This window comes from Loxodonta africana, chromosome 2 (assembly GCF_030014295.1).
Source record: "Loxodonta africana isolate mLoxAfr1 chromosome 2, mLoxAfr1.hap2, whole genome shotgun sequence".
In the NCBI taxonomy this organism is placed as follows: Eukaryota; Metazoa; Chordata; class Mammalia; order Proboscidea; family Elephantidae; genus Loxodonta; species Loxodonta africana.
Genome location: NC_087343.1, coordinates 161,855,695 through 161,979,707, shown reverse-complemented (window position 1 = coordinate 161,979,707; position 124,013 = coordinate 161,855,695). Strand labels below are relative to the sequence as shown.

At 37.7% G+C, this 124,013-nt stretch overlaps 1 protein-coding gene across 1 annotated transcript; it reads right to left on the bottom strand.

The window, feature by feature from the left end:
- Nucleotides 1-12,749: 12,749 nt before the first annotated feature.
- On the bottom strand, nucleotides 12,750-92,626 carry SPINK5 (serine peptidase inhibitor Kazal type 5). The gene is made up of 32 exons (XM_064277919.1): nucleotides 92,460-92,626; nucleotides 91,220-91,245; nucleotides 87,838-87,965; nucleotides 86,004-86,076; nucleotides 70,900-71,027; nucleotides 69,619-69,682; nucleotides 68,609-68,736; nucleotides 66,851-66,917; nucleotides 63,558-63,685; nucleotides 60,417-60,498; nucleotides 58,508-58,635; nucleotides 57,607-57,688; nucleotides 55,560-55,687; nucleotides 54,545-54,623; nucleotides 53,858-53,985; nucleotides 48,798-48,846; nucleotides 47,343-47,470; nucleotides 45,547-45,634; nucleotides 40,748-40,875; nucleotides 39,766-39,829; nucleotides 36,699-36,826; nucleotides 35,115-35,211; nucleotides 32,926-33,053; nucleotides 27,818-27,887; nucleotides 26,360-26,487; nucleotides 25,413-25,488; nucleotides 23,172-23,299; nucleotides 21,952-22,024; nucleotides 21,067-21,194; nucleotides 20,174-20,270; nucleotides 15,361-15,491; nucleotides 12,750-12,927 (listed from the first exon to the last, which is right to left on the bottom strand). The coding sequence occupies exons 1-32, from the start codon at nucleotides 92,512-92,514 to the stop codon at nucleotides 12,765-12,767; spliced, it is 3,228 nt and encodes a 1,075-aa protein (XP_064133989.1). The 5' UTR covers nucleotides 92,515-92,626; the 3' UTR covers nucleotides 12,750-12,764.
- Nucleotides 92,627-124,013: the final 31,387 nt, after the last annotated feature.

The window sequence follows — 124,013 nt, the reverse complement described above, 5'->3', positions numbered from 1 at the left end:
AAAACTTAACCAGATAGTGACTCCAATTGAAACTGCTGTTCCAGATATGGTTTCATTGTTTGAGCAAATTAATATATCTCCTTGTAAAATCTTTTTTTTTTTTCACCAGGTATGCAGCTATTGATCTGGTTAGTGACTTTGTCTCCATACCTGTTTCCAAGGACCACCAGTAGAAGTTTGCCTTCTGCCGGCAAGGTGAGGAATACACTTTCACTATCCTACCACAAGGGTAAAATCAACTCTCCTGTCATAATTTAGTCTCAGGGATCTTGATCACCTTTTCCTTCCACAAAGTGTCACTCTAGTCCATTACATTGATGGCATTATGTTGATTGGACCTAGTAAGGGAGAAGTGTTAATGACTCTGGACTTATTGGTAAAACATTTGAGTGCCACCAAAAAAAAAAAAAAAAAAAAACCTGTTGCCTTTGAGTCAACTCTGATTCAGTGACAGAATGGAACTGCCCCATAGAGTTTCCAGGGAGCACCTGACTGATTTGAACCGCCGACCTTTCGGTTAGCAGCTGTAGCTCTCAACCATTATGCCACCAAGGTGCTAGAGTATGGGAAATTAATCCAACAAAATTCAGACGCCTTCCACCTCAGTGAAATTTCTAGGGATCCAGTGGTGTGGGGCATGTCCAGCTATTCCCTCTAAAGCGAAGGATAAATTACTGCATCTGGCCCCTCCCATAACTGAAAAGGGGGCACAACACCTGGTAGACCTCTTTGGATTTTGGAGGCTGCATATCCTTCATTTGGGTGTGTTCCTTCTGTCTATTTATCAAGTGATTCATAAAGCACTAGTTTTGAGTGGGGCCCAGAACAAGAGAAGGCTCTGCAACAGATTCAGGCTGCCATGCAAACCACTCTGCCACTGAGGCCATACGATCTGGCTGACCCAATGGAGCCTGAAGTGTTAGTGGCAGATAGAAATGCTGTTTGGAGCCTTTGGCAGGACCTTATTGCTGAATCTCAGAGCAGACACTTAGGATTTTGGAGCAAAGCGCTGCCATTCTCTGCAGATAACTACTCTCCTTTTGAGAAACACAGCTTTTGGATTGTTACTGGGCCTTTAGAGAGACTGAACTTTTAATCACAGGCCACCAAGTCACCACGTGGCCTGAGCTGTCCATCATGAACTGGGTGTTGTCTGACCCACAGATTCATAAAGTTGAATGTGCGCGGCAGCACTCCATCCTTAAATGGAAGTGGTATATAAGCGATCAGGCCCGAGCAGGACCTGAAGGCACAAGTAAGTTGTAGGAGGAAGTGGCTTAAGTGCCCAGTCCCATCACATTACCTTCCACCTCCTAGTCTGCACCTATGAACTCATGGGGAGTTCCTTATGATCAGTTGACTGAGCTACAGAAAGCTCATGCCTGGTTTATAGATGGTGCTGCACGGTATGCAGGCACCACTGGAAAGTGAACAGCAGCAGCACTACAGCCTCTTTCTGGGAACTCCCTGAAGGACAGTGGTGAAGGAAAATTCCTCCCAATGGGGAGAACTTTGAGCATTGTACCTATTTGTTCACTTTGCTTGGAAGGAGAAATAGTCAGATATGTGATTGCATAATTACTCATGAGATGTGGCCAATGGTTTGGCTGAATAGCCAGGGACTTGGAAGGAACATGATTAGAAAATTGGAGACAAGGAGGTGTGAAGAGGTACGTGGACAGGCCTTTCTGAACAGGCCAAAAAAAGGAAGATTTTTGTGTCTCATGAAATTGCTTACCAAAAGGTGACCTCAGCAGAAGAGGATATTAACAATCAAGTGGACAGGATGGTGAGTTCTGTGGAAATAAATCATCCTCTTTTCTCAGCCATTCCCGTCTTTGCCCAATGGGTTCACAAACAAAGTGGCCGTGGTGGCCGGGATGGAGGTTATGCATGGGTTCAGCAACATAGACTTCCACTCACAAGGCCAACTTGGCTAAAGCCTCTGCTGAGGGCCCAATCTGCCAGCATCAGACACCAACAATGAGTCCCCATTATGGCACCATTCCTTGAGGTGATTGGCCAGCAACCTGGTGGCAGGTTCCTTACATTGGACAGCTTCCATCATGGAAAGGGCAGCGTTTTGTTTTTACTGGAATGGACATTTACTCTAGGTATGGATTTGGCTTCCCTGCACACAATGCTTCTGCCACAACTACCACCCGTGGACTTATAGAATGCCTTATGCACCATCATGGTATCCCACAAAGTGTCACCTCAGATCAAGGAACTCACTTCACAGAAAAAGAAGTGCAGCAATGGCCCCATGTTCATGAATTCACTGGTCTTACCATGTTCCCCATCATCCTGAAGCAGCTGACTTGATAGAATGATGGGATGGCCTTGTAAAGAGATAATTATGGCCCCACCTAGGTAGCAACACCTCGTAGGGTTGGCACAATGTTCTCCAGGAAGCTTATATGCTCTAAACCAGTGTCCAATATATGGTGCTGTTTCTCCCAAAGCCAGGATTCATGGGTCCAGGAATCAAGGTTTGGAAATGAGAGTGGCACCACTCACTATGACCCCTAGTGCCACTTGCAAAATTTTGCTTCCTGTCCATGATGTTATCCTTATGGATCTAGAGGTCTTAGTTCATAGTTTATAAGTCTATATTTCCATGTAACCATTTTTTCTAAAGTATCAAGGCCAAACCCAAAACCAAACCCAGTGCCGTTGAGTCGATTCCGACTCATAGCGACCCTATAGGAAAGAGTAGAACTGCCCTATAGAGTTTCCAAGGAGTGCCTGGAGGATTCGAACTGCTGACCCTTTGGTTAGCAGCCATAACACTTAACCACTACGCCACCAGGGTTGCCAGCAATTATTAATTTGTGTCAGGAAGGGAATGTAGAATCTCCAAGTTCTCTGAAAAGTAATATCCCTGCCTGCCCTTTCAGGCTCTGTGTCAGACCAGCACTGAGAATCCCAGTCATAGTATTACCATTTTCCATTGTCAAGCCCTTGTCTTAAGGGTCTGAGTTTAAGCAACATTTTTAATGAGTAAGTACTCCATACCAAGCACTCTACTAGGGACACAAACATGAACATTAAACTCTTCCTTCTCATAAGGAATAACAGTCTACAGCAAGAGAGACAGACTTGTAAATAAGCAACCACTGAACAGTGACAGGTGGTAACATAAGGACAGCAAGTGTAAGGACAGGGTGCTATGGGAGCATAATAAAAGAGTAATTAATTTACATTTGTAAAGGAAAGAGGTCATGGTAGTCTTCCAGAAAAAAAAAAAAAAACTGCACCTTTATTGAGTAAAGAAATAATTAACCTAGAGTTTGGAAAGTTAGCATTTTAAGAGGGAAGAAAAAAAATGAAAGAAGGATGAGGGATGCTAAATAGAATATTTCAGGTGGAGTGGGTATTTAGGAACAAGTTTAAGAAAGTTACTCAAGTGTAGAAGGGAAGAAGGACAGTGCAAGAATTGAGGCTGAAGAGATGAGCACAGGCTTTGCACATCAGGAGGAGTTTGGAGTTCATTTTTGGGGACTAGGTGCTGCAGTGGTTACTGTAAGTGGCGTGTTGCTAACCAAAAGATAGGAGGTTCGAACCCACCAGCCACTCTGTAAGAGAAATATGTGACAGTCTGTTTCTGTAAAGATTACAGCCTTGGAAACCCTATGGGGTAGTTCTACCCTATCATAAAGGGTTGCTATGAATCAGAACTGATTCAGTGGCAACAGGTTTTAGATAAGCTATTTAAGGGTTTTAAGCATAATTTCAATCAAATTTGAATGTCAAATTATTACTTGGCCTAAAGTGGAGAATGAATTGGAAGGGACAAGACTGAAGCAGAATAATAAGTTATAAAGCTATTGTAGTCATCCAGAGAAGATTTGGTGGTACAGTGGTTAAGAGCTCAACTGCTAACCGAAAGGTTGGCAGTTCAAATTCACCAGCCACCACCTGGAAACACTAGCTGCTGTGAGTTGACATCAACTCAGCAGCAGTGGGTTTGGATTTTTTTTTTTTAAGTTATCCAGGAGACGATGATGATGGCTTGAACCAAAGAGTTTATCAGATTTGGTGATTAACTCAAGGAGGGTAAAGGGAAAGATGAAGACAAAAAGAATGCTTAGATTTCAGACTTGCTTAGGTTTGCTTTGTTCTAGTGCAATGTGGCTACTTGGCAAGCATTTTCAAAAATATTAAACTGGGAAATGAACAGCTCTCTGTTTCGTGGAGATAATTTTAGGAGATGGAGAAAGAGCAGTAAAGGATGCAGACAAGTTAGCCTGTTAGAAGGTGTCATGGATTGAATTATGTCCCCCAGAAAGGTGTGTGAACTTGGCTAGGCCATGATTCCTAGTATTGTGTGATCGTCCACCATTTTGTCATCTGAGGTGATTTTCCAAAGAGTTGTAAATTGTACCTCTATGATGTTAATGAGGTCTGATTAGAGGCAGTTATGTTAATGAGGGAAGACTCAATCTACAAAATTAGATTGTATATCTAGAGTCAATCTCTTTTGAGATATAAAAGAGAGCCAGGAGAATAGCGCTTTCTTTGGACCCAGGGTACCCTTTGCTGAGAAGCTCCTTGACCAGGGAAAATTGATGACAAGGACCTTTCCCAAGAGCCAACACAGAAAAAGCCTTCTGATGGAGCTGGCGTCTTGAATTCAGACTTCTAGCCTCTTAGACTGCGAGAGAATAAATTTCTCTTTGTTAAAACCATCTACTTGTGGTATTTCTGTTATAGTAGCAGTAGATGACTGAGACAGAAGGCTATCGCAAAATTTCACTAAAGAGAAATGGAGGTTCTGAATTATTAAAAGAATAAAATAAGTTGGAATGCAAGGTGCTTACAGGTTTGAGAAATATTTCCAATTATTATAACAGATTAGAACGAAGTGCATAGAATGTCCTGGAAGAAGACAGCATATCATCCCTGAAAGTAATTCCTAAGGAGCTAGATAGTCAAATAAAAATTACATCAAGAATGAAAAAGATTCTATTTGATTTCTCCCCTCCCCTTGGCTCCTATCTACAATTGATAAAATCTTTCTTTCTGTTCTCTTTTCATGCTTTAAGATTGATTTATAGTCATATATTATGTAGACAGAACTTTAAATTCAATACCAGGCAGACAAAGGAATCCATGTGCCAGGATAGTGTCAGGGAAAGAACACTTGGTCCTGTTTTGCTTCCCTCTATGACAGGAACGGAGCTCTGGCGGCGAAGTGGGTAAGACCTCAGGCTGCTAACCAAAAGTCTGCAGTTTGAATCCACCAGCTGCTTCTTGGAAACCCTGTAGGCCAGTTCTAGTCTGTCCTGTAGGATTGCTGTGAGTCAGAATCAACTTGATGGCACACAACAACATGACAGAAATATTTTGAGATAGTACCCATTATCGGTAAAGGTCATGGGAATTGTTGTAACCTGACACTTCAAGGTCTGCTCAGCGTGGGTAGGAAGACACACAGAGCAGATGAAAGCCCAAAGAAGAATCTTTATTTAGTTGGACCAGTAAAGGAGTACACCAGGACTGGGGTTCACCAAGGTGTCTCTCAGAACAACCGCCTGGGGGGTTTATACAGGTAAAGTAAGTCAGGCCTGGAGTTCCCAGGAACACCCCAGGGTGGGGCCAGCTTGCTGATTGGTTTGACATGAGAGGGAGTCCTCGGGGTGGTATGTCTTCTGCACCTGTTCAGTCTGAAGAGGGGGCACAAAGATGGCATTTTGCCTATGTCCCAGAGGTAGACAGGGGTGTGTTTTTCAGCCTTTGACGTCAGTGAGTCGTCTGAGGGGCAAAGTTGTCAGTACTGTGCAGTTCAGGCAGGCCTGAGCTGCTCTGAGACTGGTTTTAGCCAGACTGAAGCCCCAGTCTCTTGTTTTCTTTAACTGAATTGGAATTGGAAGTATACCTAAATAAGGAAATACTAAGCAGTGGTTAGTTCCTGTTTTGCCTAATAAGGGGATAGCTTCCACCCTGGGAGTTAGCTCTGTACGTTATTGAAGATGTCAGGCTCAGCCCCTTGTTTATTCAACGTGGCCAGTCTCATTGTTATTTGAAGAATGATTCCCTTTATTTCCTATAATCTAACTGCATAAAATATAAGACTGATCTTTTCCACGTAGCTTTGACCAAAGTCAACCAAGATGGCCAATAAGAGTAGCAGAAAGCATGGGATTGGGGTACACATATGAGCCTTATCAGGTGTTTTGTGTTTTTCAGTTTTCAAGTATATAAGTGGTAAGAAATGTCAAGTTGTGTTATTTTCTATTACCATTTTCAGCATCATGTTCAGAGAATGAGAAGCATAGTTGGTAATTTAAGAGGATAAATGGGAGAAATGAGAAAGTAGCTAAGTTACAAAGGATGAGAAGACAGATGCTTGTCCATTACTGAGTTGTTTTATACCAGGGAAACTAGAGCCCAAAGGCCAAGTCCAGCCTACCACCTGTTTTTGTAAATAAAATTTTATTAGAATACAGCCAAGTCCATATACTTACATAATGTAACATCCGTTTATTTACTCAACCCGAACAGCGAGTAGTTCTGACAGAGACTATATGTCCCGCAAAGCTGAAAATATTTACTATCTGACTCTAAAAAATTTTTTGCCAACACCTAAAACCCATTGCTGTTGAGTTGATTCCAATTCATAACGACCCTGCAGAACAGAGTAGAACTGCCCCATAGGGTTTCCAAGACTGTAAATCTTTAAGGAAGTAGACTGCTGGAGCAGCTGGTGGGCCACAGCTGCCCTTTCAGTTAGCACCTGAGTGTTTAACCACTGTACCACCAGGACTCTTTGCCAACCCCTAGACTAGACAGATGCTCTCCTTGCATCTTTTGGAAGTCTTAAGAGAGATGGAAAGACTTCAGGTGGGTTCCTCACATGAGGACCTCAACGGAGACCAATCTCTGAAAACCCATATTCTGAAAATGGAATCTAAAGCATCAGTTTTAAAGAAATGCACAAGTCTGTGGTAGTGGCCAGGAAGAGGTGACAGAACACTTTTGCTTTCTTTAGTTCCCTCTCTGGATCATTTATCCTTTACTGCTGGTGTTGAAGCATCAGTGAGATAGGTCTGATTTTCATTTGCCTCCCATCTACCAGGATATAACTCAGGAAACAACTCACACATTAGTTTATATGATATTTCATGCAGTTATTTTGTTACATTATAAATATATAAATATTTTGACATATTTATATCCACCTGCAGTTTGTGCCTCTAAGAAGATATCAGATTTTTTACATCTCAAGTATATGTTCCACATATTCCTACTCTTAGCCTCCATTCCTGAACCTCAAAACCATTCTCAACTTCATCTTCCTTGGACCCCATCACATTCCTGACCTCTGTTCCCCTCACCTCATACCTGACCCTCACTGAGTCCCTAGGTTCTCCCCAACCCCACGTCTCATTCCATCCCAGACCACCGTACCCTCCACCATCCCCCCATCCCTAAGCCACACTCTTTCTCTGATGTTCAGAATGATTATCAAAGATTAGTTAAGTCTTAAATGTTTGATGACAAAGTCTTTTGTGCATATTAATAATAACATAATAAAGAAATGTAAAGAGCTTGTTATTTAGACTTTAATGAAATGTTCAAAATGACATATTAAAACACTTGCTTCTCAAACAGCATACATTTTGGCCATGAAAATAGAGTTTCTGGGTTACCTAGAAATGACCAAGTAGGAGATACAATTTCACATGTCATAGACTCTCTAAACCCGTATTGTACACTGAGGAATTACCAAATAAAATAACTCATTGGGATTTTCTAATTTTTTTTCTGAAATGACTCTATATCTTTCATACTTGAAAAATGATTTGCAAGTCTTCTTTTCTTAACAATAACATAGAAAACAGCATAGATGTTGATTTATTTTCGCTCAACCGCAAAGAGCAAAGATCATGAAAATCCTACTATAATTGGCATAGTGAGTACTCATTTAAAAAGAGCAAATGGAAAAATAAAAAATTAACTTCCCAGATCCAAGGAGGCTTGTCACCCCAGGCACAGTCCTTCTACAACTAAGAACAACCTGAACCATGAAGGATTCTTCATAAGTATTCTCCCTTGGGAGTGTGTTCAGCACTAGCCAAGAGTCTTCAAGTGAATATGCTAACTAGCTACTGGGACAAAGCTCCAGTAGCAAGTCTGAGAAGGACAGAGTTTCGGTACAGAGGCAGGAGCTTACAAATTGTTTCATCCCACCCTTTCTAATGCTTGGATCCCTTGTTAGATTTTCTACCTCCGTTAGCTCCCACTAGAATTGTACTGTCTACTGTGGTAGAGTCTCACCACATGTAGCCCACAGGTGGTGCAAATGGTTTGCACTGAACTACTCATCTAAAAGTTGGGAGTTTAAACCCACCCAACAGAACCACAGAAGAAAGACCTGGAAATCTGCTTACATAGAGATTATAGCCTCTGGAGCAGTTCTACTCTGTAACACGTGGGGTTGCCATGTGTTAGAATTGATAGGAAGGTAAAAGGTTTTTTGTTTTTCTTTAGTGCAAATGTAGCTATTGAGCACTCAAAATGTGGCTGATCTAAATTAAAATGCGCTGTAAGTATAAAATGCTCATCAATTTAAAAAACTTAATAAATATGTTTGTATATATATTATTTTGAAATGATAATAGTTTGGATATATTAAACCCAAAACTCATTGCCATTGAGTCAATTCTGACTCATAGCTCTCCTGTAGGACAGAGTAGAACTGCCCCATAGGGTTTCCAAGTAGCACCTGGTAGACTCAAACTGCCAGCCTTTTGGTTAGTAGCCAAACGTTTAACTACTATGTCACCAGGTTTTCCTTGGATATATTAGGCTAAGTAACATGAATTATTAATATTAACTTTCCCCATTTCCTTTTATTTTATTTTAATGTAGTTATTAGAAAATTTAAAATTGTATATGTGGCTCTCATTTTATGTCTACTGGACAGCACTGCTCTAGAGACTTGTACACACTGGTAACTCTCATTTCCTTAGTCTGTGGGTAAAAAGCCCTGATATAGGAAATTATGAAGAGGTAACATGATTGGATATGAGAAGTTACTGGCTTGAAGATTTGGATGGGGTCTGTGTAACCGAGAGACAGTTATGCCATTCATGGAAATACAGAAGCTAGATGGGGTAGCTGGTATGGGATGGGTTCTGATGGTGAGTTTGATTCATAACTCATTTGGCTTTATATAGCTCTTGGCTGCCCAGGAGCTCACATCTTGCCACCTGTCTTCTAAATACTTCTTCCTAACCTATGACACCAATTTTAATTTGAACAAAAGTAGACATTTTCTACCAGTGGGCTTTCAAGACAAAAGGGTAGGGTTTATCATCCAGCATCTGTTAAAATAAGTTCCTATTAGTCAGGCAGTGACAAAGAAATTCCAGAAATGGTGTTGTGCTGAGTTTACTTTTATTGAACAGGCAGTTGGACAGACAGCATTGTGATCAGGAGGTTTCTAGAAGGCCAGTGGGATGGAGACATGCCCTCATATCACAGAGTCTAAGAGGTAAGAGATGGAAAAGACTGAAAATCAGTGAGTCCATTCCCCCAACAGCTCAATATTGTTTTCTATAGTAAATAAGATGAGCTCAGAAGAGTTCTTTGTATATACAGACTGTGAAGGTAAGCGATTCAGAATTGGGGTATACTTTTTCTCTTATCATTTTCACCAACTCTCACATCATTTGTCCTAGAAGAAAAGATAGGTAGGTTAAATGCTAGAAACTCAGGCATACTGCAGAGACGTGGGCTGTGCAATTACATACTTACCATGAACAAAAGAATCCACGGGTTCCTGCATTCATCCAAGCACTCACAGCTTTAAATTACCTTCATATTTTATCCAACAAGTACTTATTTTCACCTAGTATGTACTAGTTGTTGAATAGAAAGTACTGCTAAAAAGTAAATACATAAATGAACATGGCTCAACCCTGCCCTTGATTACATGTGACTCTTCCAGTAGCCAAATGAGGTAGGAGTCATTATACCATTTCAGAGATGAGGAAATGGAGTATCAGGGAAGTTCAGTGACTTGCCACAATCTCATACTAGGTCTTGATTTGAATGCTTCTTCTATTACAGTTTTACGCCATGAGAATATAATCAGCTGTCTTCCTTGCCTGACTTGTCCATGTAGTCACACACTATTGAAATCAATATTAATTTTTTTTTTTTAAAGTGGGGGAGAGGACCTCAGGAAGCATGTACTACCATCTGGGGAGTGAGCAGTGTTGTCATCTTAAGCTCAAACATCCTTTTTAGTTCTTACATCAAGCCTTTGAGGTTTCCTTTGGTGGGAAAGTGGCAAGCTATGATCATGCTGAATCCTTGACAATCTTTGTCATGAAATAGAGAAGTCATTTATTTGCCTTACAGAATAACATCGGTATTTTCCTTAATGTGACAATTTCCTTCCAATATAGCAAATCTTCTTTTAATTTATATAATACCTTCTCTAGAGCACTTGGTTTTCAGAAACTCCTGGCAACTAGGGGCTAATGGAAGAACATAAGAAATAAACTCAGAAGACCTACACTGGACCCCAGCTCTAATACTAAACAACTTTATTAAACCACACAGTTGCCTCCAGGTTTGTTGCCTTTAAAATGGGGAAGATAATGATCCCTTCCCTACTCCTCACTCACACAACTGTTGTAAAGATCCAATAAGAAAATGCACATAAAACTCTAAAGAGCTACATAAATCTTAGTAGTTATTATATAATAGTTGCTATATAATAGAAAGCACAGCTAAACAGTAAGCTAAAGAATGGGTTCCAGAATTTTTAACCTACTTTTCCAGGAAAGTTTTGACTGCATTGCCTTTTATTCCATTCTTGGAATTATGGACTCTTAGAATCTTCTACCCAGTAAGAAAGGTCAGGCAATAGGTTCTAACCCTCAGGCTATCACCTGAGAACAATTATCAGAGCCAAGCTGGGCCTAGTAGACAGAGCTAGGCTGGGGACTAGAACACAAGTTTAAACTCTCCCATGATCCACCTGTACCACCTACCCAAGATTACATTACTGAATCCTACTGAGGGAACTGAATCCTCTCCATTCCGAGGACACCTTTTGTTCTATTGATGTATTTCACAAGTTTCCCTCGTAAACAATTCCTGCCATTAGTAGTGTCTGTTATGCACTCTAGTTAAGGAAAACACCTACAAATTTTCATGCTAAACCCTGAAAAGATTCCTCATTATTTGAATAAATACATCTTATCTGTATGGATGTCTGGTAAGTTCCTTATAAAGTAATTTTTTGTCAAGTTGCCTAACGGCAGGAAGATTACAGCCAATGAGTAGTCCAAGGTGTGTTCTATAGGATTTGCATAAGGATTGTTTTGGCCTTAGTTCTGTGTTCCCTGTTCTGAGATGTATGTAAGTAGGTGTGTTTGTGGCAAGGCTAGACAGTATATTCTGCCAATAAAATGTGGAACAAGCTACTCAGAATTTATATTCAATAGGATAGCAAACACAATGTAGGGATTAGAACACAAATGTAAGCTCTCTCATTTTATGAATGTGTAAAGATCCAGAGTAGGTAATTTGTTAAACCCATACAAGAAAAAGATGGAGGTCTCCAGATTTCATCCCAGTATTCTACCTACTTTACCCTGCTTTCCAGCTGCTAATGTGAAACCAGAAACATCCTAGTTAATAGCTTGTGTTTTCCCAATTTCTCATATAAAGGCTTCCTAAATAGTTCTATCAATTGTGGTTAATCCAGTGTGCTTGACCAAGATCACCAAATCTGGTAGAATGGTCTCTGATTCCATTATTGCCAAAGTTTTTTGTGGCCATGGAATGGAGTAAAGACACTTGTGAAACTAACCAAAGATAGCATGTCAAGGAGTTCCTGGAAGGAAACTTAAGACATTCAGTTCACGGTCTTCATTTTGGGAATCTGCTAACTCAGTGAGTAACAGTGATCAATCCCCTAATATCAACTTCATTGTAATCCTACTATACTTAGCTAAGATGATTTTCAAGGTTTTTCACTAAAAATGAGTATACTGTGCCAGATCTGTTTCTGTAAGTTCATACTTGGGTCTCCTGTTTTTATAAGTTCATACTTCAGCCTCTTAGGCATAATAATGATACTGACAACAGTAATAAAGATGACATTAATTTGTCAGACACTGCTAAATCTTTAAAATTCAGTGTTTATTGAATATTTTCAATAACTCACTGAAGCCTTTGACCTACAATATTTGAGTGACTTGCCAAAGATCTCATATCTGAAAAACATCAAAAGCTGAAATTTGAACCCAGATACATCTGATCACACACACATACACATACAAAGCTCTTATTCAAAAGTTTCTCTTTTTTTCCAAATTACATACCACCTGACCTGAGGAAGAAACTCCTCAAACACAACTACCAAGGACAATGCCAAATTCAGTACCGAGTGTTGAAACATCCTTCTAGAGGTTTTCATGTTGGGAGACAGTTTAATGAAACTTTAATCTAGCTCTGTCACTTGCTATCTAACCTCTCTTAATCTCTGTCTCATCTTTTTATTGTAGATCAGAGGTACTGAAGTCTACCCTGCAAAACTATTAGAAGATTAGAGACATTGCCCATAAAAAATCTATTAATGAACCCAGCAAATGAGAAACAATTTTAAAAATGTTAACAGCTATATTAGTATTCCCACATATTTTAATAATTACATAATTATCTTCAACATGAAAATACAACCAATTCTGGGATGACCTGACCTGTATCACTTCCATGACCAGAGAAATGTTCATCACTCAGTGCAAAATAACAGAAGCAGGACCAACGTGTTCTAACATCATAATCAGGAATGTCATTGTACTTACAGGTGTATTAGACATGCTGAGCGGTGTTGTTCCTGGTCTGCTATTCTCCTCACACCTTCCTGCACTACGTATGTGTATATTAGTTTGGTGTATCCTAAAACAAAACAAAGAAAGCTTCAAAGATGAGAACACACACACTTATAATGAGAAAACACCAAGGACCGATGTGGGTAGCGTTTGTGTGTCAGGCCAGAACTGAAATTAGGAGTATGGTCTCTGATCTGCATTTAGCCATTGTCCAGTAGACATTAGCCAAGTTCAGTCTCTCTGTTTTGATTTAGCTCCAGGTTTTTTCCTTAGTCTGAAGTTATTGTGTCACATTTTATTCACTTATAATATAGAATTATTGAACATAAGAAATTAAATGTGAGGCTCCTCAAGTCTAAAAGCCACTGTTTTATAGAAGGGAAAATTGGATCTCAAGAGAGAAATTTCACTTTATTAACTATAATATGTCTTGAAGAATATAAAATATAACAAGACACAATCGCATAGTCTGAATATTAAAGTTGGAAAGGATATTAACAGGTATGAATTTTAATGCCTCTATCTTAAAAAATGTTATGAATCAAGCCTTTACTGGTTTTCCTCTGGAGACAGACCAGTCCATTTTGTCTTTGGACACTGCTGAAATTGAAATTATTTCCCCATAGCTTCCTCTAAGGTCGCATGAATCAATACTATTCCTTCTTGCCTGGGATACCATAAATATTCTATTCTCCATATCATATACTTTCAGTTCCTTTAGCAACACAACCCATCCTGAGGCATTCTTTATTAATATCTTTATAATTTGAATTTCTAATTCTAAAGTTCCTTTGAGTAGAGAATCACATCTGATGGATTTATATAGTTAAAGGAAAGCTTTAAAAAATTAGATAATTTAGGCCTTCACATTTACAACAAAGAGGAATGGAAGGATTTGGGTGTTGAAGATAAGGCATATATAGTGACTAAATTTCTGGAGGGCTGTAATCATTTCTTAAACAAAGATTTCTTAATCCCTCAAACTGTATAAGATACATGGATGGATTTCAAGTGTTCCATGAACCTACAGATATTACACACATAAGTTGTTAGTGGTACTTTATTTATTTATTATTTTCTGGAAAGAGATAGTTTTCTTTGTACTATCGAAAGAAACTTTGGGACTCAAATGTTTAAGGAATTACTGCCTTGGATATAATGCTAGTGTAGTAAGGAGAGAATAAAACTATATTTAGACCCAATTGAACAATGTTAAAATTCTTGTTGATATATGCCCTGGTTTTGAAAAAAATTTCCTGGACTCTGTGAGCCTCAGTTTCATCTTCTATACAAAGAAGATAATACTTACGCCATAGCAGTTATAAGGATTTAGTGAGAGAGTGAATATGCCTTCTCTACAGATATGAGAATATATAAAGCACTCATATTTATATTTTATTACTTTAAGTATATAAACTGAGGAATAGCTTGTTCTTCAAAAAGCTTCATTCTAAAGGAAATAAATGTGAACATAAATATTTTTTCAGGATTGTGGAGCAGAATATCAGAGAGTTCCATCCTCTTTGTTTACTGTGCCCTAAGAAGGATAGACCCTGACTTCAATTTAAGTCAGGTTGGGATAGCATAAAAAAAAAAAAAACTAGTGCCAATCAAGATTTGCCACAGTTCTCATTGAAACCTGGACAAATAAAGACTGGAAAGAGTGAGGCATGTGTGCAGAGGTGAGAAAAATATATTACCAGAACCAGATATCATTTGAGCAGACAATCAATAACAAAACTATAAGCAAAAATGAAAGCATTGAACTGAACCGTTTTTACTTAACCTAAAGTAGAAATAAAATACTTTCATATCTAGCAATCCTTCTCAATAACCCTATGAAGTCACCCAGCTCACAGAACCCTATCTACTTTCCAGATGAAGAAAATGAATCTCAGAATGATGAGCTAGTATGCCCGCAGATGCACAGATAGTAATAAATTTCAGACCAGGCGCCAGATCTGCCATTTGTTCCAGTCTGCTCTGTCTTTGGAATGATACCACTTTTTCCTCCAAACGAAAGTCTTAGACAGAGTGGGCAATCAGTGACTATCATGTAGCCATAGGGTACTCTAGTGATTATAGGCTGGGCAGTGCTTCTCAACTATTTTTTCTCTGCTACAAACAGGACGGATGAAATTCATACTCCCTTGAGTGTATACAGGCTTATGGAGATTTTACATAATTTGTTGCAGCCTTACCATTTTTCTCTTTCTTTACCACTCAGTAAAGTATATAACAATGTAGGTAAGCAATTTATTAAAGGGATAACCTTAAATTCTCTCTATTTTATTCGGAAGTACTTTTATTAAAGGGATAACTTTAGATCCTCTCTTTTTTATATATAAACAAGACCATTCACAAATTGGAATTTCAACTACTGAGATTAATGAATTACTTGCAACACATGTCAAATTGATATCAGTGCACTGCTGTGGGTCAAGACTATAATTGAGAACCTCCACGCTGGAAGATATGCTGGTGTGAATTGTGTACTCACAAGTTTTCATGACAGAGCATGCAGGGATTGTTGTATGTCCGGTCATTGTCACCACAGACAGGCTGTAAATTCTTTGGGCAAAGGTAACCCATCCTGGGCAATACTCGGTAATGTTTGCACATATCAGATTCCTGAATAAGCAAAAAATAAAGAAGACTTATTCAATAGCTCCCAAGGCTGAGGCTTGGCTTAGGAAAAACTATTGATTTCCACAATCACAGTTGAATGAATGTTCATAGCAGCACTATACCTAAAAGCCAAAAGATGGAAACAACCCAAATGTCCATCAGTTGATGAATGGACTTACAAATTGTGGTACGTACATATAACAGAATATTATTCAGCCTTAAAAAAGAATGAAGTACTAATACATGCTACCACATGGATAACAGTCAAAAACATTATGCTAAGCGAAAACAAGAAGTCACAAAGGGTCACATATTACATGATCCCATGATTCCATTTATATGAAATATCCAAAAACTAAACCAAACCTGTTGCTGTCAAGTCGATTCCGACTCTCAGCAACCCTATGGGACTGCCCCATGGGGTTTTCCAAGGCCATAATCATTATGGAAGCAGACTGTCTCATCTTTCTACCGAAGAGCAGCTGGTAGGCTCAAACTTCGAACTTTCAGTTAGCAGCCCAGCACTTAACCATTACACCACCAGGGCTCCTCATGAAATATCCAGTAGAGTTAATTCCATAGAAATGAAATGTAGATTGGTGGTTGTCCGGGGATGAGAGAGGTGGAAATTTGGGGTAACTACTTAATTAATACGAGGCTTTACTTTGGGGTAATGAAATGTTTAAGAACTAAATAGAGGCAGTGGTTGCACGACATTGTGAATGTACTAAAGACACTGAATTGTTCACTTTAAAATGGCTAATTTAATGTTATGTGAATTTCATCTCAATAAAAATTTAAAAATACATAAAGAAAATTTGATTGAAAAAATATGCGAATTCACAAATATAATTGGAAAATTTAACATAGCACTTTCAGTAACTAATAGAATAGACCAGAAAAAATCAAGATACAGAATACTTGAGCAGCAATATTAACCAGCTTCTCTTACATAATATTTATAGAACTCTATATCCAACAACTGCAGACTATACATTCTTTCCAAGTGTACATGAAAATAATTATCAAAATAGGCCATTAAATGAATGTCAATAAATTTTAAAGTATGGCAGACATAATGATTAAGTCCTCGGATCACAGTGAAATTAACACTAGTTTTCATTGTTAGCTGCCATCAAGTCAATTCCGATTCATAGCGACCCTACGCGTGCAGATTAGAACCACTCCATTGGGTTTTGAAGGTTGTGACCTTTTGGAAGAAGATTGCCAGGCCTCTGGGTAGGTTTGAACCACTAATCTTTCAGTGAGTGGTCATGTGCTTATCCATTAATAGGTAACCTATTAATTAGTATTCAAATTATATTATTTTACTAGTATTATTCTAATATAATACTAGTAATCAATATGATAATTAGAAAATATCTATGTATTCATAAATTAAGCAACACATTTCTAAATAGCTCATGGTTCAAAGATGCAATCATAATAAAATTTAGAAATGTTTTGAACTGAATTAAAATGAAAATATAAACTATCAAAACCCAGCAGCTAAAACAGTGATTCGAGGGAAAGTTATTACATCAAGTACACATACTAGAAATAAAGAAAGATTTAAAATCAAAATCTAAATGTCCATCTGAAGACACTAGAAAATTTTGAGCAAATCAAGCCCAAAGAAAATAGAAAAGAAATAGAAATCAATGAAATAGAAAATGAAAAATTGATTCAAAAAATTAATAAATTGATAAACATTTGCAAACTTGGCTTAAAAAGGCAAAAAAAACACAAGGAGTAACTACACTGTTGAGAGACTGGATTATATATAGATAGTAACATATTCCTGTCACAGGAAACCACATGGGGTGTGGTCAGGAGGAGCAAGTAGTAACCGTTACTCTCGAGAGAGTGGATAACAAGGTAAGAATGGCCATGCCAGAAACTAGGTGAAGGGACAACTAAGAGGAATTGATGGATGCCAGTGCAGCAAACACAGAGGCCACAAATTGATCTTATGACAGCAGGTGGAGAAAGTCATTCATCCATTTGACCTCCTAGATCAATCTCAACCTTAGAGGCTGTCCAGAACTCTGGTATTATTATTAAATTTTATCATATCTTTGGACTTCTGATATCCAAAACTGTAAGAAAATAAATCTCTGTTGTTTTAAGCAAAGAAAGAAAAGAAATAAAAAGGGACATCCCTACATATACTATCTATCTTAAAAGAATAATGTAGAAATGTTATAACTATATTCCAATAAATTTGGCAGCCAAGATGAAATTAACAAATCCATTGAAAACCACTTTCTGAAACAGATACTTGAAAGGACTAAAACATTTAATAGTATTATATCCGTTGATATTCAGTCCAGAAGAGGAAAGAAGTATTTGCTTGTTTGTTTTGCTAAATATAAATATCTACTTTAGATTGTGGTGAGTTAGATTATAGTGAGTTCCAATTCAATATAGATATTCTGGGAGAATTTAAATAAGCAACTTCTAAGAAACCCTGGAAAAAATAGAACAGAACCAGGAATACCCTCAGTATTATTCAGGTACCTGCTGCTACAGAGTTTGAAACTACCAAGAAAAAAGCAACACAAAGAAGCAGCAGAGGCAACAAAGACAGAACACTTCTCTGTCTCTCTCTCTCTTTTTTTTTTTTTTGTTTTCTCTTACATATTACGTTAATTCTGTGGAAAGAATTCTGTTGATTCTACTTTTAAAAATACCCTGTATGTAACCATACCCCATGTCCTCCACCACTATCACCATGGTATAAGCTATCATTATCTCTTATGTTGATTAATGCAATGGCCAGATTCTCCCCTTGCCACTCTGCAGAGTATTTACAATATAGCAGCCATTGTTATTCTTTTAAAACATAAACCAGATCAAGTCACTGCTCTTCTCAAAAGTCTCACTCAGAATAAGAGTCAAAATCTTTAAAATTGTCTGCAAAATCCAATACAACATGGCCTCCGTTTACCTTTCTGACTTAGCCTACATCTCTCTTCAAGGTCACCCCATTTCAACTACACTGGACTCTGCTGTTCTGTGACATTTTCCTCAAGGCTTTGCTGTTCCTCTTTTTGGAATGTTCTCCGCTCAGATATGCATATGAAATCAATCCCTTTAGGCCTTGGTACATATATCACCTTCTGGAGAGCTCTTTCCTATACATGATATTTAAAATTGTATCTCCCCCTCCCTTAATCCCAACATTTACTATACTCTTTTACTGCTTTATGTTCTCTTCGGCATATTTTACTTTTTCACGTTATCTATTGTCTCTGTTCTTCCAAAATAATATAAACTCCACGAGGGTAAAGAGTTCTGTATGGCTTGTTTAGGGCTATTGATCCAGTATATAGAAATAATGCCTGGAACATAGTAGGTGCTCAATAAATATTTGGTGGATGAGTAAGTGGACTGCTGGATGGGATAAAACAATGAATAAGAAATATGACTCTCTTATCCAAGAGAAAGCTCAGCTTAGAACAGTGTTGTGGATAACAAGGAAGCATGAGGGGGCTTCTGCTGTGAAAGTGATGTGCTTTTTCTTGACCTGGGTGCTGATAATATAGATGTGATCCCTTTGTGGTACTTAATTTAGCTATAAACTTATGATATCTTCATTTTTTCTCTCTGAGTATTATACTTTAGGAATCCCTCAGTGAAGCAAATGGCTAAGTACGGGATTATTAACTGAAAAGTTGATGGTTCAAACCCACTCAGAGGTGCTTCAAAAGACAGGCCTGGCAATCTGCTTTTGAAAGGTCAAAGCCTTGAAAACCTATGGAGTGGGTCTACTCTGCACACGTGGGTCACCATGAGTCAGAATCAACTCAACAAAAACTAATGACAATGATTATACTTTAATAAAAAAATTGTTTTAAAGAAAGGATAGATTTTGTGAATAGCTCTTCCCCAAACTTAGGGATCCCTGTTGCAGTACCTAATTAACTAGAAATATGCAATTAATGTTTATTCCACTTGTGCTGCTTATCTATTGTTCTAGCCAAATTGGGCAAATACTTAGATATAATTCATTTTTGATATCTTTCTTTTTCCTTTCTTGGGTCATCAGCCCAGGTGATAAAGTTACCTTCTTAAGGCCCTACGTTAGATTCCATTTCATGAGTCTACTTCATACTCTCATATCCCCATTGCTTTTCCACCCCTCATATTGCCAAAATAAAAAATAAATCTGATTAGGCCAATTTACACTGAGGAATACATACATCACTGATGTCCATCGGTCTGTATTTTAAACAAAAAGTTTTCACTACTGTGAATTGCTGATTGGTGGAATTTCCTAAGAGTGAGCATGCCAAGCATCGCCTTCCAGGCCTTTGGGAAAATGAATTGATTGGGGGAAGGAAGTTAAGGGGAGGTGTGATGAACCTTTGTGGTCTCCTGAAATTACAGAACCGAGGCACCTAACTATCTTAACTACTTGTTTGGCCACATGTGGGGCCAATTACACTCATTACACATTACTATTTTAAATTTCAAAATGTACTAAACTGGCTTGGAAAAGAGCTCCAAGAACACAGAATAATGCACTATTGAGTTATCCCGGAGCTCTTACCATGCATGAACTGCATTTAGTCCTCAAAGGACTATGGAATTGGGGTTCACGGAGAACGAGGGACAACACGATTAAAAAAATCAAGAATGCTAAGTTGAAGGTAGTTTTGTTTAAAGATTGTCATACTTACCAGAGAAGAATTGGGGGAATCTGGGCTGACTTTTTCAGAAGCTCTAATATGAATTGGCTCTTCTAGAATTCTTGCCTTTTCCAAAGCCTCTTTTTGACTAGAAAAGGAGACAAAAAATAATTTTAAATGCTATTCACAAGAACCAGCTCCTTATGCCTGTAGAAAGTTAAGCAGTACTAATAAAATATAATAGAACCATAAAGCATTCCATCAGAGAGTGACCAGGGCCATAACATTAAGAAAAGTACACACACAACGAGGAGTTGATTTAGAGATCTCATCACTTAATAGTGTTAGACAACATCCCTAAACTCCCTGAGCTCTGATTTCCTAGAACATAAAGAGGACAAGTATTAACTCTTGTCTCAAAGAATATACTGTGAAATGCTATATAAACACTGATTATTACTGTTTCGTTCACAGTGTTTATGACAACCATCACCAGCATAATCATCATCATCATGAACCTTTATCTGTCATGTCTGTTTGTCCCCAAATCTGGTTGCTTGTCCAAATAACCCAGAGACTCCTTCTAAAAAATAAATTCTTTAACCCTGGAGATTCCGATTTAATGTATTTTGAGGTGTAAAAATCTGTATTTAAAAAAAGATTTCTTTGTCTGATGACCAGTCTGGTTGCAGAACAAAGATATGAGAAAATTTTTTATAACTGTGATCCTAAGAGTTGAAGAGTGTTGTTGTTTTAAGGGACACAACTAAAAAGTGGCATGGTTGGAACTTACATTCAGATTTCCTGTCTCCAAGTGTTTGTTGTCCTATATTAGGGTTCGCAACTTAAGGACCTTGAATCTAAAGACGTAATTATTAAATTGGCATTTTCTAGAAATGCAGTCCCCCAGCTAACTGAAGGGGGAGAAGAAACTTCTTACTCACAAGACAGCTCTGCACATGAAGCACTTGTTTTTATATAACTTCCCATCAGCACCACGCACAGGGTCATTTTCTCGAGTGCAGATGAGCTGCTCATTCCTAACACGCTGCCGAAAGTTACTGCACTCGTCCTAAAAAATGGGAAAGGGAAAGTTAACATGGCTTTTGCCCTTCTTGACTTGGTGGTTTTCTCAAACTTGGTTAGGCGAAGTCTCTTCTTGGCCCGAGACTCAAACTCACTCACTGCACTTATCCTGGCAATGGAGGCCAAGGGACGCCCAGACTGTCTAAGCTTTCCATTCTCAGCTTCATTCAGAATCTCTCTTTACTGGTCCTAGAAGTGTAGGGGAAACATAAAGCAACACTTGATACACCTTCTTGTCTCCCTCTCCTCTTCCATTCTTCTTTTCCCCTATTTGCCACATGACGTGTACTCTTAACCAAAGGACCATCTCACAGGAGTCTAACGGCAACTGTGATTGATTATCATCATTAAAAGATGGAAAAAGACATCAAGGGAAGAAGCTAAAGGGAAGGCTTGAGATCAGTTGATACTGTGTGAATTCTTAAAATCTATGTCCACAAATTACCTGAAGCCTCATTTCACATTTAAAGTATCAGAGGTAAGCATGCATTAGAGGTGGTGCAAATTTCACCACATATTTTTCTATCTAGGTTTTTCCCAAAGAGGAGAGTCTAAAGCAATAATTGACACACACTTTTGTAGAATCTCTACACAATCAAGAAAAGCATCAAACTCCAGAACCAAAAAGAAATCAATTCTCTTTGAAGTAAAAGGTTAGCAACTTTATTATTCAAAAACTGGAGGAGAATACAAGATTCTGAGGGTGAAAAGTAGAATTATTTTGATGTCTTTTAAGAAATAACCTTTGAGTAATTTGAGGGTTTGGCTCTTGATTTTTCTTCTTCATTCTTTTTTCTTTCATTAGCTTCTCGCTCACTGCAGAATGAAAAAGGATAGGAGTATTTTTCTCTGGTTATTTCTGAATTTTATTTTACCAAGTATTGCTCTAATTCTAAACATCAGGAAATGCAACATTATTTTTTCAAAAATCTAAAAATTTTTTTTTTAGTAATCAATTTTCATGTATATAGCAATGCTATCAACTTTTATAAATTCAGTTAATAAACAATAATTCAGAATGGTATAACCCTAAAAGGCTATTTATCCTTTCCTTAATTAAATATATTAACAGCTTTCATATAGAAGGTTGCTTTATTTCTTTTTTTCTTTTTAAATTAAATTATAAATAAACACTACAGTTTGATTGTTTCTTATTTAGTTATAGTGTTCTGAAGTTTATAAAGACTTGTGCAAATATTATCTCCTCAAATCTCCACAAAAACTATATGCTGTTGGTTTTATTATATACCTATCTATAATGTCCACCACCAGTCTGTCAGTTTGCCATACTGTGGTGGCTTGCATGTTGCTATGATGGCACAGTATTTCAAATACCAGCAGGATCACCCATGCTGGATAGATTTCAGTAGAGCTTTTTTTTTTTTCCAGACTAAGATAGACTAGGAAGGAAAACATGGCAATATATTCCAAAAATGAAAACCCTGTGTATCAGAAGAGAATAATGTCTAACTGGACTCAAACATGACAATGATCCTGAAGATGACACAGAACTGGGCAATATTTCGTCCTCCCGTATATGGGTTCGCCAGGAGTTGGAGCCAAATCAACAGCAGCTAACAGCAACCACATATATAAAAAAAAAAAAAAAAAATTTTTAATATATATAAAGTAGGTATTATATACAGGGAACCGAGGCTCAGCAAAGGGAACTGACTTTTACTCAGGTAAGCTAATAAATCAATGACTTGAAAGTTAATGATCTTGCCATTATACAACAGCTTCCTTTCCTATCTCAGTGGCTCAAGGTGACTATGCCTTTGATTATCAAAATTAAAATTTCTGTGAAATTGTTTTGGAAACTTACTGACTTCTGCAAAATTGAGGCACTATTATTACATTTTTAATGTGTGATGCCAAGTATCTTAGGTCTTAAAGTAAGAGGAATTATTTTCCGACAAACTAGCATACTATATCAAATCGATCAATAAACCTCTTCACGTACAAGATGCTCTGACACATAGCACACTTGTTGACATGCATCTTGCCATACGGGCCTCGAACAGGGTCATTTTCTCTGGTACAGATAAGCTTTCCGTCTCTCAGCTGGCTCCGGAATTCATGACACTGATCCTACCAATATGAGCAAAAAGATGTTATTACCATAGTCTGATTTTTAAAACTTAAAAACATGATTGATTGGTTAGGTATGAACCCATGACATTTGAAGGAGAAAAAAATAGAGCAAAAAAAAAAAAGGGTTGAAATGTGTTTTATAAGCGCTTCATTCAAACCCTGACTAAGAAGTTTGAATTCTCTCCGTAGCATCTGTCTCAATGTCTGTGCTGTTCCAATGGAATTTCACTATCACTTAAAGCAACCCATTTTATTTTCAGACAGTTTTATATTAGGCTGAGTCTGAAATCTGTTCTCTTTGCAACTGTGTTCATTACTCCATCTTATAGGGTCAAATTCAAAAACCCTGGAATGAATGAAAAGACACTCCTCTGACAAGACCTACCAACATGTAAAATTTTAGCTTTGTTCCTCAATAATATTTTTTTTTAATTATCAATTATATATTACATGCCAAAGACTTTGCTGTGTGCTGTAATGGATGTCCTTTAAGTTTTATAAAAGATCCCATAAGATTGACATGCATTATCCCCATTTTACAGATGAGAAAAATAAGGCTCAGAGAGATTGAGTAATTAAAGAAGTTGATGTGGTATTCATGATTTAGCCTTGCCAACAACTAGACTGTGTTGCTTTTTTTGTTTTTTTTTTCTTTGTTTTCATACGACAGAGAAGAAAGCTCTCATCCATTTGTAAGAATCTAGAATTGACTTTTTTGTTCACTTAAAGACCTTAAAAAATAAGCCAATGGAACTGAGCTCGCTGAATCTAACCTCTGTTGGACTCTTTGGAGATCTACAGAAATCAATCTTCAGCTTCTTTTAAGCCCAAGAGCCAAAGTAGAAATATGGAAAAACAACCTTAGAAAATATTGCTAGTAATCCTGATTGTAGTTATCCTTTCTATAAATTGCGATACTGATAAACAATTCCAGGTCTACTTTTATCTGCTGCATTTTAAATGTTCTTTAGAACTGAATACCTGATCAATTCATCAAGTGTCTCACAACCGTCATTTTTGGAAGTTTCCAGAATTATTTTCTTTTCGAGGTGTCCAAAATACCACATACATATATGTACATAGTAGCATAGTTCTGCCTGTATTGCAATCCTTAGTTTGAGTGTTCAGTCTCTAGCTCTTCTATTTAATATTTGTGTGTGGTTAATGTCTCCGAGTTTTTCTCAACTGCAAAATTGGAACACTATCACCTACTTCATAGATTGTGGGGAAGATTTAATTTGATAATGCATGTGCTTAGTAAGGCTTATTTTAATTTGCATGTGTAGATATGATCCTACATTTCTTTTTGCCAAAAAAAAAGAATTTTTAAAATATACTTATATAATAAAACTTTCTGTTTGAAATTTCTAAAATAGATATCATGAAACTGAAAATTAACCAAAAGTTTAAATAGATGGCCAACAGAGATAATTTGTAGTAGTAAAACAATGCCTTTTCTGAAAGCTATTCATTTACCAAAATGCCAACAGAAAATCCCAAGATATGTTTTAAATAATGATGTTTATCACTGGTGTTTCTTTATGCTGAGCGAGTATAAAACCCTCATTGCAGTCAAGGTGATTCCAACTAGTGAAAAGTTGTCTCACTAGCGGGGAAATTTGCTATTTTGCTTTTTTAACTGGAGTCCATAGATGGGGTAGAAGAGGTTGTATTGTGTAATATTCTTTGCATTGGTGTTATAAAGCTTTGAACATTATTTATAAAGCCCAAATTGAACCTTTAATATCAGTGGAGAGCTAGATCAAGATTTTATCATCTAGAACTCCAATAATACTTGCTTTCTTGTTTGTTATTTTTGGCATTTGCTTGATTTTTTTGTTTGTTTTAAAATATCAGATAATAAATTCACTAGAAGCAACAATAATTTGACAATTATCACTAATCCTATATATGTGTAGCAACTGTGTATGAGTTTCTCTTAGGGTGTCAAATAACATGTTATTTGCTTTGCAAAATCTGGCCATGCCTCTTTTGTTTACCATTATACCCCCAGTGACTGGGACAGAGTTGACATTCAATAAATATTCATTTAACGGACCAATCAAATAGCTAACAAAATTTAGGTATTAATATACCTAATATACATTACCTTTTTTTCATTGCTCCTTTCACCATTTTCTCTCTTGTTTTCCTCCTCTTTCTTTTTTTCAGCTGCTTCCCTTTCCCTGGAAGAAATGATGGAAAGAATATTTTTAACCAGAGTGAACAAACAGCTTGCTAATTACTACAATATCTGTTCTAAAAAATATTGTCATTTTTTTCAAACTGATGAGTTATGGTTAGTATACTTTAAGACTCACAATTTAAAGCCCATTAAAGTTTAAGATTTGAAGATTATCTCAGGGCAATTGTTTCAGGGGTTCATCTAGCCTCCATGGTTCCAGAAAGTCTGGAGTCTATAAGAATTTTAAATTCTGTTTTGCATTTTCCCCGCTTTTGATCAGGATTCTGCCATAGATTCTCATCTCATGGCAAAAGAACCAGTTGTTCCTGGAGGCAATTAGTCACACATTCTATTTCTTCCTTCTATTCTTGACTCTCCTTCTTTCTTTGTTGCTTCAGGTGGATAGAGACCAATTGTCATACTGTGGATGGCTGCTTCCTAGCTTTTAAGACCTAAGCACAACACAACAAACTAGGAGGTAGAACAGAAGCACTAAACATGTTATTAGGCCGATTAACTGGAATGTCCCACGAAACCAAAAAAAAAAAAAAAAATGCCTCCTTTGAGCATTGTGCTCTTTTAAGATATATTTACATGAGATCAAATTGACAACAGCTATTTTTTTTTTTTTTTACTCGAAAGATTAGATAGGAAACTTGGGGAGCAGCGAGTTTATGTTAATGGGAGAGGAACAATTCAGAAAAGGAGGGTGAGAATGATTACACAACTCAAAGAATGTGATCAATGTCACTGAACTGTACATGTAGAAATTGTTGAATTGGTATATATTCTGCTGTGTATCTTCTCAAAAACAACAAAGATAAACAAATTATATATATACATATAAAACAATCCAGTAAAAAAATACTTACAGTCTTTCTTTACACATAGTACACTTATTGCTGTGTGTCTTGCCACCTGGACCCCGGACAGGGTCACTCTCCCGAGTACAGATAAGTTGTCCATTTTTCATTTGACTTCTAAACTCATCACACATATCCTAAAAAGAAGGGAAGGATATATTGGAAATGCTATTTCCACGTAGTATTTTATTGGAGTTGACTATTAGAAGATTTCAGTTTGAGAATTAGAAAAGTTGGCAGTCACTTAAGCTTGCTGTGGTAAGCAGAATAATGGCCCCCTGAAGATGTCCACATTCCATCTCTGTACCTTGTGAATATGTTACCTCCATGGCAAGGAGGAATTAAAGCTGAAGATGAAATTAAGGTTGCTAATCAGTTTTAATCAGTTGACCTCGAGGTATAATTATCCTGGATTATATGGGTAGGACCAATGTAATTACAAGTCTTTATAAGTGAAAGAGGGAGGCAGAAAAGTCAGTGTCAGTGATATAAAATAAGAAATACTTGATGGGTCATTGTTGGCTTTGAAGATGGAAGGGGCCACGAGCCAAGGACTGCAGACAACTTCTGGAAGCTAGAAAAGGCGAGAAAATGGATTCTCCCCTAACGTCTCCACAAAGAAATGAAGCCCTACTGACAGGTTGATTTTAGCTCAGTGAGACCCACGTAGGGCTTCTGAAGTCAAGAAATGTAAGATAATAAATGTGTGTTGTTTTAGGCCACTATATTTGCTGCAATTTCTTACAGTAGTGATAGGAAGCTAATATACTGGCTGAACCTTATTTTCATCAACTATCAAGTAAGGTTGAAAAGCCTTATTTCATCAGGCTGTTGAGAGAATTAAATAAGCTACCATTTATAAAAGTGCTCTGTGTTAAAAACAGACTGAATCATTTCCGTATGCCATTGTATTTCTACACTGAAGGATCTACTAAAACCCACTGCCATCAAGTCAATTCCTACTCATGATGACCCCTTGTGTGTCAGAGTAGAACTGCTCCATAGAGTTTTCCATGGTTATAATCTTACAGAGGAGCTCTGGTGATGCAGTGGTTAAGAGCTATGGCAAGCTACTGCTGCTAACCAAAAGGCTGGCAGTTAGAATCCACCAGCCACTTCTCGGAAACCCTATGGGGCAGTTCTACTCTGTACTATAGGGTCGCAATGAGTTGGAACTGACGCGACCGCAACGGATTTGGTTTGGTTTCTTTGGTTAAGCTTACAGAAGTAGATCGCAAGGTCTTTCTTCTGTGGCAGTTCTGGGTGGGTTCAAACCACCAATCATTCACTTATTAGCCAAACACAAACTGTTCAAGCCACCCAGTGATATTCATATTAATTGTGGCTTTTGATCATCTAAGTGTAAGATCTTGACTGGCCACACTGACAGCTTCTTTCCATATCTTTGATGGCCAACCATTGTCTTACAGAAATACCATTCTTGTCAAAACCTAGTAAGTAACTCACCTTTCCTGATGCTGCTTCAGCACTATTTGATCTGAGGCCAGAATTATTCTTTTCAGTTGCTTCTCTTTGACTGGAAAAGAAAAGAGTCAACACCCATCTTGTTAATACATACTCAAGGTTGGAAAGGGTATTAGAGTTTATGTACCCTAAACCACTGCCTTCATAAAGATTCTTTCTGCACCTCCTAGAGATGAGTAGTCAGCTTGGTTACCGAGACCCCAGTGCAAGAATCTCACTCATCACAATGGAGACATTCTAGGTAGATCAACTCCAGAAATTACAAAGTCTCCTCTATTTGTGCCAAATTTATCTCCCTAATACTCCCATCCTTTGGTCTTATTTTAAATTCTGAGGAAAACACAGCCTGCGAAATCTGTGATCTCTTCATTATCAGTCTTCCAGATGTTTAAAGGCAAGTCCAACTTCCTCAGTTCCTTCACCTTTTTATCATAGCTCAAGGATTTTAATCCTCCACCCCACTACCCATTCTGGTTCTTTCATTTATGAGTTAACCCATTATAACATTACTTCTTAAAGTGTAGAACCCAAGATAGAAAGTAGACAAGTAATCTAAAAAGTACCTTAGGATCATGCTGATTTATAAGTTAGTTTTCTCATAATATATTCACGCCAGTGGCTTCTAAATTTTAATGTCCATTACAAATCACCTGAGACCTTGTGGAAAATTCAGATTCACTGACCACTCCAACAGTTTGACTCACAAGATCTGGATTAGGTCTCAGTAACCTGATTTTTAATAAGTAAGCCAGGCGATTCTGATGCAGTTGTTCCAAGATACAGACACTGAAAAACTCTAATACATATTGCTCTTTCAAAGTTTCACTTGGTTTTGCACACAAAGAAAAGACATGTACATGTATGTATGTAACTATATATGTATACACACAGACACACACACTTATATATATACTTCTTTTCAAGGAGTTTTATATGAGAGCTGCACGAAATAGGGAAGTGGTAGTAAAATATAGTCTAAAGGTTCTACCAAATATAAAGCTACTAAATCTTAATTAAGTGAACTATTAGAAAAAGAGGGTACCTACAATGATTCAGTTTGGTAGAATTCTGATTATTCATGGTTCTCCTCAAAAACATCCAGTGGCCTCCCATCACACATGGAATAAAATCCAGTGTCCTTCTTAAGGCCTAAAAAGCCACATATAATCTGGTCCCACTTCCTTTATAAACTAATTTCCTACAATTCTCCTCCTTACTCGATAATCTGGGGCACAGTGTACACTCCAGTGTGTTTCTTCAGCTTACTAATTTCATACATATCTTCATGACTTTCCATTGGCTCTTGTTCACCCTGGACCATTCTTTCTTCAGATATTCAAATAGTTCATTTCACTCACTTTATACAGGTCCTCCTCAAATGTCCAGCCTTCCTTGAACACCTTAACTAAAATAGCAGCTCTCATCTCTTTCTATTGTATTATCTTGTTTTATTTTTCTTATTACTGCCTCGACTTCCATTACATATCTATTTGCTTATCTATTATCAGTGTTCTATATTATATTATAGTTCCATAATGGCAGCAGCATTGTCTTGTTTGCTTTGGCATTTTAGGCCTTAAAGAGCCACATAGCAGGCAATAAATAAACACTTATTGTAGGATTGATATTTTTCAAAGATTGTTTAAAAAATCATTTATATTGTTTTCTAAATACTCCAAGTATCTCATTACGTAGATGAAATTGTTTACTTAAGAAAAAGTTTTATCTTAATAATTTTCTGTATCTGAGAATCATCAGTCGTTCTTTCACAAAATTATCCACTATTAATATGTGGTGCAGAATGAAACAGAAGAAATGACTCAATTCTTTTCGTCATATCTGCACAGGTTTAGTTGTGCAAAGTTGATATGGCATAAAAAAATCATATAACATTTGTCATTAATTATTGCTATTAATGTCAATATTTAATTTTACTGAGCAACATTAATGACAACATTAATAGTGACAACTTACATTTTCTATGTGCTTATACCACACCAGACACTGTACTAAGAGTTTTATATACAGTTCATCTCATTCAACTCTCAAAAGAAACACTACATGGCTGCTTTGGTTATTGTAGTCCCCTGTTTAAATATGAACATATTGAAATCTAAGGAAGTGAAAGAACCTGTCCAAGGACATGTGTTTTATTGACTATGCAAAGACATTTGATCGTGTGGATCATAACAAATTATGGATAACATCGCAAAGAACAGAAATTCCAGAACACTTAATTGATCAAGACGCAGTCATTTGAAGAGAACAAGGGAACACTGCATGGTTTAAAGTCAGGAAAGGTTATGTGTCAGGGTTGTATCCTTTCACCATACTTATTCAATCTGTATGCTGAGCAAGTAATTCGAGAAGCTAGACTATATGAAGAAGAATGGGGCATCAGGATTGAAGAAAGACTCCAATTAACAACGTGCATTGTGCAGATGACACAACCTTGCTTGCTGAAAGTGAAGAGGATTTGAAGCACTTACTGATAAAGATCAAAGACCACAGCCTTCAGTATGAATTGCACCTCAACATAAAGAAAACAAAAATTCTCACAACTGTACCAATAAGCAACGTTATGATAAACAGAGAAAAGATTGAAGTTGTCAAGGACTTCATTGTACTTGGATCCACAATCAACAGCCATGGAAGCAGCAGTCAAGAAATCAAACAATGCATTACATTGGGCAAATCTGCTGCAAAAGACATCTTTAAAGTGTTAAAATGCAAAGATGTCACCTTGAAGACTAAAGTGCACCTTACCCAAGGTGTGCCATGATGTTTTCAATTGCCTCATATGCATGTGAAGCTGAACAATAAATAAGGAAGATTGAAGAAGAATTGATGCCTTCGAATTACTGGCAAAGAATATTGAATATATTCAATACTGAATACCGAATATACCATGGACTGCCAAAAGAATCAATAATCTGTTTTGGAAGAAGTACAGCCAGAATGTTCCTAAGAAGCAAAGATGGCAAGACTATTTCTAACATACTTTGGACATGTTATCAGAAGGGATCAGTCCCTGCATTGTAAAGTAGAGGGTCAGTGAAAAAGAGGAAGTCCCTCAGCAAGATAGATTGACATAGTGGCTGCAACAATGGGCTCAAGCATAACAATGATCATGAGTATGGTGCAGGACCAGGCAGTGTTTGGTTCTGTTGTACCTAGGGTCGCTATGAGTCAGAACCTACTCAATGGCACCTAGCAACGTTAATAAAGACATGGAACTGAAATAGCCCATCTGATGCCAAAACCCTGGCATTGCCCCATTCTGCCATCTTGCTTCTATTAAAGAATTTTAATAATGTAGAATAAATACTATACTGATAACTAATATTGGCTCTGAAGCTTACTCCCTATGAGACCTTTAATAAACCAACTACTCCACTGGTCCTCCATTTTTCTCATCTGTAAAACGCAGCATTTGTATCAGATTTTTTCACAAGCCCTTTACTACCATAATCTTGAATTCTTTTTTTTTTTCTTTCTCTTTTCTTTCTTCTTTCGTGGTAGGAGGGGGGATGGTGAAGAATGTATGTAAGTGGCAGGGAGAAGAATATCACGTACATTTCTATTAAATGTCATTGTAATAGAGGCATTGAGTTTTAGAACTACAAGGACATTTCAAGGTCACCTAGAAAACTCCCTCAATTTACAAATGGAACTAAGACATTATGTTATTTGATGCAATAAAACAAAAGTCGCTGACAATCAGTAGATAAGAACTGCTTTGGGTGAAGGGAAAGACAACACTCAATACAAGGAAGGTCAGCCTAATTGGACTGGACTAAAAGCAAAGAGGTTTCCAGGATAAAATGAAAGTTTCAAAGGTCAGTGGAGCAGGGGCTGGGGTCTGGGGAACATGGTTTGAGGAGACTTCTAAGTCAACGGGCAAAATAATTCTATTATGAAAACATTCGGCATCCCACTTTGAATTGTGGCGCCTGGGGTCCTAAATGCCAACAAGCGGCCATCTAAGATACATCAATTGGTCTCAACCCACCTGGAGCAAAGGCAAAGGAAGAACACCAAGGTCACACGACAACTAAGAACCCAAGAGACAGAAAGGGCCACATGAACCAGAGACCTACATTACCCTGAGACCAGAAGAACTAGTTGGTGCCCGGCCACAATCGATGTCTGCCCTGCTAGGGAGCACAACAGACAACTCCTGAGGGAGCAGGAGGCCAATGGGATACAGACCCCAAATTCTCATAAAAAGACCATACCTAATGATATGAATGCGACTAGAGGAATCCCAGAGACAATGCTCCCCAGAACTTCTGATGGCACAGGACAGGAACCATCCCCGAAGACAAATCATCAGGCATCAAAAGGACTGGTCAGCGGGGGGGAGAGAGATGCTGATGAAGAGTGAGCCAATTAAATTAGGTGGACACTGGAGAGTGTGTTGGCAAATCTTGACTGGAGGGGGGATGGGAAGATAGAGAGAGTGGGAAGATGGCAAAATTGGCACGAAACGAGAGACTGAAAGGGCTGACTCAATAGGGGGAGAGCAAGTGGGAGAAGGGAGTAAGATGTATATAAACCTACATGTGACAGACTGATTGGAATGGTAAATGTTCACTTGAAGCTTAATACAAATTAATTAAAAAAAAAAAAAGTGGCTGAGCTGGATCATAAACCACTCCAATTCATTGCCATTCATCAAGGGAAAATAAATAGAAGAAACAGGCCATGGAATACACAGTAAGTGTGTCCCATACAAAAGAGAAAAAAAAAAAAAAACTGCTCTTTTAAGATGTGCTGGCCAACTATTCAAAATGACCATAGCAAAGTCTTCCTAGGATCCAGGCATAATGTGTTCTAAAGAACAATTATCTACTACGGTGATACTTAGAGGTCACAGACTTATGTTGGAAAATAGAGTGGGAATCAGCCACTTGAAGCTACCTTTGCTAGGGTTCGTTGCCCCTTAGGTGTTTCAAGCAAAAGAGATCGTAGTTGAGAATTAATCAAAAGATTATTTTTTTTATAGAGGGAGTCATAAGCAAATGACACATAGCCATTAATAAGGGTGTGATTATCTCTTAGACATGCCTGTTGACAGCAGTACTTACAGTATTTCTTTACACATGATACACTTATTGTTGTATGATTTTCCATCAGCACCACGTACAGGATCGTTCTCCCGAGTACAGCTGAGTTTTCCATTTTTTATTTTTTCCCGATATTCAGCACATTGGTCCTGAAAGGCGAGAAGAGAGCAGGCCTCCTAGATTACATGGTCTGTTGATTTTTATTAAATTTTTTAATAATTTGAGTGAAAATCATATCCACCTCCCCTTATAAAGAATATAACATCCAGGCTAGAATCATCCATATTCTTTCTAATTATAGGAGGTCAGTTGTCATGGCTACTAATGTTGCTTTTAAGGTTTTACACAGGGAAATTATAAAGTTGGCTGAGACGTAATGCAGAGAGCAAGGGTCAGCAAACTATAGCCCACAGGCCAAATTTGGCCTGCTGCTTCTTTTTAAATATAAAGTTTTGTTGAAACACAACCTCACCCATTCATTTAGGTAGTCTTTATGGATGCTTTCTTGCAACCCTGGCAGAGTTGGATAGGGGCAACAGAGACCATATGGCACACAAAACCTAAAATATTTACTCCCTAGCCCTTTACAAAAAAAAAAATTTTCCTGGCCTACAGTGTACTTTAGGACTAGAGAGAAATGGTGGCTGGAAGTACAAAATTCTACAAAGGACATGTCAAGGAAGACAGGCTTGAACAAATTATGGAGAAGATAGACAAACATCTTAACAGATATAGCCCTTGAGATTGCAAACTCATCCTCCTAAAGCAGAAAAGGTGGAAATACAGGAAGGTCAGAGTTTTCAAGGGCAGATATAGGGTATGGGTCAGATCTGGAAGCAAAGACTCAATGTTGATATCCCAAGATCATAAGAAGAGAAACAAGCTGGCTATAAACCTATCAAATTGTGTTCAAGGAATGAGCTTGTGGACAACATGGTCAACCTGACACTTAAAAGTGTCTCAGGAAATATTCTAAGCACTTGCCTAAATTATTTTATTTTATCCCTATAAAAGTCCTGATAGATAAAACAAAATAGTGTTTAGGGAGATGAAGTAATTTACTCAAGGCTTCACAACTCATAAGTTGTAGAGGAAGGATCGTCCCCTAAACTATCTGACTCCAAAGCCTATGCTCTTTTGCCATGCTATGCTGCTTTGGATCAATGGAAAAAATAACTCACAAAGTTGTCTGCACTCCGGACAAAAGAGAATAACGAAAGAAAATGAAGAGTATGTGATGCTGATGAGACCAATTACTGTGTGAGGGCTAGATTACTATAAAGAGGGGTTAGGAGATTGGGATTAAGTCATTGTGTTATTAATTATCTTTAGGTTTAAAGAAGACAAAATGAGCCTTACCAAAACCAAACCCATTGTCATCAAGTTGATTCTGACTCACAGTGACCCTACAGGACAGAGGAGAACGGCCCCATAGAGTTTCCAAGGAGTGCCTGGTGGATTTGAACTGCTGGCCTTTTGGTTAGCAGCCATAGCGCTTAACTGCTACACCACCAGGGTTTCCAAATGGGCCCTAGAGAGCTTAAAAACTACAGGTAGCCCCTGACTTACAACATTCAACTTATGAGGAACTGCATCTACCACGGTCAGTTGTTTTTGTTTTGTTTTGTTTTGTTTGGTACGTTTTATCATTAGTAATAGATACTACATACAACGTTGCACCATGTAATTTGCTGATGTTATCGTTGTCAGCTGTAATGTTTCCAACCCCCAAAGACAAAGATTGGATTATAAATATACTGATAACAAAAGGCAATAACAATAAAAACTAAAAAAATGGGGTTTTTGATTTATGTCAGAACTGATTTAGGACAGAGTTGTCCTAATAACATAATCCTGTCGTAAAATGGGGACTACCTGTGGATTTTATATACAACATTAATGGGGGAGTTTCTCTGTTCTTCCAAAGATGCTTTTAACCCGAACACTAAATACATTATGGAGCCCTGGTGGCTCAGTGGATAAGAGCTCAGCTGCTAGCCAAAAGGTCGGCAGTTCAAAGCCACCAGCTGCTCCTTGGAAGCTCTATGGGGCAGTTCTACTCTGTCCTCTAGGATCTCTATGAGTCAGAATGGACTTGATGGCAACAAGTTCCTAAATGCATTCACCTTTACCATAGGCCATGTCATAGTCCATGGCTAATGCTCTGAGCCCACTCTGGTTAAGAAATTAGAGGTTGTTTTTACCTGAGCTTTTCCATCTCCACCAGCACCACCATTGGGACCATGTTCTGAAGTCATTCTCTGATCTTCCTCTTCTTTCCTCTTTCTTTCCTCATCTTCTTTCTGGCTGGAAATTAGAAAGTGGGGAGTAGGGAATAATAGATTAGAGGCAGTGGATTGCATTTTTATGAGTTTCTTGTCATGTGACCACATTAGATTTGTCCAGAATTCATCAGCCTCTATTGAACATCTATTATGCTGCAGGCCCTCTTCTCTTAAAATTATGTGAAGTTCCTTGCATGGAAGAGCTCTCATTGCAGAAGGTGACAATTAGCCTATACATAACCACATGTAATACAACGTGAGCAATTAATTAGCATTTCAACAATGTTCACTGGACATCATTAGTTGAATTTCTCACAAGTACTTCATATTCAAGAGGTCCAAAAATAATTCTTGTCTATTTCAAAATATATTTTTCCTCCTGGATTCTCTATCTTTCAAAGAACAAAGCTTTGGAGTCATATATCTAACTGGTTCTGCTCCTTCAGTTCACACAGTTGTTGCCACAAAACATTAATTTCACCTCCACGATATCTCCCGTCTTTATCCACCTACCTTCTATCCTACTTCCCTACTTCCCTTGCTCCAGCTATTTCTCACCGGATTACTTCAAACCCCCACAACAGCAGTTGCATCCTGAATTTTAGTCCCTTTCTCCTTTAGGCAGACATTCATGCTACTTGTTCTCCAACCTGTAAAAATGTTAGCAGCTTTCCAGTACATATAGAATTTACTGGAATTCAAGGCTGGTAAAGATGGAGAGTTTTAACTATACTTAAATGGCTTGCTCTTTACTGTATATGGCTACAGTTTTCTTAAATTTAGATCTTCATTTATACTATTCCTTCTCCACTCATACTTCTGTGTCATGTTACATTCTATCCCAATTAAAAGGTCCAGTTCTATCCTCCCATAAAACTTTCTCTTGACTGTCGCTTCCTTGAAGTACCATAAACTCTTTATATACATCATATCACATTTAGCAATTCTTCCTTTGCATTATATTAGCTTATGTGCATGTCTAATCTCTGATAGACTATATGATCTCTGAGAAGAGTGTCTGTTTCATTCATCATTGTGTAATTATTATACAGGTGGTATATTTTAGATGTTCAGCAAAAAGGCTATTGAATACCTTAAATATTTGATTTGTCCTTTCAAACTTTCATTTCCCTGAAAGGATGACAGTCTCAAAAATGTAGGTAGACAAGTTAGATTGGCAATAAAATTGGTTTTTCTTCCCAATGGGAATTCCAAAATAACCCAGAGAAGTAATCCATTTGATAGCAAAGGGCTTAGAATTTTATCCAGGAAAATGTTGGAATCTATTGTTTGTCTCTACCCCAGAACAAATAAAGAATGTAATGATCTACTAATACATTATCTTTCTAGAACTGTGAACGTTGGCCTTTTAAAAGAAGGATTTGTCTTAAAAAAGCTTTACAGATTATCATTTGTTTTCTTTTCTATGTAAGGAAATATGCATTATCTGCCCAGCTGTTTGCCTCCCCAACTCTGCCAACCACAGCAGGGCTTCATTTGTGTACTCACAAGACTGCCTTACACATGGCACATTTGTTGCCATGGGTCTTGCCATCTGGGCCACGCACAGGATCATTTTCTCGTGTGCAGAAAAGACTTCCATTTTGTAAAAGACTCCGAAATTCACTGCATGTATCCTAAAAGAAGAAAAAATTCAAGTGTTTGGGTATTTCCCTGGAAATTGAGTTTGTTTGGTTTCTACTAAGCGCTGAAAGGAAGAGAAAACAAACAAACAAAAGAAAACTGAGAATATTTTTTCTGGCATCATCTAATTCCTACTAAACACACAGAACTTGAGAAGAGTTTTGTGTTTCTTTTTTCTTGAGATTTAGCCCCAAAATACAGACTGAACCTGGATTCACACACAAGTAAGACTCTTAATAAACTGGACTGTCTGGGGACTGGTCCACAGCCCTTACTTGGGGTTTTATTGTCTATCTCTATTTCATTGTAATATCAAAATAAAACAAACAAATAAACACCTCACAAGTCAGGGAATCAAAGAGCTTCAGGTTTGGATAGAATCCCTAAGTTCATTTGGTCCAACTACCTATACTACATCTCAATCTCCTTTACATCGTGCTTGCCAAGAAGTCATCTGCTGTGAAGGAATTCATTACCTTCCCAGACAGTTTATTCCAAAAATATATTTCCACAAACCAGTTGTAGTGCTGGAGTCCTTAGGTGGTGCAAACAATTAACGCACTTAGCTGCTAACCAAAAGGTTGGAGATTAGAGGCACCCAGAGGCTCCTCAGAAAAAAAGCCTGGTGATACACTTCCGAAAAATAGTTGCTGAAAACTCTATGGAACACAATCCTACTCTGCCACCCATGGGCTTGCCACGGGTCACAACTGACTTGACAGCAACTGTGCAGTCATAGTGCTACTTTTGGGAAACCCTGGAAAATAACTGTAATCCCTAAAGGATCCCTACTCTTAGAGTTTACTTTTATAAATTGTCAGTAAAATACAGGAGATTGCATTCCTTCACACCAGCAAGCAAAGTTGAAGTATTTTACTTCCCTCAGAGAAACAGAGGATATTTTTCATCTTTCCCATGGAAGTCCTTCTTTTATTTGGGGAAATTTTTCTTGTCTTTCTTCCATACCTCCCTATGTTTTCTCCCAAGATCTAAACACCTCTAGATGCTTCAGTCATTCTGTATATGGCATGATTCCAACACTCTTTCTCATTATGTATTCTCCTCTTTTCTAAAAAAAAAAAAATTAGAATCTATTTCACATGGCTAAAATAATAATGGCCAATACCGAATTTTTACACAAATAACGTGAGTCTTCTACGTTTGTTTGCCAACCACTCCCTCCTCCCACCAGGTATTTTCAGAAACACCTCTCAAGGGGGAGGGAGTGGTTAGCAAACAAACTTAGAAGCCTTGCATTATTTGCATAAAATACAGTATACAACTATTCAATATACGTCCTGGATTTTTGTGAGAATAAGGTGAGATAACATAGGCATATAATTTAGCACCATGACTAGCTTCTACAGAGCACTCAGTAAATTTTTAAGACGAATTGAACAAGATTAAGCAAATCACTTAGGATCATAAGGTTTATTATTGGTGAAAATGAGGATTGAATTCGATTTTTTTTTTTCCTGAATCTGTTCAAGTTGAAACTCAATGTGGACTATGGAGTGAGTTTTCTCCTAGCTCTGTTTCAAGATCTGTCAGAACCCCTAACTCTAATCATAGTAGCAAAAGAAATATTAAAAACCCATTGCCATCCAGTCGATTCCAACTCATAGCAACCCTATAGGACAGAGTAGAACTAACTGCCTTATACGGTTTCCAAGGAGCGCCTGGTGGATTCGAACTGCCGACCTCTTGGTAAGCAGACGTAGCTCTTAACCACTCTGTCACCAGGGTTTCCTTGTCTATATTAGCTAATGTGAAATTAGAAATTGTCCCTTACCAAAACATTTTTTTCTTGATATATTTAAAAATAAATTTTTTCATATGAACCACTCTATTATTTTTAATTCAGATGTACAATTGTGTGAAATACAACCGTACAGAATGTGATACTTCTTTACAGATCATTTTAAATATCATTAGTCTTTGAATAAATAAATTAAAAGTCTAGAATAATCTACCAGGAGTCATTATTTTTGAACTCAAGAAAATATTCTTTGGAGATATTTATTTTCTTTACTTTTCCCCCAAATACTGGCACCAAAAGAAAATTAAATATAAAACAAAGAACATGCACATGGTTTGAGCAAACGTGGTAATACAAAACCACATTGTTTGTTAGGAAGGGTGCTGGGTTTGGTGTCAGGAAGCGTGGGTTTGGATTCTGCTTTTTCCACTTTTCAGTTGTGAGAACTTTGAATTGTGAGGGTATGGGTTCTGATATCAATGTTCCCAATGTTCTCTGGACTTTATGTCTTCTCAGTCTTAAAATATGGGAAGGGTTAAATCAGTAGTCTGCAAACTACAACCTGTGGAAAAAATCCAGCTACCACCTGTTTTTGTAAGTAAACTTTTATTGGAACGCACCCACACCCATTCATTTGCATATTAGCTATGGTTACTTCAGAATTACAGCAGTAGGGCTGTAATAGTTACACAAGAGACAGTATGGCCTCAAAGCCTAAAATATTTTACTATCTGGACAGCCTTATGGCATGGTGTTTAGGAGTTCAGCTGCTAACCAAAAGATGGCCAGTTCAAATCCTCCAGCTGCTCCTTAGAAATGCTATGGGGCAGTTCTATCTTATGGGGTTACTCTGTCCTATAGTGTTACTATGAGTTGGAAACAACTCTATGGCAACAGGTAAGGGATCTCTAAGAAAAGTTTGTCAACTCCTGAACTAAATAAGCCGTGCTATCGAGTTGACTTTTGACTCAAAGTAACTCCATGTGGCAGAACAGAACTGCTCCATAGGAATTTTCTTGGTTGTATTCTTTACAGAAGCAGATTGCCAGGTCTTTCTCCTGTGGGGCCGCTGGGTAGGTTCAAAAGGACCATCAATAATTCCATGAATTATATTTACAGGGAAACTGCAAACCTCATCCTTTCATTGATGTGTCAATATTCCAGGACACCTACCTTTTCAGCTGCCCTTTTAGCTCTTGCTCTGGATTCAACTTCTTTTTCTTTTTCTTCTTGCCGGCTGTGAGAGAGGGAAAAAAGATAACTATTCCTAGTGGCTGATATGTATTATTATAAAGGGGAAATCTCTGTAGATAGAAATATTCCATTATTTCTATACCTCTACCAACTTAGCTTTGGAGTAGAAAGGTAAACACACAGCCCTTCATACTGTTCTTGTTTTTAATGTTGCTTTAAAAATAAGGCAAATATGTACTAGCAGATCAGTAAATAAATTTTCCCTATTATATTTATCTTAGAAAATACAAAGTATTGTCCTTCTCCCCAGGTCTCTGAGTGGCATGAACGGTTTGCTCTTGGCTACTAAACTGAAAAATTGGCAGTTAGAACCAACCAGAGGCATTGCAAATGAAAGGCCTGGCAATCTGCCTCCATAACCATTACAGCCAAGAAAACCCTATGGAACCCAGTTCTACGTGTAACACATGGGGTCACCATGAGTCAGAATTGACTAGACAGAACCGAGTTGTTGTTTTTGTTTTTAAGTTTTCGTCCTTCTCCCCAGAAAAACAACTGGGATATTTAAAAATATTGACAGCCATGTCTGGTTTTTAAGAGATTTCCAGTTGTTAGCATCCAATGACTACATTTTTGGATTACCCATGACAGTAACCTACATAAACAGAGGACAGAATTGCCAGCCTTTTTATGCCATTAACTCTGGGAGAATTTTCTCTTAGCAAAAGGTCCTCCCTTGAGGGTGATCCAAGTACCTTTCTGAACACTAAAAAGACTAAGAGGAATGCTCTAAGTATGTGGCTTAGAATAGCAACTCCTCTGAAATCAGTATAAGGACAGCCTTCATGTCCTATCTCTTTGAGAAAACCTCCTTAATAAACCCTTCAATATCACTCCCTCACCCACCCTAGGCCTGCCTTCTCCTATTCTCAGCAGTAGCAGCGACTGCAGCACTACTCACAAGAAGGCCTCACACATGGAGCAAGTATTGCCGTGAATTTTCCCATCCAGGCCCTCGATGGGATCATTCTCTCTAGTACATGCCAGCTGTCCATTCCTTACATAGTTACGGTATTCACTGCACAGCTCCTGCCAAATGAAGAGAGGATTCAAAATTAAAAAAAAAAAAAACATGTATAACTATGAAATAATGCCCCAAAACACAATGGATACATTGAGTACATATTGAGTACTTAAGATTTATGAGTCTCCGTGCTGTGATGTTACATCTGGATGAGTTCCTTTGGCCTTCATACAAATAATGAACATAATATTTATAATTATTTTATAAATAATGAAACTTCAACACAAAAAAGTTAACTGTCTAACCTGACTGGTAGGAAATGGAGCCAAGATTTGTACCCTAATAGTCTGAGTCCAGATTCCTGGTTTTTAAGATCATGGGTAGCCATGAACAGCATGCTTGGCATGTTTAGGAAGTAACAAGGTGGCCATTAAGGCAGGCACAGGGGAGTAATGGGTAGAATAGTAGAAAATGTGTTCGGAATGTTGACAAAGTATAGATCCTGTGAGGCATTGTAAGCCACTGAAGGACACTGGTTCTCACTCTGAGTAAGATGAAAAGCTACTGGGTAACATAATCTGCCTTATGTTTTTAAATAATTATTTGGGCTACACAGTTGAGAAAAGACTGTAGGAAGTAAAGGTGAGAGCAGAGAAAGTAGTAAGAAATGAGGTTTTCCAAATTAGAAAACAATAAAGAAAAAGATTAATGAAGACCTGAGACATAGCCTGCAGAAATATTCCAAGGGGCACTAGGGGCAAAAGGAAAGTGTGTTATGGGCTTTGAAGCCAGAACTTGTGGTTCAATTGCTAGCTAACGAATTTCTAAGTACATATGTTTCAAAACTTGTTGTCTGAGCCTCTGAGTCATCATCAATAGAATATGCATAATAATGTTTACCTTGCATGGTTACTACAAAGATTAGCTAGAAAATGTTTATAATATCTGGCATACAATAGCAACTAAATAATCAATAGCTTTCACAATTACCACCACTACTGTCATCATCATTCTATGAAATTTTACAGAATGGGAACCCAGGATGCAAAAGTGTTCTTAAGTTACTTTCCCAGAAATCTCACAGCGTTGGGGCTAAACCTAGATTTCTTTCTTTTTTTTTTTTTTTTTTACTAAGCATACCCCTACATGTCTTTCAGTTTGTCATAATGTGGGGGCTTGCATGTTGCTGTGTTGCTGGAAACTATGCCACTGGTATTCAGATACCAGCAGGGTCACCCATGGAGGACAGGTTTCAGCTGAGCCTCCAGAGTAAGACAGACTGGGAAGAAGGACCCAGCAGGCTACTTCTGAAAAGAATTAGCCAGGGAAAACCTTATGAATAACAGCAGAACATTGTCTGATACTGTGCCGAAAATGAGCCCCTTGAGTTGGAAGGCACTCAAAAGACGACTGAGGAAGAGCTGACTCCTCAAAGTAGAGTCTCAACCTTAATGACGTGGATGGAGTCAAGCTTTTGGGACCTTAATTTGCTGATGTGGCAAGACTCAAAATGATAAAAAAACAACTGCAAACATCCATTAATAATCAGAACCGAAAATGTACAAAGTATAACTCTAGGAAAACTAGAAATCGTCAAAAATGAAATGGAATGCATAAGCATCAATATCCTAGGTATTAAAAAACACCGGTATTAGTGAGCTAAAATAGACTCTTATTAGCTATTCTGAATCAGACAATCATATACTTTACTATGCCAGGAATGACAATTTAAAGAAGAATGGTGTTGCATTCACCATCAAAAAGAACATTTCAACATCTATCCTGAAGTACGATGCTGTCAGTGATAGGGTAATATCCATACTTTTTTTTTATTTTTTTTTTTTTACAAGGAATACCAGTTAATATGACTGTTATTCAAATTTACGTACCAACCACTAAGGCCACAGATGAAGACATTGAAGATTTTTACTGGCTTCTGCAGTCTGAAATTGATCTAACATGCAATCAGGATGCATTGATAATTATTGGTGATTGGAATCCAAAAGTCGGAAACAAAGAAGAAGGATCAATTGGTAGTTGGAAAATACGGCCTTGGTGATAGAAATAATGCCAGAGATCGAGTGACAGAATTTTGCAAGACCGACGACTTCTCCATTGCAAATACCTCTTTTCACCAACATAAACAGCGACTATACACATGGACCTCACCAGATGAAATACACAGTAATCAAATCGACTACATCTGTGGGAAGAGACAATGCAAAAGCTCAATATCATCAGTCAGAACAAGGCCAGGGCCAACTGTGGAATAGACTCTCAATTGCTCATAATGCAAGTTCAAGTTGAAACTGAAGAAAATCAGAGCAAGTCCACGAAAGCCAAAATACGACCCTGAGTACATCCCACCTGAATTTAGAGAACATCTCAAGAATAGATTTGAGTGTTGAACACTAATGACCAAAGACCAGACAAGTTGTGGAATGACATCAAGGATATCATCCATGAAGAAACCAAGAGGTCATTGAAAAGAACGAAAAAACCAAGATGGATGTCAGAGGAGACTCTGAAACTTGCTCTCACACGTCGAGCAGCTAAAGCAAAAGAAAAAAATGATGAAGTAAAAGAACTGAACAGAATATTTCAAATGATGGCTCAAGAAAACAAAGTAATTATAATGACATGTGCAAAAAGCTAGAGATAGAAAACCAAAAGAGAAGAACACACTTGGTGTTTCTCAAGCCGAAAGAACTGAAGAAAAAGTCAAGCCTCGAGTTGCAATAGTGAAGGATTCTATGGGAAAAAAAAAAAAAAACATTAAACAATGCAGGAAGCATCAAAAGAAGATGGGAGGAAAACACAGAGTCATTATACCAAAAAGAATTAGTCAACATTCAGCCATTTCAAGAGCTAGCATATGATCAGGAACCAATGGTGATGAGAGAGGAAGTCCAAGCTGCACTGAAGGCGTTGGTGAAGAATAAGGCTCCAGGAATTGACAGAACATCAATTCAGATATTTCAACAAACGAATGCAGGGCTGAAAGTGCTCCCTCATCTATGCCAAGAAATTTGGAAGACAGCTACCTGGCCATCCAACTGGAAGAGATCCATATTTATGCCTATTCCCAAAAAAGGTGATCCAGCCGAATGTGGAAATTATCAACCAATATCATTAATATCACACGTAAGCAAAATTTTGCTGAAGATCATTCAAAAGTGGCTGCAGCAGTATGTCAACAGGGAACTGCCAGAAATTCAGGCCAGATTCAGAAGAGGATGTGGAACCAGGGATATTATTGCTGATGTTAGCTGGATCCTGGCTGAAAGCAGAGAACACCAGAAGGATGTTTACCTGTGTTTTATTAACTATGCAAAGGCATTTGACTATGTGGATCATAACAAATTATGTATAACATTGGAAATAATGGGAATTCCAGAACACTTAATTGTGTTCATGTGGAACCTGTACATAGATCAAGAGGCAGTTTGGAAAGAACAAGGAGATGCTGAGTGGTTTAAAGTCAGGAAAGGTGTCCATCAGGGTTGTGTCCTTTCACCATACCTATTCAACCTGTATGCTGAGCAAATAATCTGAGAAGCTGGACTACATGAAGAAGAACAGGGCATCAGGATTGGAGGAAGACTCATTAACAACCTGCGTTATGCAGGAGACACAACTTTGATTGCTGAAAGTGAAAAAGACTTGGAGCACTTATTAATGAAGATCAACGACCATAGCCTTCAGTATGGATTACACCTCAACATAAAGAAAACAAAAATCCTCACAATTGAACCAGTAAGCAACATCATGATAAATGGGGAAAAGATTGAAGTTGTCAAGGATTTCATTTTACTTGAATCCACAATCAACACCCATGGAAGCAGCAGTCAAAAATCAAGAGACGCATTGCATTGAGCAAATCTGCTGCAAACGACCTCTTTAAAGTGTTGAAGAGCAAAGATGTCACCCTGAAGACTAAGGTGCTCCTGACCCAAGCCATGGTCTTTTCAATAGCATCATATGCATGTGAAAGCTGGACAATGAATATGGAAGACTGAAGAAAAATTGACACCTTTGAATTGTGGTGTTGGCAAAGAATGCTGAATACACCATGGACTACAAAAAGAAAGCACACATCTGTCTTGGAAGAAGTACAACCACAATGTTCCTTGGAAGCAAGGATGGCAAGGCTGCATCTTAAATACTTTCTTTGGACATGTTACAGGAGGGGTCAGTCCCTGGAGAAGGACACCATGCTTAGTAAAGTACAGAGTCAGCAGAAAAGAGAAAGACCCTTAACAAGATGGATTGACACAGTGGCTGCAACAATGGGCTCAAGCATAACAATGATTGTGAGGATGGAGCAGGACTGGTTGCTACGAGTCGGAACGGACTCAAGGGCACCTAACAACAAGCACCTAACACCTAACAACTACAAAAAAATGTGGAGGAAAATTTGAAAATCTCCCTCTATTGGTTTACATTTAGGCAACAAGATGACAATCCGTATACACTTACTTCTTGGCATAGTGTAATTCACATAGTCAGTGGGAGAAAAGTGTAATTGAGCTCCTGTCAAGTTCCAAAGCAGCTATATCTGATCTGGAGTTAATAAATTAAATATGGAAGAGGAGTTATATTATCCTTGACGATGCAAATACATGTTCTCAGTTTGCAAAATTACTAAGGATGCTGGGATGAGGAGGAGGGAGTAGGAGTCTTATGTAGAAAGGTCTTTGAACATTTACTAGGTTGTGCTGATGTGAAACAACTACCTGTACTGCTTGTCTCTTAACTTTTTCAGGCTCAAGTTTTTCTTTTTCTTCCTTGCCATTATTTTTCTTCTCATCTTCTTCAATTTTGCTGCAATAGAAAAAGAAGATACAAGCTGAATACAAGTCCCCATTCTCTTTCCTAGTGTGCTTTAAGAAGGATTGAGAATCTTCTTTCCATACATTCCACATATACATAGTTCATACATATCCAAATTCAGACTTCAGTACAAATTAACCAGTCCAAGAGCTGCTATCACTTTGGCCAATAATGTAGATAAATTCAGTAAAAAAATAAATAAAACCAGTATGATTTATTTTTTCTTTCTTTCTTTTTTTTTTTTTTTTTGGTATGTGGTCCCCAGGTGATATTTTTTCTGTAGGTCAGTAATTTTTAGATCAGTGATCTAAAAGATGCCACAATTGCCTTGATTTCTTTAATTATAGAACTTTTCCCATTTAAACAACTACCACATCAATGATGAAAGCAAAGGACGGTATTAAATGATACTATGGGTCCGTACTCACAAAAAATCATGTTTAGTTAAATCATGGGTAATGATATTATTAAATATTCGTTTAACGGATTTAAAGTTCAAGTAGAAATTTCTGTTTTGGAGTGCAACAATGATTCAAGTCCAGGATAGTCCAATAGCTAATTTTTTTAGGTGGATCATGAACCTAAGATTCTGGCATCCTTGCCATGTAGAATATCAGAGTGGGAAAAATCCTTGGCATGTATCATATCTTGTCATTTCCATTGCATCAGCCAATCAATTAGGTGAGGAAGAATCCTGATTTCTTGAATCTCAGGCCATAGTATATTCTACTGTCCTATTCTTTTTTTATTCTGTCAAGCTCTTCTTTCGAGAAACTATGGGCATACTTAAGTTTGGACCAAGGCATGTGAAAAGTAATAGGCAACATAACTTTGCCCCCCTTTATCCAGATATTATTTAAGTATATTTTCAACATTTATTTTAGATGAGGCTTGGAAGGGGGTTAGGCAGAGACTAAAATGGAGGAGAACCAGAAGTAGTAATAATCAACTTCTGCTATACTGTCCCATGCAACTGAGCTTTGGCCCCAGGCTTACCCACACTACTTGGTAAAACAAAACCATAAAAGACTCAGGACCTGCTTTAAAAAGAAGGCATCTCAGTAAACAACTATTACATGAGGCTGCTTCTTAGGGGTTTCATTCTCTACACCAAGCAACTTATCAAGTGTTTGTTTCACTTACATACAGTGATAAATCTGAAAGGGTAAAAACAATCCTCTCCATTCCATTCTTCTTCAGGTTATTTCAACACTCTTTATATTTGGCACCACGGACTTCTGTCCAGTTGGCTTTTCCTTAACCTAGATGATGGCTAATTTTGTGTGTCAACTTGACTAGGCTATGGTGTCCAGCTGTTTGGTCAAACACTATATGTTTCTATGAAGGTATTTTGATGTGATTAACATTTACAATCAATTGATTTTAAGAAAAACAGATTACCCTCCATAAGGTGGGTGGGACTTATCCAATCAGCTGAAGGCTTAAAGAGCAAAAGGTGAGGTTTCTGGAGAAAGAAGGAATTCTGCCTCAAGAGTGCAACATAGACATCCTGCTGAGTTTCCTCAGGCCGTTCTACTCTGTCCTATAGGGTTGCTATGAGTTGAAATCGACTCGACAGCAGTGGGTAGTGGGTAGCATATACTCATGATATGTATTCTCCACATTTAGGAAGAATCTGAGACCCAAGAATGATATATAATAAAGAAATTCAGTGGGAGAGAAGAGGACAGATACTCACAACACACTTGCACACATGGCACACTTATTTCCATGCATTTTTCCATCTGGGCCAAGGACAGGATCATTCTCCCTGGTACATATGAGCATTCCATTTCTCACTTGGTTCCGAAATTCACTGCACAGATCCTAGAAAATAAAGGAAATATTTGCTCAGGATAGGTTTCTATCTTTCCCTCTGTATAGGAGCCCAAGAAATCTAGGCGCTCGGTACAAGGAAAAGCTTCTGCTCAGATAGGCTGGACTCCGTTTTTGTTTTTCCTTCTGAGCTGACTTTCAAAAGTCAGCTAGGCAGTATGCTAGCCTGTGGGCTCTCCTCTCCTCCCCTCTCTTCCTCTCACAGCATGCTCCCAGGAAAAGTACTTACTCAGGCTGGCCTCAAAATATCCATAGATTAGCAAGATGATTGACTTAAACTTTATGACTAACAAAATAATGCTTAAGGGATCTGGCAGTGTGTTGATAAAATCCAGGGATGGGGGATGATGGCTTTCAATCAATCACCAAGTAACAATAGGAGGGGAGCAGAGGAATGTGTTAGGACCATTTAGAAAACCTAAAAGGACTTGGCAACTGACCAGACATGATGGATGACACAACTTTTCAGTTCTAAATTACCAGTTGAAAAAATGGTGCCAGCTAACAGGGGAAGTCATTGAAAAATTGAATAAGTTTAAAGGCAAACTTTTTAATTGTGTCAACTTTTCCAGATAATGATAGGTTTGTACTTTTTGCAGCTGTTGTTAGGAAATAAAGATAAATCTTGTAACCTTCACTGAAAACACAATAAAATTTTATTATAAAAAAAAAGATGGAACTTGTATGTGACAATTTCATAAGAATAACTGAGCATTTATACCCAAATAGATTTTACAGAGCAACCTGTAAAATTATAAATTATAAGATCATGGAGGGTTTAAAAAAAAGAACAATCGGAGGGTTTTCTTAACTATGTTAATCGGGGATGAGAAAACTAGTGCTAGTGCTTCTTCCGTAGTTGGGTGATAACAGAGATCAAATATGATAATATATGTGAATTTGTTTTTGTTTTTTTCTTAAATTGGGCTACTGTGAATGATAGCAATCTTGTGCTCTCTATTTGAAATACCAGAAGTGTGAATGGCATAAATTGAAATTAGAAAATTGGAAAAAATTAATATTAATAATCTGTGAATGAAAACAAATCTAAGAAAAACTGCTAAATATGGGAAATATACTTACAAAGAGTTAACACTCCATTTTTAATTAAATTAACCTCAAAATTTGACTAATCAAACATAAAGTTGGTACTCTGGAAACTTCTAATCAAAATTATTTTTTCAGATTAAAAGTTTCCTTTATTCATTTCAGGCATGAAAAAATGAGCAGGAAAACTGTTATGATAATGAGATATCGAGAATGCTTTTGTAGAGAAAAATATGCCAGGGCATAGCATCAGCATCGCTGGGGAACTTACCTTTGCAGCTTCTCTTTTAGCCTTTGCTTTTGCTCTTTCTTGTTGTTTACTATAGGAGTGGGGGGTGGGGGGGAGAAGAAGAAATGGATCTTAATGGACTAAATCCTTAACATTCACAGGCTGATCATTCTCAAGCAGCCTCAAAGATCTACCCAGAGTTGTTTGTAATTCTATTGGGTAATAAACTAGACTGGTACACCCACCTCAAGAGAATGGTATACAAAAGTAAATTCCTTAGTTAGTCAGTAAGCCTATTTAAGTGATTGATATCATCACCACTGTCATCATCATTGAAAGTAAACCCTCCCAAAATAGGTGTATGATAGAACGAGTGATAGAGTGGTAGCTCCTAGACATTTTAGATAACTGACAGGCTTGCAAACAGAGCTTAGAGGACTGGGTCTATAGCATAATTGGATCTGCAACACACACAAAAATCAATCACATTTCATAAAAAAGCATTAAATAATTTATAAAAAATATTTTAGCATATTCTAATCTACTTGCTCATCAATCAAATGAAATCTTCAAAAAAAGTGAAAAGACTTTCTTGTTATTTCTTCTTGTCGACTATGAGGAACAGAGAGAAGAGGAAGAAGAAAAAGAAAGAGGAAGAATGGATCTTGATAAAGTAAGTAGAGCATATCCTTAGTATTCATAGGTTGATCGTTCATTGATTTCACTGTTCTCAAGTAACTCCATATGAAAGTGTACAAGAAACACCTCTGGAAGGAAGAATGGCTCTCATGATAGTCAGTATCCTTTGCTAACATCTGCATAAAATATGAAGCAATAAAACATTTATTTATTTTGGTAAAGAATTTCTATATCGATAAGAGAAACTTACTGAAATATTGAGACAGGGAAGAGATCAGGCTGGCTGAATTAAATAAGGGTTACATTTCAAGGCCCTGAGTGCTTGAACAGCTATAATTAAATAACTTCTGACTCAATATTCTTGGAATTTAGATTGAAGTGCAGACCCGAGAACTACTTGTGATTAACAAACTAGGCGCTTAAACAAGATAGGGGGCTGCATTCCAATGCCCTGCTTGCTTGACCAGCTATAAATTACGGATAATCCTCCTGCGTTGTTTTTCAAGGCCTCACCAGGTGCAGAGCATGTACAGTAAAGATCATCATGGACTGTGAATGACCTTCCACATGAGACAAACATGAGCAGGGACCCCTTGCCGGGGCTTGAAACAAGATCCAGAGGCATTACGCATGCACAGCATCCCAGAATAAGTCCTGTTTGACATCCCAGCAGCCTCTGTGACAGACTCCATCTTAGTTCCAGTAATCTCTGTGAGGTAGTCCATCTTGAATTCTAACTGTGCATGCATTTGATTTTCATAATCCCTCCCCTTCTCCTGGAAATCTCCACCCACCTAATGAATAAAGCTAATGCCTTTTTCCCACCTAAAAACTTTTATAAGCCCTAAGAAATCCTTTGTTCAGTGAGAGACTGGAGGCTAGCGTAGGTGGAAACCCCACTCCCTCTCTCCCTCACGAGCCTTCTTTCTTTCTGTCCCTAATAAACCTTGTTCATGTGGAACCTCTGAGTGTCTCCTGGTCATTCTTGGTCAGAAGAAAGTAAGAACCTGTTGTTGTTGTTGTTAGTTGCCATTGAGTCAGTTCTGACTCATAGCGACCCTATGCACAACAGAACAAAACACTGCCCGGTCCTGAGCCATCCTTACAATCCTTGTTATGCTTGAGTTCATTGTTGCAGCCACTGTGTCAACCCACCTCATTGAGGGTCTTCCTCTTTTCCGCTGACCCTGTACTACTGTACTCTGCCAAGCATGATGTCCTTCTCCAGGGACTGATCCCTCCTGACAACATGTCCAAAGTATGTAGGACGCAGTCTCGCCATCCTTGCTTCTAAGGAACATTCTGGTTTTACTTCTTCCAAGACAGATTTGTTCTTTCTTTTGGCAGTCCATGGTATAGTCAATATTCTTTGCCAACACCGCAATTCAAAGGTGTCATTTCTTCTTCGGTCTTCCTTATTCATTGTCCAGCTTTCACATGCATATGATGTGATTGAAAATACCATGGCTTGGGTCAGGCACACCTTAGTCTTCAAGGTGACATCTTTGATCTCCAACGCTTTAAAGAGGTCCTTTGCAGTAGATTTACCCAATGCAATGCGTCTTTTGATTTTTGACTGCTGCTTCCATGGCTGTTGATTGTGGATCCAAGTAAAATGAAATCCTTGACAACTTCAATCTTTTCTCTGTTTATCATGATGTTGCTCATTGGTCCAGTTGTGAGGATTTTTGTTTTCTTTACGTTGACATGCAGTCCATACTGAAGGCTAAGGTCTTTGATATTCATTAGTAAGTGCTTCAAGTCCTCTTCACTTTCAGCAAGCAAGGTTGTGTCATTGGCCATTCCAATCGCCAGTAATTATCAATGCATCTTGATTGAATGTTCGATCAATTTCAGACTGCAGCAGCTGATAAAAATCTTCTATTTCTTCATCTTTGGCCGTAGTGGTTGGTGCGTAAATTTGAATAATAGTCGTATTAACAGGTCTTCCTTGTAGGTCTATGGATATTATCCTATCACTGACAGCGTTGTACTTCAGGATAGATCTTGAAACGTTCTTTTTGACAATGAATGCAACACCTTTCGTCTTCAAGTTGTCATTTCCAGCATAGTAGACTATATGATTGTCTGATTCAAAATGGCCAATACCAGTCCCTTTCAGCTCACTGATGCCTAGGATATCAATGTTTATGCATTCCATTTCATTTTTGATGATTTCCAATTTTCCTAGATTCATACTTCATATATTCCAGGTTCCAGTTATTAATGGATGTTTGTAGCTGTTTCTTCTTATTTTGAGTTGTGCCACATCAGCAAACGAAGGTCCCGAAAGCTTTATTCCATCCACGTCATTAAAGTCGACTCTACTTTGAGGAGACAGCTCTTCCCCAGTCATCTTCTGAGTGCCTTCCAAGCTGGGGGGCTAATCTTCCAGCACTATATCAGACAATGTTTTGCTGCTATTCATGAGGTTTTCCCTGGCTAATGTTTTTCAGAAGTAGACTGACAGATCCTTCTTCCCAGTCTGTCTTAGTCCGGAAGCTCAGCTGAGACCTGTCCTCCATGGGAGACCCTGCTGGTATCTGAATACCAGTGGCATAGCTTCCAGCATCACAGCAACACACAAGCCCCCACAGTACGACAAACTGACAGACATGTGGGGGGATAAGAATCTAGGCAGGGCTTAGTCCAGAGCTGGGAAGCCTTGCCCTGTAACAATAACTCCAAAAATCATGAGTTTTTCTTCTTTTAAAAAAACAAACAAACAAACATGGAAACTGATTTAAACTTTACCACAAGTCTAAGTAAGTAGACTAAAAAAATCCAAGAAGCATTTTCTTTCCATAATGGGGAATTATCAGAGGAGGAACAGAGCTGACCACTAGGTGGCAGAACTATTTTTCGTGACTGAAAGATTCATGCAGAGGTAAAGAAAAACAGCCAGAAATAGTCTTAAACACAGGCAGAAAGAACTACAAGAAGTTCATAAAGGCCTTCATACATGATTGTATCCTGCCTAGAACTACAATAAGAAATATATTATTTTCTTCATTCATATGACATATACACTGTGCTGACTTTCCATCATTCTCAACATCTCTGGGCCTTAGTCTGTGAAGACTGAAAGAGATGAGTAAAGCTCTTAACAAGTACAGGCAATTATATGCACTTAATTAATTTTTTTTTAATTAATGCTTTGGTTATAATGATTACATTGCCATCATCTTGACTTCTATCAAATAGATTATTATTATTTCCATGGCTCAAATTTTATGAGAGAAATCTGCTGGATTATATTGCTTTCTGTTAGGAAATAGTCTCAAAGGCAATGGGTTTAGTTTTTCTTTTTTTTTTTTTTTTTGGTTAGGAAAGACTGAATAACTGAAATCTTTCATATATTCTGGACACAGAAAATAAACGGGGGTATTTCTTGGGTTACGTTTCTTGGGTCACAGATCAGAAAAATCATGGACTGTCATTTGAGAGGACATATCATATCATCTGCAGCCCTGGTGGCAGAGTGGTTAAGAGCTCGGCTACTAACCAAAATGTCAGCAGTTCAAATTCACCAGCTGCTCCTTGGAAGCCCTATGAGGGCAGTTCTACTCTGTACTATAGAGTCACTATGAGCCAAAATCAACTTGACAGCAACAGGTTTGGTTTGCTTTGGATCACATCATCTATTCTAACATCATACTTTGAGGCCCCTATAAATGGGCATCCAGTTCATATGGATACCCTTCTTGGTAAAGTAGAGGGTCATTGAAAAAGGGGAAGACCCTCGACAAGATGGATTGACACAGCAGCTGCAACGACGGGCTCAAACACAGCAATGATTGTGAGGATGGCACAGGACAGGGCAGTGTTTCCTTCTGTTGTATACAGGGTTGATGTAAGTCGGAACTGACTCGATGGCACCTAACAACAACCACGACTCCTATGGAATATATTATTCCTGAAGTAGCTTTTCCCTACACTATTACAAAGTTCATCTTCATGTTGAGCCCAAATCTGTCTTCCTATATCTCCCATTCACTTTAATTCTATTTCTTGAGGTCACAAAGACTAGTAGGAAAAAAGATAGTGAACTGGAAAAAAAAAAAATCCCATAAATTATGCCATGCACCATATTGATATTTTGTATATAAATCTTATCTATTCCGTAATCCAGTTGATAATCCTTCAGAAAACTAAAAGCATTTGGGTGATTGTCCTGAAGTATTCTCTTCTCTAACTAAAAGGCTCAGAGTTCCTTCTGGAACGTCCTATAAGAATTACTCTGAACGTTTTTGTTTTTGCCATCTCAGTAGTTACTATCTGAAAGCTCGTCATTCACTTTTTTGTTATTGTTTTCTGTTTTGTTTGTTTGTTTTAAAAGTGACAACCAGAACTGAATGTTACACTCATGAGGAAACTGTATTATTTATCATTGTTTGAAAACTTCCCATAGCAGTTCCCTCTCCTCACTTCCTCAGAAGCACTGTCGCTGTAGCTCTACTTACAAGAGGTCTGCGCACATGGAACAAGTATTCCCATGCATTTTCCCATCTGGGCCCTGGATGGGGTCATTCTCTCTAGTGCAGAGAAGCTGTCCATTCTTCATTAATTTGCGATGTTCACTGCACAACGCCTGTGAAATTGAAGAAGGAAGTCAGGTGTTAAACATAGATTGGATCAGATTGCAAAAAGTAGTTGAAGACTTTAGAAGGTTTTTTTCTTAAGTGGGGGTCTGCAATTGGCTTATTTTAGAATGAGTCTTAACTTTGGAGATATGGATATTTATAAGTATGAGCCTTCAACCTAGAAATGGTTGCATATGTACTGTGAACATATACACAAAAAAAACACACACACAAATACAACCTGTAGAAATGCTTCATATGCGTCAGGGTGTTTATCAGTTCCCTAAATGCTATCTACATATCCCCAGGTACATATGCCCCTGCCTTGTTCAATAAGGTCCAAAAAAAAGCCAAATCTATTGCAGTCTAGTTGATTCCAACTCACAGCAACCCTATAGAGTAGGACTGCCCTATAGGGTTTTCAAGGTTGTAAATATTTACAAAAGCAGATTGCCACAATCGTTCTCCTGTGGAGCACCTGGTGGGTTCGAACAGACAACCTTTAGGTTAGCAGCCAATCGCTTAACCCCTGTATGACTAGAGCTCCTTTCAATAAGTTCCACTCGCCTCAAATGAAGTTGGCTTCTCAGATTGTCTTTTATTTCTTGATTCACCTTCCTTCTTTTTCTTTTCTTCTTCTGCTTTGCTAAAAGAGAGTGATTTGAAAAGGGATGAGTGAGAATCATATCTCCAGATTGAAAGTGATATCAAATATCATTCAATAATTATAGTTAATATTGATTAAATTCTTACTATGTGCCTAGCCCTGTGCTTGTACTATTAACTCCTCACAACTGCATGTAGCAGAAACTTTTGTTATATCCCCACTTTAAAACCAAAACCAAACCCAGTGCCGTCGAGTCGATTCTGACTCATAGCAACCCTATAGGACAGAGTAGAACTGCCCCATAGAGTTTCCAAGGAGCACCTGGCGGATTTGAACTGCTGACCCTTTGGTTAGCAGCCGCAGCACTTAACCACTACGCCACCAGGGTTTCCATCCCCACTTTACAGATAAGAAAACTGATTCTAAAAAGAACATATAACTTGCCCAAGGACACACTACTAATAAGTATAAACCAAGAATTTAAAGCCTAGACCAGAGGTGTTTTTCTAAACATCCAAAGCCGCTACAGTGTCTCTGATACTATCTAGTCTTTGCTGTAATCGAGCTGGTGAATTCTCTACTCAAATCATCCTTGACACCCATGGTAGGTGACTCCATTTCTGAAATTCCCAACTTGCACAAAGTTCTTCTCAATATTGAACTAGAATCTGTTTTCCATGGCTTTCACCCATTGGCCTCACTTCCGTCCTTGGAAATAGTCTAGAACTGTTCTTTTTCCAAATTTGAAAACAAAAACTACTTGGATACTTAGATTGACTTTTCCCTTGCCTAGATGTGTCCAGGTCTTAGCAATCTTCAAGGGACATGGTTTTGTATATTTGTACAAACCATGAACTTCCTGTAAATATTTTCATTATTTTATTTTCCTACTGGAGTGGTTCTCTCATAACTGAACACAGAAATGACATTGAAAGACCAAACCATTCCCATTTTCCTAGCTGCAGCACAACTCACAAGAAGGCCTCACACATGGAGCAGGTGTTGCCATGCATTTTCCCATCAGGGCCCTGGATGGGGTCGTTCTCTCTGGTGCAGAAGAGTTTTCCATTCCTCAAAAATTTGCGATATTCACTGCATAGCTCCTGCCAGAACAGAGAAAGGAAGCTGGATATATATTTTATTCTTATTCAAAGTAGAAGTTTGAAATGTCTACATTGGCAAGACCAAAGCTATGCCTCCTTGAGCCCAAGATTTCAGTTGAGTTTATCTCACATGTAAATTTCAGTGAAACAAAGGAAACTTATCATTTGCTAAGAGATGAGAATATATAAGACTAAGATGTCACAATACAGAAAAGTAGACAAGCAAATTTCTACTATAATCTAGACAAAATAGAATAAGTGCAAACATGTAGCTACAAGAAAATCTGAAAACTCGAAGATCAGGACCCTCGATATCTGACTGCAGAAACTAGGGAAGATTTGGGGGAAAAAGAATTACTTGGGTGAGACTGTAGAGAGTAAAAAGAATTTTCCTGGGTGAAACATAAATTGGTAAATAAGCATAGTAGATTGTCAAAATAAAATAAGCTGAGAAACAGAGGCAGGAAACTACAGGACAAATTTCATAGCAAAACATGAAATTCTGAATGGAAGTAATAAGTCAAATAAGAAGAGAGGGAGATAAAAGATTGACACTCATCCTGTAGTTGATGATGACCTATTTGTTGGTTTTAAGCAGAGCAGTATTGTGATCTCGTTTATATTTTAAAACCTTATTATAGCTATATTCAGAAGGATGGTTGGAAACAGTGCAGGATAAAATCCATAGGGAAATTTAGGAAACTTTCAATCCAAACCATACCAAAAAATCAAACCAAGCCCATTGCCATTGAGTCAATTCCAACTCCTAGGGACCCTATAGGACAGAGTAGAACTGCCCCATAGGGTTTCCAAAGGGTGCCTGGCAGATTCATACTACCAACATTTTGGTTAGTAGCTGTAGCACTTAACCACTGCAGCGGCAGAGTTTCCATAGGTGGTAATGAATTGATCTAAGGCTATGGAGATAAATATAATATTTAAAAGGTAAAATCATGCTTTTATTGTGGACTCAAAGTATTTTTATCCCAATTCATATGTGAAATTTCAAAAATACTCATATGTTGAAACACACATGTAGAATTTCTCTGGAAAGCGGCTAGCAAAATCTAATAGCTCCTCCTTCTTGATGCCAGTATTTGTGGTGTTCTTTCCTAAAGTGAACACATCACCAATCTGTTTGAGGTGACCTGGGCAGTGTTGAGGCGGTCATTTTGGAATGGGGGATATTCTGCATGTCGGTGCTGTCATGTCCTTCCTGGACATGGGGGCTCTGTATAGATCATTCTGTTTCAGAGAGGTCAAGGGCCCAGTCTGGGCTGCCCCTGAGTCCAGGCCTCCCAGGAAGCTGACGTGATACTGGCACTTCTTTAAGATGTAATTGTAGACTAAAGATTTCCTGAATTCTTTTCTTAACTGGTATGAATCTTTCAGAGTTCTGAAATTTACCTCATTATCTAGGTAGGCTTTCAGAATTGTAACAAGAGTCCACGTTTGCCATATTTTGGGGATTTGGGGAATTTTTCCCCTTCTGGGTAGTGATAAAACTTTCTATTCCCACCATGTTTTACAGTTGACAAAGTGCATTCTCATTATTTATTTCTTATTTCTTCCCAATAATCCTTGGAATAGGAAAGACAAGGATTATCAGCCCAATTCATTAGAAACTAAGGATGAGAAGAGTTTAATGACTAGCTCAGAGAAATGGTCTGTAAGTGATGGAATTGGAACTAAAGCTTAATTTTTCAGATTCCAAATGAGTGCTCTTTTATTATATAGTGTTAGTTCTGAAGTAGCAAAAGCTAGTCAGCCTCCCATGGCATTCATCTCAACATCATCCCTAGATTGAAGAATTAAGATTTTCTTGGGATTTTTGCAGGACAATGTTCCAGTCATTAGGCTCTCTGAGATGTGTTCAAATTTTAGTGCCAAGTAGGACTAATTGGATGGATTCCACGCACTGCATATGCGGGTGTCTTTTCAGATTCTCTTTTATTCCTTGCTTCTGCTTCACCCTCTTCCATTTCTTTAGCTTCTTCTAGGCTAAATGAGAGAGAAAACAAGAGAGGTCCATGGGAACTGAACACTTGCACTGCCACTCAACCCTCCCTCCTCAGGGAGAGCAACTTTGCCCCTTTATCACAACACCATCAATGAAAAGCAACAAGACACCCAACTCTTGTTTTTATTTATTCAACAAGCTTTTTCGTGACTGTTTTATCTAAAGGAAAAAATGTGAGGGGAGCTGATAAAGTCCACAGATTGCAAAAACAATTCAACCACTTAAACAACCAAATAAACTGAGAAGTATTCCAAATTGTGAGAACAAATGGCCAGTTCTAACTCGATGAGAAATATCACATTATCTTAATTTCTTTTCCTGTAATTTTATAGGGATTTATGAGTGTTTCATGGAAAATTTTGACTCTAAGCAATTTCTGTGTTAAGTACTAACTTTAGGTCCTAAACTCCATGGAAGATGAGATGTCTATAAATTCCTCAAACAGGTATGAAGTTTAAGTAGTGAGGAAGCATCTGATATTTTCACAAGCTCATGTTTGTTCCAGTGCTAAGAATGCTCCAGTCCTAAGAGAGGGAGTGCTAGATAAAAATCAAACCCAAAACACCCACTGCCCTCGAGTAGATTCCAACTCATAGCAACCCTATCGGGCATCTTGAAACAAATAACTCTTGGCATTTTGTTCAACTCCTTGACTAATATGCTCTGTGTAGCTTATTCAACTTTTTCCCTTATTTTGAGCCATAGTTTTCCTCATCTATAAAACACACTGGCTTGATTAGATTATCTTAAAGGGCCTTACCCCATTAAAGTTCTAGGAGTCTGTGACAAGCTATACTCACTAGAAGGCTTGGCATCTGGAACATAAGTTGCTGTGCATTTTCCCATCTGAGCTGCGAAAATGGTCATTTTCTCTGTCACAGGAAAGTATTCCATTCTTTGCATAATCGTGATATTCACGGCAGAGTTTCTAAATAATGAAAGTGAGACAATTTAGCTATAGTCCTCTACTTTCTATTTATAAATTTTAAATGCTATTTATTAAAGAAATTGAAAAAGAGGAATTAAGAATTAAAAAAAAAAAACCTTTCGAATTTATGATCATGCCAAAAATTTGTGATATTTCTCACCTTGTAATATTGATCTGCTTAAGTATTCAACAAATGTATTAAATTAAGGGACCATAAATATAAATCTGATGTGGCTCCTTTACCAGTCAAGTGGAGAGGACAAGTAATTGAAATATAAAAAGTTAAGGGATGTGCCACAGGTCTGAATTAAGCATCCACAACCACAAAGATAGGATTGACTCATGGGAGGTTCAAAGAAGAGCCATACCTGAATCGTATCTTTGGAAATGTGTCCAGGTACACACAATGTGGAAAAAAGTCCTTTGAGACAAATTAGGATATGCGTAGGCATAGCGACATGAAAGAACAGGTTATTTTGAGATGTTTTGGTCTATCCATGAGTATAGTAGCTCCAGGATTAGCTGGACAAAGAGAGGAAGATTTGGGAAGTGGACAAAAAGAGACATTGAAGACTGGTCAAATCCAGTCCACTAAAGATTTTCATTATTTTTGAAAGGAATTTGCATTGTATTCTTAGGCAGTGGGAAATTGGTAAATATTTACAGCAGAGAAGGACATAGCAAATCTTTGTTTTAGAGAGACTGCTCAGTCAGGCATGGAATATTTGAGTGAACTGGAAACTAAAGTTAGAGAAGCTACTTACACTGTTATATATAATAAATAAATCATTAAATTTAAAAAATTGAAAAATAAAAGAATTAAGTGAGAGGCATTTGAGAGGTAAAATTAAAAGGACTTGGTAATTTAGAATTGAGGGAGGAAAAATAATTGAAAATAAGGCCCAGGCAATAAGGCAAAATTACATGAAGGCGGGAGACTTAATGAAGTGCATTAATTTATACAGCTGAGAACTATACATCAGAGGAGGCTGGATAATCATCTGGATGAAAGAGTTTTCATGGAGGAAAATGGTCCAAATATACTCTAAGATACTTTCAAACACTGAAATTTCTTAATGTAATGGGTTCATACAAACATCTCCTACTTTATGAAAGCAACAGGGAGGACGAACTGAGTCTTAAGAATCGAGATAGATGGAAACCAAAAGTATAGAGACCAGGTAGGATGCTAATGCAGAAACACAACAGACAACTATTAGGTGGCTGAGCTAAGACAGCCGCAGTGGAGAAAAGATAGATGTTTGGAAAGCAGAATGTAGCATGATTTTCAAGGCAATAAACTTTCACATTGATAGTGCTGTTAAAATTAAAACCTCCAACACAACTACTACACATTTCATAGTGAGTACATATCACACTTTGAATTCAGATAAGGTTTTGAGCTATCACTGTCATTTAGGAGTGTGGAACTCCTAATATGCAGTTTGATTAAAAAAAAAAAAAAAAAAAACCCAGTGCCACCCAGTCGATTCCAACTTATAGCGACCATATAGGACAGAGTAGAACTTATAGCGACCTTGTAGGACAGAGTAGAACTGCAGTTTGATTAATTACCTCCAAATAGAGCTAGGAATTGTGATGCTATCATCATCATTCTTTGGAGTCTCATAAAACAATACATGTCAGTCTCTGGAAAACCCATTAAATAGTGGCAAACATTTAACCAATATTGAGAACGCATTCTAGAGTTATATGTGCACACATACACAGACAAAACACACACAAAAGTCATAACAAAGACGGATCAAACTAATCCTCACCTCAATGTCTCTTTTAACTTTTTCTTTAGGCTTTCTCAGGTTCTCATCTGCTTTATTTTTTTCTTCTGAAAAAAGTTGTTTGCTGGAGAGAAAAAAATTAATGAGTAGAGATGCTTCAAAACTTCATGTTACAAATTAATCATTTAGGAGCAGAGGGAAACAACCCAGTTTTCCTGTTCTACTAAAACATTGTCAAATCACCTTCAACTTCCTTTCATGCAACTCTTACTAAGTTAAACTCTTTACTATTTCTTTAAAGACCCTCCCCCTTAGGCAGCCCATTTCCTTCCACTGTAATGATCCTTCATATCATCTCTCCTTTCTCTAAATCTCCCCAACCCAGTCCCCAAATGGAAATAAACTCTACATCTCCTATTGTATTTTCATACTTGAACATCCTTTTCTTATAAAATAGTTTTCATTCTGTCTTGCAATATATTTTTGTATGTCCATGCCTTATTTCTTCTATTAGTGTTAGGTTTCCTGAGAGCAGGGATTTTTGTTCATACATTCATTCACTGACACATTCATTCAACAATTAGTGACTATTTTTTTTTTTTTGCCAAGCATTAGCCTGGGCCCTGGGCATGTACTGGTACACAATGTAAACGCATACCATGAACTCTTGGACGTTATAACCTAGTAAAGGAGACTGATAGTCAACAAAAGTCACATAAATAATTACATAATTGCCAAATATGATGATTGTTGTGAAAGAAAATTAAAGGTCATGAGAATTGGGTTTAAATTGGGAACTTCAGAAGATTTTATCCAACCAAGGAATTTGCTGCAAAACTTAAAGTGTTAAAATTCAGACATGTCACCTTGAGGACTAAGGTTTGCCTGACCCAAGTCATGGTATTTTCAGTCCCCTCATATGCAAGTAAAAGATGGACAATGAATAAGAACGACCTAAAAATAATCAATGCATTTGCATTACGGCGTTGGCTAAGATGATTGAATATACTGTCAGAAGAACAGGTAAGTATCTTTCTGGTATTTTTTGCTTTCAGCGAAGATTCATTTGACATCAGCAATGATATCCTTCATTTCATATCCTCTTCTGAATCCAGTTTGAATTTCTGGCAGTTCCTATCATTGTTCTGCTGCAACTGCTTTTGAATTATCTTCAGCAAACTTTTAATTGTGTATGGTATAGAGTTGCTATGAATCAGAATCGACTTGATGGCAGAGGGTTTTTTAAGTATCTTGTTCAACGATTCCACATTCTGTTGAATCACTTTCCTTTGGAATGGGAAAAAATATATTTTTTTTTTCTGCCAGCCAGCTGGCCAGGTAGCTGTCTTCCAAATTTCTTGGACTAGATGAGTGAGCACCTCCATGGCTGCAACAGTTTAAGTTTGTTCAAACATTTCAGTAGGTATTCTGTCAACTCCTGGAGCCTTGTTTCTCACCAATGCCTTCAGTGCATCTTGGACATCTTCCTTCAGTACCATTGGTTCTTGATCATATGCCACCTCCTGAAATGGGTGAATGTCAACCAATTCTTTCCGGTACAGTGACTCTTTGTATTCCTTCCACCTTCTTTTGGTGCTTCTTGCATCATTCAATATTTTGCCCATAGAATCCTTCAGTATTGCAACTAGAGGCTTGAATTATTTCTTCAATTCATTCAGCTTGAGAAATTCTTAGCATGTTTTTTCTCTTTTGGTTTTCTAACTCCAGATCTTTACATATTTTATTATAATATTTTACTTTGTCTTCTAAAGCCACCCTTTGAAATCTTGTGTTCAATTCTTTTACTTCATCATTTCTTCCATTTGTTTTAGCTACTCTATATTCAAGTGCAAGTTTCAGAGTCTCTTCTGACAACCATTTTGGTCTTTTCTTTCTTTCCTGTCTTTTAATGACACTTTGCTTTATTCAGAAACCCTGGTGGTGTAGTGGTTAAGTGCTACGGCTGCTAACCAAAGGGTCAGCAGTTCGAATCCACCAGGTGCTCCTTGGAAATTCTATGGGGCAGTTCTACCCTGTCCTCTAGGGTCGCTATGAGTTGGAATCAACTCGACAGCACTGGGTTTGGTTGGTTTTTGGTTTGCTTTATTCATGTATGATATCCCTGATGTCATCTCACAACTCATCTGGTCTTTGGTCACTAATGGTCAATGGGTCATATCTATTCTTTGTATGGTCTCCAAATTCAGGTGGGATATACTCAAAGTTGTATTTTGGCTCTTGTGGACTTGTTTTAATTTTCTTCAGCTTCAACTTGAACTTGCATATGAGCAATTGATGGTCTGTTCCATAGTCAGTCACTGGCCTTGTTCCAACTGATGACATTAAGTTTCTCCATGGTCTCTTTCCACAAATGTAGTCAATTTATTTCCCATGTATTCCATCTGGTAAGATCCATGACACAGTGGCTGTGACATTGGGCTCAAGCATAACAACGATTGTGAGGATGGCACAGGACTGGGCAGTGTTTCATTCTATTGTACATAGAGTCACCTGAAACAGAACTGGCTCTTCAGCACCTAACAACATCTAAGAAGGAAGATCATAAAATGCAATCTACAAGAGGAAGAAGCATTTGCTGACCAGCAATGAAAAGAACTGGCGTGGGGAACAGCATGTAGAAAAGTTTATAGAGTTCAGAGATCTGAAAGAGAATGTGTGTGATAAGACCTTGTCTGAACCATCTTCATAAATGCCATAATGCATATTTGGTGGTATTTGCACTTCTTCCAATGTCAAGTGCCCCAGGTGAAAAGAGTTACGCAACTAACATATAAATGGGAATTTCTTGAGCAAGTTTCATCAACTCTATCACAATGGAATAACTACCGAAGGAAAAAAAAAATCAGTCTTGGTAACTTTTTCTCCCCATCCTATATCCTGACTAGCTCATAAGGAGATTTTCAAAGGCCAAGAGGTAAAATGCTAAGAAGTGTTTTTTAAGCAAGTGTTCTAACTGGAATGTGAAGTCTATTCATACTCAGAAATGGACACACAGCATTAGAGTCTCCTTATTAGGAGGTGTTATGATTTGTTGAGGGCATAAAACTGCTTAAACACCCCTCAACAAGAAAAACTTCACCCAACATTATTTTTACTCATAATTCCAATCAGTGTCTATCTACACCATGTAAATCACTCTGAAGAAATTGCATTTATACTCACAAAAATTCTGCACACAGGGCACATTTGTTGCCATGCATCCTGCCATCAGGGCCACGGACTGGGTCACTCTCACGTGTACAATAAAGTCTCCCATTCCTCACTTGGTTCTCATATTCCTCGCAAAAATCCTTTAAAAAGACAAGTAATTCCATTTAGTATTTTTCTCTTTCTTAATCTTGAAACTTCACATGATAGATTTATAGTCATAGAAGGTCTAGAAGGTGTTGGCAAAGACATACAACATATTAGTGAGAACTAATAAGCAATAGTAATTATACTATCAAATTACTTGGTATCTGTATCTGCTATGCGATATATTTATTAAAAGGTAAAAAGATCCTAGAAAAGAATAAGGCTGAGCAAATATTTCCTAAAACTAGATAATTCTTGTTGACTTCAAATTCAGAAAAAAATAAGTAAATAGAAGATATTTCATGGGTTCCAACAAGGACATAACAAAATGCAGTGAACGATATAAAACAAACAAATGTTGCCTGTGAGCAGAAGACAATCTGTGAGATAAAGTGTTCAAAAGCTACTTAATATGGATCGAGTCAAGAACAATCCAAACTAGTTTTCAGGGGAAAAAGGAATAAGAAGGTATCCAACTACATTATGCTTAATTTTGTCTTTTTTTTTGATGGATCGTTTTTGTTTATGCTGTCTTTTTTTTTTTTTATCAATGTTGATTTCTGGCATAACAGTTTAAAACTTCAGAAAAAGTGAATGTAATATTCCTTCAGACCCCACTCAAGAGAGACCACCTATACAATGAGGTAACAGGAATAGATGCTCTTTAGGACCTTTTCTGCATCTAGTGTTCTCAGATTTTTTTTTTCATAAATCATATTTCATTAGGACATTTTAAAAGAGAATCCTAATTCCCTCCTAATAAGAAGTTATTTGTTTTTGGAGGAGCAATGAGTGTACTCCAAACTTCCTGGTTGTAACAATCTAGGGATACAGAAGCAGAAGACATTCACATGGTAATCATAGCACATTAATAAAATTAATGCTCAATGATTCTCACACAGAAACAATGATAATGCCCATTTATAAGTTGTGATTCATCCAAAGAGATCCTGAGAAAACACTTTTGTAAGCAACTCGCTGACAGGTTAATTATGGGGCAGGTATTGAGCAATCATTATAAAGCTGTTCTATTCAACTTGTTGTTAGGTGCCTTACAGTTGATTCTGGCTCATGACAATCCCATGTGATGGAGTAGAACTGCCTTGTAGGTCTTTCTTGGCTGTAATCTTTGTGGAAGCAGATTACCAGGTCTCTCTCCCAGGGAGACACTGGGTGGGTTCAGATTGCCAACCTTTCAGTTAGCAGCTCAGAGTTTAACAGGTCATGGTGCGAGGACTCCTTCCTATTCGTAACCATGTCCACGACCCCACCAACACAATGATGCCAGCCACAGAAGGAAAAAGGAAATACAGTCAAGACTTGATGAAAGACAAGGGCAAAGAACTCCCTATGACTATGAAATAATAAATTGCTGATTAACACTGGCTGAACCAAAATTTAAGGCTGAAATTTAACACCATCATAAAAGTCTTGCCTTTCAAATCCTTGGTGAATATTGAACAAATTATAGACAGTTTTGAATGCTTTGTTTTTCTTATTTCAAACTCTGAACACACTATTTAGGGCAGAAACTTTGCTTCATTGAATGGCATTACAGAGGGGCTATCAAAAACTGGGCCATTCTGTTCCCTTAGGAAATGAATGCTTAAAAGGAAATAAATGAATGCTTACTGGCCACAAAAATTATCCTAAAAGGGTGTAAGACATGGAGTCACAATCCAACAAGGAGGTAAAATTGAGATCATCTATCAACCTCTTTATTTTGCTGACAACAAAATTGAGCCCAGGGAGAGGAGATGATGTATTCCTTTTCACCCACCAAAAGCATGACAGAACAGCTAAAAGCTCAGGTATTCTGACTTCCAAGCAAAAAGCTAGTCATTTAGCAAAGTAGCTGCTATCATTTTCATTGAAAGTAGGGTTTAATAGCCTTGATGATTTAAGAAGTCCTTGTTACATTACCTACAGTGTTTCTTCAATTAACAAAAGGAAACAAATAATACCAGATTGAAAATATCAAATCATAAACTGATTTTTTTAATTAATTTTAACAATATTTTTAAAGCCATAATCTCAACATGTGTTTGAGGTTCTCAATTAAGCAGAAGCAAGACCTTTATAAATGAAAATCTCACTGAATCCTAGAACTCTAATGAACCAAAAAAAAAGTGAATAACTCCAACATTTCAATGGAATTACAATGCGCCAATGAATACATTGTTTAAAAGAGTCTGGAATTCTTTTTTAAGTCATCCTGTTTAATTTATATTATGTCATGATTTTTAAAAAATTTATTCAAAGCAAAATGAATTTACTGTAAGTCAGAGAGTAGGCTGGTAGAAATTAAGCAGAATTTAGTTTGCATAAATGTTCTCTCATACATCTTCTATTTGTTTTGCAAACAAAGAAGGAAGTTTCATGTTTTGAACCTTATGGTGGAAATGCTGTTTTAACTCTGAATCTAATGATTAGTATAGTAAGAATAGTCAATTTGGATCCACAAGCAATACCCACCCACGGAAGCAGCAGTCAAGAAATTAAACCATGTACTGCATTGGGCAAATCTGCTGCAAAAGACCTCTTTAAAGTGTTGGAAAGCAAAGATGTTACTTTGAGGACTGAGGTGTGCCTGACCCAAGCCATGATCTTTTCAATCATCTCATATGCATGTGAAAGCTGGACAATGAATAAGGAAGACTGAAGAATTGATGCCTTTGAATTATGATGTTGGCAGAGGATACTGAATACACTATGGCCTGTCAGAAGAACAAACAAGTCTGTCTTGGAAGAAGTACAGACATAGTGCCCTCTGGAAGACAGGATGGCAAGACTTCATCTCATGTACTTTGGACATGTTATCAGGAAAGACCAGTCCCTGGAGAAAATCATCAGGCTTGATAAAGCACAGGGTCAATGAAAAAGAGGAAGAACCTTGACTAGATGGATTGACACAGTGACTGCAACAATGGAGTCATTGTGAGGATGGCACAGGACCTGGCAGTGTTTCACTCTGGTATATATGGGGTTGCTATGAGTCGGAACCAACTTGATGACACCTAACAAAAACAGTCAATTTGGAGAATTTTGAAATTAAGAAAAAATGAACATAATAATAAAGGACCATGACATTATTGCATTACTTCAAAGCTGTGTTAATATTTATGGCCACGAGAACCAAATTGTATTGGTAAGTCATTTACCTTTATAGCATCTCGTCGAATTCTGGTTGTACCTTCTCGCTTGGCATTTTCTTCAGATTCTTTTAAACTGTTAAGAGAAGTTAACATTTGATCAGTTTATGGTTCAATCATATGTTTAGAGTTTGAGCCTTGACTAAGTAATTGCGTATCTTTTGCCATAACTTGCTGAAACTGTTCCACTTACATGAGACAAGCATTTCCCTGTGTTGAATGTCTGAGACAGGGAAATTGCCAAAGATAATGAAGGGTGTGAAAGTGACTCACTGACAGTCAATTAGAAGCTTTGTTTTGTAAAACTGAACGAGCGTGACGCCTTAATTGACAAACAGAAGATTGTCAAGAAAATTCCCTTTAACAGGCAGAACCAAGAGCTTCACAACAATGCTTTGACAAGGGTAATGCCAAACTGAGCGTTTGAGGTATTGCTATCCACACCCTTACGGATAGCTTTTTATACCTTGTATTTGTTTGCCTTTGTGTAAAAGCATAGCTGTTAATAAAAGCTACACCTGAATTCAGCTTTCAAGCCCTTTCATATCCATCATCTAAGTTCAGTCTCATCCTGGAGGTAAAAGTTACTATTTCAGTTCAACCCAGAAAAGAAACAGGAGTTACAGAGGCGAGAATTCTCCTGTTCAGGTAGAGCGTAAACTGAAACAGGAAACCGCAGAATTAGGGCAGGTTTAAGCACTGAAAGTACATGCTTCCTAGATAAGAAGGAGGATTTCCTGTCTGGAAACCAGTTATAATCTCTGTTTGGTGAACCTGAAAGGACTTGCCCTTGAATTCTAAAATAGTTAACTGTAGATGAAGTTTTTAATTGTTCAGGCAAGTGTGAGGTTTATTGACCTGCTAAATCTTTCTCTTTCCTGCTTTTTAAGAGCCAGTGGGTTAAATAGAATATTTTAAGACATTCTGACATGTAGACTAGAGGGTCTGTACCTTCTTTAACTGCCAGAATATTAAAGACTCATTGGATCTTATTCATATCTGGATCTCCAGTGCCCAGAACAGTATCAGACACTCAGGGAAAGATTCTTGAGTGAAAGATTAACCCAGAAAGATGAATCTGCCTTTTTCACTAATAATAAATTCAGCCTTATGACACCTTTATTATTTGTTATATTAGACTGTGATTATTCAGCAATGGTCTCTACATATGCCCATATTAAGCAATACATGTCACATGACCGACTGTCCTCCATTACTCCATATGAAAGTGGTGCTTTCTAAATTTTAAAATTCTGTGCCTTAAAAATACTGTGCATTTTCAAATCATTATAATTAGAATAATTTAAAAGTCACAGACTTAATAACTAGCAACACCAACTCAAGGTCCCTGAATGGCACAAGCAGTTTATGCTCGATTATGAACCTAAAGGTTGACGGTCAAACCCACTCAGCCATGCCATGGAAGAAAGGCGTGGCAATCTGCTGTCATAAAGATTACAGCCACGAAAACCCTGAGGAGCACTTCTACTCCACACATACGAGGTCGCCGTAATTCAGAATCTACTCAGCAGTAACAGAGTTTTCTTTTTTTTTCATATACCTACCTTAGCCACTCCTTTTCAGACACTTCAGTAGACTACAGGAAGAGAAACAAAAGAAACTACTCTGGGAGTAAGGTCTATTTCACAGTATGAAGGCAAAGGCTTGCACGTTTCATGAAGCTGACTTTATTTGTGGAATGGTTCTTAGGGCAGGAACCAAGGGCATCGTCATCGGGTTAACCTATCTGGGGATGATGTTACTTACAACAGCTCAGCACACATTGCACACTTATTGCCATGTGTCCTCCCATCAGGACCAAGAACAGGATCATGTTCCCTTGTGCATCCAAGTCTTCCATCCTTCACATAGGGCCGAAAAGCACTACACAGGTCCTAAGGAACAGGGAAAGGAAGCTGACACATACCGCCCTGACTGTAATGCTTACAACTCTGTTTTCAGAAATGTAGAACTTGGTGCCTCTCTACCTGATGAACTCTAGCCCCTTAGACCAGTGCCAGCCATGTAGTCCAACGCAACAAGTATTATATAATGAATAAGATAAAGTGTGAAAATCACTCACTTATTCATTCTATAAACATTGATAACGTACCACGTGCCAGAACTAGGAGCGGACAGTTCTTGCCCTCAACTTGCTCACAGTCTACTACATGATACAGGCAAAGAGACGGTTAAAATAGCGTGTGCTCAATGCTCTGATGGAGGCGACAGCAGGCGCTAGAGGAGCAGATAGAAAGGGCACCAAACCTTAACTCAGGGAAAGCATACAGCTAGAAAAAGACAACAGTGACATGGAAGAAACACTCACTTCCTACGCCCACCATCATAGGTTCAAAGAATTTTAATGGAGAAAGAAGATATTTAATCCAAATCTCATACTTGGATGTGTAAACACTGGTTAAGCGTTTCCCAAGATCTCCCGACGGCAAGTGACAGTGCTGGCGCTTCGATTCAGGTTAAGTGACTGGAGTTTAGGGCCCTTTCTACCACACATCAAGTCTCATTTTGATTTCTTCTTCTTTTTTTTTTTTTTTTTTAATAGAAAGTAGAAATTGAGAGGAAAGGTTTAACTACCAAAGTATCCTGCTCTGGCTACAGGAACCCTCAATTGCTTTTTCTCATAAGCAAGCAGCATCCCGTTTCAAGGGCAGCAAGAATTACTTTATTCCAAGCAATCCACCCACCAAGAAGGGCACTTCTACTTTCTTATTGAAGTCATGAAGCCAGCCCACCCTGTTTCTCACCACACTCCTCACGTGCTCAGGGTTATGGTTCTCACATTCCCCTTCACTCTTTATGCCAACTTGGGATCGGGTTTTCCTAGAATCAAATGTTAGTAGACACAGCAGTTTAGTATCACAGAACTTCCCACCATTCAAACCTAACTTCCCTTTGTTTGAGTATGATCCTACTTTGCTTCTGAAAACGGCTAAGAGGAAACCCAATGGACAGTTTGACACTCGTTGTCTAATAAAAACAATTATATCAAAATTTAGGGAAGATAAACTTTCTCCTGGTCCAGAGATTTGGAGAATTCATCAAGAAATTCAACACATAAGAGAATGTACAGTGTGCCCACCGCATTTTAGAAAGTAAAATAAATAAAAACCTGTATGTCCTCTGTATGTCTATTTTTGTTTTCTGTACTTTGTGGTGACTCTTGGTGAGGGCTGAGGGTATAATTTTAGAGTGTGTTTCTGAAAATGCAGTCCTGTGAGAGATCAGAGTGGCTTAATTCAGTTTTATTTTGGTGAAGATGCTTATTACAAGGAGGGAAAAAGCTTGCAGAAACTTGAAGAATGAATATTTATCATACTCTTTACTAGACTTTCCAAAGTCTAGTAAAGTGGTTGTTACATTTGCAAAAACTGAAGAGCAGACAATTCAAGACAGAGATCACAAGTCAGAACCTGCAGAGCAGGTATGCCATGTTGTCGGCTGAAGACAATCGATAACCAAGCCTAGCATTGAAGGTGGAGAAGGAACAAAATGGGGTCAAAATATAGGACAGTAAGATACTTTAGCTATTTGGCAAAGCTTGGGTAGATTGGAAGAAGGTCAAGATTAAAAGTCACAATGGCCTACTCTAATATTATAAATTACTGAGCACTTAATAAATATCAATTGATTATTAAACCATTCTCTGTGAAAAAGGATATGTTGGTAGACGGATAAATAGAGAGATAGACAGACAGACACAAACACACATACACACACACAGAGAGGTAGATAGGTAGATGTGTACGCATATATGCATGTGTGCTTGTATCCTTATCCTGTCCACTTCATGGAAATAGTGCCAAGTGTTTGATAAATTGTACACGAAAGGGCTTTGTAAAATGAAAAGTGTTGTACAAAGTGTGTGTGTGTATATATATATTTTATTATCAGTAGTAAAAGAAGTAGTAGTAATAGTTTAGGGATAGATAACTCCCACACAATGAATTGTTATTATCTTAAGGATTGTAGGAGGAAAAAATGTGTCATTATACAGAGAACATGCTTTAGGGAGGAAGTCTGCTTCAGAGAGTACTCACGCATTCTCAGCACACAGGGCACATCTGCTGCTGTATGTTTTCCCATCTGTGCCACAAACAGCTGCATTCTCAAAAGTACAGATAAAATCCCCATCTCTTTCTCCTCTCCTAAAATCATCGCAGTTCAGCTACATGAGACATGATCAAGAAATATCAGAATATAAGAGATAAGATATTCCTCAGATACATAAATAAGTTAAAATTTTAAGCTCATGACACTATAACTTACTGAAGAAAAAGATGTTATAAGGGTAAGATAGCAGGCTAACAAAATCAAAAATAATGAAACATGGTACAGAGAAAAGAAGATATAATTAGATTTCAGAAGAAAGGATCTCGGTATGATTTCAGTCACCTGCTGCCTAGAGATCTAAGCCAAACTACCTCTCTGCAACTTAGTATGGTGTTTGTCTGTCAAATCCTGCCTGCCTTTTCCACAGAGGGATAGTGAGGTCCAGTAGATAATGGATATGAATGTTCTCTGTAAACTATATATAAGCCATAGTAAAATTACTAAAATTTACAGGCTAGGATAGTGGTTAAGAGGCAGATTTTTGAGTTCCTAATTCTAACTCTGCCACTAGCTGTGTGATTTGAGCAAATTACTTAACTTCTACTGTGCTTTAGTGTGAATGAAAAACGGGCACAATATTATCTACCTTCCAGGATTATAAAGGTATTTAAATATGTTCATATATATACAGCATTTAGAACAGCCTCTGGCACATCATGGGTATTCATTGTTATTGTTGCTGTTAGTTAGTTTTCATTTTAAATGTTTCCTTACTGGCAATCAAGCCAAGAAAAGTAAATCTCTTTTAGGGATGATGGAAAAAATCCCCAAATGTCTGCTATAAGAATATGACATATAAGTGGGGACAAACCTGTATGGTGAGAAAAATAACTGCACCAGGAAATAAGTGAAGGCTAATGTTTGAATCTCAGATCTGCCACCTACTCACTTCACCTCTTTGAACCTCACTTTCCTCATCTGCAAAATGGGAGTTCACACCCTGCCTCCATTAGAGACTAGTGGTGAAGAGCAAATAGATACTTATGAAATATATTTGATCCTTCAAATACAGCATTTTGCTTTTAATTTGGCAATTCATTGTGACATGAACTAGCTAAAGAAGATACACAATTAACTTGATATTAACTTCTGTCTAAAACAAAAGAATAAAACTGTGTATTTTTCTTTATCGTATAATACTACAAAATAAATTTTTATGACATTATCATAATGAAAATATTTTAATAACAGACATATAATACATGTTAGGCATTATACCTCACTATTCATGCTGTATGATTAGGAAGATTTTAAAAATAAAGTGAAAATGGAATAAAGGATGACCATATATGCTGTTTTATTTGCTCATTTCTTCATTCCTCAAAATTCATTGCACATCCACTAGGCTCCAGGCATTCTACTAAATTCTGGGACTTCCTCAGTAAAGAAGAGAAACAGAACACATGCTCTAAGATGCTTATGTTCTAATGGGAAGAGACACTACAAATACGATAATTGTAGAACAATGAGTGCTATAAAGAAGTCCTTGTGAAAGATGTGGCAGTCTGCTTCTGTAAAGATTTACAACCTTGGAGACCCTATGGGGCAGTTCCTATGAGTTGGGATCCACTCAACGGCAGTGGGCTTAGTTTGGTAGGTAAGTGCTATAAAAAAATAAACTGAGTATTAAAATAATGCCTAGAATAGTAGCCATCTTAAATATGGTGGCAAGAAAGGTCACTCTGAAAAGATGATATCTGAGGTGAGATGAAAATGAGGAGACAATCATTAAAGATCTGAGAAAAAAGTATTCTAGGCATCCACGACCACTACTAGTTGTCATCAAGTTAACTCCAACTTATGGCAACCCCATGTGTGTCAGAGTAGAACTATGTTCCATAGGGTTTTCAATGGCTGATTTTTCAGAAGTAGGTCCCAAGGCCTTTCTTTCAAGGCACCTCTGAGTGGGCTCAAAACTCCAACCTTTCTGTGAAGGATTTGTGGTAGGAACTAGATTTTCCAGTTTAAGGAGTAAAAAGAAGTGTGGCCTGGTAGATAAGAAGCAACCAGGAGAACTACTGGCTTTCTCTCCAAAATCATTTCTGGAGAAACTACAGAGGAATGGGGATATTGTGGATGGAACTTGGGATAATCTTATTTAACTTGGTACAATCACCACCATGTCCCTTCACCAGAAAAATCAACAACAACATACCAGGTCACAGGTGTTGGCAGGGTAATGACAGCACAGATAAAAAGTCCAGCTGCTAGGTGATGACAATGGGTGGAAATATTTACTGCTCCACCTCCTCACTCTCCAATCCCCAAGGGCTGTCGGATCACAACCTACAGAGGATACTTCCTCCTAATGTTGACAATTTCTGAGGCCTTAAAGATTAATTACTGACCTGATAGGGTAGCAGCAGAAAACTGGAGTGGCAACACTGGTTCTGGAACCTTCAGCTCTGGGCCTTATCCTTTTCCCTATACCTACATTTACTAAGAGGAATAGAGCATCAAGCTTGACCTAGAACATTATCCAATACACTTTACCAGAAAAAATAACTAAAATCATTAGGAAAATTTGCAGACAAAATCTCTGGATGTCTGAGGAGGAAAACAGCATAAATAAAGACCAAAAAAACCAAATCCAATGCCGTCAAGTCGATTCCGACTCATAGCAACCCTATAGGACAGAGTAGAACTGCCACATAGAGTTTCCAAGGAGCGCCTGGTGGATTCGAACTGCTGACCCCTTGGTTAGCACTCATAGCACTACACTATGCCATAAATAAAGACAGCGAACTGGAAAACATGTATCAACTGAAGCAGAATTATTGGAATAAAAAGAAAACTGTAATTTATCAGAGTATAACTATGCTCTAAAGAGATGAGAAGAAACTTACAATATAAAACAGGAAAAAATAAAGTTATAAAGGAAGAACAAGGTGAAAGATTTTGACATGTGAAATATCAAAATGGAAATAAGGCAATATAAAGAATAGAACTAAGAGAGATGCAAATGTGTAATGAATATGTGAACCATCAGATCAAAAACTCTCATAGGGACAATGAAAAGGGAAAAAAATCTAAAATTGAAAAGAAAAGCTAAAGAACGCAAAGGATAGGAGAAAAAGGAAGGAAAATATGTGGGAAGAAATAATTGACAAAATAGGGGGAAGAAAATCCTAGAATGAATGAAAGTGAAAGAGCAAGAGAAAAGGAAAAACATCTATAACAACTCAAAGCTAAAATTCTAGTCAATAGTAATCAATTGTGGAAGTTTGGGGGCTTTAAAAAAATGAACTGAAAGTAGGCTAAAGGGGAGGGGGTGCAGATATTAGCAATAGATAAACATATTAGCAAGGTGATAACTAAATAGAAATATGGATATTTGATTATGAATAACCATAATAAGAGCAAAAATAGGTATGTAACTTTTTTTTTTTTTTAAGAGTAGGGGATTAATGTTGTTGTTGGGTGCAACTGAGTCAATTCCAACTCATAACCGCCCCACAGGACAGAGTAGAACTGCCTCACAGGGTTTTCTTTTAATCTTAAGGGGAGCGGATTACCAAGTCTTTCCCCTGCAGAGTGTCTGGGTAGGTTAGAACCACCAGCAATTCAGTTAGCAGCTGAGTGCCTAACTGTTCGGCCACCAGAACTCTTTGATATATAACTTATAAATCATTATCAGAGAAAAGTTAGAAGTAAAGTAATTTTTTAATGTTTTTTAAAAAAGCAGGTTCATTAAGTGAAAAATAAAAACCAGAAAATTGAATCCTAAGATAAGTAAAACAACTTTTGTTGTTGTTGTTAACAGCAAATGTAAATGATTTAAAACCTACAAATTAAAAGACAATATCTGACTGGAATTTTTTAAAGCAATAATGTACTGATCACAAAAGAAAAATTTAAAGTAAAGTTATACAAGTATTAAAACGATAGGATGGGAAAAGATAAACCAGTCAAATATTAATAATAAGAGAGCAGGAGTAGCAATATTAACAACTGAAAAAAATAGAATTTGACAAACTATATCATAAGTGACAAAGAAAGACATTATGTAACATGAAAGGAAGAGAGAAAGGAGATAGAAAAATCGTGAGCCCACATTCACCTAATAATAGAGGCTTTACACATGTCCAAAAAAAAAAAAGCAGAATGTAATAGAATTAGATAAATCAATAACTATGGTTAGAAATTTTAACACACATCTCTCATATCTGAAAATCAAATAATGTATTATTAAACAACTGTGGGAGAAAGAAAATTAAGAAATACTTGGTACTGAATGGCAAATGCAACTACTTCAAGTACAAATCATGGGGTAGATGATTACCAATATTTTCAAATACACTTGTCAGAAAAATAAAAAAAGTTAAAAACTAAAGGACTAAGTATTGCTCGACCCATTTTAAAATGAGCCACAGAACAAGCATAAAGAAATAAGATCAAATGCTGTGGAGAATAAAAACCATAGAAAAGATTAACAAAAAACCTGGTTCTTTAAAAAAAAAAAAAAAAGTATGGTAGATCGATATTTAGGAGGACTGATAAAAGAGAAAGCAAAGATGAAAATAGTATATATGTGGATTATAATGGAGAATAACTGTATAAGCATTAAAATAAAAAAATGAAAGAAAGATATAAAGACAACAGAAGCGTATTATGCATGTCTTTAAGCTAATAGAGACATGCTAAGCTAATGGAGCCCTGGTGCACAGTGGTTAAGAGCTATGGCTGCTAACCAAAAGGTTGGCAGTTCGAATCTACCAGCCGCTCCTTGGAAACCCTATGGGGCAGTTCTACTCTGCTCTATAGGGTTGCTATGACTTGGAATCAACTCAATGGCAACAGGTTTTTTTCCAAGCTAATAAATTTGAAAATCTATCCAAAATGGAGCTGTGGCTACAAAAACCAGAGTACCAAATGCTAAAATTGGTATACTACATAAAAGAAAATTGCATAGACCAATAAATATTAATCCAATTGATGTGCTGGCCAGAGAAACTTCCTCCTTCAAACGTCCTAGCAGAAAGAATTTTAAAACCAATTTTTCTAAAGTTTTAAGAAAATAGGAAAACTTGTATTAAATAACAGCAACTTGCAAATTACTCCCCAAAATAAAGAATGTACATTGAGCACTTTTTTAAAAACAAGTTTGTTGTTGTTACATGCCCTCGAGTTGGTTCTGATGCATAGCGACCCTATGTACAACAGAACAAAATACTGCCCAGCCCTTCAACATTCTCACAATCATTGTTATGCCTGAGACCATTTTTGCAGCCACGATGTCAATTCATCTCATCAAGAGTCTTTCTCTTTTTCACTGATCCTCTACTTTACCAAGTATGATGTTCTCCAGGGACTGATCTCACCTGCTAACACATGCAAAGTATATGAGACATAGTCTCGCCATCCTTGTTTCTAAGGAGCATTCTGGCTGTACTTCTTTCAAGACAGATTTGTTCCTTCTTCTGGCAGTCCATGGCATATTCAATATTCTTTGCCAACACCATGATTCAAAGGCATCAATTCTTCCGTCCTGCTTATTCATAGTCCAGCTTTTGCATGCATATGAAGCCATTGAAGATATCATGGCTTGACTCAGGCACACCTTATTTCTCAAAGTGACATCTTTGCTTTTCAACACTTTAAAGAGGATTTTTTTTTTTTTTAATTTACCCAATGTAATAAGTTGTTTGATTTTTTGACTATTGCTTCATGGGCATTGATTGTGGATCCAAATAAAATGAAATCCTTGACAGCTTCAACCTTTTCTCCTTTTATCATGATGTTGCTTCTTGGTCCAGCCGTGAGGATTTTTGTTTTCTTTATGTTGAGGTGTAATCTATACTGAAGGCTGTAGTCTTTGATCTTCATCAGTAAGTGCTTCAAGTCCTCTTCACTTATTGATATGCAGATGACACAAATTGGCTTATAGCAAGCCATTTTGTGTCATCTGCATATCACAGGTTGTTGAAGAGTCTTCCTCCAATCCTTTTACTGCATTCTTCTTCATATGCAAAAAAAAAAAAAACCCGCTGCCGTGGAGTCACTTCTGACTCACAGAGACCGTCTAGGACAGAGTAGAACTGCCCCAAAGAGTTTCCACAGAGCACCTGGTGGATTTGAACTGCCGACCTTTTGGTTAGCAGCTGTGGCATTTAACCACTATGCCACCAGGGTTTCCTCTTCTTCATAGAGTCCAGTGTAAAAATGGCGTGGGGATGATGTCTGACCTCCTGCAACTTCACAAGGGGGAAAGAGAATCAAGATCAACAGCCCAAGGCTGATTCCTACGAGGAGTTCAGAAACGCCTCCTCTCTCTGCCATCTTTACCAATTCTGACACCAAAAGCCCCTCCCATAGTCAATAAAACACAGGTAAACATCTTTCTGGTATTCTCTGCTTTCAGCCAAGATCCATCTGATATCAGCAGTGATATCCTCTTTCCAAATCCTCTTCTGATTTCAGCTTGAACTTCCCTGTACATTGGCAGTTGCTGTCTTCCAAATTTCGTGACATAGACGAGTAAGCATTTGTTTAATGAAACATCTCAGTTGGTATTCCGTTAATTCCTGGAGCCTTGTTTTTTGCCAATGCCTTCAGTGTAGCTTGGACTTCTTCCTTCAGTGCCATCGGTTCTTGATCATATGCCACCTCCTGAAATGGGTCAAAGTCAACCAATTGTTTTTGGTACAGTGACTGTGTATTCCTCTCATCTTCTTTTGATGCTTCCTGTGTCGTTCAATGCTTTCCCTGTAGAATCCTTCAGTATTGCAACTCAAAGCTTGGATTTTTGATACAGTTCTCCCAGCTTGAGAAATGCTAAGGGTATTATTCTCTTTTGGTTTTCTAACTCCAGGTGGTTGCACATGTCATTGTAATACTTTACTTTGTCTTCTCGACTTTCTGTTCAGTTCTTTTACTTCATCATTTCTTCCATTCATTTTAGCTACTCTACATTCAAGAGCAAGTTTCAGAGTTTCTTCTGACATCCATTTTGATCTTTTTTTTTTTTTCCTTTCCTGTCTTTTTAATGACATTTTGCTTTCTTCATGTATGATGTTCTTGATGTGATTGCACAACTCATCTGGTCTCCCGTCATTAGGGTTCCATGTGTCAAACCTATTCGTGAGATGGTCTCTAAATTCATGTGCCATACACACAAGGTCATATTTTGGCTCTCATGAATTTATTCTAATTTTCTTCAGCTTCAATTGTAACTTGCATATAAGCAAGTGACGGTATATTCCCCAGTCAGCTCCTGGTCTTGTTCAGACTGATGATATTGAGCTTTTCCATCATCATTTTCCACAGATGTAGTCGATTTGATTCCTGTGTATTCCATCTGGTGAGGTCCATGTGTAGAGTCACCAATTATGTTAGCGAAAAAAAAAAGTATTTGTAGTGAAGAAGTCATTGGTCTTACAAAATTCTATCATGCAATCTCCAGCAGTCCCCTGTGGATGTACTGTTACAAGCGTTTTTGGATTATCTTCAGTAAAATTTTACTTGTATGTGAGGTTAATGATAATGTTCAATAATTTATGCATTCCTTTGTTTTAGATCACTTTTCTTTGGAATGGGCAAGTATATGGATCTCTTTAGTTGGTTGGCCCAGTAGCTCTCTTTGAAATTTCTTGGCATACACGAGTGAATGCTTCCATTTATTGAGGTATAATTTGCATACCATAAATGCACCCATTTTAAGTATAAATTTATGGAGTTACGCTACTATCACCACAACCTAGCTTTAAAATATTTCCATCAACCCAAGAGTTCCACTCCACTCCTTCACAATTAATCTCAGCTCCACATTCAGCCTTAGCCAATCACTATTCTCTCTGACTATAAAAAATGTACTGTCTTGATATTTCATAGAAAAGGAATCATACAATTTTTTGCAATTACTTTGTAAATATTTCGCATATTTTTCTTGCAAAAAATTTGTTTTTGGTTTCTTTCATTCCGCATAATGTTTTTGAGGTTCATCTGTGCAGTAATATGTATCAGTATGTATATTACTTTTTATTGCTGAATAATATTCCATGTTATAAATATACCTCATTTCATTTATTAATTCAACAGTTGATAAACATTTGGATTACTTCAATTTTGACCTATTAAGAAAATTCTGTTATGAATATCCATGTGACTATTTGCATATTTTGTGAACATACATTTTTATTTCACTGGGGTAGCGTCATTCCTAGGGCTGAAATTTGTTGGGTTCCATGTTAAATTTATTTTTAACTTATTAAAATTCTGCTAACCAGTGTTCAAAACTTGCTGCACCCTTTTATTCTTCCACTAGAAATGTATGAGAGTTCCAGTTTCTCCATAGCCTTGACAACACTTGGTGTTTTCTGTCTTAATGATTATATTCATTTTAGTGTGTGTAGTGTTATCTCACTATGGCTTTAATTTCAATTTCCCTAAAGAATAAAAAAGGTTGAGCATTTTTTCAGTGCTTATTAACTATCCATACATCCATAGTGAAATGCCTATTTTTAATTGAGTTGTAAGAGATCCTTATATATTCTGGTTACAAGTTCTTTATCAAACTTGTAAATTTTTTTTCCAATCTATGGCTTATCTTTTCATTCTCTTAATGATGTCATTTGAAGCACTAAAATTTGTAACTGTGACAAAGTCATATTTAGAAATTTTTTCTTGTGAGTCATGCTTTTAGTTTCATATCTAAAACTTCTATGTCTAACTCAAATTCATGAAGACTTTCTCCTTTAGCTCTTATATTTAGCATTCTAATCCTTTTTGAGTTAATTTTTGTTTATGGTTTAAGGAACAGTTTTATGTTCATTTCTTTTGCTTGTGGATATTCTATTATCTCAGAACTTAATTATGTTGACACCTTGGTCAAATACTAATTGACCATAAATATAATAAGTCTCAATTCTGTTGCACTGATCTATATACATATCCTTGCATCAGTAACACATTGTCTTTATCACTGTTACATTATAGTAAGTTTGAAATCAGGTCCTGTTAAGTGCCCTAACATTTCTATATAAATATTAAGATCAACTTGTCAATTTCTACCACAAAAAAAAAAAAAAAAAACCTACCAGGATTTGGATAGAAAATATGCTGAGTGTAAAGATTAATTTTGGAAGAATCACCATCTCAACAATATTGACTCTTCCAGTCTAGTAACATGGACTATCTCTCCATTTACATTTAAAACTTTCATTTCTCTCAGCAATGCTTTGTAGGTTCCATTATACAAGTCTTGTGTTTTGTTAAATTTACTTTTTGTGTATATATATTTTTTTATGCTCCTGTGAATAGAATTATAAATGGAATTACAAATTCAACATCTGGATTTTTCATCACCAGTATATGGAAATACAAGGAACCCTGGTGGTGCAGTATTAAAGTGCTTGGCTGTTAACCAAAAGGCTGCTAACCCACCAGCCACTCTGCAGGAGAAAGATGGGACAGCCTGCTTCCATAAAGACTTACAACCTTGGAATCCCTATGGGCCCGTTCTACTCTGTCCTATAGGATCTCTGTGTCAGAATCAATTTGATAACAGTGGATTATATAGAAAAACAATGGAGTTTGTATATCGATCTTGTATACTACAAACTTGCTAAACACACTTATTAGCTCTAGTAATTTTTTGTAGATTTTTTAGGAATTTTCTAGATACAGTATCATGTTTCCTTTCTAGTTTAGATGCCATTAAGTATTCAGTTAATTGGTATTAATTAGATTATTAAGTAATTGTGGTTTACTACACTGACTAGAATCTCCGGCTCAATGTCAAATAGAAGTGGTGAAAACAAGGGTCTGTTTTCTTCTTAATCTTAAGGACAAAGCATTCACTCTTTCACCATTAAGTATGATGTTAGCTGTGGATTTTTTTTGCAGCTACCTTTTATCAAATTGAGAAAGTTTCCTTCTATTCCTAATTTGTTGAAAGTTTTTATCATGAATGAGTGCTGGATTTTGCCAATTGCTTTTCCTGCATTTATTGAGATGATAACATGGTTTTGCCTTTTATTCTAGTAATATGGTTTATTATACTGATAGATTTTCTGTTATTAAATTAATGTATTCCTGGGAAAATTCCCACTTGGTCATACTTTATCCTTTTTATATGTGTGAATTTGGTTTAGAAAGGATATTTGTAAGTAGTTTTCTGTTATTATGATATCTCTGTCTGGATTTTGTATTAAAATAATACTGGCCTCAGAGAATGAGCAGAAAAGTGTTGTCCCCTCATGTATTGCCCGAATGAGTCTGTAAGGTATTGGTGTTACTTCTTCTTTCAATAGTTGATGGAAATCACCAGTGAGGTCATCTGAGCCTGAGAATTCCTTTGATTTAGTGACCGATCCAATTTTTTTACTTGTTAAATGTCTGCTTGGATTTTTTCCTTAGGCCTGTTTCTATTTGTTTTGTATATTCTCTTGTCTTCTTTGCTTCTCTATTCCTCCCTTAATGCCTTCTTTTTGGTTCAGTATTTTTAGTGTACACTTTGAATTCCTGTTGATTTTTTACTATATGTTTTTGTGTAATTTTTAGAGGTTATTCTAGTAATTACAATATGCATCTTAACTTATTACAATCTACTTCAGATTAATACTTAATTCTGGTAAATATAGAAACATTGCTTCAATATAACTCCATTCCCTTCATCTCTCCTATTTGCTGTTGTTGTCGTACATACATCTAGAAACTAAATAAACCAGCCTTACATGGATTTCTGATTTTCCCCTAAAAGTTATTGTTGTTTTCATTTGTTTTGTTTTTGTTTGTTTCTCTGTTTAGTAACTTTCCTTAGCTAAATCCATGAGATATCTCTCTCCCATGATGTGTGTCTGCTGACGATTTTTTTTTTCTTACAGTTTCTTTAAATTCTAGCCTCCTAGGTTTTTTCTCCTGTGTCTATGTAACTTAGTGGTCAACCAGTAACAACAGTGATTAGATACATTTTGTGCTCATACACATCAAGCCAGAAAGGCTTCCATCTTCAACAGATGGATGAGTTTGTATAGAAAAATGCATGAAAAGTTCATACCATTTTTATATCTCTCCCAGCATTTGCTTTCAAATAGGATTTTGTGTGTGTGTGTGTGTGTGTGTGTATGAGTGTGTCTTCTAAGTACATGTGTAAAGCCTTACAGTTGGCTGGAAGTTTGTGAATTTCTTTAGCTCTTTATGTTCTCTGCTGACTATACGTGAAGTCTCAGCCAAAAATATGCTTGCCCAAACTGTGAATGTAACCTCATAGTTAAGAATCCTCCTGATTCTTAGAGAAGATTATCACTTCCACTAAAAGCACCTTTGGGCACTATTTCAAATCAGGTGACCATTTTCAGCTGTGGCAATTCAGCTACTGATTCTCACAGCCTGCTCTACTTCGATAGAACCTCAAAAAAAAAAAAAAAAAAAGATGAAAAACCTCATGGGGGCCTGGGGATTGACACCGGAGTAGCCCTAGGCAAGAATACCGCAAGCTCTCATTATTCTTCAGAGCTCAGTAGTTTTGAAGCACAAAGGCTTTTCAGTTTGACTTAGGCTTTTGTTGATTTTCATAGTGCTAAAATGCTTATTTTTATCAATCTCTAGCTTTATAGTTGCTTTTTGGAGGAAAGATTTGCTGACCTCTTCACTCTGCTATATCTTAAATTTCTACCCCCAGGGTAATTTTATATTGATTTCCAAAACAGATAGGAACAATTAAACAAAGTATAGATTCATTTTTCCTATAAGCATAGTCACTAAATTTCTAAATAAAATATTAATATCCAAATCCAAGAGTGTTTTAAAAATGCATTGTGATCAAGTATGATTTACCCTAAGAAAACAAAAATTGTTCAGTATAAGAAAATCTATCAAAAAACGTATCTATCACATTAATAGACTAAAAGATGAAAATCAAAGGATGAATTCAATAGTTACAGAACATACAGGGAAGTAATTTGATAATGGTCAACACAAATTTAACAAACTAAGGATAGAAAAGAGCTTTCTAAACCTGCTAACGTTTATAGACAAAACATCTAAAGTAAACAGTGTACTTAATGGAGAAACTTTAGATCCATTCCTTTTAATATGGGGTAGGGAAGAAGGAGGTGTTCGTTATTATTACCTACTGTTTAACCACTGAACTTTAGATACTTTTCAATTATATAAGGAAAGGAAAAGAAATAAAGATTTATGAATATTGGAAGGAAAGTTACAAAACCATTATATGCAGATAATTTGATCAGCTAAGTAGAAAACAATAGACTCAATAGATCAACTATCAGAATTAAAAGAAGAGTTCAGCAAAGTTGTTCAATATAAGATTAACTTGTAGAAATCAACAGAATTTATCTACACCAACAACAACCAAATAGAAATACCCTAAAGATACCCTTGAAAATAGCAATAACATTATAAATTTTCTAAGTATTAACAAAAATTATAAAAATCTCTGTGAAGAATATTTTTGAACTTCTAAAAAGCACATAGAAATTATGTGATGTAATAACAAGAAATTCTATGCTCTTGGACAAGTTAATATGTTAAAAAGTGAATTCTACCTAAATTAATTTACAAATTCTTGGTATCCACAATCCAATTGGGTTCCCAAATTCAAGTTAGATTTTTATAAACTTAATAAACTTTTTATTCTAATATGTATATAGAAAAACATACACCTATGCACAGTCAATTCTACTTTGAAAAATATTAATGAGGAAGAAGGACTTGCCTTACTATTAATTACAGTGATAAACCAATTTAAATGGAATAAAAAACTCAGGTGACACACATACACATTGATACACAAATATCAGTATTAATATCCTTCAAAGTCAGCTACTTAAGTCAATGAGAAACACTGAATGAACAAATCAGTGAGAAAACAAAAGTCTCCGGCACGGACCAAAGATGCTAAAGGACAGAATTTATGAAGGATTGTACTGGGGTGGTAGAAATGGGAATGGTGAAGAGGGCTCATATTTGGGATGTGTTTTATTGGCAGTACCACCAAGGCTAAGAAGCCCTGGTGGTACAATGGTTAAGCTAATCGAAAGGTTAATGCTAATCGAAATGTTGACAGTTCAAACCCACCCAGTCGCTCCACAGAAAAAAGACCTGGTGATCTGCTTTTGTAAAGATTACAGTCTAGAAAATCCTATGGGGCAGTTTTACTCTGTCATATGGGGTCTCCCTGAGTTGAAATTGACTCAATACCACCTGATAACACAACGCAGTCACCACCAAGACTCCTTAATGGAGTGGACATTAGAAAGAGTAACATATTAATGAAGATGAAATTGATGAGGCAAGAGAGAAAGTTTCTGTAGGAGGTAATTGTTTGAACAGGTAGAGCGCCTTATTCTGAGGGTGAGTTGGAGGCTTGATTTTTGATAGGAGCCTAAGCAGAGAGAGTGGATAGATTGTTCTCTTTTGTAATGGAGAGACCAATAACAACAGAAACATAGTTTAATTGTACACATCCACTGAAACAAAGAAAATTAAAAATCTAGATAGAAATCACTTGTAATGCACACACCAAATATTAACTGCCTTAATTTATAAGTAAGTAGCTTCCTTGGTAGCAGCCAATGTAGCATCTAAGAATTTCATGTAGGGATGAAAATTATAAATCAAGCATGTAACATCAACAGGGAGATATATTGTCTTAAAATTCTGTGAATTTATTCTTAAAAATCCTGTTTTGAGTAAAAACCAGAAAATTTATGTCTAGATATGGAAACATCTGAATAGCTATATTGAAAAAAAATAGCAGGTTGTCCAAGATTGGTTTGTATGCTTATATATTTGATTGGCTGGTTGGTTGGTTGGCTTGTATTTTATATTTTTGAAAACTATTGACACATAAGTTTTAATGAAGGCCATAAAGAGTGAGCCTTTTTCCAAATGTGACAAATAAAGGCAGATTTGAAAGTTACCAGTAAAGCTTTCTGAGCCCCAGGAATTTTATAGAACACAGAAGCATCTCCCTGTTGCTAGAAACCAAGGATTTTCAGTTATTAACCAGTTAAATGGTGTCTGTGTTTATAAGATGTATTGTTTTAAAAATGAGACTGATTCAGCCTAGGCAAAGAATTTGGTTGACTAGGTTTACTGTGGAGGCTGAGGTTCACAGGCATTCCAGCGTAATACTGCCAAGGAAGATGGTAGCTTGGTTAGACTGCGGATTCTCTAAGGAATTTGGGCGTGCCCTTCCATGACTGATCATTCTAATTACGTGTCAGAGCCAGGAGAGGAAGAAGAGAAAGAAGGTATTGGGGAAGAAACCACGTAGGAAACCTGTAGGGATGGGAGTGGTAGTCAGGACACCTGCTTATAGCCCCAGCTTTGTTAATAACCTATTGTGAGACACTGTAAGGCAAATATTTCCCCCGACCTGTTTTCTTATTTATAAGGTGAAATGGTTGTGTGGTAGACTAAATCTGTGTCATTTTATTCTTTCCTTTTAAAAGATGCTTTTATTTTGCCACAAAATACTTCTCTCAGCTATTAGCCTGCATCACCATCTGCAAAATAAATATAAGAAGCAACCCTATTTGAAATAGGCAATGAAAGGGGAGAAAAAACAGGAATGAGGCAAGAGCCTGCTAACCTATGTCAAACATTATGACCAACTTTTTAAACTTAGTTTCTCATTTGGCCCACAAAACAAGTCTTCCATTTGAGACCCAGAGGTAGGTAAATTGCCCAAGTGACACAGACAATAAAAAAGGACTCTAAGATTTGAACTCAGATTTAGAGTCCCAGGAAAGCTCTTGTTGGAAGTAAAACAGGGCAGTAGGAATGAGAAATGGTCCTGGAAGGCAGACATTAAACTAGCTTAGGCCTCCTCTCAGCATCTGTCAGGACCCAAATCTTTTCGGAGAGTTGGGTCATGGGTTGGGCAAATGGACAAGCTGTACCAGATATTTAGCCCACCCATGGACGAAGCCATGTTCCCTCCCTTCTAAGTAGTCGGCTTCACAACAGGTATGACCTAGTAATTAGGAAATAAACAGGTAGTCCTAAATAGAGTCAAGCATAATCTCTAAAGCAAACACAACAGGTTGATTCCAAACTGTCTCACCTTTGCTGGGTCGGTGTCTCTGGTGGCCCTTGCCAAATGCCTGGCCCTTTTCTGGTATCTTGCTTCTTTTTCCCTGAAAGAGGACAAAGAATAACATAGCTTAGACATGCTTGCTCAATTTTTATAACAACTTACATGGTAAACTTAACTTTGCCCTGTTTAGGAGCCACAGGCTGCTGTCCTCAGCCCAGTCTGGCATGTCACAATAAGGAGGTCCAAAATTGGACACAGAGCCCCAAGTCTCTCTGTAGTGCTGAATGATATCTCAAACTTGGATCTACAGGAGGAAAATTTCATCAAGGCATGAATCTCTACCTTTACCTTCATAACAAACTACCTGGCCTTGAATACTTCCAACAGCCTGTTGGTCAAAAACCCTAAAAAGACACCTGTTTCATTTTTTGAGCTACTCTGTTTCAAAGACCATATTCACACAGAACCAGAATCTGCCTGTCTGTATTGATTCCTACCTCCCGGGACCCACAGAACAAGTCAGTATCCTCTTCCAAACATGCTCCTTCAACAATTTGAGGACCATTTTTATGCCTTGCACAGTCTCCACCTTTTCAGTTTAAAAAAACTTAGTTGATTCCACCATAATTTACATAGGTAATAAAATAATAATTGATTGAATGACCTTCAAAGTAATGAACTGTCTTGTGTGTGTTAAGGCATTTTTTTTTTTTTTGGTTTGTCTTAAATTACATTTAAATGTAATGTTTTTCCAGTAAATGTATTATATTCATAGTATGAGTCTCCTGTCCAAAGCAACCTCCAATGGAACAAGGAGAAAACTTTATAGTAAATAATACAACTTTCTGTCAGCTTTCAAGAGAATAAGGATTGTTCACACATCCCTGGGCATTTCCAGCCTTAGTTTTGCCCTGCCTTCTTTTACTTTCCCACAGCCTTTTCACCAGAAGCAGTGCATTTGATCAGAGTGTCATTATCCCAGTATTATTGAATATGTCAAATGAAATCCCCTGACACATACCACGTGGCATCAAAAAAGCCAATTATCACATAATTATCTTAAATGTGGGTGAGCTTAGTATCGGCTTGCCACCAGTGTTGAAATTTCATCCACGGTGAGAGACTAAGGATGATGTCCCTGTTCAAAAACCAACTAGGACACTCTAGAGATTTTTAATTGATAATTTAAGCCCATTTCCTCCTTAGAGGTGTCACTGAAGAGAAGGAAACCAAGTCAAGAAGCTTTGGGTAGATGTGCTTAAACTAGCCGTGTCAGGATCTTAACTCTTTCTGAGCTGCAGAGAGTTGGAATCTTCCAGCTAACCATTAGTCCAGCTCATCCTCACATTTATCCCAGATATCAAAGGCACTGGCAGCTTACAGAGACAGTGTGCATCCTGCTTCCCTCTGGTGGTTTTCTGCTATAAGGAGTATCTGGTGTCATTCCCAAGGGGCCCTTCTCAGCCTCTAGGGTACAACAGAGGCAGGAAGTAACAGGCCCAAGGAAGCTGACTTTCTCAAGTTCTTTTTCCCCACAACCAGGAAGCTGAAAAGTAAAACTACATTTTCAAAACACTGGAATATTGCATAAGGCACTAATACCGGACCCTCCAGAATGCTTTTGGAATACCACTTGAGTAGTCATTAAAATCTTTCTAGGTGGGTGGCAATTATCCATCTTTATCAGATGGAAGGTGTCAGAGTGAACTGCTAAGCATTTTTTTTAACCTTATAGATTTAGAAAAATACATTTGAAAGGAAATATATATGTGTGTGTGTATGTATATATATATATATATATATGGTAGCCGGAAAACAACTGGTAACTTAAATTCTTGAAAGGAAGAGGGTCTTTACTCACAATATTACTTTGCACATGGCACATTTCTGGATGAGATTTAATCCATCAGGGCTTTGAAAAAGATTTTTATCCTGGGGACAAAATAATTTTCCAGTTTTCAACAATGCTCGGAATTCACTGCAGGTTTCCTGAGGGGAAGATAAAGTTTTGTTTACTTAAATTTCATCAAAGCAAGACTTTACCTTCTAAGAATTTCCTCAAGCAGTACCACTTAATGACCACCACCCGCCTTGATATGGAAGACGTTCACTCAGTTGATACAAACACACAAACAAAAATAATGACTGGCTTTTCTGTTGAAGATTGCCCATATACCTACTGAGCATTCATCTGAAACCATTAGTGAAATGGAAAGTACAAGGGATGTAGAGTCAAAAGACCTGAGCTTGTATCCCAGAGTTCTCATTTATAAGCCCTAGAGCCTTAGCAAGGTAACCTCTCAAAGGCTCAGTTACCCTATTTTACAGGTGTTATGAAGATTAAATATTGTAAGTATGTAAATCCCTCAGAGAGTGCCTGCTACGTAGCAGATTTTCCTCCTGTCTTATTCCTTCTTCTTTATTACTATTGTTTTCTTTGCTGTTGTCATTATTACTACCATTGAAATATGCTAAAATGACACATATAAAGGTACCTAGAACAGTAGGCCAATAATAAATGCTTTAAAAAGAAACATGAAAGGGTTACTGTAGGACCAAGACAAAGTATGTGAACATGGAAAACCCTGCCTCTGTCAACGTTGCCCAAAGGGTGTACTGCAAGACAACAAGTCCTAGAAATGTTCATAGTTGCTAAATAAAAGTGGGTTCCTTGATCAGACATATTTAGAAAACATTTTTCTACCAGGCCTACCATAAATGACTGCTGGGTGCCAGGCACTGGGGAGACAATGATCAACATAACACATAGGGTTTCTTAAAACTGGGTACCTTTCCTGGAAGGAACCACAGATCTTTGATATATCATATGTCTTGTGGACAAAGGCATTTTACTGTGAAGATAATGAAGCTTACATTTCAGAGCCCCTTCATCATCATATCCAACTATTCCTTTTCACACATTTGTATTTTTTTCTTTAAAAGCCACCACCCGCTGTCTGGGGTCTTAAACACTAGCAAGTGGCCATCTAAGATGCATCAATTGGTCCCAACCCACCTGGAGCGAGGAAGAATCAACAAAACCAAAGACACAAGGTAATTATGAGCTTAAGAGACAGAAAGGGTCACATAAGCCAGAGACTACATCAGCCTGAGACCAGAAGAACTAGACAGTGCCTGGCTACAACCAAAGACTGCCCTGACAGGGAACTCAACAGAGAAACCCTGAGGGAGCAGGAGAGCAGTGGGATGCAAACCCCAAATTCTCGTAAAAAGACCAGACTTAATGGTCAGACTGGGACTGGAGGGACCCCAGGGCCCATGGTCCCCAGACCTTCTGTTAGCCCAGGACAGGGACTATTCCCAAAGCCAACTCTTCCGACAGGGATTGGACTGGAATAGGGGATAGGAAATGATACTGATGAAGAACGAGCTTCTTGGATCAGGTGGACACATGAGACTATGTTGGCATCTCCTGTCTGGAGGGGGGATGAGAGGGCAGAGGGGGCCAGAAGCTACCATTGTTTCTCTCTAACACCGTAATAAAAGCCTCTGGCAGCTAGCATCACCTGGTACCAATGTTAGAGCACTGACAAGTTTGCTTTTGGCTTCATAATAACCTTGCTGTGATGGAATCCTTACGGATTATTACAATACTTTTCCATGCTACCCTGGCTCATGTTTATAACATTCAACATGGCTTTGATGGTGCCAGAAAGAACCCAAGCTACTGAACTTGGAAAATAACAAAAATTCCAGCACCATTAAAAAAAAAAATCTATAGTTTTCATTTATGCCAAAATATTCATAAGACTATTATCACAAATGTTTCCAGAGAAATACTTTTCTTTGTGTTCTTGTTTATGCCAACATAAAAGGTAGCTAAACTTATGTTTTAGGACATTTTTCAGCTAAATAGACTTTAATGGTAAGAATAGCGTTTTTGTTTTTGTTTTTTTACCAAAAGCCATCACCCATTATTTTTGACTCTGAAAAAGAAAATGATGGGAGAGTCACACAATACCCTTCATTTTGCTAATATAAAGCATCCGAGTGAGTGTGCTCTCTGGTTCCCAAAAATCCAGTCTTCTTTGTACTCTACCATACTTTCTATACCTCTCCTTAATTAGTAAACTTTGAAGAAATAATAGAGATTATGATAAAATTCTCTAGAACATTCCTATAAGTTTTTTTTTTAATGCTACACGAAAATACAACAAGTGATTATTTTAACCATGGTTCTAAGAGTTTCCATGTAAAGAAGAGTCATTTCACTCTTTTATTATTTCATGTTCATGGCCTTTGAGAGAAGTAACACATGAGCCATATTAATGGCATAAAAATGTATGTCTGTGTGTGTGTGCGTATGTACCTATGTATGTAATTGGCCCTCTTAAATAGAGGGCCACATAGATAGAAAAATTTAAGTTCTATAGAAAATGAAGCTGTTATTTCTCAGAGAAAAGACCTCTGAGAGTTGGTAAAGCACCCTCCTACCTTAGGGCTTCTGCTGCTGCTGGTACTTCTGCCCGGTCTGCTCTAAGTTGCAAGGATCTGCACAGCTCACTCCTTCATTACCTCCAGATTGTTGTTCTCATGCCACCTTGTTAGTGAGAACTTCCCTGACCATCCCAATGAGAACTGATACTGTCTCCATACCCAGCAATTCCTACCCTTCATCCTGTCGTTTTTCTCCTAGCACCAATCATTATTTAATCCAGTAGGCATGTCATAAACACACTTATTAATTTGCCTGTTTCCACCGCTAGAATATAAGTCCCATGAAGATAGAGCTTTTTCTCTATATTATTTCCATAGACTATTCCCAACATTTCAAAGAGTGTCTGACACATAATAGATGTTCAGTAAAAATTTATCGAATGAAATATGTACATTGACCTGAAGCTACAGACAATCTCATTTTGCACTACAGTTACCAGGAGACTTATTCAGCTTCCTATGTGTGTCCTGGCTTGTTTAGATGTTAAGCTGAATAATAGTAATTCATCAGTTGATTTTATTTCTTATTTGTGCATAGAATATAAAATACTCCTTTAGGATGGTGGATTGCCTCTTGCAGACATCCATCATCATTAATCCCTTGGTTTTTCTGTGTGTGTAATTCATGTCTTGATTCATAAAGACCTGTTTCTGTGTTTTTAACAAAAGCTATCGGGATCTATCAGTATACTATGTGTACATTATCAACTGTAGGTGTTGGCCACAAACCATTTTTCTTCAGGGATCTTGGAATGGAATCAATGAACAGAAGAGGCAGGACTAACCTGATTTTCATCCTCGCTGGCAGCATCTGGGACAAAAACACAGAAACCAAAGTTAAGGGAATGTAAAATACATAATAAATAAAACAAACATTCACTCAGTGCAGCATCTTGATTGCTTTAACACCAATATGTTGTAAAACTACAAATTCCTTTCGAACACCTTAACATTTAACACGGCAAATAAAATGAGGGCGCTGCTCCAAGAGATCAGTGTATTCACTCCTGAAGGTCCAATAGGTCATAAAGATCCAGATATGTAGAAAATAATATTCATCTCCTTTCTGATCCCTCACAGTGTATAATTTCTAAAAGGTCGTTTCAGAGTAACGTATGGCAGATCTTCTTTTACAATTATAATGTAATGTACATACCTATTGACAAAAATTTATGCAATGCATAATGTCAGTTATAATATACTTGAAAATTGTAATATATGATGAAGACTATGTACACATAAAATTTCATTTTCTGGACTCTAGCGACTCTCCTGCCTCTTTACAGCTACAAAAACTAGAAATCTGGCAAAAATTAAGATTACTTAAAATTGCTAGACTCCTAAATTCTCTGATTAACAGACTCTTTTCTCTATCTACATACTTATATTAGGAAAATGGGCAATATTTGTGTATGATGATCCCACCAACTCTCCATCTCTGAGGTTCCCTTTATAAAATGTAAATACTTCAGAGACAGATGAATATAGGGAATCTGTTTCCCTCAAAATCAAATAGCAAATATAAAACTTATCTCCCAGTGTCCGCAAAAGTCCTTCACCTTATAGGAGAAATGCTTTCAATTTATTTAGGATGAATGAATATCCTATAAGGCACAACTGCTTAACAAGAAGAAATGATTGAATTTTTCAAAATATATACATATAGTAACTTATATGCTACTTATATATAATATTAAAAATATATATCATATGTATATACGCAATATGAATTGATATGCTTGAAAAGGGGACAATGAAAAGAATAATCTATTAATTTTTTAGAACTAATGCAGAAGTGATGGAAGAATTTCTCATGGATAAATTTCAGATTATCTCAAGCTATTTGCCATTTCTAAAAATAACAGCATAGTTATATAGCCACATACATAAGTATTCAAAGCTCTGTGTCTAGCAGGAATATTCAGGATTTCAGGAATATCATTATCATTATTATTTAAGTACAAGTCCCTTCCCTAAAGCTTGAGATGTGTGACTAGAGGCTTAGATTGTATGCAAATTGCTCACCTTGTATGAGGCAAAGAGCCAGAGTCAGAAGCATTGGCACTGTAACTATCTTCATGATGAAGATGATGTAAGTCAGTTACAAGTCAGCTCCGTGGATTGCTCAGCTGGTGCTCTAAGACTGAACCCGTGGAAATGAAGCTCACTTTTATATGAGGAAACTTGGTTAACACCCACATCACAAGCCAAAATTATAAAACCAGTTGTACAAGGTCATGCTATGCCACACTTGTCTATGTACATCCTATAAGGAACCTGTCAAGGTAGCAGATTTGAACAGATAATATCTATTTCTACAGCAGTAATGTGTTCTCATGATATTTCCCCCAAAAGGCAATAGGTTGGCTGCAAGGACCCTTCTCAAAGTTGAAAATTCCATAATCCTGTATAAGGACTGGATTCTTCAGCAATGCCAGACACACTACCTCATAGCCAAACATGTTTCTAACTGGGCTCTTCCATAATTGGAAGGGGAGGGGAAAAGAGGACAGATTGGTTGTCCTATATCAATCAGGTAAAGATTTAAAGATTTCCACATCTGGGGGAAGCTTCTTACAGTGAGAGAACCTACGGTTCCTGCTGCTTCCATTTACTGTTTTGAAGGGTCTGAAGTGTCAAACTCATACATAAGCTACAGTTGGACAACCTTAGGGATAGCCTAGGAAAATTTTCATATTGAATATATGGAAGAACTAGAAACTCAGAGAAGGAGTAGTGACTTTCCCAGGAGCACAGACGTTAGATGGAAAGGACAGACCTGGCATTTGAAAGTAGATCACAAGTTCAGCTTCTTTCTCCTCCATACATTGCTTCACCGTCACTCATTAGTAAAAGCATAAACATTGTGGAATCAAAGCTTGTAGGTAATAAATTCTTTTTTAATTCTCAATCTGAATATTTTATATTCTAAAGCCTAATGTTGTAGTCTAACCAAAACATTGTAATGCTAAAAAAATTACAGATTCAGGGGATAACTTTCCACAGTCCATCGCTCCCCAAATTACTGTCTGAAAAATTTCACTCAGTTTTCCCCTAAGTTAAGTTTACTCTTGTATGCCTCCTTATTTAGTCCCCCAAGAATAAAACAATAAATAAAATATTTAACAAACTATAAATTTAATTTTTTTTCTAGAGAAAGCATCTTCTACTTAATCAGTCCTTCCATTTTTCTGCTAAGGCCCTTTCTCCCGGCTTATTTTACTCTATCAGCTTAAGAAACCAGCTGAAGAATCACGTAAAGGTGACTGAAGCCACAGCATGAAGATTTAGTTCCAATACATCTCAGGATCTAAACACTCACAGAAGCAAAATTTGGGACTGTATGGCATCAAAGCCCTTTGAAGTTTGTGCCAGAAAACTGAGCAAGGCTGGCCAACTTTGGGATTTTCAATATTCTGAAAAGCATCAAAGCCAGGGTATTTCCTTTCCTTTTTTTTTCTCCATGAAATAATTTGTTTCTTATAAAAAGATAATCACTGGTTTCAAGATCCGCCTTATATAACAAGGTGATTAGCTGTGGTACTTCCCCGAGGTTCTGTAAAATTAGCGACCACGAAGAGTAGATTCAAATTTCATTACTATTACAGGTTAGAAAATTGAAGCCCACCATGGCTTACCAGAAAGAGAATATGACTGGGAGTCAGGAAATCTGGCTCTATTCCTGTCTTTGTAACTACTCCACGTAATGGAAACGAAATTGCTTTGGAGGTGGGTAGAGCTGGGTCCAAATCTTGACTCATCAATTACTAGCTGCATTGCGGGGGGAAGGTCACATATTTTCTCTGTGCGACATAGCTATTGACGTAAGTTCCAAAGACGAGTTCCTTATGCAAAATCCGTGTTATGTGAGAGTCGGACCGAGCCCCGCCTTTGGCGCCAGTGTCCTCCCCCCTAACCGTCCTCCTCCATCACTTTCTGCTTTAGGGCACTCTGGGCTCGCATCTCCTTCTTGGGATGTGTGTAGCCAGGCGGCCCCTTTCCCCATCACGCCTTCCCTACCTCCATAGAACTCTCGGGGTTGAGGTTGGGGGTGGGGGAGCAGGTGGTCAGATGTTGTCCATAGCCCACCACCACGACTGCATTCTACCTCCCGCTGCCTACCCTGGGCGGGGACCCTGTTCATGCTCTGTCCCCCCCTGGCCCTGCAGTCCTGGCCTCCTTCCCTTTCCCCCATTCCTGCCTCCCTCCAGTGACCTCCCTGGCCGCTTCGTGCCCTGGCCTGGCCTTCCCCTGCCTGTCCTCAGTCTTGTGTCATCCCACTATTGCCCTGCACCCTCTGCGGCTGGACTGAGATGTCGCAGACAAACAGGAGATGCTGTCCAGTCCTGTCCTGTGGCCGCCAGCTGCTTTCCCTTGAGTAGCGCAATCATCACCAGGGCTTCCTGTATATGCTTGGGCTGGCCCTCAGAGGCACCCTGGGCCCAGTCTTGGCCAGCATGGATAAGGAGATAGTCCTTAAGTGAGGAGTATACAAACCCAGTGCCCTCGAGTCGATTCTGACTCATAGCGACCCTATAGGACAGAGTAGAACTGGTCCATAGAGTTCCCAAGGAGCGCCTGGCAGATTCAAACTGCCAACCCTTTGGTTAGCAGCCATAGCACTTAACCACTATGCCACCAGGGTTTCCAAGATAGATATATATATACACACATACATGTATATATATATCCCATTTCTGTCCATTGGATTCTGAATCACAGTCACCCTAAAGAACAGAGTAGAACTGCCCCACAGGGTTTCCAAGGAGCAGCTGGTGGATTCTAACTGCTGACCTTTCGGTTAATAACCTGAGCTCTTAACCACTGAGCACCAGGGCTCTCTCTGTCTCTCTCTTTCTATATATATATACAGAAGAAAAAAATATATAAATAGCCTAGAATAATTCAAGATATATGTGATAAGCTTTATAGTTAATGATATATTGTCTCTACCTTTATATCATTAGAATGATGTTGTTCTACTAATTTTTTTAAGATTCTGGGAAGTCAACGGCTCTTGAACTTGGACCTCAACCACAGATTTTTCTCATGATAGAATAACTGCCACAACACATTCTGAAATGAAATGAAAGAGTAAAAATATATGTTCTTTTTTTTTAGTTTGTAATTGTATCTAAACCACAATGTCTAAATAAATCAAAGCATTAGCTCTTTGAAACTTGACAAAATCATTGCTAAGGTTCAATCCTCATTAATTACTTGCCTGTATCTGTTAAAGCCTCTTCTAAATATTAACACCTCAGTATTAATTTTTTTTAATTTTTCATCTGCCCTGTCAGACCATATGAATGTATCTCAACTGTACACTCTGTTACTGGTGGTAGGAAAGCTTGATGTCTTACAACAGAATAGGTGACTGTGTAATATGATCTGATGACCCCAAATCTATCCCAAAAGGATAATATTCCTAGAATAAGAAGTAGTGCTAGGGCGGAACAAAAGAAGCAAAAGATGATGCCTCTTTAAAGAATCTCTGTTATGAGGAAAGATCGAAGGAGTTGATTTCCTTCTGACTGGAAGAGATCTCCCCATGGACACCCAGAGCCTTCTGAAGAGATGAACAAGAGGTTTGGAACTGATAACTTCTTCCAAGAGGAGAAGACAATCAAAAGATTTGGTGAGCATGCTTAATATTGGAAACGTTCATCGACTTGTTCATATCATCAGGACTTTTCCTCCATTTCATTTCAGGAATGTTGTAAATCCAAAGGTGATTCATTACTGTTAATCATTCCTTGTTTCTAAAAACCATATAATTTAAATTGAAATGAATAGGATTGAGGTTTTGGAGAACTGGGTTTTGGGTCAGAATTAGGTTAGAAGATTACTTTTCTCAAATCCCAAATTCCATCTATGTTTCAGCTCCTTCAATGACTCATCAACCATGTAGAAACCTCTTTCCTCTCATTAGAATGGGGTAGGGCTTGGAAATAAACAGTATAAACCTTACACTGCTACATATAAATGGCCAAGAATCTGAGCTCATGGGAAGGACATTGACAGTGAAGGAAGAGATGAGAAATTTTTCAAGTAAATAAGATTTTTGTAGACCAATAATAGTACTTAAAAAGTGCCCTGGTGGCACAAGCAGTTAAGCACTTGGCTGCTAACCAAAAGGTTGAACCTACCCATCAGCTTCATGGGAAAAAGACCTGGCAGTCCTCTGTAAATATTACAGCCCAGGAAACCTTATGGGGCCATTCTACTCTGTCACATGCGGTGGCTATGCATCAAGAACCACTCCACAGCACCTAACAACAACATTACTGAAGAGTAAGATTATTTCCAAAGTTTAAAGTTATCAGATCATTGCTCAAATTGTCTCTTTTTCTGTGCAAAGAGATCCTTGGATATGGTAATAACTTAATAAATAACTATAAAACCAATAAAACCAAACCCATTGCCAACGAGTCTATTCTGACTCGTGGAGATCCTATACCAAAAATCAAACCCAAAACCCGTTGCCGTTGAGTTGATTCTGACTATTGGACAGAGTAAAACTGCCCCATAGGGTTTCCAAAGAACAGCTGGTAGATGAACTGCTGACTTTTTAGTTAGCAGCCCAGTTCTTAACCAGTGTGCCACCAGGGCTCTAGCAACCCTATACCAAAAAACCAAACCCACCACCATGGAGTTGATTCTGACTCAGAGCAACCCTATAGTTCCTTACAATTCTACAGCTTTCAAAACACTCTGCCACTCGTTAACTGTCTTGATTTGTTTGTGCAATGCTGTGTTAAGATCTCAGCTGCTAACCAAAAGGTGGGCAGTCAGAATCCACCAGTCACTCCTTGAAAACCCTGTGGGGCAGTTCTACTCTGTGCTAGAGGGTCACTATGAGTCAGAATCCACTCCACAGCAGTGAGTTTTTTGGCTTTTGTGGTGAGATGGCAAAGACAAATCTACTATTGGAAGGAATTATAGTTTTTCTTATACTGCATATGTGGAAACTGAGGTTATCAGAGGAACAGCAGCTTGCCTAAAATCACATGACTGATAAAGGGATGAACCGTTATCAGAATTCATATTTACCTTAATTATTGTGGAATCAGGTCTCTCCTCACGCTGATATGGTTCTTTCCCCAGTCCTCTGCTCACTCTCACTTTCTCCCTTTCTTGCTCTCTCTCTCTTTCACTCACACACACACTCACATGCACATGCACGCACATACACAAATATACATCATATACCCAAAATCACTTGGGCAAAAAGAGGTGTGATGTGATCATGACTGAAAAGCATATGTGCTAATATATTTTAGAATATGAAATACTTTATTTCTTACATTCTCTATTGATTTTTTTATTCCCTTTATTATAATTCTTTTTTGTTTTTTGATTTTGTTTTGCCCCATCAGTTCAGCCTATCCGTATTCTCCTTTTACAAAGACGCTAATTGGAAAACAGCCTTTATCCATTCACCTTCTCATCTTGAAATGTTCCATTAACTAGCTTCACTCCCTCCATGAGAAGTCTTCTGTGTTTGTGCTGGAAGGGCTCAGAATCTATAGAGATAAATATCTCATTGTATGTAAGAATAGAATGGAATGGACCTTGACTTGATCATTGAGTATACGGACCCTGCTATTAATAGATATAGTTGTTGCTGTCTTTAGATTAAGATTAAGAAGACAGGAAAGTTGTCAATCACATAAACAGCCTTAGAAAAGGTGGTAACTAGCTTTAGTCTACAATATAAAAAAAAAGCTAAGGATTATTTTTTCTTTTTCTCCTAGATAGAAAATACTAGTTATGCTCCTGGAAAAAGTATTAGAGAATTATACAGGAAATTATTTAATTATTTTAGGTTTTATGTATTATTTAGTATGATTTGGTGGGTTATTGTTTGGGTCTGGAAACACTCTAAAAATTTTCCAGTATAAATTAGTGGTAATTCCTTCTTCACTTTATGCCATTCCAGCTCACGAAAGGTTTCATAGGAAGACTCTACTTTTGGATAGTAGGGGGAATCCCGTAGTGAGTGGTAACAGTTGGAATCAAACGAAGGTTTCTTAAATCAAGATTCTATTGTTTTTTCCAAATGCCCTGTTGGCTTTCCTAACAATGTAAAAGATGCTTAACAATATAGCTTTCATAATTAATTAGGAAACAAATGATGAGAAGGCATTAAGAAGGCAGAAGAGAAGACTAAAACATCTGCTTTATTCTGAAAAGAGAAACAAATTAGCATGTAAACTACAGCATATTCCAGTTTGTTTTTAAATAATAAGTACAATTTCTACTTCTGACCAAGATGGAGGGACAGGGAAATAAAATGATTTATCACCCTGCCCGAAAGAATGGGAAAAAAATAAAACAACAGAAAATTATATGAAATTATGGCTTTCTGATATTGGACATGAGACAGTGCAGGGCAGTGACCCCTGAGAAAGGGGAAACTAACCAAGTGAGCCCTACATTTCCATAGCATACTACTACCTGGAGAGAATTTCCAGGAGACAGATAGGGAGAGGAAACACAGGTAGAACCCAGCAGTATTCTGAGTTGAGGAGAAAGAGCTGAGAGTCCTGAGAGACAAAGGGGGCTAAAATTCACATGGCATGATATGAAAAGAACTACAGAGAGCTCCAGAGATCTGCAACAAATAGTCGTCATGGAGTGTTCAACTGAGTACCAATCAGTAAATGAACATAAGTATGGGGAGATAATCACTCTAAGGATCAACCCCCCTAAAAAAACAAACAAACAAAAAAACATTGCCCTCAAGTCCATTATGACTCATAGCGACCCTGTAGGACAGAGTAGAACTGCCCCCATAGGGTTTCCAAGGCTGTAATCTTTATGGAAGCAGACTGCTACATCTTTCTCCTGCAGAGTGGCTGGTGAGTTTGAACTGCCGGCTATTGCAAACAGACAAGTATTGTATGAGATCACTATTATAAGATCTCATGAAAAGGTTTAAACACAGAAGAAAGCATTCTTTGATGGTTATGAGGGTGGGGAGGGAGGGGGAGGAGAATTCACTAACTAGATAGTAGGCAAGAATCATCTTAGGTGAAGGGGAATTCACTAACTAGATAGCGGAAAAGAATCATCTTAGGTGAAGGGAAAGACAACACACAATGTAGGGGAAGTCAGCACAACTGGACCAAAGCTAAAGCTAAGAAGTTTCCTGAACACAATCAAAGACTTCAAGGGACAGAGTAGCTGGGGCTGGTGCCTGGGGACCATAGTTTCAGTGAACATCTAGGTCAATTGGTATAATAAAGTTTATCAAGAAAATGTTCTGTATCCTTCTTTGGTGAGTGGCGCCTGGGGTCTTAGAAGGTTTAAGAAGCCATCTAAGGTCCCAATCCACTTGGAGCAAAGGAGAATGAAGAACACCGAAGACACAAGGAAAATATTAGCACAAGAGACAAAAGGTCCACATAAACCGGAGACTCCATCATCCTGAGACCAGAAGAACTAGATGGTGCCCAAACCCAAAATCAAACCCATTGCCATCGAGTCGATTCCAACTCATAGCGACCCTATAGGACAGAGTAGAACTGCCCCCATAGAGTTTCCAAGGAGTACCTGAGATGGTGCCCAGCTACCACCAATGACCACCCTGACAGGAAACACAACAGAAAGTCCCACACCAGGGCAGGAGAAAAGTGTGGAGCAGAACTGAAATTTGTGTAAAAAGACCAGACTTAATGGTCTGACAGAGACTGTAGGAACCTCAAAACTATGGCCCCCAGACGTTCTGTTAACCCAGAACTAAAACCGTTCCCTAAGCCCACTCTTCAGACAAAGATCAGACAGGACTATAAAATAAAAAATTATACTTGTGAGGAGTACACTTCTTAATTCAATCAGATACACAAGACCAAATGGGAAGCTCCTGTCTGGAGGCAGGATGAGAAGGCAGGAAAGGACAGGAACTGGTTGAAAGGAGGAGTGTGCTGTCACATTATAGGGATTGCAACTAATGTCACATAACAATATGTATATAAATTTTTGTATGAGAAATTGAGCTATAAACTTTCACCTAAAGCACATTTAAAAAAAAAAAAAAAAGCATAGATGTGACTTTGAGGACTAAGGTACACCTGACCTGAACCATGATATATTCAATTGCCTCATATGCATGCAAAAAAAAAATGAACCACCGACCTTTCAGTTAGTAGTCGCGTGCTTAACAACTGCACCACCAGGACTCCTTCTCTATGGATTAGAGGGAACAATATACAAAGGTCACACAGGGCAGGAAATAGATTGTGTTTCCACCAGCAGAGGGAAATACCTCAGTATTTAGTTAGAGACCTGAGAAGGGTATTGTTTCAGTAGTTAATCCTAGACCAAAGGCCGCTCTGCTCCTAACAGCAAGGCTTAAAAGCAAGCCTAGAAAGGATCAGACTGTTTCCAAGTAGCTTTCCCAGGATGGACTTTGAAATAATAATTTAAAAGTCCCGAAAAAGAAATCTTCAGGCCCATATGGTTTCAGCCACAGGATGATACCAAAACTTTAACACCGGTTTTACAGTCTTTTCTAGAAAAAGGAAGAGGAAAAATCATTTCCCAACTTACTTTATAAAGCTGATACTCGAACGCCAACACCAGAAAAAGGCAGTACCAAAAAATGAAAACAACAGATCATTGTGCAAATGAGAAAATTCTTAAAATATTAGCAAATGGAATACAGCGTATATAAAAATAATTATTCACCATGACCAAGTGGGGTTTGTTCGAGGGATGCAAGACTTGCAGCTTCAGTATTCAAAAATAAATCAGTGCAATCCTCCTCCATATTTAATAAACTAAGGAGGAAAAATTATGTGGACATATCAATCAATGCAGAAAATTTATTTGAAGAAACTCAACACCAGCTCATAATAAAAATTCTTATAAAAATATGAATAGTGAAGAACTTCCTCAACTTGACAAGGGACATTTTTAATAAAAAGCATATATTTAACGGTGTCAAAAAGTAAAGCAGTGCTGAACATATACAAGCACACACATGCACACACACTGGAGGGAGTATGTCAAAGAAGCACAGAAAGCAATTGAAAAAGTTCCCAATATCCAAAGCTGAAACAATTAGAGCAACAAAATAAGTAAAATAGTATTGGATTATAACCCAAAGTAAAAATAAATATCCATACTGATATAAATAAATAATTGATTACATCAATAAAGGGAGGAGAAGAGACAAATATCCCATGCAGGAGAATTCCGGATAATTTATGTAGATGCTCCGCTCTCAAGGAAGGAGAGCCTAACTCCCAACTCCCTAGGTGTGGGCTACATATACGGACTTCCCTTCAAAGTGTAGAATGGAAAGGGGGAAAAAAAGGTAATTTTTCAGTGGAAAAACCTGGCAAACACTACATCAGCCAGGCGATCAAGATCAACATCAACAGTTATGAATCATGTTGGTAGTATGTATCCTTGATACAAGGAGCCCTGTTGGTGCAGTGGTTAAGGGCCTGGCTGCTAACCAAAGGGTTGATGGTTTGAGCCTGCAAGCCACTCTGCAGAAGAAAGATATGGCACTCTGCTTCTATAAAGATTACATTCTTGAAAACCCTATGGGGCAGTTCTATGTTGTCCTATAAAGTTGCTTTTAGTCAGGTCACTTTTAGTCAGAGTTGACTTGACTGCAATGGGTTTGGTTTTTGTTCCGGTTTTGTTTTTGGTATCCTTGATGTGATGTAATTAAAATGACACCCTACCTCTGTGTCTTCCTCCCAAAAACCTATAGCCTCATTTTTATCATAAGAAAAACATCAGACAGATTCCAATAGTTGGGCGTCCTACAAAATAATTAACCAGTACTCTTCAAAATTGTCAAGTTCTTCAAAAACAAGAAAAGTGTGAGAAACTGCCACAGACAAGTGGAGCCATGACAACTAAATGGAGTGTCATATCCTGGATGGAATCCTGGAACAGAAAAGGGACATGAGATGAAAACTAAGGAATTCTGAATCAACTATATGAATTATAATATTCATATAATATATTATTAATTAATTGTATATGAATATTAGTCCCTTAATTATAACAAATATGTCACACTAATGCAAGTTAATAATAGGGAAATTCAACATTTACTGAATTCTTCAGCAACAGAATAATACACTTTCTTCTCATTTAGAACATACACGTTTTTTATTTGAAAATTAAAACACTCTACAAAGTAAGAGATGGGTCAAAGAAGAAACCTCCAGAGAAATTAAAAACCTACATTTACACAAAAACCTTCACACATATGTTTTAGCAGCTTTTTTCATAATCACCCAAACTGGAAGCAACAAGATATCCTTCAATAGGTGAACTGACAAATTAACTGTGGGATAACAGTTATTGTTCACAGATAAAAAGAAATGAGCTCTCAAGCCAAGTCATGAAAAGACATAGAGGAACTTTAAATGCATATTGCTAAGTAAATTTTTTTTTTATAAGTGAAAGAAGTCAATATGAAAAGGCTATATATATTGCATGATTCCAATTTTGTAACATTCTAGGAAATGCAAAACTATAGAGACAGTAAAAGGATCAGTGATTGCTGGGGGCTGGTGGGGCCAGGAGAATTTTAGGGCAGTTCAATTATTCTATATGATACTGTAATAGAGGACAGAAGGTATTGAACCTTAATGCATGTAATTTTTTTTTTTAATTTTTAGATGGTTGTGAGATCCTGAACAGGATGCAGATATGACAAGAGAATCTAATTTTATTACAAATGTATGAAATAAGCTCAATGAAGAGGATGTGGGTAAAATGTGCTGACGTAAGTATCTTTGGAAACAAGTGGAGTCTTTAAGATTAAAGACCAAAAGGATTGCACATAAAGCACCATACTTTAATTGATAAAGCTCTTTCCCATGTGGGTACAGGTTAACAATTCCCATATTGCTATACAAGTATATTGGAATGAAACAAATAATCAAATGGATGACAAATGGCAGGAACCAGATTTCTCAGTTGGAATGAGAGTTTGCAGATCTGCAAGTGTGAGGGGGAGCTAGAATGGCTCATGTTATAACAGATTAGAATTGGAGACATCAGTATGAACTCATGTTTAGCTTAATATAGATACCAAAACCCGCTGCCATCGAGTCGATTCCAACTCATAGGGTTTCCAGAGCTGTAAATCTCTACGGAAGCAGACTACCACATCTTTCTCCCGAGGGGTCACTGGTGGTTTTGAACCACAAATCTTTCGGTTAGCAGCCGAGTGGCTTAACCACTATGCCACCAAACCAAACCCGTTGCCTTTGAGTCGATTCTGACTCATAGCAACCCTGCAGGACAGGGTAGAACTTCCCCATAGGCTTTCCATGGAGCTGCTGGTGGATTCCAACTGCTGACCTTTTGGTCAGCAGCTTGAGCTCTTAACCACTGTGCCACCTGGGCTCCACTGTGTCACCAGAGCTCATTAATATAGATACTGGTTGTTGCATGTAGAAATATTTATAAATAAGTTATATGATGAACATATATTTTTTTGCTCTGTCCATTGAGAGGGCCTACATGCAGCAACATCCCAGTCACAATGAGCACCTCTAGCACCTAGATCATGGTTTCTAAAACTATTTTCCAAGAAAAGAAACCAGGACACCTTAGAGAAATGGCTGATTCTAGGACTGGGGCAGGAAATACACAAGTTGAGCCTGGAGTGATATAATTCCATTTATATAACATTCTCAAAATGTCAAATTGTATAAATGTAAAACAAGTCAGTGGTTGCCAGGGGTTCCGGGTGGTGGGATCAGGGGGATGGGTGTGATTATACGGGGGCAGTGTAAGAGATTTTGTGGTGATGGAAAATTCTGTACCATGATTGCAGTAGTGGTTACACAAATATATAAATGACATTGAACTACACACATATACTATAAAAAAAAAAAAAATTTTTTTATACCAACTTAAAATTCATGGTTTTGATATTGGTCTACAATTATGTAAGATTTAACCATTGGGGGAAACTGGGTGAAGAGTAATCTCTCTGTACTATCTTTGCAAATTCCTGTGAATCTATAATTTTTTTGAAGTAGATTACAAAATCCTAGATTCTTTCTATAAACATACAGTTACCATAGGACCCAGTAAACTCATGCCTCAGTATTTGAGAAATGAAAACATATGTCTCTGCAAACCCGTAAGAGAATATTTATAGAGACTTCTTTCAGAATCACCAATAACTGGAAACAACCTAAAGGAACATCAGTGGTGAATGGATAAACAAACCGCAGTACATGCATGCAACAGTATTCTATTCAAGAATAAAAAGAGATGAGCTACTATATGTACTACAATACATATAAACAACGAAAGTTATTATTCTAAGTGAAAGAAAGCAAACATACAATGTTGCCTAATTTATGATTCCATTTATACCACATTTTTAAAAATGACAAAACTACAGGAACTGAAATCAGATCGATAGTTGTTAGGGGCTGGGGGGCAGGGCAGGGGATTGACTAAAATGTACACAAGGGAATTGTCAAGGTCAGGAGCTACTCTATACATCGATTGTGCTGGTAGTTGTTGCCAGTCGCTGTTGAGTCAGTCAGACTCACAGTGGCCTCCTGTGTAACAGAACGAGGCGTGGCCCAGCCCTGCGCCATCCTCCTCACTGTTGGTATGTTTGAGTCTATTGCAGCTATTGTGTCGATCCATCGTATGTCAAAACTCATGTAACTGCACACCTAAAACTATGAGTTTTACTTTTTTTTTTTTTTTGGTTTAAATTTACCTCAATAAACCTGACTTTAGGAAAGATTCATATTCAGTATCACACACCATTTTAAAAACATCTCCTTATTGCTGTATTAAGGGGAAGCAAAGAAGATTTACAAAAACTCCTAAGGTTTGTTATCTTTCACTGGTGGAATGACTTATGATTTTCAATTTTGTTCTTTCTACTTGTCTGGTAAGTATTCTAAACTGAGTAGGTATTATTTTAAGAACAAAAAATATTAATTTTAACAAAGTAATCAGATTTTTTTAGGCATAGATAGGACATTAAAGAAGGCGTATTGGTAGCACAAAAAGTTAAACACTCAGCTGCTAACTGAAATAAATGTCAGCAGTTCAAACCCAGCCAGCAGCTCCACAGGAGAAAGGACTGGTGATCTGCTTCCATGAAGCTTAAAAAAAACACATTGCCGTCAAATCAATTCCAACTCATAGCAATCCTATAGGACAGAGTAGAGCTTCCCCATGAGGTTTCCAAGGCACCACTGGTGGATTCGAACTGCTGACCTTTTGGTTAGCAATGGAGCTCTTAACCAGGGTGCCACCAGGGCTCCATAAGGATTATAGCCAAGAAAACTCTATGGGGCAATTCTACTCTGTCACGTGGGGTTGTTATGAGTCAGAATCAACTCAACAGCGCCCAACAACAGAACATTAAAAGTCATACCAAAAACCCATTGCCGTCCAGTCAATTCTGACTCATAAAGACCGTATGTGACAGAGCAGGACTGTTTCATAGGGTTTCCAAGGAGCAGCTGGTGGATTCAAACTCCCAACCTTTTGGTTATATGGGTCACCCCTTTAGTTTACAGATGAAGATATGAGGGATATTTAATTAAAATGACTTTTCCTAATAGTATTCCATTTAAAAATGAGCACCAAAACCAGCTGCCTTTGAGGTGATTCTGACTCATGGTGATCCCATGCATGCCAGGGTAGAACTGTGCTCCATAAGATTTTCAATGACTAGTCTTTTATAGGTAGATCTCCAGGCATTTCTTCCAAGGCACATTCGATGGGCTTGAATCTCTAACCTTTTGGTTAGCAGCCAGCCGCATTAACCATTTGCAGCAGACATCTCAACAGCACCAGTCCCTGGCTATATGATTCCACTGTAAATGTCATGATGTATTTTGGTCAAGGGGAAAGAGCATTTTTTCATCCTTTCAAAACTCCCCCTCCTCAGCATGCTACAAAGTAGAGTGCTTCAGGATTTTCCTAGACCATCTCTTGCGTGTGGTTCCAGAAAGTGACTGGAGAGAGATCAGTTCTCCAAACTATACCATAAAATATCAGCTAATTTTTTTTTTTTTTTTTAATTATGTGACTTTCTAGCATTCTGGCCTCAAAAACATCATGACAAGAGTATCATACACCTGATAGAACTGCTGGGCAGACTGAGGTATTTGTGTGAAAAAGCAGAAACAACTAATATTAGTAAATTTCCAAATTATACATAGTGAAGTCTACTTGAGAGCCAGTTAAGTGTTGGGTTTTGGAGCTAGAGGTTAGGTGCTGGGCTTTGGAGCAATGATACCTGGGTTCAATTTGGGGCTTAATTTAACTATGTGACCATGGACAATGTACCTAAACTCTCTGCCAAATTTCTTCACCACTAAATTGAGAATAGTAATGGCTGTTTCCCTGAGAATTAAATGAATTAATACGTGTAAGGCATTTAGATGGCTCCTGCTCCTGAGGAGTGCTGGATGTTGGGTGTTACTAGAAGTGATTTATGGTCAGCCTATTGATTTTTTTTTTTTTTTTATTACATTAAATGAAGAGGTCCCAATGGGAAGCTCCCACCTCTGGGTTTAGAAAGTAGTGAATAATTTTGTTGAAAGTGCCAAAACCCAGAGCCAAATTTTAGGGGTACGAACTATAGCCTCCAGAACTGAAGGGGTCATTTCCTCACTAGTGTCCCTTCCTTTGGACAGCTTATTGTACTTCAGGTGCTAAGGCCTTTACAGGAATCGGGTCACCTTCACTAACGAGCAGTAACTACCGATGGCCAGATAGACTGACAGATGATCAGAGCCGTGAAAAAAATGACACCTCAATTAGGTCAGAAAAGCAAACAGCTCATACTAAACTCTTCCATTTTTAAACATCCTCCCTTCCTTAAAAATGGAGAGAAAATGTCTTATCCATCTGGGGGGAAAAATGTCTTTTCATGTGATTATCAGTTTTTTTTATGCCTCTAATTAAATAACCTGGAAACCCTGGTGGCATAGTGGTTAAGTGCTAGGGCCGCTAACCAAAGGTCGGCAGTTCAAATCCACCAGGCGCTACTTGGAAACTCTATGGGGCAGTTCTACTCTGTCCTATACGGTCACTATAAGTCGGAATCGACTCGACAGCACTGGGTAATTAAATAACAAGATCATAAATGTACTCAAAAGAGTATTTCATGTGGAATCAGGAAGTGTATATCTTCCTGTCAGCCTTCACCTTTAGCTGAAGTGAGACTATGAACACAGACTGAATTTCTAAATTATTCGTGAGGTGAGGCACAAGCAGAGGTTAAGCCTTCCGCTGCTAACCAAAAGATTGGCAGTTCGAATCCACCAGCTGCACATTGAAAACCCTATGGGGCAGTTCTACTCTGTCCTATAGGGTTGCTGTGTGTTGGAATCAACTTGAAGGCAACTGGTTTGGGTTTTTTGGGTTTTAATCAAGTATATTGCCCAAGGAAATCAAAACATTTCATTTGGAGGCAGCAATACCTTGAACATATATATATATATATATTGAATTAATTGATGGCCCCTTTGACCAGGGGCCATTAAGTCACTTAGGAGACAGTTGTGAAAAAGAGTAAAAAAAAAAAAAAAATGCATGAGATTTATAGTCAAAAGATTGGGCCCCTCACCTTCTCTGTGTAGTTTTAAATATGTTTATTTATCTATCTGAGCCCATTTCATCATTTATAAAATATAAATTATAATCTCCATTACATATTAATTTTGTCATGATTATATAATTAAATAATATAGGTAGATGTGCTCTATGAGCTATAAAGTGCTAAGCAAAAGCTAGTCACTTTTTCTGTTATTCCAAAGCCTGGCTTGGTCTAAATTGGTATTTTGTTCCTCAAGCTGCCTTAGCTCCCATCTTTATCACGTATATTTACAAGGCTAGCTCATCATGTTTCTAAATCTTACTTAAAAAGAGGAGGTGTCAAGAAGGGCAAAGAGCTGAGACTTTTAGATTGATTAGCATTTGTAATTTTTAATTCAAGTGAGTTCTTAAGAAATACAAGGTATTGCCACCTGGGAGTGGTTGTAGTGTAAGATGCCATTGGTGTGAGGGTGGCTCATGGCACCAGGCCAAAGCACTATGGGTGTGGAGACACCTAGAACCCAAGTATCGCTCCACCCTGTTGTCATGTTGCCTAATTAGCTGGTGTGCTATGAAGTCAAACTGGAAAACAACTCTAGGAGTCAAAAGAGTAATCTCTCATCTTAGAGTTGTGATGCAATGGGAAAATGGCAGCCCACTTACGGAGGAAATGCTGAATGTCCTCTGACGTCTGCTTCCTGGGAAGAGAGACAAATGGAGAGATTGGGGCTTTTATGACTTCTATGTGATTTCACACTTGATTCCTCACCCACTTGGCTTATGTTTCTGGGCTCAGCAAAAAAGTGCTTGCTTAGCCAAAACTGACTAGCCCCGGGGTCGGGGGTGGGGTGGGGAAGGGATGAATATCATCATTTTAGGACAAAAAAAGCTACCTTTGACAGATTACACTTTCTTCCTTCATTTCTCATAGAGTTAAGCAATGATGGTGGATATAGGGATGATCTTGGTGAGAAAAGGAGAAAAGAAAAATAGTCTGTCACAGTAAGCCCTAACAAGAGAACACACTCAGCTCTCTTGAGTACAGAGTCTTCAAAAAATTTCAATACACAATGTTCCAGGTGTGGATTTGTGAATAGTCACTTACTATAGTCTTTAAGCTGGGCCTTAGTATGTTCTACTGTATTCAAATCCCTTTGTTTTATCAACAAGGCCCAATGGGGGAAGTCATTTATTTAGAGACACATAGGTAGAATGTGACAGAGCTACACTGATCCCAGTTCTCCTGACACCCAGCCCAGTGTGCTTCTCTCAAACCACAGCTTTTTAAACCACCCTCTCGTGCCTGATTTTGGGGTTGACTTTTGTTTCATCCCCCTGTATTCCAGCAAACAAATCTGGACTAAGCTCATATACATCATTTTATGTAATGGATTTGATTTCTAGTTTGTATTTTTGTAGTGGTTCTCAACCAGGGACTATCCCCCCCTTCCTACTTGGGAATCCCTGGAGACATTTTTGGTTGTCATAATTGAGGAGAACTACTGGCATCTAGAGAGTAGAAACCAGCAATGCTGCTAAACATCCTACCACACTCAGGATAGCTCCTCACAACAAAGACTTACCAGCCTGAAATGTCAGGTGAGAAGTTCAGAAACCCTGATCAGTGCTTATTGACTAGAACTACCTTCAAAGCTTCAGTAATGCTCTTGGTGGTTAGACAGTTGACTCTAGGGGGAAAAAAAAAGAAGAAAAGAAATTTGCTATGATCCTTGGAAGGGCTACAGGTGCTGATGAGAAAAACCATGTCTCACTCATTTACCAATGATCCGCTGGATTTTCCTTGTCTGATTTTAAAATCAAATATTTACTGTACCGAGTGAAAAATACATGAACAAATCTCGAATCTATTGCCCATTTTGGTCATGTTCAAAACAAGATAGAGGAATACTGATTATTTCACCTTGGCCTTCCTTCTACGCATTTCTTCAATATTTACCAATTATTATTCTGTCATCCAGCATCTCTAAGGCTAAACTCTTCTGAGATCTAATTATCAAACCTCTTCTTTTTCCAAGAGTCTCCTTTGAGTGGCTTTTCACCTTTGTCTAGCTACCTAGGCACTCATGGTTGGTCACATTCTGAAACTTTATTTGTCCTTCTGACCCTCTTCACTCTTACAACCCTGCTCTGTTTCTCCTAACTTGCCCTCTGCTTATTCCTTTAAAACTTTTCTAAGTGTCTTCTTCCTATTTCCTGGGACTTGCTATGTTTGTCCTTGTTATATCTCATTTAATGCTTAAACAATAAAATTTGGTCAGGTAAGATCTTGAACATAATCCTAATATATGTAACAAATAAAATGTGTTTTGTTTTCAATTAAAGATGGTAGGACCAGAGTGCCTCAGCCAGCCTCCATTTCATCAAAAGTGCAGGGACCATAACTTTTTAATCACCAGTGTATATCCAGCATCTAGCACATGGGTGGTGCACAGAAAAAAAAAAAAAAAAAGCATATACAGATTTGTTGATTAAAATGAAAGAAGTAGAGACATAAACAGTTCGAAAATCATGACACCAAGGTGTGAAATTCTTCCTGCTACATTTCCCCATATCTCAATTGTTAATAAGTATGTTGTATCAGCTGAATAATTATATTGAGCCCATTATTCAGACTTGCCCTTTCTTTCTTGTTTATTTTTCTTTATTGTAGTGAAAATACACACAACAAAACATTTGCCAATTCAACAATTTCTACATATATGATTCAGTGACATTGATTACTTCCTTTATGTTGTTCAACCATTATTGGTATCCTTTTCTAAATCATTCCTCCACCTTTAGCATAGACTCAATGTCCGCTGAGCAAAAACTCACTTTTTCCCTTCCCTCTCACACCTTTTAAATGCTAATAACTTTTGGTGTCTAATATTCATTTATTTCATATAAGTGGGATCCTTTCTTCCTTTTTCAAATCCATTTCTCATTTTCCATCAACCCAACCAAAATTATTTATTTGTTCATTCACTTACTGAGTCATTACTGAGCATCAGCTTAAACATCCCGTGGACATTAACTGGAGGTGAATCAGATAAAAGCCTCATCTTCAATAACCTTATAATCTAACAGGGTAGCTAAGTCATATCTCCAATATAGCTCTACTTTGAAATAAAAAGTGATACTTGTCAAAAGACAAAGTGCCATGGGTGTTTGGGTTATGAAAATTTATTACCAGCTAAAAGATTAAGAATGAATTTATAGGAGAGATGAAACTTAAGAAAATCCTTGAGAGATAAATGCTTTGGACATACAAACATAAAGCTGAGGCCCAGCAGGAGAATATTTGGAGGAAAAGTGATATTGCAGAGTTTAATTTGACTATAACAAAAAGTGAATGAAAATAATATACCTGGATTCTGGGTTTCATATTGCTTTATTTCACATGGCTTTTTCTACCTGACATTTTCTAATACCGTATCTTTTCTTTACAGGAAGTTTAGGAGGCTGAGCTAATACTCTATTAAAATAAACATCTTGGTTAACTATTCTGCTTTGAGTACTACTGGGTATGGCCAAATGCTGGTGTACCAAATTGGAAAGTAACCTGATGTACCTTCATAAGTCAGAGAACATAGCTGGCAGAAACAGTTATCAATTATAAGTAATCAAGAATGATTTTTTTTTTTTTAAAGCGTGGTCAAAGTTAACATAAATGACATTTTAACATGTAACAGCATATGAAATTTTGCTGGAAATGAGTCAAAAAATACGAATAATATGTTGAAAAGTGTAAAAGAAAAACTTAAATTGGTTTAAAAAGAATATTACAAGGTTATGGTTTTTAAGCTTCTGTGGTGTCGACAAAGAATATTGAATATACCATGGACTGCCAGAAGAACAAACAAATCAATCTTAGAAGAAATATATCCAGAATGCTCCTTACAAGCAAGGATGGCAAAGCTTCAGCTCTCTTTCTTTGGACTGGTCATCAGGAAAGCCCAACCACTAGAAAAAGACATCATGATTGGTAATGTACCGGGTTAATGAAAACGAGGGAAACCCTTAATGAGACTGATTGACATGACTGAAACATACCAATGAACACGAAGATGGCACAGGAAAAGGTAATATTTTGTTCCGTAATATATAAAGTTGCCATGAGTCTGCACTGACTTGAATGTAACCAACAACATCACAATATGGTGCTTAAATTTACCTATATATCTATATATCTCCACCTATCTATCTATAAACAGTCAATGCTGATAAAGATTACTAATAGCACTGTTCTTGAGGAACACATAATACATTGGTACTATTCAGGAAAAAAAAATGTTTTAACATGCTTTTCCTTAAGAAGCCAGCTGATCTACTTTTGAAAAATCAGCCATTGAAAATCTACGGAGCACAATGCTACAGTGACACACATGAGGTCACCATGAGTTGGAATCGACTTGATGGCAACGGGTTTGTTTGTTTGCTTTTCCTTAACGATGCTGGTGAACACGTAATAATACCTAATGTAGGAAAACATTCAAACTGGAAATCCAGAGACACAGACTATAAACTTGGCTTCCAATTATAAGTCATCTGGCCTTGGGCAAGCTGTATTTCTCTTCAGAACCCGAGAATCTTTCTTTATGCCAGGTAGGGAATAGGCCAGCAGGCCCCGGGTGGCAGAAATGGTTAAGCATTCAGTTTGAGTCCACCCAAAGACACCTCTGAAGAAAGGCCTAGTGGCCTACTAATGAAAAATCAGCCACTGAAAACCCTATGCAGCACAGTTCTACTCTGACACATGTGGTGTGAGTCAGAATTGACTTGATGGCAACTGGTTATGGGTAAGAAATAGATCGAAAGACTTGTAATTTCAAATAATGACAATAATAGTAATTTTGTCTTCTACAATGCCTGAGATGCCTATGGGAAACTACCCCCCACCTAACTTATTTGAAGCGAAAAGCAGCTCTAGTCTGTCTTTTGTGCTTGGGAAGGGATGGCCACTAATTAGCCTAGGATGGACATGTAAGCCAAGGGCAGTCAATTCATAGGTTGACATGACTTTGAGGAAGCCTTGCGCAAAGACCTGCATAATGGGGGCAGTGGGTATTATTTTAGTCAAACAATGTCCTCTGAATAGTATAATATGGAGAGAATCACCAAACTGTCAAAAGGAAAAGAAATAAGACACAAAATACAGCAGAGATTTCAAATAATTTTTGTAGATATTCTAACCAAAGAGGGAGAGCACAACTCTCATCTCCTTAAGTGTGGGATGTGTATAGTGACTTCCTTCCAAAAAGTACAGTGTAGAAAGGAGGAAAAAAAGAGTAACTTTACAGTGGAGAAACCTGGCAAATTACTTCAAATTACTACAAATTACTTCAGCCAGGTGATCAAGGTAAACATCAATAGTTATAAATCATGTTGTTACTAGGTACTCTTGATATGATATGACAAAAATGGCACTTTATCTTTGTAGTCCTCCTCCAAAAAAAAAACATTTTTGTTGTTGTAGTGGTCGAGTCGATTCCACCTCATAGTGACCCTATAGGACAGAGTAGAGCTTCTTCATAGGGTTTCTAAGGAGCAGCTGGTGGATTTGAACTGCCAACCTTTTGGTTAGCAGCCTGAGCTCTTAACCACTGTGCTACAGACTTCAAAACTATCTGGGTCAGCAAAACTAAGAAACGTCTGAGAAACTGTCACAGGCAAGAGATGCTTAAAAAACACAACTAAACATAATGTGGTATCCTAGATGAAATCCCAGAACAGAAAAAGACATTATGTAACCTGAAAAATATCTGAATAAACTGATTTTAGTTAATAATGATGCATCAATATTGGTCCATTAATTATAACAAGGTAAAATGAAATTTTATGTAAATGTACCATAACTAATATGAATAATAGGGGAAACCGGATGTGAGGTATCTGGGAACTCTCTGTATTATCTTCTCAATGTTTCTGTAAATCTAAAATTGTTCTTTTAAAATTAAGTCTATTATCAAAAAAAAAAAAGGCAGCAGAGACCAGGAGAACTAGTTAAAGAGTTGGCAAGAAAATTTGTTGCTCATAGAGATGAGGGAAGAGGTTCTCAGTGCTGTGATTATATTGACTTGCCCCTCTACCATACATGGAATTCAAAATTGTAAAATCGGTGAACACTAAAACATGTGTACAGTAGCCCAACACACTTCCATTCTCCCCTGATGACTACACAATGAATTTAATGAAATGTCAAGATCTTAAAAAGAAAAAAAATTAATACCTCTGCCTGTCTGGTCCCTTAAGCACATTAGACTGAGAATGTTGGACATTTTTTTGAGCTGTTTTTGATCATGAACCAAAGTCTTTTTAGTTTCTCTTATGATCCTGCTTTCTTGTTGGCAAATGTTACCCTCACATTAAATTCCACTTACTAGAGGTAACTTGAGTAAGACCTCTTCTCGGAACCCAGAATGCTAACTAATATGTTTTCAACCTGTCATCTGATTTAATGTTCATAACAAACTTGTGAGGTACTACTACCCCTATTTTAAAATAAGAATTTGAGGCTCTGAGAGGTGAAATTCCTTACCCGTAACCGCAAAACTAGAGAGTGGTGTACACAGGGTTCAAACCCAGGAATGTGTAACCACAAAGGCCATGCTTTAACATAAGATAAAATGTTATGTAAATATACCATACTAATATGAACAACAGGGGAAATTTTAAAATTCCCAAAAGGTGTGATCCCATGCCTCTAACTAAAAACAATATTGTCATATTTTTCAAAATCCTTTCATATCTTTAGCCCGTTAGATGCTAAGACTGCTTCACTTGTTATGCGGGAGATAGATGAGCATGGTAATGTTCCCATTTTATTAGATAAGAAAATCTGAGATTTCCGCACGCCCCCCCCCCCCAATCTGGAGACTGTTCAAAGCAAACCAGGAAAGGGCATAAGCTTTAGAGTCTACCTTTTTCACTTCAGCACATAGCTGACAAGAAGGAAGAAATAATGACACTGTTCCCATAGAATTTATGAGGCTTAAAGTTGAATGAAATTTAACCCAATCATTGACAAATAAGATGTGTTCAGTAAGTGTTTGTTCTCTTCCTCTTCCAACCCAGATCCCATTACATCTCATTTTTAGGAAATACGTTACACTGTCCTTAAGATCCTTCAAACTTCCCAAGGTCAAATTATAACATGCATTTCATTAGGTATGATTCATCCCAAAGGATTTCCTTAGATTTACAGAATGACATTTAATCCGGAACTACTCATGTCTATTTATGCTCACTTACCAACCTATATCCACTCCACCTCGTACTAAAAAGCATTTGAGACAGGCAACTCAACTCTTAAATAAAATTGCCTGGATATAAACTGTGACGGATGGAGTTCAGCCTTTCAGCAGTATCCCAAGGAAACAATTACATACGGTAAAGGAAAGAAGCACAATGGTCTGGAAGCCAGATGTATTTAGAATTGACAACTGATTTTCTCATCAAAAAAAAAAACTAACTTCTAGGAAAATTGCCCTTGCTGAGCTTTAGCCTTTACATCTGTGAAATGAAAGGGCTGATCCCTAATTTTCTTTGCAATTTAATGATGCAATGTTATCATGGGAGCAGAGTATCAATCAAGAAGTCTTCTCATTACCTTAAAATTGAGGTGGAGCAAAATTCCATCTCCTACAAGAAACCTTCCCTATCCATCATGCTTCAAAGACCACTCCCTCCTCTGATTCCTGTAGCACATATATCAGCCGTATCACCCATAGGCCACCAATTATTTTAATGATTAAATTATGTGTTTCTTTTTTTAAAATAGTTGTATATCTAACAAGACGGAGTCGATGCCTCATACATTCCAGTAACCACAATACCTGATGGAATATCTGAAGACAATAAATACTTGTTGATAAGGGAAATCTTTCATTTTTTTGGTCCTCCTAAAACAAACAAAAAAACCATTGCTGTCTAGTCAGTTCCAACTCATAGCAACCCTATAACCCATTGCTGTCGAGTCGATTCTGACTCATATACAGGCCATAGCAATTTCAACTCATAGCAACCCTATAGGCTAACCCTATAAGTTAGCAGCCAAACACTTAAAGCCACCGTGCCACCAGGGCTCCTTTGTGGTGGATGTGCCATGAGCCAGGTAGAACAGTTTTGATCCTAAATTCTTATCCCAAACATTACCAAAATTTTCACGGTAATTATTCCAATAGCTCTATGAACAAATGTTATTATTCTCATTTCATTTTCTCATTTCACAGCTGAGGAAAAGTAGGTCCAAAGAGATCCTCCAAGTAAATTTCTAGGAAGTACCACTGTCAAGGCTAAGGGACACAGCTTCCTGCCCAATTCCTATATTTATTTTCCCTCTTAAGTATCCACATGACCAGTTTAATTTATCTTAATATGATATCTTCTTTCTCATAATAACCAATTTAAATCTCCTTTAGTTCTGATGACCCAATTGAAAATGTAATACTTTTCAGTTTTGAGAAAAACATTTCTTGATTATATACCAAATACAAAATATGACAGGTTTAAGCACTCCAACATACCATCAGAAATTTCTCAGAACTTTGGTGTATTCCACCTGTGGCTTATTCAAGGAAAAAACAAAAGGCTAACCAAGAGATTTTTAACTTTCTGAGTGTCCCCTGAGATGAAACAGGATCAACCCTGGCTATTTCTGCTACCTGCTGTTCCATTCCCCAGTCTCCACTGCTCTCAAATTTGGCACAATGTTGTCTGATCTAAAATGCTAAGCCATTTTACAAGCAGGGTAGCATGGCAAGGGAAGAGCACAGGCTTTAAAATTAGACAAACCAGTGTCTGAATCCTGGATCCACCATCTACTAGCCCTGGAAACAACAGCAAATTACTTAAAATTTCTAACTGTTAGCTGAAATTCAACTGTTTCATAGTTGTCATGAGAATTAATTAGATAATATTTGAAAATTCATAACATTTAGTTGGTTCTCAATAAATGGTAACTATATTAGTTTCTTTTTTCAAAAAAAATCATCTTACTTTGGGATTTACATCTACAAAATCCTCCAGTGATTCTTCCCTATATCAATATCAAGACTTACCACCCCATCTTTGCTTTTCAAAGTCCACACAATTTGGCTACTTCTTACCAACCTGAATATATGTGAACTTATGTGGGTATTTTGTCCCGAAAATTTTGACACCATCCTGGCTTATAAATATGTCTTTTTATTTCCCCATTTGCTACTATAGAAAGAGCATGTATTCTGAAGTTAGACATCAGCAAACTAGGTGTGAATCCAGGCTTTGCCATCTAATGCATATGGGATCTTAAATGGATTTCACTTGACCTATCTCCATCCACTACTCATATGTCAGTTTGTCATACTGTGGTGGCTTGCAAGTTGCTGTGATGCTGAAAGATATGCCATCAGTACTTTAAATACTAGCAGGGTCACCCATGGTGGACAGGTTTTAGCGGAGTTTCCAGACTAAGACAGCCTAGAAAGAAGGACCTGGCAATCTACTTGTGAAAAATTGGCCAGTGAAAACCTCATGAACAGCAGCGGAACATTGCCTGATATAGTGCCAAAAGACGAGCCCCTCAGGCTGGAAGGCACTCAAAAGACGACTGGGGGACAGCTGCCTCCTCAAAATAGAGTTGACTTTAACAATGTAGATAAAGCCAAGCTTTCAAGACCTTGATTTGCTGATGTGGCATGACTCAAAATGAGAAGAAACAGCCACAAACATCTGTTAATAATTGAAACATGGACTGTACAAGATCCACAATCAACACTAACGGAAGCAACAGCCAAGAAATTGAACAGCATATCGCACTGGGCAAATCTGAAGCAAAAGCCCTCTTTTAAGTGTTAAAAAGCAAAGATGTCACTTTGAGAACTAAGTTAAACCTGATCCAAGCTATAATACTTTCAATCACCTCATATGAATGTGAAAGCTGGACAAATGAATGCCATGGATTGAATTATGTCTCCCTCCCAAAGTGTGTATCACTTTGGCTGGGCCATGATTTCTACCATTGTGTGGTTGTCCTCCATTTTGTGATAGTAATTTTATGTTAAAAGGATTAGGGTGGGATTGTAACACCACCCTTACCCAGGTCACATCCCTAATTCAATGTGAAGGGAGTTTCCCTGGGGTGTGGCCTGTACCACCTTTTATCTCTCAGGAGATAAAAAGGAAAGGGAAGCAAGCAGAGAGTTGGGAACCTCCTACCACCAAGAAAGCAATGCTGGGAGCAGAGTGGGTCCTTTGGACCCAGGGTCCCTGCATGAAAAAAATCCTAGTCCAGGGGAACATTGATGAGAAGGCCAACAGAGAGAGAAAGCCTTCCCCTGGAGGTAACACCTTGAATTTGGACTTTTAACCTACTTTATTGTGAGAAAATAAACTTCTCTTTGTTAAAGGCATCCACTTGTGGTATTTCTTTTATAGCAGCACTAGATGACTAAGACAATGAATAAGGAAGACCAAAGAAGAATTGACACCTTTGAATTATGGTGTGGGCAAAGAATATTGAATATACCACTGACTGGCAGAAGAATGAATAAATCTATCTTGGAAGAGGTACAGCCAGAATGCTTCTTAAAATCAAGGATGGGAAGACTTCAACTCATGTACTTTGGGTATGTTATCAGGAGGGACCATTCCCTGGAGAAAAACATCATGCCTTAAAGTAGAAGGTCACCGAAAAAGAGGAAGACCCTCAATGAGATGGATTGACACAGTGGCTGCAACAATGGACTTAAGCATAACAAGGATTGTGAGGATGGCACAGGTCCAGGCAGTGTTTTGTTCTGTTGTACATAGGGTTGCTATGAGTTGGAGCCAACTCAATGGCATCTAACAACACCTCCATCTGTGAAAAGATGATGAGACGAGTATAGCTGAAATCTCTGCAGAGATTATAACTCAGAGCCTGGCACATAATAGGCACCCAATAATTGGTAGTGATGATGACAATGAGAATGATGTTTTCAGGCCACCTGAGCAAAGAAGCAGAAAGTAGAGAAAGTTTCTCTCTTTCAATACTTCAACCAAGTCCTAACCAAATCAACACTAACTTATTTAGCTCACCTGTATTTTTCCCTAACTACTAGAGTATCTGATATCTGAGCCACATATACTATGTTATGCTTGTATTTTATCTTTACATAAATAAAACATGCACCATCTGTCTTATGGATTTTAAGTAGCATATAGTGATTAGAAGCACAGATTCTGGAAGTATATTGCCTAGTTTTATATCTACCACTAACAGACTATGTAAATTTGGGCAAGTTACTTTACCTCTCCTTGCCTCAGTTTACTCACCTATAAATTTTAGATAATAATAAGATTGATCTCATAATTATATAAATAAAATTAAATAAGTTATTACATGTATAAAGTATTTACTGTTCCTGACAATGACAAGCATTCAATTAGTATTAGCCATGAGTTGGAATCAACTTGACAGCAAGGGGTTTTATTATTATTTTATTCTCCATTTTCTTTGATAATCTCCTCCCAGCTCCCTCTCAAAGCATTTAGAATTAACTGGCCAAAGAGAGGACCCTCGGTACTTATTGACTGGAAATGGGATTCAATTCAGATTCACAAGGCTTAGAAAAGAAAAGATCCTAACAGTGCTGAGAAAGTTTGTGGAAACCAGCATACTTACACTGTGGTAGAAAAGTGAATTGGCACAGCCTTTCCAAAGACCAACTACAAAGTCTGTAAGTATTTTAAACCAGCATATCTTTAATCTAGTAATTCAACTTCTTTACGCTAATGGATAAAAGGACAAGTGTGCTAATGTGAACATACAAATTTTATCATTGTGTCATCCTTTATGAAGAAAACATTGACAAGTTAAACATCCACCAAAAGAAAAGTAGTTCAATAAACTACGAAATACCTGCAGTGTAGCTCTTTAAACTTGAGCCTAAGAACCCTCTAATCCCGATCCTGCATTTCTATAAACATGACTATAATCTCAGTAAATGTCTCCAACTTCAATTCAATTTCTCAAGGCAAAACCTAGCATTCTTATGTGATTCCCCTCTAGGTAATCTTTCAGTGTAGATGGTTAGCAAAAAAAAGGGAAACCCTCAGTGAGATGAGTTGACACAGTGGCTGCAAGAATAGGCTCAAGCACAATGATTGTGAGATGGCTCAGGACTGGGCAGTATTTCGTTGTACATAGGGGTCGCTATAAAAAAAAGAGCTGGAGATGGCAAACCAAAAGGGAAGAACACGCTCGGCATTTCTCAAGCTGAAAGAACTAAAGGAAAAATTCAAGCCTCGATTTGCAATAGTGAAGGATTCCATGGGAAAATATTAAACAAAGCAGGAAGCATCAAAAGAAGATGGAAGGAATACACAGAGTCATTATACCAAAAAGAATTAGTCGATATTCAGCCATTTCAAGAGGTGGCATATGATCAGGAACCAATGGTACTGAAGGAAGAAGTCCAAGCTGCTCTGAAGGCATGGCGAAAAACAAGGCTCCAGGAATTGATGGACTATCAATTGAGATGTTTCAACAAATGGATGTAGCCCTTGAGGTGCTCACTTATCTATGCCAAGAAATATGGAAGACAGCTTCCTGGCCAACTGACTGGAAGAGATCCATATTTATGCCTATTCCCAAGGAAGGTGATCCAACTGAATGTGGAAATTATAGAACAATATCATTAATAACACATGCAAACAAAATTTTGCTGAAGAGCATTCAAAAACAGCTGCAGCAGTATATCAACAGGGAACTGCCAGAAATTCAGGCTGGATTCAGAAGAGGACGTGGAACCAGGGATATCATTGCTGATGTCAGATGGATCCTGGCTGAAAGCAGAGAATGCCAGAAGGATGTTTACCTGCGTTTTATTGACTATGCAAAGGCATTTGACTGTGTGGATCATAACAAACTATGGATAACACTGCGAAGAATGGGAATTCCAGAACACTTAATTGTGCTCAAGAGGCAGTTGTCTGGACAGAGCAAAGGGATACTGATTGGTTGAAAGTCAGGAAAGGTGTGCGTCAGGGTTGTATTCTTTCACCATACCTATTTAATCTGTATGCTGAACAAATAATCCGAGAAGCTGGAGTATATGAAGAAGAACAGGGCATCAGGATTGGAGGAAGACTCATTAACAACCTGTGTTATGCAGATGACACAACCTTGCTCGCTGAAAGTGAAGAGGACTTGAAGCACTTAATAATGAAGATCAAAGACCACAGCCTTCAGTATGGATTACACCTCAGCATAAAGAAAACCAAAATCCTCACAACTGGACAAATGAGCAACAACATGATAAACGGAGAAAAGATTGAAGTTGTCAAGGATTTCATTTTACTTGGATCCACAATCAACAGCCATGGATGCAGCAGTCAAGAAATCAAAAGACGCATTGCATTGGGCAAATCTGCAAAGGACCTCTTCAAAGTGTCGGAGAGCAAAGGCGTCACCCTGAAGACTAAGGTGCGCCTGACCCAAGCCATGGTATTTTCAATCACATCATATATATGTGAAAGCTGGACAATGAATAAGGAAGACCGAAGAAGAGTTGATCCCTTTGAGTTGTGGTGTTGGTGAAGAATATTGAATATACCATGGACTGCCAAAAGAACAAAGAAATCTGTCTTAGAAGAAGAGCAGCCAGAATGTTCCTTAGAAGCAAGGATGGCGAGACTGTGTCTTACATACTTTGAACATGTTGTCAGGAGGGATCAGTCCCAGGAGAAGGACATCATGCTTGGCAGAGTACAGGGTCAGCGGAAAAGAGGAAGACCCTCAACGAGGTGGTTTGATACAGTGGCTGCAATAATGAGCTCAAGCATAACAACGATTGTAAGGATGGCATAGGACCAGGTAGTGTTTTGTTCCGTTGTGCATAGGGTCGCTATGAGTCGGAACGGACTCAACGGCACCTAACAACAACAGGGGTCACTATGATTCAGAACTGACTCAATGGCACCTAGCAACAATCTTTTAGTAAATCCTATCAATCCTTCCTCTAAAGTACCTTGAATCTTTCCACAGCAACCAACTAAAACAAGCTGCTGCCAGCTCTCATATGGACTTCTGCTCTAGCTTCATCATTGGTTTCCCTGCTTTCGTTCTGACCCTGATGCCAATCATTTTTTTTTTTTACACAGTAGCTGGGATATCTTTTAAAAATATAAATGAGATCAATTAAAGTAGCTTTTCAAAGCTTTCTGGTTGTCGTCTATCAAACCTCACATGTAAAATTAGGTCCAAATTCCCAGCTGTGGCCTACAAGGTGCTAATGAAACTTTCCTATGTAAACTTACACTATTGTTTCTTCCCCTCTTATTATATTTCAATACCATGAGCCTTCTTCCTGTTCTTCCAACATGCCAAACTCATTCCACCTTAGTATCTCATACCAGCTGTCCCTTCTGCCTGGAAAGCCTCTCCCTTAGATTTGTGAGTAGCAGGCTCCTTTTCATTACACAAGGATCAATTCCATTATGTTTTTATTTTTGTTTTTGTTTTTCAGAGAGTTCTTTACAACCAAATCTAAAGCAGACACTCCATCCTCCCTACCTCCAAGCCCAGTCACTTTCTATTAAACAGCTTATTTTATTTTTTCATAAAATAATGATCACCTGGAGTCCTCTTTTTATTAAGCTGTTTAAATCTGTCTTGGAAGTAGTATAGTCAGAATGCTACTTAGAAGCAAGGATGGCGAGACTTCATCTCACTTACTTTGGGCATTATCAAGAGGGCCCAGTCCCTGGAGAAAGATATCATGTTTCGTGAAGCAGAGAGTCAGCATAAAATAGGAATACCCTCAATGAGATGAAACCCTTAACACGGTGGAACAATGGGCTCAAATATAGCAACAATTGTGATGGTGCAATATTGGGCAATGTTTTATTCTGTTATACATGGAGTCTTTATGAGTGAGAACTGACTCAACAGCACCTAACAATAACAACTTCTTTTCTATTTGTCTCTCTCAGTATAATACAAACCAGAAAAAAAAAAAAAAAAAAAAACCCATTGCCGGCAAATTGATTCCAACCCATGGCAACCCTATAGGACAGAGTACAACTGCCCAGTCCTGAGACTGCCGTCTTTATGGAAGCAGACTGCTACATCTTTATTCTGCAGAGTGGCCAGTGGGTTCAAACTGTGAACTTTGGGTTAGCAGCCAAGCAATTAACCACTGTTGGCCACAAGGGCTTCTACTAAAATATAAGCAAGAACAAAATCCTCACCTGAAAAATAACTCTGGATTTTTCCTCACAGTTTCTCCAAGAAAATGCAATTTTTATTATTATTTTACTGTCAGACTTAAGAATTCCCACTTGTTTTTCCTCAACTCAGAGCAAAAATAAAAGCATTCCTTTACATAGACATTATAAACCAAAAAAATAACTTTTTTTTACTTATTTTTTCTTATACACTCACTAAAAAAAATAGTAAACTCATTAGCTTGCTATTTGTATTTTTTATTCTTCCTCACATCTTCTCATATCACATTCTTCTCCCTCTTTCTATAAATTATAATGTTTATGCGGCAATAGGACTTGAAGTATTATTAGAAGATCAATAACAAAAATAATTGTTAGCGTTATTTACCCTGTGTCAGTAATTTAACCTAATCTTATTTAAATACCATCAGCAACCTGAAGAGGTAGGTATCCTTGCACGCATTTTATAAATAACAGCTAATATTTGTTGTCTGATTACTCTGTGCCAGGTACTGTTAAAGGTGCTCTTCTCATGTTAACCAATCTTTATAACAGCCCATGCTACAAGTCAGGGGAAGTAAAGAACCAGACTTCCTTAATTAACATGTCCAATATTTTACAGATTGTTGGTGGCAATGTTGGGATTCAAATCCAATTCATCTGACTCCAGCCCCTATTTTCTTAATTTGTATACTATGTTGCTTTCCCAGATGAGGACATTTGTATACTTAATTTGTATACTATGTATACTATGTTGTATACTATGTTGCTTTCCCAGGTGAGGACATTTCCTTTGGGATAGTTTGAAGAATTTGAGAC

Coding starts and splice junctions, on each gene's coding strand:
- SPINK5 (XM_064277919.1), bottom strand. CDS start 92,514: ATGAAGATAGTTACAGTGCCAATGCTTCTGACTCTGGCTCTTTGCCTC. Junction 23,300..25,412: donor AAAGGAGCAATGAAAAAAAG/GTAATGTATATT, acceptor TCATATTGGTAG/GATCAGTGTCATGAATTCCG. Junction 22,025..23,171: donor GCTATGTGTCAGAGCATCTT/GTACGTGAAGAG, acceptor TTCATTCTGCAG/TGAGCGAGAAGCTAATGAAA.